Source organism: Sciurus carolinensis, chromosome X, assembly GCF_902686445.1.
Source record: "Sciurus carolinensis chromosome X, mSciCar1.2, whole genome shotgun sequence".
In the NCBI taxonomy this organism is placed as follows: Eukaryota; Metazoa; Chordata; class Mammalia; order Rodentia; family Sciuridae; genus Sciurus; species Sciurus carolinensis.
This window is the reverse complement of record NC_062232.1, coordinates 93,973,165-94,117,343: the sequence shown is the minus strand read 5'-3', so window position 1 is coordinate 94,117,343 and position 144,179 is coordinate 93,973,165. Positions and strand designations below refer to the sequence as shown.

The following is a 144,179-nucleotide window of genomic DNA, read 5'->3' as shown; positions in this document are numbered from 1 at the left end:
GGAAGTTTTAAAATCCTAAGTAAATATCTTTATTTTTCTAATAAAGATATTCAGATTTTCTATTTCTTTTTATGTCACATTATAGTTTGTTGCATCCAACTGTACATAGTATTCCCTTATAATGTTTCTTAATTCTGTAAAATCAGTAGCAAGGATTTTTTATACTCAATTTGATAATTTGAGTATTCTCTCATTTCTCTTGCTAACTTACCTAAAGTTTTGTTGATTTTATATTGCTCTTCTTAAAAAAATAGCTTTTGGTTTTAATAATTTCTACATTGTATTTCTATTTTCTAGTTTGTATCCATTATGTGTTATTTTCTTCATTCTGTTTGCTTTGGATTTAGTTTGTTCTTCTTCACCCAGTTCTTTGTGGTGTTAGGTTATTGAATTGAGAATCTTGTTTTTTATTAGTATAGGCATTTTACAGCTATAAATTTCCTTCCCTCTAAGCATTATTTTAGGAGCATCTATATATATTGGCATGTTTTATTTTCATTTTCATTTATCTCAAAGTATTTTTTCCCTAATTTTCACTAGCTTCAGTTCAGTTCCACTGGCTCCATTGTTTTGAGCCTGAGGTGAGTCAGAACATCATGGTGGAAGAGCATGGCAAAGGAAGGCTGTTTAGCTCACAGCAGCTGGGAAGTAGATGGAGAGGACAGAAGGGACCAGAAAAGAAATGTAGTCCGCAAAGGCACACCCTCAAGGATTCACTTCCTTCACCCAGGTCCCACCTCCCACCACTTCTGCCTACTTCCAGTCATCCATTTAGCTTTCATTGAATTAATACACTGATGAGATTAGAGCCCCTATGATTCAATTCAACTGGAAAAAGTCCCACATCTGAACACTACTGTATTGGAGACCAACATATGAGCCTTTGAGGACGCTCCAGATCCAAACTAAAACAGACCCAGAGCTTTATGATCTATCATCTTACTGTCATGGATATTTATGCCTGAGTCCTAGATTTTGCATATGTAAAAGAAGGATAATAAGATCTTAGTACACAAATTTACATGAGGTAAAAATATCTTATATCTTTTAAGTATTTAAAATGTGTCACAATACTATTGTATATGCAGAATCCCATTTTTTTGTACAGTGCAGTGATTTAATATAGTCTATATTATTGTCCCTTTTAACAGATGGAGGAAAACTTAACTTTAAAGTGTTTGTGTAATTTCTCTAGGTCATCCAAAATTTAGTACCAACATTTGAACCTGTGTCTGCCAAACTTCTGCAAAATTCATAATCTTAATCACTATACACACAATAAAATATAACAATGTAATGTTAGTTTCCTTCCTTCCTCCATTCATTTATTCAATTTCTATCTTGGGGGTGGGTGGTCACAAAGCTGACAAAATACTTCACTTTTTTTCAGCTGGTAAAGTATATAGATGATGGATTGGTAGATTTGTTAAATATATTATTATATTATTATCTAAGAGGAGGACTCTTAGAAGACAATACTTTTCTGGAGGAGAGTTGTAATTATTTAGTGCCCATCCTTAACATGAATCACCCGAACAATGGCAGAAACAAAATCAAGTTAAGAAAACATGGAAGGCAGCTTCCAAACAGAGAATCTGTGTCAATAAGACAGACCACCAGGGAGCCAATCAGATAGTATGCCTGGGAGCTTGTAGCGAGAAAAATGCAATAAAGCTAAACCAATGTTTTCACCTGCCAGGTCTGTTTCAGGGGCAGCAGGGTTGTGGGGTGGGGTGGTCCGTGGAATGTATTCAGTTTTATGCAACAGAAACCAAAAGGACAATTTAGAATATTAGTGCCTTTTTACCAATTTGACTAATATTTTAGTTTTCAACCAACGTCTTCTATTACCCCCAAATGTTTAGGTGCTATTTCCTGTTAAGAGACACCTCAAAAGCAATTATTAGACTCAAAATATATATGATGCATTAGAAGTCACTGTTGCTTTTTATTTGCCAAGAAAACATCAGATATATGTACACACAGACAAACCATGCCATTACTCATATTGCTGAAATTCTTCCCTATAAAGCCCTCAGTATGGTACTGGAAAGTTTATAAAAACTACCTATTTTCAGATGTCCCTTTTGGCTTTTCAATTTTGTATCAGTAGCTTTTTCTTTACAAATGATAGATGATAGTAGTAACACTGGCTGTTACAGATCCACAGAGGAGGAAATAAGAAAAGACCCTATGATCTTTTGAAGATGTCAAAAAGTTTTAAAATAACTCTCATCTTTTATTGGTGACAAAACACTTAAATTATTGCTAATTTTCAATGACTGAAGTTAAACATGTCCATTTTATCACTTTTCCTATGCATAACTTGTGGCCCATAAATATCAGAATGAATTCAAGAGCTTGGAAAATAAACCAAATCTTATACCTATGGAATCAGACAGCCCAGGGATGAGGCCATGGAGTCCATATTTTATAAATCTTCCCCAGATAAATCTCATGCACAAATATCTGAGAATCAACAAAGGAGATCTTTTGAAGAAACCATGATGTGATATAGAAAATCAATAGTTTTCTCCATAGTGTTAGTCCCAAAAGGAATGTGCTTAATGGTAAATAGAGTGAAAATTGACTACTTCCTACACAATAGACATTGCTTTATGAGTTCAAAATGCATTATTTCATTTAATCCTACAAACCACCCCACTAATTAAGGACTGTGATTGCTCTTATTTTGTAGTGGGGAAATTGGAGGACATGTCAAGAGAGATGACTACCACTGGAAAATTTACCAGTGACCTTCAATGTAGTGTAAAGGAATATTAGACCAGCATATGATTACAGACAGAAGATGCTTAGAGATGAAAGGTACCAGAACCTTAGAGAAAGAATATTTGAGCATCTACTATGTATCAGTTCCTATACAGAGGCACTAGCCTTATCTTATTTAATCTTCACATTGACTATTTAATATAAGTATCCCTTATATTGTTATTTCATAGATGAGGAAGCTGAAAGTCAGAAAATAAACTAACTGGTCTAAAGTCACACAAACAGATGGTGACAAAACTGGGATTTAAAATTATCTGTCTCATTCCAAACCCCATGATTTCTTTATTAATAGTGCTATTTTTCCCTCAGGAGAAGTTCAAAGGTGTTTTGTACCAACTGTTGTTAACTCCTAATCTCATTAGGAGCATTATAAATAAGTGCTATAATTTTAGATAGTAACAAGTTCTATAAAGAAAATTTAAAAAATGCCATGATAGTGATTGAAGGATGGGGATGAAAGATATCAAATAGGGATGACTTCTCTACATAAGTAATATTTGAGCTAAAACAATTAGAAGGGATCATGTGAGGGAAGATCTAGTAGAAAGCAAAGGAAAAATATTCCAAGAAAGGGCAGGCTCACTGTATTTGAATATCAGGAACCTATTTTGTTTTTACTCAAGTTATTTTAGATTTGGTCATTTGGAGCTCTTTCAGTTGTCTCCTGTGTTCCTCTGACAAATCCCCATATTTGTGGGGTTTAATTTATATATTTTTAGTTACATATAGAAAAATTTATAAATATGTATGTACAGGGGTTAGTATATACATGTGTTTCCTATGAGTTCAGATGGCCTAGAAGCAATGATAGCACAGAAGCTATGAACACACCTATTACCCAGATATTTGTTTGTTTCTAATACTATGCTCCAATCAAAGTAGCCAGGGTTCCTTGAAAAAATGGCTGATTAGAAGCCTTTCAAACTAATATGCACAGAATCATATTAATCATGATCATAGATAATGAATCCTTAGTTCATTGTTCTCTGGATGACCTTTTTTTGTTGTTTTGCTTTCAATTCTGACTATTCCCCATACCCCTATGTGTCCTTGGGCAAGGAACAAACTCTCTTAATTTCAGTTTTCAAATAATTCTTCCTTTAAAAATATTGAAAGCACTTAATTTATATGGTTGTCATACACATTAAATAGCATGATATGTGTGCAATGTTTAAAAGAGAGCTTGGCATATAGTAAGAATTCAGTAATTTTAAGCCTTTCTTAAACTTTCAAAGTAGGACATAAAGGGATATTTGGAAGCATACAGAGGACTAAATGAAGTTAGCCTACTTTTCAGAGGGCAAGTGTTTTCAGTGACTTTGATCATTCTGAAAACTGACACCCACCCTGGACTGGAAAGAAATACACAGTAAGCAGCAAAACTGGATTTGTGTGATGGTGAGGTAGATAGTAAACTGGGTCTTAGGAGACTGGCTAAAGAGAATGTAAATTCACTGCAGTTTTTTGCTATTCTCTTGAGCTTATCTTGAAAACATTAGGTTGAGGTAAGATGTGTGAACTGCAGAAGCATAGGGGGATATGTATTGGGAGGGGCCATTGCACAGTAGTGAAAAAGACTAAAAGATGAATGAAGAGAGAAAGCCAGATGATAGAAGGGAAGGAGAAGATTAGAGTAAATAGGAGAATGGGAAAGGCCTAGTTACCTATGCAAGCTTAAAAAATCTAGGTAAGTTGGAATGGCCTAACATAAGGGTTTGAGTAATAAAAGAAAACCAGCTGTTAGTTGTCTGAAATAATTACTTCTTATGTGATGACTTCAGTAAAATGGAGAAATATCTTTAATATGAACTAAATAACCCTTTCTCAGAGATTTTTGTTTGAAAAAACTCCATGGGGATTTCAATAGAATACTTTGATAGTGTACTAGTACTAGATAAGGTGCTTTTAATTCTGTATAGAATTTAAATGACAAAAAATTAAAATAATTACATAACTATAAGCTATAACAGTAATTGTTGTTAACGAATACATAATATATAAAGCTAAAATTTGTGATGTCAGTGACAAAGTAGGGATGGAGAGATGTTAAAAGGGTAGGGTTTATGTATATGATTGAAGTTCTTAATAACTTGAAATAGATAGAATTATAATATGTATTATTCAAGCCCCATGATAGTCACAAAAATACACACAAGAAAATGAGAAAAAAAGCATATCATTTAAAACAAAAATCAACAAAACACTAAAGAAGGCAATAAGAGGAGATAAAAAACTTTAAGACAGACAAAAATCAATAAAGTGGCAATAATCACTCCTTCCCAACATTAATAACTAAATACAAATGGACTAATTCCTTAATCAAAAGAAATAAAGTAGCTGAACAGGAAAAAAATAAGATGTAACTACATACCATTGACAAGAGACTGAACTTAAATGTGAAAACACACATAAGCTGGATAATGAAAGGACTGAAAAATATTTTCTATGTGAATGGTAATTAAAAGAGATCAAGGTGGTAGGTGGTCAGACCTATACAAAATATACTTTAAATCAGCAATTGTCATAAGATAAAAAGAAGGATGTTGTATAATGAAAAGTGTCTATCTTCTGGTGAAAAAGATATACCTACTATAAATATATATGTACCTGAAGGAAGAACACCCAAATATATGAAGCAAACATTGACACAATCTAAAGAAAAAAATGGTAACAAAGTAATAGTGGGAGATTTTAGCATATCACTTTTAAAAATGGTTAAACAACCAGAAGAAAGATCCATAGGGAAATAGAGGACTTGAAAAACATTATCAACCAATTGGACCCAAAAGACATATAGCACACCCCACTCAATAGCAGCAGAATATACATTCATCTGAAGCACATACTAAACATTATCCAGAAGAAATCACATTAGGCTACAAATCAAGTCCTAACAAGTTTAAGGAGATTAAAATCATACCAAGTCTTTCATAATTTTTTTTTGTAGTTGTAGATGGACAGAATGCCTTTGTTAATTTTTATGCAGTGCTAAGGATGGAACCCAGTGCCTCACCAGTGCTAGACAAGTCCTCTGTCATTGAGCTACAGCCCCAACCTCCAAGTATCTTTTCTGAGCACAATGGAATGAAACTAGAAATCAGTAGAAAATCTGGGAAATTTATGAGTATGTAGAAATTAAACACTCTTGAACAACCAACAGGGCAAAGAAGAAATCACAAGAGAAATTAGAAAATATTTTCAGACAAGTGAAAAAAGAACACAACATACAAAAACTTAGAGGGTGCAACAAAAGCAATAATAAGAGGGAAATTTATAGTGGTAAGTGTCTTATTAAAAGAGATGAAACATCTCATATTGACAACCTAACTTTACAACTAAAGAACAGAAAAGAAAAGAACTAAGCCCAAAGTAAGCAGAAAAAGGAAATAAAGATTAGAGTAGAAATAAATTCAATAGAAAATTTATTTTAAAAATAAGTAAAATTAGAAGTTAGTTTTTTTAAATACCAAAATTAGGTATACTCAAAAAAGGAAAAGAGAAAGAAGACTTCAAATAACTAAATTAAGAATGAAAGAAGTATTACAAATAATGCCACAGAAATTAAAAGAATTATAAGAGAATACTATGAACAATTATAGGACAACAAATTGGAAACTCAGAAAAAAAAATGGATAAATTCTTCAAAACATACAATCTACCAATACTGAATCAAAAAGAAATACAAAACTCCAACACATAAATTGCATATAAGAAAGCTTAATCAATCATGAAGTAAAAAGTAATGAAAAAATCTTTCAACAACAACCACAACAAAAACATCCCAGGATGAAATGGTTTCACTGGAGAACTCTGCAAAATATTTAAAGAAGATTTAATGGCAATCCTTTTCAAATTGTTCTGAAAAAAGAAAAAGAAGGGAACACTCCATACTATTTTTATGAGGTCAGCATTATTATAGCAAAGTCAGACAATGATACTACCAGAAAAGAAAACTATACTCTAAAATATTTTATTAATAATGATGCAAAAATTCTAAGCAAAATGATAGCAAATAGAATTCAATAGCATTTTAAGAGGATTATATAACATGACCAAACGAGATTTATCAATGGGAGGCAAGGATGGTTTCAACATATAAAAATCAATCGATGTAATATGCCATACTAACAAAAGATAAAAATCTCATGATCATCTCGATTGATACAGATAAAAACATTTGACAAAATTCAACACCATTTCATGATACTGACTCAAAAAACTAGGGCTAAAAGGTAAATACCTCAAAATAATGAAGGGAATATGTGAAAACTCCACAACTAACATCACACTCAATGTTTAGAGACTGAGTTTCCTCTAAGATCAGTAAATGTTATGGTTTGGATGTGAGGTGTCCCCAAAAGCTCACATGTAAGACAATGCAGGAAGGTTCAGAAGAGAAATGACTGGGTTGTGAGAGTCAACCCAATCAGATTAATTGAAGCGGCAGGTGTGACTGGAGGAGGTGGTAATTGGGGCGTGGCTATGCGGTACATATTTTGTATCTGGAGAGTGGAGTCTCTCTCTGCTTCCTGATCAACATGAAGTGAGCTGCTTCCCTCTGCCACCGACTCCCGCCATGATATTTAGTCTCACCTTGAGCCCCAGGAATGGAGCCAGCCTTCTATGGACTCTGAAACCATGAGCCTGCAAATGAACCTTTCCTCCTCTATAATTGTGTTGGTCAGATCCTTTTAGTCACAGCAGCAAAAAAGCTGACTAAGACAGTAAACAATGCAAGGGTGCTCACTCTCAACAGTATAGTATCAGAATTCCCAGTCAGAGCAATTAGATGGAAAAGAAAATTTGAAATGAAAAAGTAAAATTATCTCTGTTCATAGATGATATGATCTTACATACAGAAAGTCCTAAAGGTTTCACAAACAAAACTATTAGACCTATTAGATGAATTTAGCAAAGTTGAAAGTTGCAGGATACAAAAATCAACAATGAAAAATCAGTTTCATATCTATAGACTAATAATGAACAACCCAAAAAGGAAATTACAAAAGCAATCCCATTTACAAGAGCATCAAAAAGACTAAAATACTTAGGAATAAATTTAAGCAAGGAAGTTGAAGACTCATATGCTGAGTACTGTAAAACATTGCAGAAAGAAATTTAAGACACAAATAAATGGAAAGATACATCATGTTCCTGGATTGGAATACTTGATATTGCTAAAACATCCACACTAACCAAAGTGATCTGCAGGTTCAGTGCAATCCCTATCAAAATCCTAATGGCATTTCTTGCAGAGATAGGAAAAAATCATACTAAAATTCATTTGGAATCACAAAGCACCTGGACTACCTAAAAAATTCTTGAGAAAGAACAAAGCTGGAGGTCTTACCCTTCCCATTTCAAAACACTACATGGCTACAATAATCAAAACAGTATGTCAGTATAAAAACATACAGATGAATTGAACAGAATAAAGTCCAAAAAGAAATCCTCATGTATGTATATTCAGATAATCTTCAACAGGGATATAAGACAAAACAATGGGGAAAGAATGTTCTCTTCAATAAAGGTGCTAACTGAACTGGATATCCACATACAAAGGAATGAAGATAGGCCCTTATATGATATGAAAATATTAATTTAAAATGGATTAAAGATCTAAACATAAAAGTTGAAATGATAAAGCTCCTAAAAGAAAACATAGGAGAAATCTTTTTGATATTGTTTTGGGAGATGATCTTAGATATGATGCCAAAAATATAGGCAACAAAAGCAAAAATGGACAAATGGGATGACATTAAATTGAAGTGCTACATAGCTACCAACAATTGACTAAGTGAAAAAATAACCTATGGAATGGCAGAAAATATTTATAAGTCATATATTGGATAATAAGTAATTTCCAGAATATACAAAGAATGCCTACAATTCAACCACAACACCAACAACATGATGTGATTAAAAAGTAGGCAATGAATTTGAATAGATTTTTCTCCAAAGAAGGTACACAAAAGGCCAAGAAGCATATGAAAAAGATGCTTAACATCACTAATTGTCGGAGAAAATCACAATGGAATATCACCTCACATTCATTATGTTTTGCACTCTTACAAAGAAAAATAGCAAGTAACAAGTGTTGGCAAGAAGAACATGGAGAAATTGGAACCCTTGAACGCTGTTGGTAGGATTGCAAATTAGTGCAGTCACTATGAAAAACAGTATGGAGGTTGCTAAAAATTTCAAAATAGAACCACCAAATGACCTAACAGTCCTCTTTAGAATTAAACAATATCTCAAAGAGATACCTGGACACCTATGTTCATTATAGCATTATTCATAATACTCAAGATATGGGAGCAACCTAAATATTCATCAACAAATAAGCAAATAAAGAAAATGTGGTATTTACATACAATGGAATATTATTTAGCTTTTAAAAAAGAAAGAAATCCTGTCATATGCTACAACATAGGTAAACCATCAGAACATTGTGATAGGTAAAATAAGGCAATCCCCAAAGATAATACTACATGATTCCATTCATATGAGTTATCTAGAATAATCAAACTCACAGAAATAAAAGTAGAGTGGTAGTTGCCAGGTGCTGGGGGGAGTGGGAAATGAGAAGTCGTTATTCAATGGATATAGAATTTCAGTCATGCAAGATGAAAAAGTTCTAAAGGTCTTCTGTATAATAATGTAAACACAGTTAACAATATTATAAACTTAAAAGCAGTTCAGAGTTTAAAACTATGTTTCAATAAGGTTGTAAAGCAAACGTAAACTTTTGCATTTACGTTTACTGAAAAGAAATATTACTGTCAATACTAGCCTTGTAAAACCTTAAATAAAAATTGTTTTGTACAAAAAAATCCATAATGATAGTAATTAATTTTATGCATGAATGTTTGGTGTAGTTGCTTTCAAGTCCTTTCTAAATTCTATTTTTAAGTGTTGCAAAGTAATTGATTATGGTAGACAAGGCTCAGACCAATTTTTCAACATATGGGTTTTGCATGTGTGTTCATAAGACAGGAGGTTTTGATTTTCTTGGCATTTATTACGGTTTAGTATGGCTTTCAGGATAAACATCAGAGTGGTGTGGACATTTTGTAGGCCCTGATGAAACCTAATTAGATATCAATTCCTTTACAAAATCCTTCTTTATTACATTCACCACAGTGAGAACATTATGGAATCATTGTACCCTATAATATACTGCTCACTGTCTGTTATCAATGAGAGGATTTGCAATTGACACTTTTTAAAAATGCACCCTCTTTTCTTAAGAAGGGGTATGCAAATGAAATAACAAATCTAAAGCATAATCTTTATCATACAAAGCAATGAAATAGAGGTCTTACAAGGATAAGCTCTTGTATATTCTATGGCTTACCAAGTGATTATTCTCTATGTCCTTAAAATACAAAGTCAGGCATAATGCCCAAACAATACTGAGGGAAAAATACCTGATGATCTCAATTCTGTCCCCAAGTCCAGTCGGGACAGGCTGCTTGGGGGCTGCCTAAAAATGTCCTTGAAAGATCCTTTCAAGGGGGTGGTTAGCAAGTGGTTTGTTTACCCTATAGCCTATTGAACAACAATTATTACACAATTTGTTGTCTTGAGATGCTAATACCAGGATAGAAAGGATGCTGTGCCCACATAACATTGCATACCTTTAGGAACTTGCACACTTGGCAAGGATTTTATACTTCAAACAGGAAAAAAATGAATCATGTACTTAATGATTATGAATCATGTACCAAAGTCATGATGAAATGTCTTGAATGTGACAGCTTCTACAATTCTACCCTAGGTCCTAGCTGCTATTCTTCTCAGATGCCAAGTACTTCCAAGTTGTTTGGGGGATACCCCAAATTAGTATTCTTCTTCCCAATCACCCTGGGTTTTTATTCCAGCTAATAATGAAAAGAAAAACATCCCATTATGCTTGTTCACCCAAAGGGTGACCTTTCAGGTCTAGGGAATCAAAAGCATTCATAAGCCTAAGAATGGTGACCAGGATTCAAATCATGCCACATTCTGATGAGCATTGGTAGTAAAATCAAGAACCAAGTCTCAACATGTCTCAATATAAGTCTCAGTGGTTTTGAGCAGTCTCAGTGGTTTTGAGCAGTCTCAGTGTCAAACCTCTGGGTTTCTTTGGTCTTCAAATAGATCAAGAGCATCACTAGATTAGTAAATTATCAAGAGCTGACCAGTTTGACCACAATTCCACCTTTAACAAGTGCCTTTTTAACAAATACAGAGGCATACTAATCTGAGCCCTCAGTACTACATGTCTTGTCTGGAATTCTTTCAATTACAACTGTTTTGGGTTTTTTTTTTTTTTTTCTGGTTTGCTTTAGTATATTGGACATCTTTCTAATATAAGCTATGAGAAAACAATTCTGATTTAATGGAAGAGATGTCAAAAGATTCAAGATTAATGTTACCCATTATTTAGCATGTAAAACTGAGGGAAAGATCAGTGAATTGTGCTTATAGATTTGTCCCCATGGGAGATGGAAGGGTCAATCTGAAGTCATTAATGGAAAGATGAAGAAAGATGGACCCTCAGAGCTTGGGTTTCTGGCTAGAATTTGTTTCTTACTCACTGTGTCATTTTTTTCTCCCAGTCCCCTCAGGCTGATTCTCTAGGTTAATATGGTGATCATGTTTGCTGTAGTAGAAAGAGGAAGAGACGGACTAAACCCAGCTTCCTGAGTCACACTTGGCCCAGGTTTCTCCAGGGAAGATGGACACAGGGAAAGGAGGTACTGGCACCAAGTGAGGGCTCTGCATGGGGTTCTGGAAAATTCAGAGGAGCTGGAGGCCCAGGTGACAGGACACGCCTGGATATCAACAAACTCCTATGGCCATGAGAGTCTGCAATACCCATACAAGGGACAACAGTCCAAACCCCATCATGCATAAGCAGATAAAGCCATCTGGGGAATGAAAAAGGGACTTGCCCTAACCTGTCTCCCATGTGGGACTGACCCAGGCCCATTAAGCCTATGGTGGGCAGCCCAGAAGAGTGGTGGTCAAAGTATCACAGTGCTGGATAGGACACCATGGCAGACAGATCCCATCTGGTTTCTGAGGTGAGCTGATTCATCTCCATCCCTCAAAACCTTTGGACATTCACAGAACTGAAGGAGGTCTTGCTGGCTGAGAACTTTGGAAAGCTCTCTCTAGTGAGACTGGGCAGGAGTGGCAGGGTGGGGACTGCCTTGAGAAAGCAGCTGAGGAATGAATGGATTGGGATTTCCAGAGACTTTAGAGATGATGCCTGGTCTGACAGGAACCATGATTCAATGCTCCGACTTGGGGCTAATTTGCTGAATGAGATAGTTTCATCCTGGCCTCTCTAGGCAGGGTTGGTCTGGGAAGACAGAAAACAGGCCTTCCCAAGACTCATGGGGATGAAAACTGGCCAAGAAAAGCCAGATTTGGGCTCCCAGAACACAATGAGAAAAATAGAGAGGGCTGTAAAGGATTCTAGGTGCAGGCTGAGTTGATGGTGCCTTCTATCCATGATTCTGATCCTGATGTTGACTTGGAGGCAGAGATGGCCCTCCCCTGATCTTCCAAAGCCCTGGAGATAAAGGGACCAGCTGGAGGATGGGCTTTGGGGCATCCAAGGGCACAAGTGTGTGACAGTCACCCCTATGGAACTCAGCAGGAACCACAAATTTCTGGCCTCAGTTTGTTCTCAGAACAACAAGCACAGCATCGGGTATGGGGTCTTGGAGATAAGGCAGGGTGGCAGGTCTTCCTTCTTGACCTGGTAATATTTGGGATCCTCCAGCTGTGCTATCCAGATCACACTTCTGGAATCACCAGCTCTCTCCTCTCTCCTCAGTGGACAGGAGAGTGGGTGGGAGGGCAACTTTACCCAGCAGGAGCCACCATCTCCTCTCTGTAGGACACGCAGCCCTTCTCCTGGGCAGGACCCCTGGGGCCTCACAGGCATGTCTAGATCTCCATGTCCACAGGGCAAATGCTGCCCGTTTTGTGCTCTCTGACCCACAGCTCTCTGTCTTAGGCCGGGTCCACTTTTTGAAGCAATTGGTCCACAGGTTCAACTGTGCTTTGTTTGAACATGTTCATCTCATGCCACAGCTGTGTGTACTGGCACAAAAGTTGCCAGATCATCTCTATTCTCTCCACTTCCAGCCACTCCAGCTCCAAAGTGGTGGTCACCATCTCTTCAAACCACTTGGATTGGGCCTGGTTGTAGAGATCCACACAGTGCATGAGGTTATCAGCAGCCTGTGTGGACTTCCTCCATACCTTCCTGATGTCCTCCTCCGTCTTGTTGCTCAGCTTGATCTCCAGCTGCTGGGTCTTCATCTCCAGGTCTCTCTGTCACTCTGTGAGGTCTTTCTGGGCCTTCTCCACTGATGCATAGCGGCTGGTGAGTTGCTTGCAGAGGTCAGCAATATGGTGGTCACACTTTTTCATGTCTTTCTTGAAGTTCTCATGAAAGTTCATTAGGGGCTCCTCTACCTCCCTGTGAAGCTTGGCGGAGAACTTGAGATGAACTTCTGCTTCATCTGCCAGGCTTTTCTTCACCTGGGTCCACACTTCTCCCAGGAAGCCTTCCTCCTGTGCAGCCAACGAGTTCTGAGAGAGCCTAGCCCAGTTCTTTGCATATTCTTCAATCTTTATCCTCTCTCAGATGAATTCATACATTTCTTTCTGCTTTTATTTGCCCTTCAGTTGCTTTTGGAGCAGCAGTTCAAATCCCACCATGGTGCCATTGCCTTGGGGGTCTTTCTTATCAGCCTAGAAGTAGTCACAATAGCTCCACTCTGTTGGCTTCAGCAGCTGCTGTTCAGGCATTGTGTCTGGGTGAGGGAACATCATGTAATTTATCATCTTCTCTGTGTGGTCAACTTTGTTTTCAAGATTATATATTTTGTCTTCATTGCCTGAGGTTCTGTCTTCCAAGTAGTCTCCTCTGTTGGTGCTACTTTCCATTGAATTTTATTTTGGTTTATTGATTCCTTCATTTCAAAGATTTCTTTTCAGGATCTTCATCTCTTTATTTAAATTATCTTCCATCTCCTGAAACATAGCTCTGATTTCACTCTTTAGATCCTCCTTAAAGTCGTGGAACAGTTTTACTAAGTAAATTCTGAACTCCTTCTCTGACATTTCTTCTACTGTTTTGTCAATGGAGTCTGTAATTGGAGCATCCTGGTTTGTTCGGAGTGCTTTACTCCTTATTTTTTTATGTTATTTGAGTGTCTTCCCATCTAGCCATGTGAATCTGAGGCAGCACAATTTCTACCCTGTAGACATATAGTGTCCCTGAAGGTTTCTAGTACCTCACCTCTAAGGGGAGTCTGGAACTCTTTCAATTACAACTTTAAGAATCTAAGCATATATAAGTAGATTGCTTAAGAATTTCTACTCTGTTTTAATCATTATGCCAAATATAGTTTAACTAGAGCCAAAAGCCCAAAAGGAGTTAAAAATCACTTACCTATTAATAGTATTCATACTTCTGGTTTGGGAGATACTATTGTCTCCTTTTCCTGAGAGTCCTTAAGTTGTCTTTTTTTTTTTTTTTTTGTACTGGGATTGAACCCAGGGACACTTAACCACTGAGCCACATCCCAAGTCCCTTTTATTTATTTATTTTTATTTTGAAGTAGGCTCTTGGTAAGTTACTGAAGCTGGCCTTGAACTTGTGATCCTCCTGCCTCAACCTCCCAAGTCGCTGTGATTACAGCATATACAACCATGCCTGGCAAGTTATCTATTTGTCAAAGTATATCAACTATCATTCCCTAAAGTCTCAGGGTTTGGTCTCTTTATTATGTGATTACAGCATAAGTAACACAGTCCTCATTTCCTTACTTCTACCTTCCATTTCTTAGCAATAAGGCATTGGTGACAACAGAAACTAACTTTTCTCCAGAGAGACCACAAGACCTCATGGTCAGGTAGTTTAAGAGGTACTTTTGTTATAATAGGAAAACAGATGGAAAGGATAGATACGTGTAACTAAATTTCTTTATTTGGTGGTAAGAAAGATGTGTGATGAACATAGGAACTGAACAAACTACTTACTGCTTAGCAGTTAAGCTATATATACATTTCCTTAATTCTAGATTCTTCCTAAGTAAAAAAACTTTCTATGATAACATAGTTCATCCAACCTACATAAGGATGAAAACCATGCCTCTACCTATTTTTTTTTTTTTTTTTTGGTACTGGGGATTGAACCCAGGGGTTCAACTACTGAGTCACATCCCCAGCCCTTTTTATATTTTATTTAGAGAGTGTCTCGCTGAGTTGCTTAGGGCTTTGCTAATTTACTGAAGCTGGCTTTGAACTCTTCATCCTCAGTCTCCCGAGTCACTGCGATTACAGGTGTGCAGCACCACACCTGGCCCGTGCCTCTGATTCTCATCTTTGTATCTCATATCCTCATTGAATAACATGGTGTCTGGCATATAGCAGGTACTCAATAAATATTTCTTTAGTAAGAAAACTGAATGTATTATAATTGTTCTCTTGACATGTTCATCTCACTAGAGTCTTTGTGACTGGCCAAAGACAGTGTCTATTCCTCAAAAGCACCTGGTACATGTTTAATTTTTTCCTGATATTTAAAAAAATGGGTTTAATCACAAATCTGTCACATCTATCTCCAGTCTAGCTCATCTGGCTCTCCAAAATGTCTTTCATCCTTAATATCCTTAATTTTATTATATTTTTATGTGCTGCCTGTGTGGTAGAGCTTTAAGTGCCTTGATACCTGAAGTAAATAAGTGTATATATCTTTTCATTTGTTGGTTTATTTAAAACTCATTTGGGTACTTTGAAGGTCCTAATCCCAGGCTATATCTGAATTCACACCTATACTATTACAACTTAATTTTCTGCTAAACCCATTCCCACTTTCTCTCATTTCTAGTTACATATTGCTTTCTCTTTGTCCCAAGATGTCTAAGTTACAATATGTCTTTAGTATTTGTCTGATTGTGCTCTGAATCTCTCAGGTAATTCCTCTAATCCTTAAACTATCCAGCTGCTCCAGGAAACATGTTTTTACAGAACATTCACAATAGCATGTAGTAGTAAACTTTGCTACCTTTAAATTATTGCCAATTTTTACTTAATTCAAATGTTTTCATAGCAGAATCAGGAAAGAAAGGGATCCTTTTATAAAACTTTAGATCAGTGGCCCTGAATAGGAATTATAAACTCTTTGACTGGAAAGAGGTGGATGAAGGAGATCAGAAGAGAGTATTATATAGTATTATATAGAGCTGGCAAAGGCCTAAGAAGACTAAGTAAGCATTGTCTGTAAATGGAACTCAAGTCAAGACTTAATTTTCTCATTCTGTCTCTCCATCTCATGTCTATCAGCCTTCCCCCCAAAATTGCTAACTGATGAAAAGTTGAAATCTTCCAAGTGAAAGGTGAGAGTATTAGACTAAAATTATGCCCATGCATTTTAACCAGTCAGGAGCAGAGGAAATATGACAAAAATTTCCAAAACAAGCTGGAGAAAACTGAGATACCATTTAAAGGATTTGTTTCAAAAGAAACTCCTGCCCCAGGCTGGGGATATAACTCAGTTGGTAGAGTGTTTGCCTTGCATGCACAAGGCCCTGGGTTCAATACCCAGCATGCAGGACGGGGAGGAGGGATTTCTCCATGATTTAGAGTTCTCTGTTCATGACCTAGGTTTAATTTCTAAACTCTTTGAGGAGCATCCCTTATTCATGGCCATGAGGCTCCATGCACCAAGAAGTCTTAGTAAATTGAATAAATATGCAAGACACTTTTGTGTATTAACTGTTCAAAAGTATATGTTTTTGTAGTGAATAAAATACAAATTTCTTTAAGAGATTTACTAAATCCACTATAGCTTATTTATAATTACTTATTTTTTTTAGTTGTAGATGGACACAATAGCTTTATTTTATTTATTTTTCATATAGTGCTAAGGATCGAACCCAGTGCCTCACACATGCTAGGCAAGTACTCTACCACTGAGCCACAACTCCAGCCCATAATTATATATTTCTCAGTTGAAATACACTAAAGGTATAATTACTAAGATGAATTTATATATGTTAAAATGTGTCCTAAGACTGAAAAACAGTAGAGAATACCTATTTTAAATAATCCTCATAGACACAACTAAAACATAAACAACTAAAAATCCCCACAATCCATTAATGTTCTCCCTATTAGAGCAGTATTTCTTACAAGTATACTCAAGAAGAAACCATTGGGTCATTCTGTGCTGTTGGACATAGTGAGATTTCAGCTCCATACACAAAGAAACTAAGTGCCCAGGATATGCACATGCTTTGATCTTGTAATTATCCACAATAGCTAACACAATGTTTGGTATTCAGCAAATAGCCAGTACATTTGTGGATATTAAAAGGATAGAATTTGAAAATGTGATTATATTCTCAGGCTAAGAAAAAAACAAGCATTTTCATCTCAAAACAAATTTCATAAATCAACATATTGAGCATATGGGGGTATAATTAAGTAATTCTTCCACACATAGATTATACACTATTTATTTTCTCTCCCTTGAGAAATTACAAGAGTCAGTTCAAAGAAACCTGAAAAATTACATTTGAAGAGATTTCCCCTGGGGTTAATTTATGTTGAAGCGTGTGAAATGACTTCGGTTTTCATTTAGACAACTTAATTCCAAATTAGTGACATGATTAGTTCAGTGGCATTAAAAAATACCCTATAGTTTTCATTAAGAAGGTTCTAATCCACTATGTAGCTTAGTATAGAATCAGTATATTACCTTATAAAAATAAAATACCTTATTATTGCTTTTATGCTTCCTTCCCAGTAGAAAGATAATTTAGGATTCGTCTACACTCTCAGTATTATCCATTTTCCTAAAGTTAAACAATATGAGCAGTGTGTGTATATGCATGTCTATAATAACAATCTATGGATTAAGAAGATCTAGTATCTCAATATAGGCTGTTCACTCTGTGTAAATTATGACAAGTCAATCCTCCTATTTATTGATTTTTCTGATAGAAAAAATGATGAGGAAAAAACTGCTGAATTATTATCCACCTAAAAGATTACTCAAAAATTTTATGTCTCCATAACAAACTTTCCTTCTGAGCTAAAACCCCACATATTCAAATGTTTTCTTTCCAATCCATATATCCCATTCATAATTGAACCCACTTAAATATCTGTACAGTCTAACTGCTTCTTGTGAAATTCCATCTTCTCTTGCTCTAAAAAGCAAAAATTTATTAATTGGTCTAAATTATATCTATTTTGCTCTTCCTCCAACTTACTCTCCATAGTCAGAACGAAGTGCTTGAAAGAAAAATCTAAGGATATCTTTCCTATGCTTAAAAACTTCAGTACTTTCCTTTAGCTCTTATGGTAAAGGCAAAATTTCTAATAGTCTCATCAAGACTTCTGATGACCCCATTCCTAAGTATATATACATTATCATTTGAATAATATTCTCTCTTTTCTAACCATGTTGACCTTCTCTTAGACCCTCATATTCACCATGTTCCCTCCCAATACAGGTGGTAACACTGCTGGTTTCCCAAAATCTTTTGTCTAGTTAACTTCTTATCATTCCTCATATCTCAATTCAAATGTAACTTCTGAACACGTAGACAAAATGAAGTGCCATCGAAAGACCAAAGAACTGTATACTTCTTAACACTCATATTAGTACTACACTTACATTAATTTATGTGATTCTTGGATTAATGACCATATACCTCAGTTTACCAGACTATTACTCCATGAGGGCAGGGGCCATACTTTTTATTGTTCTATATTTTATGCTCAGGTTGGTAAATGGAACATTTTGTTTATTATTTATTTATTTATTTATTATTTATTTTTATTGTTTGTTCTATTTAGTTATACATGACAGCAACCTGCATTTTGATTCATTGTACACAAACAGAGTACAACTTTTCACTTCTCTGGTTGTTCACAATGTAGAGTCACACCATTTGTGTAATCATACATTTACATCGGGTAATGATGTCTGTCTCATTCCACCATCTTTCATACTCCAAGTCCCCTTCCCTCATTTTCCTCTACACAATCCAAAGTTCCTCCATTCTTCCCTTATGTCCTACCCTCCTCCCTTTATGTATCAGCATCTTATCAGAGAAAACATTTGGCCTTTGGTTTTTTTGGAATTGGCTTATTTTGGTTAGCATGATATTCTCCAACTCCATCCATTTACCTGCAAATGCCATAATTTTATTCTTGTTTATGGCTGAGTAATATTCATAAATGGAACATTTTAAGTGCTTAAAAATATTTTGTTGAACAAATTCATAAAGTGTCTTAATTTGACATTTTACAGCATGTCCTAAGGGAAGTTTCATTATTCTTCAATGGTATTCTTTGAAGTCTAGAAATTTCCCAAAAGTGATTGATGGCTCTTAATTAATTGGCAAGCTCAGAGATATAAGTATAAAGAATTTTAGGACTTTAAAACAAAGTGGATGTGATGGTTAATTTTATATGTGAACTTGATTGGACCACAGTGCCTAGATAGTTGGTCAATTATTATTCTGGATCTTTCTCTGAAAATAAAATTTAAATCAGTGAATTTGAGTAAAGCAGATCACCTTCCATGTGGGGTGGTTCTGATCTAATTAGTTAAGGACTTTAATAAAACAAAGACTGACTTTCCCAAACAAGAATGAATTCTGTCAGCACTGCCTTTGGAGTCATATTGCAACACTCTTTTGGAACCCCTGCCTGTCTGCCTATCTTACAGACTTTGGATGTGTATTACTCCCTTGTCATGTATGGAAACTCCTTAAAGTTAAGCACTTTCTCTTTTGTATACATAGGTATATACGTTTATAGCAAAAAAATGAGTAAGTGAATAGCTAGATATAGATATGGAAACAGACAAATATCCTGTTGGTTCTATTTCTCTGAAAAATCCTGCCCTAATATGGAAGGCAAGAAAAAAAAAGGCACAACAGTTATTTATTTATTTATTTATTTTGGAAGAGAAGAATGTATATGTACTAGAACCTTTTTTTCTCAGAATTACATGAGGCTGATATTTGTTTTTGACTTTGTTAAGAGACATCAATTGCTTACATATTGAAACATATACATACTAATAATGATGAGATTTAATATCCAAATTGAAGAACAAACTTTATTAATATATATTATATATTTCCTACTTAACAAAAATAATCATGATTTCTAACTCTTCTCTTAAACTTTTCATCATGGTGACCAATATATCCAACTACAACAATTTAGAGGAAGAAAAGTATATTTTGGACTCATAATTTCAGAAGTTCACTCCAGAGTTGGCGTACTCCATTGTTCCAGGCTTCTGGTGAAGCAGCATCATGCAGGAAGGGTGTGGTGGAAGAGCATTGCTCAGCTCATGGCAGCTGGGAGCAGAAAGACAGGGGGACTTCAGGGGGACAAGATATAATCCCCAAAGCTATGTCCCCCAGTGACATACTTCCTCCAGCCATACTCCACCTGCCTATAGTTACCACCCAGTATTTCATTTAAATTATTAATGCATCAAATGGACTAATCCGCTGATTAGGGTTCAACTCTAATAATCTAATAATTTCACCTCTGAGCATTCCTACATTAACATAAGAGTTTTGAGGGGACACCTTATATCCAAATCATAACAACTTGGGAGCAATACCCTTATATTTCTCCTAAGTCTGATGCCAGTTTCACTCTCAATTCCAAAATGGGAACTCTGATAAAGAAAGTACAGCAAGAAGAAGCACAGTCTTCATCCATTTGTAATACTGTTTGTAACCAAATGGTAACCTTATCTACACCATTTCCTCCAAAGCTTCTGAACTTTAAGCAACTGTGATGCTCTTGAGTTTTTCATATTAGTTTTCCTTATCTATCTCATCACCCATTGTCTATAGTCAATTAAAATACCTACAGCTTTTTCATCTTTGCTATTTCTTTGACTATGTCATATTCATGCAATACTTAAAGGAGTTGTGTTGGAAAAACAAATTAAAAATCTTTACCTTTATCCATATTAGATTTCATTTTCTAGTTTCAAGCCATCATTCCAGACTTTCTTAATCTCTAGAGATCCTGAATTTGAGCAATTTATTCACATTTTTATTTATTGATTGATTTTTAAAAAATTTTGTTTGTTTTAATTAGGTATACATGACAGTGGATTGCATTTTGACACACCATATATAATGGAGTATAACTTCTCATTCTTCTGGTTATACATGATGTAGAATCGCATCGAGAATTATCATGTCATAAATATTTTCATCCAAATCATTGAAAAGAAAAAACAATGGGGTTATCTTAAATGAAACTTCTCAAAAATCAAAACCACAATGAGATCCAATATACTTGTCAGAATGGCTATTACCAAAAATAAAACAAAAGACAACAAATGTTGATAAGAATGTGGAGAAATTAAAACACTCACATGCCATTGGTGGAAATGCAGAATGGTATAGCAGTTATGGAAAAGAGTATGGAGATTCCCCCCAAAATTAAAAACTACCATATGATTCAGAAATAACACTTTTGGGTATTTATCCCAAATAATTGAAATCAGGCCTTGAGAGAAATTTTCATTCTTGTGTTCACTACAGCACTGTTCACAATAATGGAATTGATCTAAATGTTCATCAGTTGATGACTGGATAAAAAACATAGTATATATATACAACATAATACTATTCAGCCTTTGAAAAGAAGGTAAATCTGAAATATATGACAACACGGATGGACCTTGAGAACATTATGCTAAGTAAAATGAGTAACAGAAAACCAAATACTGCATGACTCTACTTCTATGAGGTATCTAAAGTAGTCAGATTCATAGAATAATGGAGTAGAATAGTGATTGCCAATGTCTGTGGGAGAAGGCAGAAAGAGAAATGGGGAGTTACTGTGTTTCAGTTTTAGTTAAGAAAGGTGAATAAATTGTAAAGATCTGCACTACAACATTGTACTTATAGTCAATACTGTATTTCACACCTAAAATTTGTTAAGATGAAAAAAATTCTTATGTTCTCTTTTAACTTTTATGTGTACTTTATTCAGATATACCAATTATTTATATTTTGCTCTGTTTGTTTTATCATTTCTTATCTTTCTGTACACACACATATTTTTATTTCTTAAAACTTTTTTTATAGGTTCCTTTTAGTTATGGAATTTAAAAAACAGAGGGAATGAAAATATTGAAAAGAGCTTTCTAATTTGCTTTAGAACATTTACATGAAATTTTCAAATTTAAAGCCAATTTTAATATTATGTTGTCATTTACTCAAGTTTATATTGTACAACATGTATTTTCAAAGTTTTATCTAGAATTTCTGAAATGTTTCATTTTCTTAACAATAAACCCAAAATATTGATACTTCTGAATTTCAATTTAAAAAAATGAAATTTCTCTCTAGGTTAATACCAACTCTTTATCTTGCTTTAAGACTACTCATTCAAACAGTTGTAGACTCACTTACTTGTATTTTAATCTAGTTCCAATATCTCCTTCCTACCCAAAAGGCTATCAAAGTAGTTCAGCCAAGACTTTGCAACATCACAATCACTAATTTGTTCATGGAATTATCTGGATTGTATAGAACTAACGTGTATCTTGTACTAGTTTCTAGTAATTAATTCCCATATTAGCACCACTAGCAAATGAAAGGAAAAATTTTAGATATTTAACAATAAAATAGCAACCATATTACAATAATTTTTACAAAAAGCTTTCACTTATTATTCAAATATCACTTATAAGTGAATAGTAAGATAATTCTTCATTTGAAACACAAATCAACACATATTTTGTTATTATTATTGTCATTTAATAAATGGGGAAACTGAGGTTCTGAATGGTTTGTTGATTTACCCAGAGTTACAAACCTAATAAGCTGTGTATATAGTTGTAGAACACGAACCATCTGACCTAGAAGGGTTTTTTTATAGCATACTAAACTGCCTCACATAGACAAGATACTTTTGCATATGAATAACTAAAAAGATTAAGACCCTAAAAATGATAGATTCAGGTGACATAAAGTTACTCAAGATTAATCTACCTTTTCTACAATTTTCACAAAACAAGGATCATATGTATCCACTAGTCCCAAATGCTGTGTTCATAAAATATTGGCTTACTCCTCAAAGAAAAGAAAACACTTGGTCTTTTGTTTCTGTATAAAGTAACAATTTTATTAAAATAAGTAAAGAGATATTTATTTAAAACCTTTAGATATTTTAGAACCATGAACATTTTAATCATGTTTTGGAAGCTAATCCACTAAAATGCGTTCTAAATGCAAGGTCAAAGTTTAACTTTTTTTTTTTTTTTTTTTTTTTTCGTATTTTAATGTCCAGTCCTCAACATCTATCCTCTGGATTTGACTCTTTAGTCCACTGATTAACTGAGTTAATTTTCCTTTTTACATTTCTGGTGTCAATTTAAAATGGCCTAATTTTCACCTTTCTGATTGGTGATATAAACATTTTAACTGTCATTGCTGTACTATATTAAATTGTATTTGATTTGCTGAGTTATAATTCTCAGGATACACTTTAGATATCTGAATTGTAGAATGCCAAAATTCTAGAGAGTTAGAAAACTCTAGCGACTAAGTCATTTAAAATAATTATTCTGTTAAACATAGCATAGACATAACCATGGTTAGGTCTAGAGACTGGTGCTGAATCACCCTAGACTTTATACTTCACCACAATTAATTGTAGGAAATGTATATGTCTTTCATGAATAAACTTGTAAATTTTCTAACAGATCAGAAATCAGGGATCTTGCCACTTTAGAATATGCTTAAACTCTGCAAGGAGAAATCCTAGTTAAATATTCTTAGTATGCTGAGGTTAATCTAAAACGTAAAGTCAAGATAGAAGAAATAACTTACCATCACCTCCGTCACCACCAACACCAGCAGCAGCTTCACACACCTTTTTTGTATTGATGATCTGCTTCTCTAGTGTTCTCACTTTCGGATTCCCACCTGTCTTAATTTAAACTTGGGGATGTGTCTCTATTGCCTTACATCCCACTTACTATTCCTTGATTCCTAACTTCTCTTCCCAATAAACTGGTACTTTGGCCTAATTCATGATCATACTTTTTTGCAGTTTGATTTTGATGCTCTTGATCCTGGACCACATAGTGTGATAATGATACTCTATTATAGTAACTTGGCAGAAGAATCTTAATCTAAGTAGCTGTTACTTCATCATCTCTTGAGACTAACTGATGGGTATTAAGTAAAAAGTATGATCATCCAAGCTTGGTCTGAGAGAGAGTTGGTTTTCTTTAGAGTTGCAAATTCTAAAAACCATCTTCAAAAATGGGAAATTGCTACCTTTTCATACTCTATTATATCCCATGTACTTAAACACATGCTGTTGCACCATAAGAAAAAAATTTTGACTTTAAGTAGTTTACTTAGCTATATAATTGATGAAGTCAGCAGCAAATGTTAGGCACAGATAAGAAAAGGGAACTGGAAATCCTTTAGTGAATCATTGAATAACCTTAAAATGGTTAGATTCATCCATCTTTTGAATAGTTATGGACTATAGCTAGGGCAAATTGATAACATTCTGAATTTTCTCCTAGCCTTATGATTCTATTACCCTATTTGTTTTGTCAATGGAAACAATCTTGTGTATATAAATCAGATTGCCAGCACTGTCCATTTTGGTGCAATATAAGCTATATAATTCATATCTCATCACAAATTGAAGGTGTGGGAAAAGACAAAATCAATGAAAAAAACATTCAAGCAGATCTTTTTCTTATAGCAAGTCAAACAACTATTATTACAAAGAGCAAAGTATTCTTACTCTAGAGATTCATGCGGCAAAACACAGTCAGAGTAAACTTTGGATTTTTAAGAAAATTCAGATGCAGCACTGTATCTATCTTCCACAGAGATAAGAAAAGTAATATGATTTTTTGAAATACAGAATTCTAAGATAACTATCTGACAAAAGTGTCAGAGACAACTTCTCATTTATTTTTAACTTAGTCATCTTGTTGGTGTTGTTTGTTTCTGCCTATTTTCAAAGATTAAAGTCCCTGCATGTGAATCACAATTTTGTTATTGTTTATGTCTGAGAAGTTCAAGGGCAAGTGACAGTGTCATTTTCATCTCTCTATTTATATTATATTGAGCATAGGTCTCAATAAATATGTTCGTTGAGTAAAGAAATCATACAGCTGATAAAAATAAAACCCTTATCCAGTCACTAGTGAACTTCTACCATGTTCTATTTGCCCTAGGTGTCCTGAAGGATATTAAAACAGTATTTGACATTGTTACCACCACCAAGTGCTTATCCTATTTAGAGGAATACCTTTGTTGCAATGAGAAATTTCTACTTACCTCCAAATGCCAGTGTAGTTTTCTTGCATTCAGTTAATCTTATTCTCTAAAATTGGACCTCAACGACCTTTAAGTTATTTCTTTCAAGCCCCCACTCATTCATTTTCTACCTTCTGCTATCCTTCAGCTCATTCTAACAGCTGTTTCTTATCCTGTAGCTATAGAAGCCTATGAAGTTTGAAGCCACCGAAAATTAGAAAATTTCATGACACTATCCTGATTTCAGGCTCTGTTTCAGAAATGCATTTGTAGAGATCAAAATCTTTTGTTTGATATTTCAAAATTAAATTAGGAGGTCATAGTGGCATTACTGCCTCTCCAAACAGGACTTTATCTTGCTACCCTTAATTTTTCATTCGATCCTTGGTTTCCTAGTTTGGTTCTTGTTTTCAGGTTCTGTGTATTCTTGAGATTTAAAACTGCTCTATTTTTCCTTACTATATCTGAACAAACCCTAACACTAACCAGCTGGTCACTATTCATGCCCTTTAAAAATCTCTTCCAATGACCCCTGACTCTGTTTTCTTCTAGTTAACTCTTCTTCCTCTACAAAGGACACAGGATAGGTACCTGTGATGAATCATGTCAGGATTTCTTTTCAGTGAACTGAACGCAAGGGATTGGTGTTTGCAGCTCTAAAAATGATCTATAAGTCCACAACTCCCCCACCATCCCTTCAGTCTCTGTGAGAATTGAAAACTGTCATATTTTTCAGGAAAAATGCAAAAGGAATGACAAAATGAAGGTTAATATGGGATGTGAATGGTTGCTCTTTCAACTCTGATGCTTTGGAGCTTCTTATCTTAAACCTAAAAGCCATAAAGGCAAAGAGAACAATAATTACACATAAAATGAGAAACATAAAAGTCAGACTGAATTGTAGCTTCTAGCTCCCTACAACCTTAGTTATGCAACATACACTTGATGTAACTGGGTTTTGTGAACCAAAAATTGAGACAAATGCCCTGTCAAGGAGTTCGAATATTTGAAATTGTAACTGTCTCTGAAAATCCATTCCACAAGGAATATAGGACAAGTATTATTTTCGCCATTTGTCAGATGAGAAAATGGAAACCTAGAAAAATTTAGCGGAGGAAGCCCAGGAAAAAAACAGATCCTAGGTGATAGAGCCCACATGTCCTGCCCCCAGGACAATGTTCTTTCAACTGTATGCTCAGTTTCTACCTCCCATGAACAAGCCCTTGAAAGCTAGATAGCTAATGAACTTCCAACTCACATCTCTCTTTTAAATATTCATTAAAATTCCTAAATCAAAATGCATAATTATATTATAGAAATAATTAACATTATGTGGGAAAAGTCATTACTCTAAAACTTTCAATCAGCAATAATTGAGCTTCAGATAAACTTTGTGAGCTCTTATATTACCACTGAACAAAGATACATTAAAAGTTGATATGAAAGAAAAATTCATGTAAAAACCACTTGAATCAGAAAAACTGAATGGCATTTAATACAGTGATTTTTCAATAGAGTAATTTATTACTTCCCCTACTCTTGTATAACTTTTGATAAAGTGAATTAATTGTGTGGCTTCTAACTTTTAAAAACTTGATTTCCCTAGGTCTACCTGACAAAATATTTTGCACCTTGATAAATATCCCTCCTTAACCTTTCTCTGACATTTGAACAAACACACAGCTTGACTATGAGCAAAGCAATAGCAAGTGATCATAATGTCATCTTTGAGGATCATCTTGGTACCTACACAGGAGGATGGACTGTTATGTTTTAGAAAAAGAGGAAGCTTCTTTAACAGAACTGAACTACTGAGAGTTGACAGAGATTCAAATGGTCAAAACCCTGCTGATGGTTATCTTTTAATATTTGGTGCATGTGGATGCCTTTTGCATGGTTTGTCTGCACTGGTATAGTAGGACATCATTCAGCCTTCTTTGGAGCATTCAAAGATACCTACAAGGCAGCTGTTGCTGGAGTATGGAGTGTCATCTATGGCAGTAGCACAAGAAAGAGTTAAGTGGAGTGCACCTGTAAACTTGGCATTAGCATCTTATGTTTATATATTAGAGTTCCAAAGAAACCATTGTATTAGTAATATATTATTGTTTATATTAGTAAACAATAGTCATTTTTATATGCTTTTAAACATTTTTTTTGTAGTTTTAGATGGACAACATGACTTTATTTTTTCTGTGGTGGTAAGGATCATAACCTATGCCTCACACATGCTAGGCAAGCACTCTACCACTGAGTCACAACCCCAGTCCTTTGGGTACTTTTGTATCATACTTAAGATTGCAATGGTGGATGAAGAAATGGTGTGAGAGGGAGTAAGAAGAATAAGTTGGTTAATCTTTTAAGGAATTATTGCTGAAAGAAAGGAGAATAGGTGAGCAATACTATGAAAGAGAAACAGAGTTAAGGGAAGATTAGGAGAGTTAGGATAGAAAAGACTTAAGCATGCTTAAAGGCTAAGAGTGGAAAGTGATTTCATTAGCCAGGGTTCTCCAGAAAAACAGAACCAAAATATTCACATATATGTATATATTTGTGTGTGTGTGTGTGTGTGTGTGTGTGTGTGTGTGTGTGTGTATGGATTTATTGGACAGGCTCATATGATCACAAAGGGCGAAAAGTTTCTTGATGGTTATTAGCATGGTTCAGTCCAAGAAATCGGAAGCTTTGGAACCAGGAAGGTCAATGATACAGCCCTCAGTTCAAGGCCAAGGGTCCCAGATCCCCTATGGCAGGGGCATTGGTGCAAATCACAGAATCTGAATTCGGAAGTTATCAAGTTCTGTTCACACCATCTCCAAAGTTACAGTGTAATGTCCAAGGGCAGCAGTAGCAGAAAACATATTTACTCCAGAAAGAAGAGCCAGAAAGAGAAAGAGAAAGCAATAGAGCATTTCCTCCTACTTCCCTTTTGTTCCATCCAGCCTAGTCAATTGAATGGTGCCCATCCACATTCAGGGTGGTGTTACCCTCTTAGTTTGCTGACCTACCTGCCAATCTTTTATGGAAACACTGTCACAGACACAGAAGGAATTGTTTACCAATCCCCTAGGCATCCCTCTGTCTAACCAATTTGACACCCAAAATTAACAATCACAGAGATATCAGAGAAATAGAAGTTAAAAGCACAACAGAAAAAGAAATTGAGGACATCTAGGACTTTACACTTATTTTATCCTCCCAAACCCCTTCTTTTTTCCTCACACTACTCTCAAGCCACTATCTCTCCCATATCATGAATTACCAACCTTAGGTCAAGTGTGGTGGCACATGCATGTAATTCCAGTGACTCAGGAGGTGAGGGAAGAGGATCACAAGTTTAAGACTAGTCTGCAACCTTGCAAAGCCCTCAAAATAAAGTAAAATAGAATGAAAATGACTGCAGAAGTAGCTCAGTGGCTGAACACTTGACTAGCATGTGTGAGGCCCTGGATTCTATCCTCAGTATTGAAAAACTAAACCAAACCAAAGCAAAACAAAACACCTCATCCTTCCAGTTTTTCAGTTGCTCCAGTCAAAAATCTAGAAGACATGCAATCTATTATCAAGTCTTGCTCATTCCATTTCGAAAGTAAAATCCAAATCCAAATTTAACCACTGTATATAAGTATTCACTCTCATCCAGGTTCTCCATGTCTCAGACTTAGAATGAAAAACTTCCTAATTAGCCTGCCTGTTTTTATTTTTGCACTCCCTCATAATTCATTTTCTGTATAGGGATTAAAATCATCTTTAAAAAAATCTCAACTTCAATGTTTTTCTAAAGTACTTTGAATAAAATTCACATTACCTGGTCTGCAGAGCCCTATCTGATATGGCCTCTACTAACTTCTTCAACCTCATATTGTATCATTCTCCCATGCCTTCGCATGAATGTACTGGCCTTCTTTCTGTTTCTCTAATGTCAAGTTCATTTCCACTCATGGCCTGTGCCATTTGTGATTGCTCTTCTTCACATATTTATCTCCTTGAATTTCAGTTCAAATGTCACTTCCTAAAATGGACCTTTCCAGATCAGCATATCTAAAGTAGCCCATCAACTCCACAGTGCTTTCATACATCTTCTTACTTTATTTCTTTCATAATATTTACCACAATGTGAAATTATATTGTATATTTATTTCTTTTCTTATCCACTGTCTTTTTTTCTCCACAGAAAGGTAATTTCTATGAGAAAGTGATCCTTGTCTATCTTGTTTGTCACAATGCCTGGGAGATACATATATGTATTGAATGAATAAGCGAATTGATGAATAAATGAATAAAACAAACTGAGGGAAAAAAGCATATTGCCAATAGAATAGAAAGAAAAATTTCTTGTCTCCTGAGGTACAAGAAATGAAGTTAGGGTGGGTCCACATAGATCTGGAGATAGGGGGTTGATGTAAGTATTATTTGAAGAGGGGCCAAGGTCATCAGCAGAGAACAAGTGGGACACCTTTTCATTATTTTCTGAACAGCAATGTATAATCTATTTGCAATGTTTCCCTAATGTATTTTCCCTGACATAGCCAGTGTTGCCAGTAATTCCAGCTCCAGATTTTCTGTATCAGTTTTTGCTCACCAATTAATCATTCTCTTCCTCTTATGTCTGCTATATACTTTACAGTTTACAGAACTTCATTTGCCTTCATAAAGCAGGTGACAAGAGAGCTGACATAGGGGAGACCCATTCTCTGTTATCTGCTAAAATCAGACCATCTGCCCCATGCAGAGGGCCTAGCCCTTTTCATCTTGCATCTGTGAACATAGGAGAAAAAGCTGTTTTTCTTGTCTTTGGCACTGTATATAAGCTTGTACTTATTCTGGACTTTAATCCTCATGAAAATCCAAGCACTCATTGAACACAGCCTTCATTATGTGCTACCACCACCAGTCTCACTCCATCTGTTCTTTTCATGTTCTCTTGATCTAAGCTCAACCATTCTGGCTTCCTTTTCTTCCTTTTTTATTTGTATAATTTACAATTTTCATAATTTGCTAACCCTTTTGAGCCATCTTCTACTTTCATAGTTTCTGGCCATGAGATCATACCTAGCTTGTCTCTAAACTTTCTAAAAACTCCTTTCACACAATGTAGGGCAGTATCTTTTTCTTGTTATTTTAGCCCTTTTATCCCCAGTTTCTATCTGTTGCTGATGCCAGATTTATACACTCCTAATCTATTACTGTTATTACTATATGCTCTAGGCAAAGAGGTTTAATATTTGTAGGAGTACCTCCCTGAATTTTCAATAAATTAGGGTTCTAGAAGAAAACTGCTTATTACTTCACCACTTTGTGGATTTTCAGAGCAGAAAAGAAGAAAACATATGTGTGGATAGATGATAGATAAGTAGATAGACAGATGTTAGATTGATCAATAAATCTCTCATCTCAGGGGTACTACAACCACTCTCAAATTCAATGATTCACTGGAAAGATGCACATGACACAATATAAAGGTATATTCATGGCCAAGATTTATTACAGCAAAAGAGACAGTGGAAGAACATCAGCAAAAAGATATCCATGGGCAAAGGATAGTGAGATCAAAAACAACCTTTCTTATCCTCCCTCTGTGGGATTCATGGATTTTTTTTTCTCCAGGTATAAACTGCAGGAACATTTGAAAGATGACTTTGACCAGGGAAGCTCTGGTCAAAGTATCTTACAGTTCACAGTTCTTAAAAGAAGCTGTTCATGTAGGCTCACACCAGGTAGTCCTAGACAGGACCCCAAACCAGGCATGAGGAGCACATTGTAAATGTTCATGTTTATTTTAGACACACCCATAACCTGGTTCATCTTGGCCCATTACTTCAGGAGTATAGAATAACATCATCACCCAGTGACTTTGTAAATATTCTAATAGTTTGGTTGTCTGAGTCATTGCCAATTGTTACAGAGGTCAAAGAAAAGTAAGAATGAAATTAAATAGAGCTCTAAGCTAACTCATATGAAAGTTTATATATATGAAAGCGTTAACTCAGAGGTCTATCTCAGAAATTATATACAAATGTGTATATATACATATATACATATACATAAGTACACACACATTATCTCTCACATACATGTAATATAATATATAACGTAACAAATCTTAGCATATATAGTATATTACATATAGCTATATATACAGGTATCTATAGCTAATAACAGATACATTACATTATAGATGTATAATTTCTAAGCACTGAGCTCTGTGTGCTTCACATACTTCATATTAATTGTCACAATTCTTTGAAATGGATACAATCATTCCTATTCTGCAGATGAGGAAACTGAGGCACAAACAACTTAAAGGATAAGTAATCATCTTTTAGAGCTGAAATTCATTCTCACGCTTTTCTGACTGCACCACCACATTTCGAGGTCAGATGCACTTGGAGCAGGTAAATGAGGATGGGTCAAATTGAAATAAAGGCATGTATATGAAAAGTCTCTTTGCATCCAAAGTTCTTGTAGAACCTTATGAAGATCCCTGAAACTCAACTGATATTGAATGGAATGCTACTCACAGTCCCTGAGAAAGGATTGAGTTTGCATTTCCAGCAAAAGCACTTGGTATGTCCTTCATCCTTCATTTAATTAGGCCACTTCAAGAAAAAATTTAAAAGAGGCATTTTTTTTTTTTTAGAGTTACATTGTTCCCCTTAGTTCAGCATTGTACATGGAGTTTTCTAAAACTGCCTTTAGGCTATGAAACAAGAACCAAGTGCAGGAGGATGAAAGAGCTAAGGGAAGGTTTATTTGTTCGTGTATATGGTAAAACTGGGTTATATCCCGAGTGTGTCATTGCCTGGTTATAGCATATTATTCCCAGGACTTTGGTTTTATGTCAGAGGTCAGCTAGCTGCAGCCTAGGCCAAATCCCACCACAGCTTATTTTTGTAAATAAAGTTTTATTGGGACACAATTACTGTTTGTTTATGCCTTGTTTATGGCTGCTTCTACGCCACTGCAGGAGAATAGATAGAGTAGTTGGGGACAGAGACTGTATAGTCCTATGAAATCTACTTTCCAGAAAAAGGTTGACAATCCCTGGAGTAAAGGAACAAAAATCTTTTCTTGTGAATATTTGTGGTACTGCCTCCTCAGGACTACAGCCTGTGAAAGAAAATCTTTCAGAGGTTTCAAGACAGGTGCTTTGTATTTGATTGGCTATCTCTTTTTAATTTTAAAGTTTTTTTTTTACTAGTACATTTTAATTATAAGAAATAATTCATTTCCTTGTGGCATAACACATTCAAATAACATATTTTAATCATATCTATCCCTCATTCCTCTTGTTTGCTTTCCCCTCCCCCTCCTTGAATCCCCTCCATGTTCTTTTGTAGTGTCCTTATTATTTTCATGTCCTCTTCTTATTTTCCCCCAGATTTCACATATGAGGAAAAACGTGTTACTCTCATCTTTCTGAGTCTGGTTTATTTTGCTTAATGGTTAGGATCTCTTTCTTAATTGCTTTAGTTTGCTTGGAGAGCCTTTGCTGAAGAGTCCTTAATGATACTTTATAAGCCACTGAAAATGTGTTTCTATTTATTTGCTTCTTATAAATTTCATCTGAACTTTTAAAATAAAACTTTACCTTTTCTCTTTTCTATTGCTTTAAATGGGGCAAAATCAGCTCAACACAGGTGCCTTTAGCTAATCTCCCTCAAAAAAAAAAAAGGAAACAGTGTTCTCATCCCATTCCAGTTAAAATGGGAGGAGATTGTCCCATGATTTGGAGAAAAGTTGCACTTGTAAATAATTTCTTGTACTTGTTTATGATTGCCCATCCAGATACTCACTCCACGTTTGCCAATGGGCATTGCTTCCTCTGGAAATTTACACCCTCCCTGGTCTTCCTGTTACCTGTTCTTATCTTATGATGGCACCAGTGCAATTTTATCGTCACAGGATTAATACAGCCTTGTCAGGGTCAAAGTCAACCATATCAGCTACAAGTATTCAGAAGTGCTCCATATCTTTTTAATTCTGTTGGAGTTTATGACCACTGTTACTGTCATAGAATGCAGCATTTTTCCATTCTGCTGGTAAATATCTCCATATTTCATATGTATGCTAACTTTGCTAGCCCATCTTGGTCATTTTGGCAGCTGCATGGAATTTCTTATCATTTAGCAGAGTTCTATACAATTATCTCAGATAGTTCCCTTTCCTTAGGCAACTATTTTGGGGAGGCTAAGAACTTCTACAAGTGAAATCACTGCTTTTGGTCACCTCAAGAACTTACAAGTTGAAGTTTTAGTTTCACAAATTAATAAAGGCAAGGAACTGACTTAATTTCAGAAGCAATAATTAGGAATAGGCTTATAATGTAATCCTTTGGTGTGCTTAATTCTAGAAAATTGTTCTATCCCATTTTATAAAATTTAATGGAAGAAAGCTCATTGAGGTACCAAAATAAAAACTCTGAACCAAACCTAATTCAATTGGTTTACTCTACATCAAGAGAAGGCTTTGAAAGGATTCTCTCAGTATTTTATTATTTTAAAATTGCTTCTCCTAATTAATTTTAACTTCCTTTGTGATAGAGGCAGTCAGTCTTGTCAAATTATCTCTTTACAGAAGATAAAGCTAATTTCCACCCCAAATCCTAACCTACGAAAACCCCAGAGACTTACCCAGAAACAATCTACTGACTAAGCCTATGCTGAGCTAAAATTTCTGGAGGAAACTAGTAGATAGATACCAGGAGCCAAAATGAATCTGGAGAGTCAGTTTACATATGACTGAAAAATTCCATCGAACAAAGGGCCATTGGAACAACCCACTAGTGGCTGGGGCTATAGCTCAGTGGTAGAGTACTAGCGTAGCATGTGCAAGGCCATGGGTTACATCACCAGTACCACAAAATTAGAAAAAGTAGAACTCACTAGTAACTGAATACAAGAATCAATCCAAAAAACTACTACTATAATGGTCCTATTTTTTGCCCTCCAAATTAGTTTCTGTAAATACCTTATAGCTCTTCAGGGAAAATATAGTTCTACTAATTTTTAGAATTTGAGTTGGTAAGCAGCTACCTGCCTGTTTTTCTCTGTTTAGAGCAACCAGAATTTTTTTTATTAGCAGTAATCACCATGAGGATTTTTCATTTATTTAATTTAGCTCATATTTAGCACAACCGATATCTGGGGAAGACTATACTAAAAAGAGAAATAAACCTAATGTCTTGTCCTAACACATCCAGAAGATCTGCTTATTGCCCTTTTCCATCAAACCAAATGCAAACACAAACACAGGAGTATGAGTAAATCTCTATTTCCATAGAAACCAAGAAAAACACAGAACATACAAGATCATAATGTCAAGATAAGAAGAAAAACATATAAAGGATTTGAGAAAGTAAATACTAAATCTGAAAGTAACTAAAAGAAAACTATAACCACATTTCATTATGTTATTTGTCTTTATCTGCTTGTTTAAAATCTGAACAATGCAACACAGAAGTCCATTTCAATGTTCAAGTTAATAAAAGACAAAAGCAATTTCAAATATTTATACTGAGAATCTATCTGAAAGTATTTAAACTATTGCAATTATCGCTTAGAGAAATGTATAAAAGAAACAGATGAAATTTCTATTGGCATCAGATCTGCCATTTTCCTGCCGCCATTATTCTGCCCCTCTCCCCACACACACCATTTTACGACATGTGAAACTCCTCCTCAGCCATTGGTCCAACTGTTATCAGTCCATGAAATTCCACTAATTAAGAATAGCTCCCCTACAATTCTCTCTCTCTCTCTCTCTCTCACCCTTCAGGGCAGACACCCTGCTTGCCTGCTTAATAAAATCTCTTATGTGAGTTCCCACGTCCGGAGTGCTTTCAATTTCCAACATCATTTTGAAGTTATACTATTAAGGATATGTCCAGTTAATGTGAATAATGTATTCAAAGAATCTCATATTATTGTAACTGTCATGAGAGCATCATGAGTTCATGGACTTCCATAATCTTACCTCCAAAGTATGTGACTTTTTTTGTGTGTGTGTAACTAGGATTGAACCCAGAGGTGCTTAACTACTGAGTCACATCCTTAGCCTTTTTCTAATTTTTTTAAACTTTTAAGACAGGGTCTCACTAAGTTGCTGAGGCTGGCCTCAAACTTGTATTCCTCCTGCCTCAGTCTCCTGAGTTGCTAGGATTACAGGAACACCATAACTGCTAGTGCATGACTTTGATATGTGAAATAAATTAATATTTTAGTTTTGTTTGTGCATGTGCATGAATGTACGAATGTGTACTTATATAGAATGTTGGGTGGCTGGGCCAGATAAAAAAATAAGACAAGGTCTCCACTTTCAAGGAAAAAAATATTTCTTGAATGTTAAGATTTGGCCATATGAAAAAGTAAATGATACATATCTAAATGAGTAGTATACTAGTGATGAAGAAATCCACGGGAGCCAGAGTCAACTAAATGCTGAGAGATAGATAAGATTTGAATAAGCAGAGAGGCAAAACTGGGCACTAAATGTTTATAGACAATAAGGACTCTGGGATGATTATTTCCTAACATTTGCAAATGCTCAAGTGAAACTGAAGTGAAAAGACAGGTATGTATTCATTTACAAATGTTAAATTAAAAGGAAAAGATTAGTTTCACGGACACTTCTCATAGCCATGAGGAATCTTTGAGGGCAAAAAAAATCAATCTTCTTTAATTGTTTTTCTCTTTTCAAGGGTGTCTAATTCAAGCTCTGACATCCTGATGCTTCCCCTAGTGAGAAAAGCGCTTCAACTCACATCACAAAAGGCTACCCTTCGAGGACACAGCTGGTATTTGTGACTTAGTTCTTGAGAGTAATTATGGGTCAAATCTCATTCAAAATTCATTTTAATGATGAGTCTGAGACCAAATCAGAAAGTTGGAAATTTAGCATGAACTTTTTATTGCATTTAATCAGAATTTTAAAGCTGTGATAAGATTTCAAGTACTGTGCTTAGCATTATTTATTCAGATCAAAAAACATAAGATGCTTTCTTTTTTCATAATCTATGAAATAAGCTACAGTGCACAGAGCTAGGGTCAACAGTAGGTCTACCTTGGTATAATCTCTGGGTTTGTCCAGTACATATTTCTTATTGATGCCATAGATTTCAGAAGTTTGAAAAAAATTCTAAATTCTTTAATAAAATATAATATGTTGGATTTATACTTACAATGTAGAAAGTTTCAGTAAGCCATTGCTTGCATCCTAATAATGAGAACACTCAAAGTAAGCAGTAAAATCATAACTTTTATAATTCACCAGAGAGCAGAGGACATGAATGAAACTAAAATGAATCTCCAGAAAGTGATAAGTACTTCCTTGGAAAGAAGAAACACATAGGTTGCTTTTATCTAAAGCAGGCAGGAGGGGGCAAACAGACTCAGACAAAGACTGTAGAAAGGAAAAACCAGCAGAACTTTGAAAAAACTTTTGAAGGCAAAGTACAGGTAGACATGATAGATGAGCGTCTCTTGCAAGGAGCAACAATAGAAAGCAAACTTGCAATCATGTCCTATTCACCCAGCAACTCCTTCCCATGGAACTTCGCTGATTACACAGAGGAAGTATGCTAAAGGCAGGCGCAAAGCCAGAGAGTTGAAAACCACTTTGGCGCACTCTGGTTCTTCACTGAGTGCACTAAAGTGAAGGTTGGCAGCAGATCAGCCACATAGAGATTCCCCCACAGTGCTGAAAGCAAGGGGGGGGGGAATTATATAGCAAAGAGAACTTCCCATAAACTCAGAAGACTGTGAGCAAAACTGTAAAGCATTAAGGGAACTCCAGAGTCACACCAGGGCACAACTTTCCAGCAATTCTGAGCAAATGGATATAACCCCACCCTGAAAACAATTAAATCCAGTGACAAAGTGAATCTGAATGAATCAGAAACAAAGCCCAACACACAGAATGAATATACCTTTTTCCTATGTGTGGAGATTATTTACTTCAGTCTATTTTTCTCAAACATTTATTGTATAACAACTGGCAAAAATTAGAACAATTGAAGAAACAAAAAAAAAAGTTGACACTTGGATGAGAACACAGAGAATTATATGCAACAAAGGAAATGATGGACAAGGTGTTGAAATTACAAAATGCTTCTAAAATAAATATTATATTAAAGAATCTGGTAGAAAAGGTATGTGGCATGCATTAACAGAGGTGAAATTGCATTAGAGAAATAGATATTACAAAGTCAAAACAAAATAAATCAAAAAGATAGACACAAATGGAAATGCAACATTGAAAATTATGATATTGGATATCTTCTTCCATATTTGCTCTTCATTAAATTTTGGTGAGTTTTACACACAGTCTGCTGGATATAACAGGGGAAAATATCATTGAATCTCACCAAAAGTAAAAAAAAGAGCCAAGCACATGAGATCTGTAGAATTAACAAGGTGTGACATAATACATGTGTAATTAGAGTCCCAGAGAGAAATAGAGTGGGGCAGCAGAAAGCAGCTAAAAAGTTTTTCAGAATAATGAATGGTATCAAGTCATAGCATTGCAAATTTCAGCTAAGCATGTGAAGGATAAATACATAGTCCAAACTGAAGCATTCCAAATCAAACTGCTTGAAACTAAACATAAAGAAATTAATTTTTAAGAAATCTTATTTATGTTTGACACATACTAATCAGACGTATTTCCAGGGTGAAATGTGAGGTTTTGATATGTTGTATAATGATCAAATCAAGACGAATTCTTGATAGCCATCAGAGTAGGGAAGAAGAAATATTGCATAAAAGGATACCATGACAAGAATGCTGGCTGACTTCTTAATAGGAATGACCAAGCAGAAAACAAAATGAAGTAACATTATTTGTAAAGTGCACAGGGAGAAAAAAGCTGCCAACCAAGAATTCTATATTCAGCAAAAATGTCCTTCACATATGACAGCAAAATAAATGCATTTTTAGATAGACAAAAACTGAGATAATCCATCTTTAACAGACATATGATACAAGCAAAGCTGAAAGAAGTACTTCAGGCTAAATAGAAATGAAGTATACAATTATTTGAAATCCAGAGCTGCAGGAAGGAATTAGAAGCAGTAGAAAAGGTAAAAATGTGGCTAATTACAAAAGATCTCTTAAAATTTTCTTTATTGTACATATATAGTACATGTCTTTAAAAGACTATTAATTCAATAAAAGGAAAAAAGTAACTGTATTGTGACTTTATAAAATAGTTACAATAAATTAATAAAATATATGACTTTAAGGGCATAGCACAAAGGTAAGAGAATCTAAATGGAGTTATCCTATTGAAAGGTACTCACATTTTTCATGAAAGAGTATAAAATTATTTGAAAGTAGCTTATAATAAGTTAGAGATTCATACTCTAAACTCTTTAGGAAATATTAAAATAATATAAAAATAATAAAATTAAGGGGTTAGGGGCATAGCTCAGTGGAAGAGCACAAGCTAAGTATACTCAAGGTCCAGAGTTTGGTTCTCAGCACCAAATTAATAATTATAATAATAGTAATAATAATAATAATAATAATTAAGTTAGTAGAAGAGATAAAATTAAACATTTGAGAAATTCCATAAAAGAAAGGAAAAGTAGAAGAACAAAGAACAGATGGGTCAAATAAAAAAGAAATGCCAAAATGGTAGACTGATTCACAAACATATGATATATTATAAATGAATTAATAACTATAATTAAAAGCAGAGATTGTCAGAATCACTAAAAAATAGACTCAATTATACAGAATTTACAGATATACCCTTGAAATATAAAGACAATGACAGGGTGAAAGTAAAAGGGTGGAAAGCTTTATAGGATAGAAACACTAAGCATAAGAAAGCTGATATGATAAGTAAATATCAAAGTGTACTTCAAGAAAAATCACATCATCAAAGATAAAAAGAGACTTCCAATGATGAGTCCAAATGTCAAAAATGTACAAAAGATCTAAATGTGTGTATACCTAATAACCAACAGGGCTTAAAAATAAATGAAATCAAAAATGTATAGAACAAAAGGGTAAACTAGATAGACCCAAAATCATAAGGATTTTGACATTCCTTTTTCATCAACTGATATAATAATTGGATTAAATTATTATTAAAATTAGTGATTATATAGAAGATTTGCATAACAATATGAGCGAACAATCTAATTGGCATCAAAAACATTAGAACTGACTGTAAAATGGTCAATTTAAAAAAACTCTATAATATGTCAACAAAGTAGATTATATAATAAGCCATAAATTAATGCTCAATGATTTTAGAAAGATTGAGCATAAGGAGTAATTTCTGTGACTATAAGCATTCTAAATTAAGAAATCAATAGACAGGAGTGATATCAGTAGGTATGGCAAAGTAAGGACCCCCAAATATCCTCTCCTTAAAAAATCAACATGCTCACAGGCAAACATTGTCAGAGTCAACGTTTTTAAATTTTTGGAAATTAACAAAAGGTGAAAATCCCAGGAGCATTTGTTCAAGAAAAGATGCTGAATCCTAGTAGAATAGTAGGGCTTGTGCTCTCCTAATCCTAATCACCCTCTCTTCTGCCCTGTGATAGCTTTGAAAACCAGTAACTACACCAGAATGGTTAGAACAGTATTTCCACCAAAGGTTGATTTCTAGTTAGTTACTTGACATTATTAGTCTTTTGTGGGAGCTATTTAGAAAATTGTAGTCACAGGCTTTTTTTAAACTTGATCTTTCCCAGAGGTCTCACCCTTCAGGAACTGTCTTTTTTTTTTTCTGGGGTGTTTATCAAAAACTATCAATGACTACTGTTTAGTTTTGCAGCTGCCTAAAGTGGGAAGAACCATTAGGACAAACAGCTAACCAGAAATCTGAAAAATAAAACATGGAGGAGACATTCAGAAGAGCACTGAAAAGCCTTAGCCTATTCTTGGGCATCTAGAAGGCTATGCACATATGTAGAGCTGTGTGTATATTTAGAAAAGATCTGAGATACCCCCAAGCTTTCATACCTGGCTGGCCTTGAGGTTATGCACAATCAGGAAGTAAAGAATAGAAGTAGAATTGTAAATTGTAAATGGCCTGCCTGTATATTGAAGATGTGCCCTGAGACACATACCAAGACTCTGCAAAAACTGGAAGACTTTCAAAGACTTAAGGATAAAAATTAGTACCAGGATAGAGGACTCAGGAGAAAACAATTTTGCTGGCACCTTAATCTCAGACTTTTAGCCTTTGGAATTGTGAGAAAATAAATTTCTGTTATTTAATCCACCCCATCTGTTATATTTTGTTATACCAGCCCTGGCAGACTAATAGGATCCCCCCTAGTGAATTTTTCATTACTATTGCTGTACTTAAGGGGGCTGGGGAGATAGCTCAGTCGGTAGAGTGCTTGCCTTGTAAGCACAAGGCCCTGGGTACGATCCCCAGCACCACCCAAAAAAATTAAAAATAAACTATTGCTGTACTTATTTCACTTAACATAATGTCCTACAGGTTTATCCATGTTGTCACAAATGGCAGGATTTCTTTCTTTTAAAGCTGAACAATATCTCTCTCTCTCTAAATATATATATAATCTCTATATATCCAAATATGTCTCTATATATCCAAATATGTATATATAAAATATCATATACCCCAGCACCCAAAAAATATCATATACATGTATACATATGTACATATATACATATGTATATATATAAAATATCAAGGGACACAGGTTTTTTCCATATCTTGCCTATGGTGAATAGTGCTACAATGAACATGGGGATGCAGATATAATCTCTGTGACATACTGATTTCATTTCCTTTTGGTATATACCCAGCAGAGGAATTTCTGGGTCCTATCATAGTTTTATTTTTAATTTTCTGAAGAAAATCCATATTGTTTTCCATAATGGCCACACCAATTTACCAATTTACATTTCTACCAATAGTACACAAGAATTTCCTTTTTCCCATATCTTTGCCAATAATTAGCTCTTGTCTTTTTGGTAATAGCCATCCTCCTGTCTTTTTTTTTTAACATCACAGTCCACAGTAGAGCCAAATACAACTGCTTTAAAGTTCCTAAAACTTGTAGTGTTCTCTCTTGCTTAGAGATTTCTATGCACATTCTCATTGCTACTTAAAATGTTCTCCCTGACCTTCCTTCAACTGATTAACTTCTTTTCATCTTTTAAATTTTACCTTAAACATTCTTTCCTTGTGGAAACATTTATGTGCCATTTATTAGGTTAAAGCCCTGACTTTATGTCATTACCCTGGACTTACACTCATGTTATTTTCATCATATGTTTATTACTGGTCTCCACCAGCAAGTTGCAAACTCCATGAGATCAGACCCTGTAAATGTCCTATTGTTTGCTCTGTATACCCAATGCCTAGCACAGTGTCTAGAATGTTGTAGATGCTTAAGAAATAGGGAATAAATGGTAGAATTATATCAGACCTCAGAAATAATCCTGTGTAAGGATCGCTGTTCATTTGCCTAATATGAATTTTCAATGAATAACTTTATACACATCATGACTTGATAGCTTAAAGAGGCATATTTTTGATTAAGCAACATTGCTACATATGATTAGTGGTAGCAAAAATGCATATGTTTTTCCTAAGCAGTTTTTTCTGTGCCTTGGAAGCTGAAGATTTAAAAAAGAAAGGAAAAAAGACTCAAGAGAAAAGTGGACATAATTAAGAATGAAATTCATTTCATTACATAAAGCACCATACACTCTGAGAAGAATGATTATTACAGCTAAATCCTCCAAAATTTCAGGAGTTAACCTAAGGGTTAATTCCAAAATGTTCCATAAAGGCACTGAGACAAGTTGAAGGTTGAGCAAGGGAAGCAGGTGCTTCCTAGAAACATCCAAGTTAGAAAAGGTTGATCTGGGATCCCACTGCTTTTTTTGATTAAAAAGAAAATTAAACGTGTTTCCTGGGAGCTTCTGTTTGGATAATCAAACTCAAGATTTCTAGGTATATCAGAATCGCTGAGGTTTGGGGAAAACAGTGTTAACTTTCTATTTACATGAATTTTGTTTCATATAAATTTGACAAAAATCCCTGCAAGTTTTCATTTCATGTTTTAGGATGTAAGGAGGGGCTTTATTGCCTTCCACTTGAGAAAGTCTTTTAAGTACTTAAAATGCTCTTTATAACTCTGATACAGATAAAGAATGTATTATTAAGTACTTTGGGGAAAATATTACTGTCATTGCCATTCTTCTTCTGTGTGAAAATAATAAATTCTTATCACAGCTGGCATGTTTATCTACTGATTTGTGAATTTCCATAAATTTGGCTGTAGACACTTTTATACTTGATGGACATGCCTAGAAAGTTTGCCATCTACTTCATTCCTTCTCTCAAATAGCCAAATTTGTGCAGAACTTACTTTCTGATATTATTTTTTCAGGCATTAAGAAGGCCAGCTGTTTCATATAATAGCTAAATTCTATTAAATTAGAGATAGATAAAATAGCCAAATACCACATCAAGCGACAATATTATAGTCTAGTTTCCAGATAATACATTTTCTATCCTTTTGTGGTGTTTTGCAAAATCAAAGTTATTCTCAGAAGCTGGAAGAATAGAATTAAGTCAATGCTTTAGTGTCTGTGGCCTAACTGGTTAGAACAAAAAGAGCATGTAATTTAGTGAAGAGGGAGAAATAAGAGAGGACTTATTCAAAGGATTTTTAGACATTTGAAAAAGCAGATTAAAGCTAATTTTGAGCAATCTGATTTTTCATACTGCATATTAAACTGAGCCTACTTTGGGATAATGACAATTTTTTTTCTTGATGTTCTAGGATTTGTAGATCAGTCATAGACACACCATTCATAATGAATTCATAACAATGATTCTTTGATCAAAAAGCAATACTTTGACTTTATTCTCTGCTGTGATTATGTGTCTTCACCTTTACTTACTTGAAGGTTAAAGTAAATGTCTAAATTATTGCCAGTGAGTAGCAAGCAATAGGAGAAAATGAAGAGAATGGAGAATAAAAGAAGAAGGAGGAAGATGAAAAGACTGAAAAGCAGGTAATGGAAGGGACGGAGAGAGGAATTATTGTAATGGATGGAAAATAAAAGTGTAAAAGTGCTGAATCCTTGCTTTTACACTACCTTTAGAATCCAAGCTACAAGAGTACACTGCAAGGAAGATTAATAGTAAGAAAATAGTAGAAATTGTTATTCTTTTTCCACCTTATTCTGGCAAGACAAGTATGGTGAACTTCCTACTCTGGCACCAGGTTATTTTTCATTTGTTCAAGAGCAAAATTTGCAAATATGTCCTTTCTCTTATATTAACTCCACTGACCATCATTAATTCTGTTTCCTCAACTTTTCATATGAAACTATGGGAATCGATTTTGTAGTCCATCCTATACCTGTGCTTTTATAACATAGAGTAGTTAATACTTATGCACATATTTTTTCTAAAATGTAGTGTACTGTTTTCAATTTATTCTATAACAGTACATTGTAACTGATGATGCCAAATTCAAAGGGATATACATCTGGATCACTTGATCAGTTTTATGATTTTTCACACTTGCATTTAAGAATTTACTCAGTCTGGCTGTACCATAAATTTTAATAACTTTCTGTAAACTAGAAGTGAGGTGACTAAAGCCACCTAGCATTCTCCCAAATGTCAGAGGTTGTGCTCAGTATTTCACAGGATATGCAAAAACCAGACCTCATCCAAAGATTATCAGACTTGTAATTAACAAAAGACAAAAGAGTGTCCCAGGTAAATTATCTATAAGGAACTGAGAGGTAAAATACTATAGGATATAAGCTCTTTCCTTTGAGATGAACAAAGAACTGCCACACTTTGGATTCATACTAAAAAATAGTGTCCTTGATGGGCAGTAGGTATTGTAACATTCTTCCCTTTCATTTTAGATCTCTACCTCCGTGTGCTTACCCCATACACTTCCTAGATCCCCAAGATCTGAAATGTTAGGATTTCCCTTATCTCTACCTGCTCCACTTACCAGTGCCCTGACTCCAAACTTCACTCTTCCCACAGTCTCAATCTTCCAACCCCCAAATCCCTGTTCTGTATTCTAGGGTGAGAAGTAAAGGAGGGAGGGTTTATAAGGACAGATATTCTTCTTTGAGATCAAAGTGATGCCAACTCTTAACAAAGGAATCCTAACAATAAGTGCATAATAAAACCTTAAAGAAAATCTTAACAGCATGCCATTGATGATCTGTTCATGTCTAGTCTGCTTATTTAAAGCCATTCAAGTAACTCTTTTAAAGTCATTCATAATCTATCTCCAACTTCCCTTCTAGAAGAAATCCTATTTCTCCAATTCACAAAGGTTTCTGCTTTCCATACTGTACAACCAATGCACCACGCTTTTTCTCACTCTTGATGTCTTACTTCATCTTAACATTACTCACTCTTCCAAGAACTCTCTCCCCTATAATCCAATCCAGGTTGATTTGGTCATCCAGAAAGCTTTCATAATTAATATCAAACATATATCTTCTTAGGTTGACACACATATGGCATGCTTTATCATTTCTCTGTCTCTAATGATACCCAATCTCTTTGAGAGAAATAAACTTGCTGTCAACTATATGCTGGACATATAGAAAAAGCTTAGTAAATTCCTGTTAGATTGAATGAATTAGTATTCTACTGCCATGGTATAATCTTTTCTATGCCTATACCTGTGTCGTTCTCATTGTTGCCTTTCTGTAAACAGATAGATTGGTTATAGTTGCAAGGTTCTGCCACCATACATGTAGACCCAGTTAGATTTTGTTAATTCACAAATGATGTCTGTTCTCATACATATATCCTTTCCCTTTTCCTCTGAAGAAAATAGAGGAGCCTGGTTTAACTTTGAGGTAAGAAAAATGGTTCTATTCAAAGGCCAATGTCTTAATTGTCCATTCATATGGAAGTTCAAATTGAATAACATTTTTGGATTAAATAGAGAAAAGCACCTGGAAAACAATATATCCTTAACTGGCATGATGAAAGGAAGATCTGTATCATTTAATTTGCTATTAGAGCACTGGAAAACATAGTCATTTGGAAGACCTTTATGGATTTTGTAAATGCGCTGAAGCCTTGATGCAGTACTAAATCAGCTGCTACCAGACATGAATTTTATTTCCTTATTTTCATTTCAATGAATAATTTCCATTGAGTAGTAACTAATGGAATCATAAAGAGAGGTCATTAGGCATTGGTTTCAACAAATGTCATTTGATGTAATAGACTTCTGAACACATTGGCAGGGAGATATATTGTTTCTAATAAATACTGATGTAAGTTTTTCCAGTTATCAAAAATATCTGTATATATGCATGGAGTACCACAACTTTAAAGAAAAGGCTAGTGCACTATAATAAATTGCAAAGGGTATAAAAAGAGGCTTCTAAAATCTATCTTGTTTTGTTTATTTTAAAGATAAATTCGTGTTCCTTTTTCTCTCTAAAATGAATGAAGATACTACTTCCCAATTGAGTTTTATAACAAGTTTTGGTTGCTCTGTGGGGCTGAAATGCATCATTAAGTAGAGATGAAACTATCAATTTTTCTTACAACCTTGTAACAATTTTGTTATATTTAGATAAAAAGGGAGAAAAAAGGGAATTGGAGCAAAGTCTTTATAACCCAAATAAAATGCATGTTAAGTGAAATGACTCAAGTAACAGACAAAATAGCAAGACTGCTTTGACTTTAAAACATTCAGATAATTCATAAAAGGCATTCTTTTACTTTAAATTTTCCCAATAAGTATGACTTAAGTTCACAATAATGGTGTGGCATATTCCCCTCCTTTTGGCAACTGTAGGTAACAAACTATCTTTCAAAGACAATTGTCTCCTGATCTATTCACTTCATTATACCTGAATGAAACAAAAATCCCAGGTACATTTTCAAAGAAGATATAACTTTTAGTCAACATTAATTGATTATATTCTATTTATTTGTTTGGGTAATGTTTCCACAGATCTTCATTTTATTATTATGCTTCACAATTCACAGATACATTTCAGATATTCTTATACATATAAAATATTGTTTAGAAAATATGTATTTGAATATGTATGCATTATTATATGTGTCAAATAGTACAAAAATATTGATGAATTGACTATAAATCTTAATTTTTTTACAAAACAAGAAAACAAAAAGAAGTTAATAAGGACAAATTCTGAAATTAATGAAATAGAAAAGCAAAAAAAAAGAATTGAAAAGGCTACTACATTAAAGAACAATATTTTTTTTTCTTGATCTAAAATTGCTTTTAATTTCATTGACTGTACCAAGTATATTATTGATGGCTCACAATATGAAATTAAGTAGGTAAAATATGACAGTAAAGAACAATATTAAAGTAAATAAACCTCTGGAAAATTATCAAAAATAAAAGAAAGACAAAGGTAAACATTTAATTAAAAATGAAAAAATAATATATTTTAAGTTACAATAAAAATTTATAAACCATATAAAATATTAATAACTTATTATCAATATATTGCAAAACAGATATAAGGGCAATTTATCAGGGAAATATTACTTGCAAAACAGAAAAAGACCCAGAGATAGCCTAAATATATCTATAATTATTAAAGAAGTTAAACCATAATTTCAGATAATCTATTAACCCCCACAAATAATCAAACAAAAATAAAGGCATCAGGCCCATATAATTTTTCAGGTAAGTCCATCAAGTTTATAGATAATCTCTATATTAATCATTGAATTCTAGATAATTGAAAAGGAGGAAAACCTACATAACACAATAACTTTGATGTTCATCTGGAGGTATTTAAGTAGATAGATTCAATGGATGGATAGATGTTAAAAGATACATTAAACAGACAGAATATACTCAAAGTACAAGTATAATAAACTTTAGAAAATCTACTAATGCAAACTATCATATAAACAGATTAAAGAAACAAAAATATTTTAATAGATGCAGAAAATATAGTTGATGAAATTTAACTTATTCTTGATAAAATATATCTACAGATTAGAAATCTATGGAGACTTCCTTAATTAGATGAAATGTATCTAACAAAACAAAATACAAGCACCATATTAATCACACATATTCTTATTTTAGATATGGAAAGAAGGAACACTGAAGTTCTATGTAGCCCATTGAAGCCCTTGGAGACCAATTTGAAAACATCTTTCAAGGCTAAATATGTGAATATCATGTTATACAACAATTGCACTTCCATTTTTATCCCCAAGAGAAACTTGTGCCCATGGGCACATGAAAAAAACATGTATGAGGATATTCAGTGCAGTACTGATTGAATTTAAAAAAAATCTGAAATGATCTCTTTTGAAGAAGAAATGGATAATTAAAAATTTCCATAGTCATACAATAAATTACTGGAGAATAAAGTTCATGAACTGTGGATACTTGTATCAGCCAAGTAAATCTGAAAAACAAAATTAGATTGCAAGAGAAAAATCACAAAACATACATATGTAGCATACCATTTAATTTTGACAGCATGCAATATAATGTCATATATTGATGTCTATATAGTAAAATTAAAAACAAACAAAAAACAAGAGAAGGTGACAGACCAGCCTCAGTCTAGTAAATACTCTCATGGAAAGAGGGAAGGAAATGAAGGCAATGGGCACTTTCAGCTGTATATGGCAAATAGGTATCATCAGTTCTAATCTCACTTATGAATCTGTTAGTAAGGTTTGCCTCATTGTGACCACAATACCCAACAAGAACAACTTAGAGAAGGGAAAGTTTTATTTCGGCTCACAGGTTTGGAGGTTTAGTCCATAGTCAGTCAAGTCCATTGCTCTGGGCTCAAGGTGAGGCAGAACATCATGGTGGAAGGGCATGGCAGAGAAAAGCTGCTCAACTCATGGGAGCCAGGAAGCAGAAAGGGGGGGGGGGAAGGGACCACAGGGGATACGAACCCTTCTAGAGAATATTTCCAGTGAGTCACCTCATCCAGCCATGCCCCACCTGCCTAAAGTTATTACCCAGTTAGTGCATTCAAACTAAGATAACCGATTAGTTTACAGCTCTAATAATCCAATCAATCTCTGAATAGTATTTCATTAGCACAGGGGATCTTAGGGGACACATCATTATCCAAACCATAACATAATCCCAGACTCACATATCCAATTGCTTAACCTATGCATCATTTGAATGTCTAATAGGAATCTGAAATAATATAGTAAAAACAGAACTTTTGCTCCCACTTCCAGAATTGTTAACTCCTTCAGTGTTTCTCATCTTATTACATGGGATCAGAAATTACCCACTTGCTCATGCCAAAATTCTTGGCAACAACTTGATTTGCCTGTTTCTCTGACTTTGCATATGGTCCACTGGAAAATCCAGTCCTTTCTATCTCTGAAAACTGTGCTGAATGCAATTATTTTTCACTGACAAAATTTGTTGACAAATTAGATGAGGAGGTAAGAGAGAAATTGAGAATAGCTCCATGATTTGGAGCTGAACAATTGAAATTAATGGACTTGTCATGAAATGAAATGCTATTAATTCAGGTGTTTCATTAATTCTGATATGGAAAAAGCAGTTTTTACCAAGATGAGGGCTGGATCTAAATGGAAAATATCCCTGAAAAGATAGGGGTAGATGTGGTACTGAAGGAATTAGCCTTAAGAAAGACAACAAAATCTTTGCAAAGAGCAGTAAAAAATGAAGTTAAGATTCAGGAAAGTATGGCAATTTAGTTGGGGATTTCCCAAAAGATAGACTGTCCTTTTGAAGTATGAGGTAAAAAGGAAGAGATGATATAGGATCATGAAAGATAATCACTAAAGTTTGGAACAGTCACATAAAGCATCATTAGGTTGACTAGGAATGAATATGATGATCACCAAACAGAAGGCCAAGCAGAGGCTAGAAAACATAAATCTGCAGAAGAGTTAAGTCTTTTTATCTCAAAATGAAGGCCAGTTAAAGGCTGAAGTTAAAAAGGAGACTTTTGTTAGCAAATACATTCACCTTTAAAAATTCATAAAAATAACCACCAGGGCAAAAAGAAGAGAAATAAAACCCTTTCCTCCTTCCACATCACTAAAGATACTACCAGATATAGTATCAGATATAGGTAGATTAGGGAACCACCAATGTTGTGTGAGTTTACCAGCTGCAAGAAAGACTGTTAAAGAAGAGTTCCCCCACCTGGTGCCACAGACCTCTATACTTCTACCAGAGGAAATTAATATCAACAGATTAAGTCATATCTTTTCTAGAAATCCTTTGATCCTTTCCCAGTAAGGGAAAAGGAAAGTTTAGCCATCACTAAAATAGTGAAATGAATTGTCATCACATTTCTTTGCCTTGATCTCATAGCCTAAAGACTAGCTCTGTTGTAGAGTGAGTGGCATCAAAGACACCCTTTCTTTCCTCCATGGGTTTGCTACAACCAATAATGAGTCCATAAAATGTCCCATCAATTCACAGAGATCACAATTCTCCCTATTACCCACTTTGTGCTTTGTCCCATAAATGTATCTTTACATAGATAATTCAGGAGTTATGAAATCTTTCCTGTAAGGATGAGATACATGTCATTTCCACCTGAGGGCTTTCTAGGACTTTTCAGACCTCATTTTTATGTGGAAAAGGTTTCTATACCAATAAGTATTGCTAAGACTTATGTAATGGAATATCCAAACAACATTCTTAAGCACATATTTCTTTTTGTTATAACAAGAATTGCAGAGGTAGCTATTAAAGACTGTTGTGGCAGTCTCTACAACACCATCAGGAATCCAGATTTCCAACTTTGTGTCAATAGTATGGCTGCAGAAAAGACAGAAGGGAGAGTGGTAAAGAGGGAGAGTGACCAGTTGAGTCTTGTCCCTTTTAACAACAGTTCTAATGGGAGCTCTAACGTAAAACTTCCATATATATCTCCTTGGCCAGAATTGGGTCATATAGCTAATCATAACTGCAAGGCAACAACTGCAGTCAAGCTGTTTTGGGTGAGAGACTTTGATATTCTGAATTAAGTGGGAACTCTACAGTGTTTTAGTCAGCTTTTTCACTGCTATGACTAAAATAACCCAACCAGAACAACTGAAGAGGAGGAAAAGTTTATTTGAGAGTTCATGGTTTCAGAGGTCTTAATCCATAGAAGGCTGCCTCCATTCCTCAGGGCTGGAGGTGAGGCTGAATATCATGGCAGAAGAGTGTGGCAGAGGGAAGCAGTCATATCAGGATGGTCAGGAAGTGGAGAGAGACTCTACTCCCCAGATACAAATATATACCCCAAGGACATGCACCAATTCCTACCTGCCTCCAGTTACCACTCAGTAAATCCTATCCGGGATTAATTCACTGATTAGGTCAAGGTTATAACCCAATCATTACTCCTCCTAACCTTCTTGCATTATCTCACACATGAGATTTTTGGGTGATACCATATCTGAACCATAACATACAGATAATGAAGAAAGAAAATGAACAATAAGTAGGCTATTAATAGTGTCTACCACAGGTAACAAAAAGGCTCTTTCTAAAACTACAAGGCAGAAAAGAAGGAAGGTCTAGAGAACATTTAAGCGTGGTTATATCTGGAGTTGAGAAAACATTTAAAGTTAATATGTTGTTTTAGTTATCACAAGGATAAACAATTTTTAAAAGTCAGGTTATTTTAAAAAAAAACTTAAACCAACAAAAAGCATAGACAATTGACTGACTCTGCTGGTGTAACGGTCCTCTTAGCCCATCATATCAAAGCTTGTCACACATTTATACTTTATTTCATATAAACAAATTGGAATCTTTATTTTATTTTAATTTATTGTGTGTGTGTGTGTGTGTGTGTGTGTGTGTGTGTGAGTGTGTGTGTGTGTGCTGTGGGGATTGAATTCAGGGACTTCTACATTGAGGGCAGGCGAGCATTCTACCACAGAATCACATCCTCGGCCCCCAAACAGAATGTTCGATGTGAAATAATCACATAACCAGCCCTTCTAGGTTTGGTAAAGCACAGATATATTCATAAGTTTGATATGACAAGAATTCTTAAGTGAGATTTATTCCACCCAACTCTGGTTCTAGACCAAATGTACTTCCATGTGACCAAGGAAATTGACTTATGGGCAACAGAGCAGGCTCAGATTTGGCAGCTACATCATCTTCCAATATCATCACATTACCCTCATTCTCAAACTAAAACACATACTGTTACAACTCCAGAGCTCTTTCCCATCTACTATCATATCTGAACCTATGATATGGCATCAAATAATGAGAAAAACTTTTGCTCAGAAAGATTAAGCAGTTTTCTTATCACAGAATTATAAGTGATAGAACTTGGAGCAAAGGGTGAACACAACCCAGAGGTCTAACTCTTAGGTTAGTTGGTATTTCTGGCTAATTTTTAAGAAAGACAAACTTAGCTAAACCATAGTTACTGAACAACCTTTTCTTAATGGATAGTTCCATGGCTACTATAGCTAGACTTTTAATGTGTGTCACAAAATGGAAAGAGCAAAAAGCTAAGAACAGTGTCATTGGTTGTCCCCTTCCTTAAAATCTCTCATTTTCCTTCAGCAAGATTCCACATAGAATACTAGAGTCTGGTGACTATAGAGACTGATGCTTCTTTAGAGACTTTATTAATTCTGCTTTATGAAAATGTCTTTTAGATTTACTATATCATCTTTGTTCTTTTACAGAGTTTAAAATAGCAAAATAGTTACTGGGCCAGTAACTCAGTCTATGGAAAACAAGCTTAAGAAATTAAAGCTAAAAAGTTTTGCTTTTTCTAATTAATAGATAATCTAAAAGTAAACAAAAAGCATATACAAAAAATATATACACTAGGCTAAAATATTTACATAGTTGCAAATGTTTCTATTGTAATTTTACTATTGAAAAGGAGATGAAGAAAAGATGAATTACTTCAAGAAACATTCAGCGAAAATAATAACCATTTTCAATATGCCTAACCTGAAGGAAACCAGAAAGTACTTTTGTAATCATGATCCATTGAGGTTTAAGGACAAGATTTCTCTCACAGGGTGGTATTTGTAAAAGTTGCAAGATTACTGACATTTTATTTATATTTTCCTCCACATATGCAATAAATAACTTTCTGTTTGAATTACTTATCAGCATGAGAAAAAGGAAGCAAACCAGACCATTAATGTCCAGATAATGGAAAATGAAAATGAATAATAAGCAGTCTTTGGAGGACAAAAGCCATCTGCAGAAAACAAAATTCTTAACTACTAAATGAGGCTTAGTCCTTCTATGTTAAAAGATACAGTCTAACTGATCAGAATGAGTTTTCCCCCAGTCACATCACATTATTTCTCCAGGAAACTGCTGGGACAAACACCTTATCTGCAAAAGAAAAATTAACCTTCTATCTATTTAACTTAGCTTTTGAAAAGGAACAAGGTCAGCCTGTGGAAGAAAATCCTATTTTATCCATGTTTCTTCACATTTTTGAACAAATTCCATAGGATGGATAGGATTTATGAAAACACAAGAATATGAAAGGAACAAGAGAGGGAAATCTCCACATCTGGGTAATGTGGAGATTTTGTAGCAGTTTGGCAAATGCAAATAATATATTACAAAGTTGATTAGGCCATCTCCAAGCACATTTGACTTTCCTTATCATGTGACCAACTGAGCAAGCATGCAAATATCATTACTATATGCAAGAGTCAACACAACTCAGAGCTTGCACACACACACCACACTGGGTCTTTGATGGAAACTAGACAAAAGGGAAGGACAAATGTGAGGTTTAGGAGAAAAGCTATTGTATAGGCAGACCTTTGAGATGGTCCCCCACGATTCCTTCCTTCTGGTCTTGTATCCTGTATAGCCACTTTCCCTTGAGAGTACAACTGACCAGAAGAATACAGCAAAGATGATGAGATGTCACTTCTACATTTGTCACTTTTGTCTCACCATCAGACTTTCACCATCAGATTCTCACATGGCAGCCTGTGAGAAACTGAGACCCTTATTTCAACAACTTGAGAGACAGAATCCTGCCAACAACCACAAAGTAAATAAATCCTTTCCCAGACAAGCCTAGGCCAGCATCTTGATTTAAGCCTCCTGAGAATTTTAATTCACATGGGGAGAAAACGTTATTCAGCAATAGGTACCTAACAAGCTCTAATTCTAGGGAAATACTAAAATCAGTAAATTTTAATGTAGAACCCAGAGAATATCACCAAGGAATGAGAAACTTAGATAATGAGAAGAGTCATTTCACAAGATTCTCATACCAAAGGCACCCATTGATCAGCATCAGTTATTCTTTTTTCATTTGTTCTTTTTAGATATATATGATGAGTATATTTTAATATGAGTATATTATATATGTATGTATATCATACATACATGGAGTATAACTTTGTATTCTTGTGGTTGTACATGATGTGGAGTTACACTGGTTATGTATTCATATAGAACATAGGAAAGTTATGTCTGATTCATTCTACTGCCTTTCCTATTCTCATCCCTCTCCCTTCCCTTCATTCCCCTTTGTCTAATCCAATGAACTTCTATTCTTCCCTCTGCCCCCACCCCCTTATTGTGTGTTAGCATCCACATATCAGACAGAACATTTAGTCTTTGTATTTTGGGGATTGACTTATTTCACTTTGCATGATTGTCTCCTGATGGGATCCATTTAATGGCAAATGTCAGAAAGTCTCTTCTTTATGGCTCAGTAATATTCCATGTGTATATATACCACAATTTCTTTATCCATTCATCTGTCGAAGGGACCTAGGTTGCTTTCTCTGCTTAGCTATTGTGAATTGAGCTGCTATAAACATTGATGCAGCCGCATCACTGTACTATCACTAGTAATTCCATATGCAGCCTTCCTTCCTATTATTATGGTTGAATGTCCAAATTCTTAGCTAAGGTCAATCTGTCACTTGGTCACTAAATCCCATCCTTTCTCACTCAAAGTCAATTTATTCACACATTCTTTCTCTCCCCCCACTTATTTTTCACTGTACTACATCACTTCATGCATTAAATACTTATTTTCACCATGTTAAAAGCAATGTAAAAAATATACAACGATAACAAAATCACTCTCTTGGTCCCACTTGCCCATCTATTCTTCACTTGTAAAAGTATTTGCTAAACAGTGTTCCAATTCTCCTCTTCCTATTCTTTCTTGAATACATTTGTTATGAGATGAGTTGTGTCTCCCAAAATAACGTATTGAGGTTCTAATCTCTGGACCTTATTTGGAATGTGGCCATATTCGGAAATAATGTCATTACAGATGTATTTAAGATGAAGGGATAAGGTGCACCCTAACTTGTGTCCTTTTAAGAAAGGCAGAAGAAACAAAGACAAAAATACAGTGAGAAGATAACAGGGAACACATGGAGAACACCATAAAAAGTGGAGGCAGGGATTGGATAGATGCAACCAATGAAGATCAAAATTGCTAACAAACACCAAAAACTGTGAGAGAGGCAGGGAACAGATATTACCTCAGAATCTGCAGAAGGAACAAACTCTGCCTACACATACATTTTAACTCCCAACCGTCAAAACTGTGAGAGGATAATTTCTGTTGTTTTAAGTCACTCAGTTTGTAGTAATTTGTTAGAGTGGCAGACCTAGGAAACTTAATACACCATTCAAACTGGACTTTCACTCATCTCATTCCATTGAAAACTGTTCTTTCAAGGTTGTCAAAGATTCTATGCTAAATCAAAAAATCAATTATATGTCACCATCTTAAAATATGTGCAGCCAATGAGAGAGTTAACCCTGAAGTAGGTCCATTTGGTTCAGTCTCAGAGGAAAACCATCTATAAGACAAACATTTCTCTTGCTAATATTGACTTACTTTTCTGGCAATTCAAAATGGTTTCATGATAAAAAAAACTCTACTAATAATAGAAAAGAGCATCCTAATAAAAATTTATGAAAAACCCGCACATAACCATACTTAATGGTAAAAATCTGAAAGATTCTCCCCTGCTAAGGTTAGGAACAAGGCAAGGATGCCCACTTCTACTATTTAACATTGGAAGTTATAGCCTGAGCACTTAAGCATGAAAATAAATAAAGGCATCCAGATTAGAAAGGAGAAGATAGAATATTTCTATTTACAGGTGACATAATCTTATTTTTAGAAAACCTTAAAGAATCCATCCTATTAAAGGTGATAAATAGATTCAGCAGAGTTGCAGGATATAACATGAACACTCAACACAGAAATTGTTTGTATTTCTATATAGTGGGATGAATAATCCAAAAAGGTAATTAAGAAAATAACTTCATTTATGATTGCATAAAAAATAGAAATAAAGTTAACAAGAAAGTGTAAGGATTGTATACTGAAAACTATGAAATACCTCAGAAAGAAATTAAAGACCTAAATAAATAACATCCTATATGCATGAACTAGATGTTAGCATAGGTACAATGACAAACCAAAGTCACATAAAATCAAAGAACATTATTAGAGAAAAATCAAGTTCCCAGTACAATACTGGGAAAGAGTTTTCATGTAAAATTAGATTATTTGACTTCATAAAAGACAAAATATCATCGTTCCTAACTTTTCCATTCCAGTCCTTATGTAGTAATATTATACTTTGATTTTCTGTCCTTGCATATCTAGAAAATATCCTGCTTGTGTCCTTTGTATTATAGATCACAACTGGGGTTATCCCATGCTACTTTCAGCCCACAGATGTGTTTCATTGAACTTTACACTGTGTTGAGGTTTTTTAGTTAGTTGTCCATTTACTCATTTAGACAAGTTGTATAAAAATCAAACAGAAAAACTGGAATATCTGGCAATACTTAACATACATTCATGCACGGCAGTGATTGACTGGAGGGAGTATTGCCTGCCTTCTCTGGACAGTCCCCACCACTACCCAGTGCCTACAGAGGCCTGCTTTATTATCTTTCTGACCCCTGTTGTCTTCTGCATTTGTTAACTCTATTTTTAACATGAAAAGAGTTAAAAGTGTTTCTGTCCCTTTGAAGGGAGTAGGTATCTGTTCTTCATTCCAGTTTTATCAATGGAGTCCTTCTGGGACTGCATACAGGAGCAATAGTTGCAACAGAGGGCAAGGCTCTATCAATGTTGGGGATTATAGTCCAGACATAGGACCAAAACCTTAGTAAAGTTCTCACTAATTCTCACAGTGATTCCTGATACCTTTTATGATAAATAAAATTCTTGTTTGGTGGCATCAGTGACATCTATTCCAATCCCCTTGCCTGATATCTTCACTTTGCCACAACCTACCTTGTGCTCTTGTCTTGAGTTGTGTAAATGATCACTCCCTGCATTTTAAACATGATTTCATAACCATTTTGCTAAAGTATATCCCTTTCTTTACCTGAATTCCTGTTCAGGCTCTCTCATGTACTAACTGACAGTCATTGGATAAATGATTTATGTACTCTGGTCCAGAGTGGCTTCATCTATAAAATAAATCATTAGATAACAGCTCTTAAATTCTATATTTCTTTTATAGTCTACTTGATTTCAGTCACTCCCTCCACACTGACAGCCCCATCTTCAACTTTCTTCCTACGTAGATCATTTATCTTGTGTGTACTGTCTTCATATATCTGCTACTGGCACTTCCATTGCTTTTTAAAATGTGTCTACTATACTTTGATTTTTAGAGATCATTGGCTTTGATAATCCAAAATATCAGATAACTGCAAGTATTATTAATTTAGACCCACAATTAATATTTCACTTCCCCAATGTTTGCATTCTTTTTTCAAATTTTTATTGGTGTTTATAGTTATCCATAACGATGGGATTTGTTGAAGCATATTCTATATGCACACAATGTAATTTGACCAATATCATTCAAACATTTGCATTCTTAAGTTCTAGGTTATAAACCACACAATCTTACTTCAAACCACAAAATTGAAACCAGCAGATGAAATTTACAAAAAGATATATTTAGTTAAATAAAAGCAAAACTTTTGACATTTAAATGGTTCATGTGTGACGTTGGTTGCTTTACAAGGGAGTAGGTTCTCATCACTGAAGATGTTCAAAGACTAGGTAATGGACTAAGGATGTAGTTCATTGCTTAATATACATGAGGTCCTAGGATCAATTTCCCAGCACCACAAAAAATATAAAGAGAAAAAATGAAGGAAGGGGAATAAAGAGAAAGAAAGAAGGAAAAATCATTTACTAGAAAGTGATATAAAAGTGATGCCCATGTAATCCATAGAGTAATCATAAAGGACTTAAGGACTCTAAATTCATTTAAAATGAACATTCTATGAATCTTTTTCCTTAGGTTGTGCTAAAATTAGTTTGTTTTTTTCCTGAAATACACATCAGCTAACTAAGAAAGGTTCTTCCAGAGACATATTAAGTAAAATGGGCAGGAACCCATCTATGTAAAAACTACCAGAACAAATTTCAGAGTTGATATTCATGGAATGATCATCCTGACCACACATTAAGCTAACTTGGCATTCTGTCTTAAGAGTCTATACTAGCAGATTTCATGTAACAAGATTTCCTTGGAAAAGTCACTGAAACACTGAAATTTCCTGTATGTTCTATTACATCGTAAGTAAAATATACAAGTTACTGTGTAACTTGCGAAAATTAATGCATACATTATCCATAGTGAATTGTTAATATATGTTTACCAACTAAAACATATTTGGGTAGGTTTTAGATATGAATCGATTTTGAAGTCATCATTCAGTTGATTAACATAAGCCATACTTTTAAAATTAGGCAGATGAGATGCATGAATATTATAGATTAGGCAGGCACCATATGATTTATTTTTAGTATTAATGATTATAATAGGTTAATAGGAAGAAGAGAAATCAGAAGTATAATTCAGCAAAGACCACTAATAATGTATAATAGCCACTTTGGAAAGTAAATGTGTCAGTCAGAAAAGTTTGGAAACACGAAAAACTTCAATTAAAATGACCTCAAGGAGCCAAAGCAGAAATGTGATTTTAATTTACTTAAATGGAAACATAATCAACTGAATTTTATCCTGTTTGGAAACTTAATGAACTGTGCAGTACACTATTAAGAAAGAGACTGAGAGAACAGAAGTCAGATTGGCAAGATCCAGAAAGCCACAGGTGGGCATTGCCTACCCAAATATTGTCTAGGCAGAGAGTTTTCTGTGGCACACCTCCATGCTCTGAGCCCATGCTCATTCAAAAATTTGTTAATCTGATCATGTGGCTTGATTATAGGAAGAGAGGATCTAGATCTGGAGAAACAAGCATTCTCGCTTTCTTGACGGGTTTCATTTCCAGAAAAAATAGACATTCTTGTCTATCTGTCTCTGATACCTTGGTTAATGTTAATACAAGCTTTCTGCCCACTCCCCCCAAATAAAAGAAACAACTATGCTTAATGTGCTTGAGAGAATCAAATTTCTGATGGCCAGACCCTAGGCTATAATGAATTTATCAAGGTAAACAGTAACATGTGAAGACTTTCAGCATTTAACTAAGACTGCCTTTTATGAAAGAAAGTGATAACAACTAAATTTATAAGTATGGTCTTATTTATAACCCTCTCACTAGCTGAGACTATTCCCCAGCTATTCTTGAAAATAAGCTTACTCTCTGATTCTACAATATGGGAAAAAATGGCACATTACCAAACAAATTGCTAAATTCAACTACTGATTCCATTATCAGTGTTTTCCAAAGCTTCCTTTGGGATCAAAAAGAGAAGGGCAATTTTCTTTTTCATGACAAAGTCAGAACTATTTTGAAAAAAAATTTGAGGAAGAGGAAATGTTCTCTTTAAAAATTACAAGAATCATCCATATTTTGTTCATCTCTTCTAACAGTTGATACTTAATATTGGAGGAGATATAGAAGAATTACTGATCAGGGGAGCAGCTAGTAGTACTGCCTTCTAGTCTGATAGCTAGCAATACCAAGAGATTTCAGACTCAGGGTAGTACCTTCAAATTTCCAGGTCCCTCAAAATAAGGCTGACTTTTACTAATAGTCAAAATAATACATTTTTTAAACAAGGAATATGGTGATGAAAGTCCTATTTTATAGCTTCTCTAATGCAGGTCTTTAGATATGTAATTCAATAATATCTAAACTGTTTGGAACTGAATTCTGCAGCAAACCAAATTATCCATTACAGAGCTGAGAGTCAAAGGACAAAAATTAATTGCTTCACTCATTGAATATAGTCCATGCACTAAAATCACATATTCCATTTGAAGGAAAACTAGCCTGTCCTCTATTCATAGCTTATGTCTCTAAAATTCTAACAATCTTGGTTACATGCTTTACCAATTAGAATTCATATATTAGAATGAAGGAAGGGATGCTGATCCAGGAAGTCACACTCTACAAGAAGTGACAGATGACAGAACAGGAGGAGACAGAATATAGAAGTGGCAGATGTAACCATCATTTCTCCCCCACAAAGAGAAAAAATACTCTTGTTTTAAGTCACTTATTACTGGAGTGAATATGTATGCACATTTAATGAAGTCCAGAGGGTATCACTACATTCCAGTATAATGCAAGTTTGATGCTAGTAATGATGGTCCTGAGTCATTAAAAGAGAGAAACTAAATAAAAGATATATTCTATATAAAATGATGGAAATAGGTCACATATTATTAAAATATTTGCTAAAAATAATTTTAAGAGAAGATTTTTAAAGAAATATGCACAAATATACAAGGTACTTTCAGATATCTAGAATAGCTCATTTTCACAGACTTTCTTAATGGCCCCTTTTACTGCAATTGCACCTAAGACTAATGACAAACCAAGACTTCTAGAGAAGTCTTGAATTAAAGTAAAATATCATCATATTTATCTCTACATATAAATATAGTTCCAGAAGTCACATGTTCTATGCCCGAGGTTTTCAAATAAGAGTTCAATAGATTTCTTCAGAAATAAGATGGTAGAAGTCTGTGTTTTCTGTTTTAATTATCGAACTTCCAAGTAAGAATTTATTTGAAGTAAAAGATCTAATACATTTCAACAGCTTTACTGGGTGCAAGGGCCAAAATGCAAATTGCACATTTTAAAGAATACAATTTGATAAGTCCTGACATATACATGCCTGGGAAACCAACAACACAATCAAAATTGTAACCATATCCATGACCCTTAAATTTTTATTTGTAGCACGTTCCAAGACCTCCCTCCAATAAACCCCAACCTAAAGCAAGGAATGATCCTAATCCTGTCAGAATGGATTAGTTTGCATATTTTAATTTTCAATTTTATGTAAATTGAGTAATAAACTATGTACTCTTAGTTTTCTGGTTTCTTGCACTCCTCAAAATTATTTTTAGGTTAATTCACATTCTGGTATGTATCATGGTTCATTCATTTCATTGATGAATAATATTCCATTTTGTGACTATACCATAATTAGTTTATCCATTCACTTTTTGGGGGACATTTGGTTGTTTCCTGTTTAGAATTACTACAGATAAAATGAACATTTGCATTCTATTCAGAGAGAAGTTCTTTCTTTCCTCTTGGGTAAATGCCTAGGAGTGGATGGTTGGATTGTGTTTAGATGTATGTTACTTTTTGAGAAACCGCCAAACTGTTTTCCAAAGTGGTTGTGACATTTTACATACAAGCAGTGTGTCCCACTTGATCCACATCCTCATGATCTGACATAGTCAGTCTTTGGAATCTTAGCCATTCTCATAGATGCTTCAAGGTTATCCCATTGTGAATTTGATTTGTACTTCCTTGATGACTTACAGTGTTAGGCATCTTTTCATGTGTTTATTGGCTGTTTGTGTATATTCTTTGGCAAAGTATTTGTTCAAATATTTTGCCCACCTTCTATTGGGTGGTTTTCTTATTAAGTTTTGCAAATTGCTTATATACTATGAATGAAAGTCCTTTATCAGATATATGCTGAGTGAAGATTTTCTCCTAGCTGTGGCTAGTATTTTCAATTTCTTAATGGTGTCTTTGAAAGAGAAGATTTAATTTCAATGAAGTGCATTTTATCATTTTTTTTTTTGCAGTGCTTGGGATGGAATCTAGGGCTCACATAAGCTCTGAACTACAACCCCATTCCCTTCGATTATTTCTACTGATCATTCTCTTCATGTCACGAGCAAGAAATTTTTGCCCAAGATCATAAATTTTCATCTTATATTTTCTTCTGTAATTTATATAGTTTTAGGTTGTATATTTAGGACTCCAATCTGTTTTGAATTAATTTTTTGTGCATGGGGTGAGATATGGATTGTAGCTAATTCTTCTTTGCATATGGATGTACAATTATTCTATCACTCTTTGTTGAAAAGATTATCCTTTTTTCTACTAAGTTGCCTTTGTTCACCTCAGTTCTCCCTGTGGTATGCCTGTGATAGTTTCTCAGCACAGAATGTTGGGGCAATCATGGATCTGACCTCATTCATTTTCCATTTCTCTAGGGTTACTGCCATTCATTGCCTTATGTTCACTGTCTTAAAAACTATGGTTTCATATATTTTCGTGTTTAGTTTTTTTGCATTTAATTTGTTTGTTTTTGGTTGCTCCATATAGGAGGGTAAATCTGGTATCTTTTTCTCCATCCTAGCTGGAATCAGAAGTTCTAATGCTTTATTAAGCAATTTGAAAACTCCTGATATAGGAAACATATTTGGGAGAAAATCTTAAGCAAAAATAAGCAATATCTTCACTCCTTAAAAAAATTATTAATTCATAATCTTGATATGCCCTCAATATAGAGAAATCCCCATTCAAATTCTTCCAAGTTACCTGTTGATTTGTAAACCCTTTGTCTCCTGTGGAATGTGGCTTATTTTCTCTGACCACTATTTAGGAAGATCTGAATATTACAGTAATATACCAAAACATATTTAAATATGGTACATGAGAAAATTGAAATCAGTGGCATTTTCTCATGTTAGAAGGTAAGTAGGATAAATAGAAGACTTTTGGTCATGTATTTTGATTGCCAAAGGGTTAGTTTATGCCTCCTTAGTTGAGTTTACTAAGATATGAAATATTTGGAAAGTTTATAAATAGTGAATTGCTAGGAACAACTTCAGACCTAGTAAATGAGAAGCTGGAAAGTAGAAGTAGGGTTTGCTGAATTTCACCTTTCTAAAAGGAGTTCCTCAGATAATGGCTACCTGAGGTCTGAGCACCATCTGTTATGTACTAGACCCAATCTCAAGTTCCCATATCTAATAGTTGATACATAAAGGCTAAGACACAGTCTCACTTAAAACAAATTTAATATTGGAATATATATGTGTATATATATATTATATGTGTGTGTGTGTGTGTGTATATATATATATATATATGATAGATACAGATGTAATATATTGCACAAACATTAAAACAAAGATATGTACAAAGTGACGAATGAAGGCCCTGGATATGGAGTCACAGGTGATCAGGGTCTTGAGAAAGTAATAGAAATTCTACCAGATACAAATGTGGAAGAAAGGGATGAGGGGTAGGAAGGAATGCATGTATGATCATATCACAATGAAATCCACTATTATGTATAATATTATACACCAATAAAATTTTTAAAAATATCATGTGTGTTTTATTTTCCTAGAAAAAGAACTTGTTCTTTACCATGAATCTAAGGAAATACCCCGCTCCACTTTTTAGGACTTTTAACTCCTTAATAAACTTTTAAAGTCAGTTTGAAAAAATCAGCAAAGCTTTACTGTACTTTCCCTTTCTTTAGAGTTCAGACAAAAGAAACATGAAACTCCAAAAATCACTGTAAATAATGACCTTTTTTTATTAATTATAGATTGTAAGTCATTAATTGAGCACAATAAATAATCTATGACTTGAAGGTGAAACATAATCAATATAATTATGGTTAATTCTTATTCATCATCAAAATGAGTTAATATTTAAGTTAATAACTGAGTAAACAGAATTCTCAAATCTCTATTGCAATTAACTAATGTTTTGTATATTTGGTATCTCCTGGAGTCTGCAAGTGCATTTATATATCAAATTATGTCTTCAGGACCACATTATTTGGGGGCATTACATATAAGATGCTATTCCTATATTTGAGTATATCACCTATGGAAAATGACCACATATTGAATTCATATGATGTTTATGTGTCCAGATGTCACAAGAGAAGTATAAACTGCATACTATGAAAGCAAAAACCATAAAATAAACCAACTATTTCCTTTTGGATTAATAGCAGTTAATTTAAAAGGGATAATTTAAATAGAAAATGGAGAAGGTCACTGCAGGCAAAGAGAACAGCACATGCAAAGCATCCAGGTATATTTTAGAATTGCCTAGTGTCTGGCATGAAGAGGGAATGGAGATGAACCCCTGGTATTATTAAAGATACATAGGGTAGCAATAGTGAAGCCATTGAAGGCATTCAAGCAGAGTCATGATGACAATCATATCTGTATTTTCCAAAGATCACTGTGACTTCAGAGTGGAGAATGAATTGAAGGGAAGGAAAATGATTTCACTTCCAAATATGTTAAATATGAAGTGTCTGCAGGTTATCAGGAGAAATATTTAGTGCACAGTTAGGTAATAAGAGCTTAGGAGAAAGGAGGCTACCGGAGATTCCTGCAAACTCTATAAAAATATGTGGTCCCAGGGAGGACATGTGTGTAAAACAAAAAGAGAAGCAATGAAAACAATGACTTGGAAAGCAACAACATTAAAATGTTGAGTAGCAGAAAAATGCCATCAAAAAGACAATAGACTATTAAAAAGATGAAAGACTAGAAAAGAATGGTGTCACAGAAGTCAAAAGAGAAAGGGTGTGTGTGTTTATGATAGATGAAGGACAACTCAGTACTAAATGTTACAGAGACACCAAATATGATGAAGAAGCAAGAAACAGAATTCTTTGGCAGTTTCAGAGATGTGATGGTGATGGATAGAATGTGAGAAAATGGAGGCAACAAGTGGAGATTTCTCAAGCAAGAAGTTTGCCTATGAAGGGATAAATCTGATATGTGGCACATAAAAGATATCCAATGATTCTTAGTACAAATCTCAGAGGGAGGAGAAAAGAGGAAACTTGAAACTTGAAGGATGCATGAGAAAGTTTCCTTAATTTGAGGATCTTACCAAAAATTGAAGTGACCTGACCATATACCAAAATAAAGTTGGTTCATTTTGCTTTATTTTACCAATGATAAGTTAACAGAGCCTGTTTCTTTCTTTGAAAATAATGAACAATACACAAAATTATGAGTGCAATACTTTTTGTATGAATATAGATTCATTTAGTTCTCATTCTAGACCTTAAGAACAAGGATCATGAGGTTTTTCTATGTTGCTTCCTATACTTGTAATGCTGGTTTCTGAGAGAAATAATTTCTAATTCTCCAGAGGAGAACATATTGTCTCCATGTTACTATCTCTACTATGGTCCCAAATACTTTCCCCTCATAACTCCTGCCCCTGTTTGTAATTATACATTTGTTTATGGATTGTTAATTGTCTGCCTGCCCTATTTGACTACAAACTCTATGGGAGCATGTGACATGTCCATCTATGCTCATCAATGTATTTTCAGGGCCTAGTATATTGCCTGGAACATATAGGTATTCTGAATATTTGCTGAACAAAGGACCAAAAGAAAGTCTTACATGATGAAAGAATTTCCTGAATTCAGAGCCTTGCACAGGAAAAGTGCACTTTGTTTCCATTTTTTGGAAGAACAGCAGATAAAGTTTAATCACATTGAGATATTTACATCAGCCTCTTAATGCACATGAGTAATCCCCCAGATCAGGAATTATTAATTCTTTTCAGCATCCTTCTTTCACTTTTATCTGAAATGTGAAAACTTTCTTTTTGGTTAGTGTGCTTCCTAATCATTCCCTAGACCATTTTCATGCTAGTCTCCATAATTTGGGCATTATAAGACCTCTATCCCAAGAAGCAGCAGGAGTTTTCTGTAAAAATAAGGATAATACATTTTAGGGAAGATTTCTAGAGACATGGAGATTGCAATGAGCACAGAAGTCAGGTATACAGGTCTGAATCTTAGCTTTCTCTACTGAGTTTGTAATCTTGACAAGTTTCTTAATCTATCTGAGACTTAGTTTGTTCTGTGAAATATGAATACCAGTATTAACTAATAGTTATTCTGAAAATTCATTTAGTTAATACATGTAAAGGGCTTAGAGCACTGCCCATTGCATAGTAACTGCTCATTTACTTGTTATAGTAGTTGTTGTTACTAGTTATATACTGAGTGATTATTGCACACATGATTAGCTTTGCTCCAAAATTCAGTATTCAACGTTCATAGAACAAATGTCCTAAATCCCCATGGGAACATGATTCATATTTGCTAGTTTTACCTATCAGTAGCTTTTCAATTAAAAATAAATTTACTTTCCAAAACTTTTACCCCTAATCCCAGTTCAGTAACTTAACACACACACCACACACACACACACACACTCCACACACACACACACACACACACATTCTAGCTAGCTTAGCCTTTGTTCTCTTCTTCCCTGCAACTGTCCCAAGTTCTCCCTCCTAGGTCTCACCCTCAGGTGACATTTCAGACATTTTTAAAGGAAGGATTCAGTTCTAATGTTTCCTGCAAGCACTGGCAAGACACACTGACAATTTTCAAGCAAATAAGCTTATAGAGGCCACCAACATAGGTTTGTTTAGATTGAAACCAACTCATTCTATTTACCTGAAAAAACAAAAACCTTTGGTCTTTCCCAGCTGTGTTTGCATCAATTTAACTTCCATTGAGGTTAATTTTCAGATGAAAAAGAAACATCATTCCTTCTGGATTATATTCAATTAGTACCCATCTGCAGGTCACGCCATGCAGAATGTCACTATGATAGAGGTGGGCCAAAAGATGCCTTTGCATGTTGAATAGCAGGGGCCACAAGGCTAACCCCTAGTGATTTTGGTGATGAAAGTTCTTAGGGACAGAAGGACAGTTGCTAATGGAGGATATGACATAATGCATGCCACAGAGAAGTGTCAACAAACAGTTAAGACTTATAAGCCAAAGGAAATTGTCACCAGGTCGTCTTGCATAGTTTCTTTTTTATATACCAATCTAAATGGATAAAATTTTGGTTCCAAAATGTGCTTTCTAATAGGAAGAAGATTTATGCTATAGACCTCTATATTTCTTTTGTCAGAGAAGGGTTTTCTCAAAAAGACAAATATCACACTTTGCAAAAAATAATAGTGAAGAATGCATTGGTCTTAAAGTCTAATAGTGTTCCTACAAGTGCTCTTGCTAATGAATACATGAGCTTTGGCAAATAAGTTCACCTCTTTGAGCCACTGTTTCTTTTTCTGTAAAATGTGAATAACTACAGATGTTCAACCTTACAGGTATTTTGAGAGGATGAAATTAAATAGATATTAAAGTACTTTGAAAAAGTTTCAGGTTCTCCACCACTGTCATATGTTATTACAATGAGACTGCAGTCAAAGAAAAGATTTATGTAAGTTATAAGCCCTACTTATATGCTGTTAATTAATTTTATGACTTTCTTATTTTAAAAGATCATGCATGTGAATTTCTTTTCCTAGAAATTAAAGAATGGACAACTCAAAAATATCAATTAAAAGCATCAAGAAAGTCTGGAAAAAAATTAACCATGCAATTAATTCATAGCTAATCAAACAAAGTTAAAAATATTCAATATAAAATTCCAAAGAAGCAAGCAAATTTTTAACCAAGAGGAGAGGGAGAAATACAGGGGAAAAAGAGAAAGAGAGAGTGAGTCAGAGAAGGGGTGGGAAGGGAGAGAGAGAGAGAGAGACAGGAGAGAGAGTTGGAAATCAGAGGGACAAACTGATTATGAAGTTACAGTTACTCTGAAGAGATATACTATCAAAAATAACTTGAGTGATAGAAGTAGAGTACTATGGTGGTTACCAGAGGCTGGAGTGTGGAGTGGAAGAGGAAAGATTGGTCAATTGTTACAAAGCTACATTTAGATAGGGCATAATTATGGTGTTTTATTACACAGTCAAGTCATATAGTTAATAGTAATGTACATTTTTTTAAAAAAGCTAAGATAGAAGATTTTAACTCTTCTCACCACAAAGAAATGATAATTTTTGAGATTATGGGTTTGCCAAATAGCCTTACTTGGTCATTCCACAAGCTATATGTATTAAAATATCACATAGTATTCATAAATATATAAAATTATTATACATAAGTTAAAATTTAAAAATTTGGCAATTAATAACAAAAATTTTTTAAATAGAGATGCTTGGTTTAGTAGTCAAACAAAGAAAACAGAAAAATCTTGTATAGAGTCGAAAATGGAAGTTGAGACACCACATAAAACTGGGAATTTCATAAGTTTCACACTTTAGTGAAATGGGGGAATGGGAAAAAATCTACTTTTAGCAAAAAGATGAAAAGAATACCTATTTGTTTCAAGTTGGCCTCTTTTTTAATTATTTAATTATTTTTATTTTTACAGACTGTATTTTGATTCATTGTACACAAATGGGATACATCATTTCGTTTCTATGGTTGTACATTATGGAGATTCACACCATTTGTGTAATCATACATGTACATAGGGTAATGATGTCTGTCTCATTCCACCATTTTCATACCCCCTCCCTCTCATTTCTCTCTGTAATTTAAAGTTCCTCCATTCTTCTCTCATCCCCTCTTGATGAAAAAATATTTCCCCTGAGAAATTATAATCACAAGCCTTTAACACAGGTTTGGTTGAATTTATACTTTTGCATAGTCCTGAAAAGCCTAAGTTTAGAAATTAACTTAAGGTATTCCTAAGTTGGAAACACTCTGATGTGAGTAGCAGAAGCAAATGAAAATTTCTTTGGAAGAATGAACCATGAACCATCCCTGGAGTTCTGCAGATAAAGTCCCACGCATATGACATCATCCCAAATTATAACACACACGATCAAATCAGCCACCACAGTGAGGTGGGAGATAAAGTGAACATGCCTGTAATCCCAACAGCTCAGGAGGCTGAGGCAGAAGGAGTGCAAATTGAAGCCAACCTCAGCAACTTAATAAGGCCCTAAGTAACTTAGCAACTTGTCTCAAAATAAAAAAAATAAAAAGAGATTGGGATATGGCACAATGGTTAAGTTCCCCTGGGTTCAATCCCGATACAAAAGATAATAATAAAAGAAGTACAATATATACTCATCCAATTTGCTATATGCAATTCTTATTCATTTTCACTGTTACAGAGTATTGCAAATATACCATGTTTTGTGTATCATGAGCCTATTGATTGACATTTGCATGGCTTTTGATATTTGTCATGAAAAATAATATATTATAAAAAAGAATAACTAATATAATCAATCTGTAAGCAAGAAAAATGAAAAATGTCATTATTTTAAAATCATATATATATGTTGCTGTGCTGAGGATCAAACCCAGGGCCTAATGCATGCTGGACACATGCCATATCCCCAGCTGACATTATTTTGTAAAGGCTATATATATTTTAAAACCAAATAAAACTTTGAGGAATGATAAAAAGTGAGCAAAAATATTAAGTTTCCATAAACACATTAAATAACAGGGAAGATCTGGAAGCTAGAAGATAGAGATGAAGAGATTAACTCCCACACACAAAGAAAATAACTCAGAAAAATACTGAGATGGAAAATATTAAAAGAATCTTAGAGACATGGAAATAGAATGAGAAGGTCCAATAACCATATGGTAGAAGTCCTGCAAAAGAGAATTAAGAGAATGGGGCGGAGACAAAAGTCAAAGATGTAAAGACTCAAACTTCAGGTTGAGGAAAGAGAATAAGTCACAAGCAGGATATTTTAAAGAATTCCACATCTGGCATGTCAAAGTGGAACTGCAGAACACACACACATGCACACATTATAAATAGAAAAGTCAAATACCTTTAAAGGACAGAACACTAGACAGTAGAATTTTCCAGAATAATGGAACACATGAGAACATAACAATAACTTCAAATGCTGAAAGAATCTCTTGATTTATAATGTGACACTAAAATCAGTTTTCATTCAAAATTACTTTTCTAGAAAATAATTACATACAACAGATCCTCACTGAACTAATTTTAAAGGATGTACTTAAGGAAGAAGGAAAGTTATCTCAAAAGAAAGGTTTAACAGACACATACACACACCACACACACACACACAAATAGATGAGAAAAGAATGAGAATGTGCAAAAATGCATATAAATGTTAATTGTTCAAAAAAAGATATTATTAGGGAAGTAAAAAACTATGGTAGTAGCACATGTAAGATAGAAAAGGAGTGATCAGAGTTAAAACATTTTAAGTCCTTGGAATGTTCAGAAAAACATAGAAATGATGACTAACTTTAGATTCCATTAAATATGCATCTGAAATTTTTAAAGGTAACTACTAAAGAATACTAAACTGTATTTCCTTCCAAACTATTAGAAGAATCATGAACTAAAGAGATCTGAAAATGAATTAACTAAGGCACCAAAGAGTGAACAGTTTAAACTTTGAAGACCATATAGAGTCTCAGTTATTCAACTCTGCCTTTGTGACGCAAAAGCAGCCAAAACCAATACAGAATGAATAGGCATGAAGTTGTTCCAATAAATCTTTGTGTATAAAAAGAGGTGGCCTGCTTGATGTAGCCTACAAATTGTGACTTACCACCCCTTTCTCTCAGAAATCTTACATTTAGGTCTAAGATCTATTTTGTTTGGAATGGTTTGTTCCCTTGTTTTTTCCATATTGTTTGTCTACCCATCTATTTTGAATAAAATTTTAAATATATTACAAAGTATGGATTTATATGTATTTATTCAGTTGTTTTTTTTTTGTTTTGGTACTGTTGGTTGAACCCAGGGTCTTTGCATATTAAGCACATGTTCTATGACTGAGCTATATCCTCAGTTCTGAAATTTAATTATGTATATGGATATCTGAATGCTCCAGCCCCATTTGTTGAAAACACTCTCCTTTGCTCAATGAATGGTCATTGCACTATTGTTGAAAATCATTTTACTATCTTTGTCTGCTCAGGTTGCTATAACAGAATACCATAAACTAGGTGATTTATAAACAAACAACTGAAATTTATTTTATCACAGTTCTGGAGGGTGGGAAGTTCAAGACATTGCTAGATTTATGTCTGGTGAAGGTACATGTTCTGGTTCATAGACAGTACTTTTACATTGTGTCCTTATGTGCAAGAGAGGAGAGAGTTTTCCTTCAGACTTGTTTTCAGTGCCATAAATGGGCACTCATTTATGAGGGCTCTACCCTAACAACATATTTAAATCCCATAGACTCCCTCTCTTAATGCCATCCATTGATAATTCGATTTCAATATACAAATTTTAATAAATAATCCAAGCACAGAAAGTCAAATACTTTATGATTTCATTATATATGGAGTCTAAAAAGTTGAACTCATAGACGCAGACAGTAAAATAGGGTTTACCAGAGCCTGAGAGGGCAGGGGAATTGGCGAGATACTTCTCAAAGGATAAACATTTTATTTAGATAAGAGGAATAAGTTCAAGAGATCTATTGTAAAATATGGTGACTATAGTTAATAACATATATTGTATGCTTGAAAATTACTAAGAAACTGGATTTTAAGTGTACTCACCATTAAAAAAGGATAGGTGTGTGATGTAATGGGTCTATTAATCAACTCAGTTTGTCATTTAACAATGTATACAGGTATTAATCTATATATGTATTTATCAACATATGTCATGTTGCATACCATAAACCACACAGTTTTTATTATCAATTTTTTTAAAAAGCAAAAAAATAAATAAATGAGAAGAGGGGGGACACATTCACACCATATGCATTTATGTATATGTGTGGATCTATTTCTGGACTCTTCATTCAGTTCTGTCTTCACACCAATACCACACTACCTTTATTGCTACAGTTTTATAATGAATCTTGGAAACAGGTCCTCCAACTTCTCTTCTCTTTAGAAATTGTTTTGGCTACTCTAAGTATTCACATTATAATATGAATTTTAGAATCATTTTGCCAATGTCTGCAGAAAAAGCCTGCTGAGATTTTGATTAACATTGAATTGAATATGTAGGTCAATTTTTGGACAACTGACATCTTAACAATTTGAACTTCCATATGATATATATGAGTAGGGGAGAGTGTGACCTTGACACAAACATGGCAGTGGACCCAGAACTGGCGCTACTGGTCAGCTAAGCACTGTGGAGCAGGAGACTTAAGCAGCATAATTCTTGGTGGGCAGTTCGTTGACCAGAAAATAGAGGAGCACAGTTCAATGGCATGCTGTTAAGGTTTTATTATGCACTTATTGTTAGGATTCCTTTGTTAAGAGTGTGGTGCATTGGTATCATTAGCAGATTGAATGAATTAGTATTTTACTGCACAGTATGCCTATACCTATGTCGTTCTCATTGTTGCTTTTCTATAAACAGAAAGATTAGTTATGGTTGCAAAGTTCTGCCACCATACATGTAGAAAAACATGTGCAAGCCTATTCCTGCAGGACAGGGATCTACTCTAACAACTTTGGTCAAAGAATATTCACTGATGTGGCTAATGCTTTCTTAGAAATGCACTACTGTCTGAGACTTTTCTTTATTACTCTTTCATTTGCCCTTTCTTTCTAAAGGGGTCAGACCCACACTGTCATCTGAAGCCTTTCGGTGTCTAGTCCTGGCGCCTTCCCTTTGTCCTTCATAGGCATTTCCCCCAATAAATCCCTTTCACGTCTAATCCTGTTTTGGTATCTGCTTCTTGAAGGATCAAAACTAACACATACCATGAAGATTTGTGGTTTATTCTGCTGCTTAGTCAAAGCTGGACACTGTCTTAGATGATAGGAAGAACTTGAGTGGCAGAATCGTTTTAATAGTAGGAAAAGCTATCTTGTCAAATCCTATATGTATGAATGTGATAGAGTGTTGCATAAAATAATTTCATTTCGAATAATGTCCAGCATTCCTTTCTTGTTTCTCTTTCTGTTACAACTTGTGTTCTTGAGATACTCATAAATCTAGCAGTTGAACATGTTGGTCAAAGAATATTTTGCTTTATTAAATAATTCATATTATTCCTAAAGTTGTACACATATCCATCTAGGCATGACACAGGGGAAATGAAATACCAATTATTTTCATTGACTGGTAATGCAAATCAAACTCAAAATTTGTGAATAATCTAATTTTACACAAGTTTAATATGTTATGTTTAAAATTTTTAATTTAATTTAAAATTTAATAATAATTTTGAAAAGATTTTTAGTTGATTTTTAGTTTTATTGACTTGAACATTTTAGAAGAAAAGCAACTTTCTAAAAATTTTAAAACCTTTCTATTTTAATTTAGTTATATGCAATACACACAAATTTTGTTAACTTTTAATATAACATTTTCATTCCTAATCTTTCAGAGCAGAACTGCAAATAAAACACTGATATGTCAAAATTTTGATTGTAAAAACCTAATAGTGGTAAGAAAAACAGATTTAATGGCACAAATAAATATCAACTTATAAATTACATATGTACTTATTTTATTACTCATCCAAACACCACCAGACTATAAGCAGAAGGACAATTATATAAAATAATAATATAATTTAGTAGTTTTGGGACCTTTTACTAACTTTCAGGAAAAATCAATTTTATATGTGTGCTTTGATTTTCAATATGAAGGTATATTCATCAAGACAGGAAATAGAAATTATTTTATTTAACTTTACTTAATAGGACATTTTCTGAATATTTTAATTTGATCTTTTAAAATCTTTTATTAGTTCATTATAGTTATACTTGATATTGGGGTTCATTTTGACATAATCATACAAGCATGGAATATAATTTGCTCCACTTCAACCCACTGTACTTCCTTCTTCCCTTCCCTCCTCCTTCTCCCTGTTCCACTTCCTCTGCTCTACTGAAATTTTTTCTGTTTATTTTAGTTATTTTTAACTTGTACTTTATTGATAAACACAAAGGTGAAATTCACTGTGGTATATTCATATGTACATACCATAATTTGGTCAATTTCATTCTGCCATTCCTCCCTTTTCACATCCCTCCTCCCTGTCCCTCTATCCTTTTTCTCTACTCCACTGATCTCCCTTCTATTTTCATGGGATTCCCTACTCCTTATTTCCCTCCCCCCTTTATTTGGTCTAGCTTCACGTAGTAGAGAAAATATTTGACCCTTGACTCTCTGAGTCTGGCTTATTTTACATCATGATGTTCTGCAGTTCTATCCATTTACCAGAAAATTCCATTTTAGTCTTCTTTATGACTGAGTAAAACAACATTGTGTATGTATACCACATTTTCTTAATCCATTCATCAAATGACCTGTACCTGGGTTCTATAAATTGGTTATAGTTAATTGTGCTGCTATAAACATTGATATGGCTATACCACTATAATATGCTGATTTTAGCTCTTTAGGATAAATAAGGAGTGTGATAGCTGGATCATATGGTGGTTCCATTCCTATACTTTTAAGGAATCTCCATACTGCTTTCCAAAGTGGTTGTACTAATTTGCCATCCACCAACAGTATGTTAATGTACCCAACATCCTTGCCACCTTTATTATTATTTGTATTCTTTTTTGGATTTTATTTTTTTTATTTTTACATGGTGTGAGGATCACCCAGTGCCTCACATGTGCTAGGCAAGTGCTCTACCACTGAGCTACAACCCCAGCCCTATTATTTATATTCTTGATGATTGACATTCTAACCAGAATGAGATGAAATCTCCATTTTGATTTACATTTCCCTGATTGCTAGGGATGTTGATCATTTTTCATATCTTTGTAGTCATTTGCATTTCTTCTTTTGAGAAATGCCTGTTAGTTCTTTTGCCCACTTATCAGTTGGGTTATTTGCTTTTTTGGTGTTAAGATTTTGAGTTCTTTATTTATTTTGGATATTAATCCCCTGTCAGATGAGCAGCTGATAAATACCTTCTCCCATTCTGTAGTTTCTCTATGTTCTTGTTTCCTTGATGTACAGAAGTTTTTTAATTTGATATCATTCAACCTATTGATTCCTTGTTTAATTTCTTTAGCTTTGGGCATCTTGTTAAGGAAGTCAGTACCTGTGCCAACATGTTGGAAAGTTGACCTTTATTTTCTTAAAATAGTTTCAAAGCTTTTGATCAAATTCCTAGGTCTTGGATCCACTTTGAGTTGAATTTTGTGCAAGGTGAAAATAAGGATCTAGTTTCATTGATCAATATACCAATATCCAGTTTTCCCAGCACCATTCATTTGAAATGCTATCTTTTCTCCAATATATGCTTTTGGCACCTTTTTCAAGTATCATATGGCTATTAAGCATGTGGGTTTGTCTTTGTGTTTCTATTCTGTTTCATTGATCTTATGTCTGTTTTGATGTCAATACCATGCAATTTTATTACTATAGCTCTGTAGTATTATTTAAGATCAGGTATAACTTCCTGATTTTTATGGTCTAGGCTGAGAAATCATTTGAAATTCTAATTGGCTAACCTCTAAATATAACCTGCTATTTTCCTCTTGGAGCTTTTAAAATTCTCCCCTTTTGTGTATATTAGGCATTGTAACTATAGTATGTTTTAAAGTGGATCTTTTTGATATTGCCTCTTTGGAGTTCTAAATGGTCCTTGTATTTGGATTTTCATCATTCCTAAGGTTTGGAAAATTTTCTAATATTATTTCATTGTAAAGGTTGTATGTTCCTTTAGTTTGTATTTTGTCTGTGCTAGTGATTCTTAGATTTGGTCTCTTAATGTTATCCCAGATTTTTTGATATACTGGTTATGGTCTCCACATTTTCTTTATTGTCATCTTTTTTTCAAGATTATATAATTTGTCTTCAGAGCCTAAGAATCTGTATTCTATGTGGTCTAATCTATAGGTGATTATTTCAACTAAATTTTGAACTTGATTATTAAGTCTTTCATTTCCAGAATTTCTGTTTGGTTCTTTTTCAGAATCTCTTTATCTTAATGAAATAACCTTTTACTTCTGTATTGCTTCAGTTCATTCCTTACATCTCCTTTTATCTCACTGAACATTTTAATTATAAACTTTTTCTATATTTTTCAACAACATTTTCTGTACTGTGGTGTCAATGGGATCAGTTGTTGAAGTGTTATGGGATGTTTGGGGATGGTTTGTTCCCTTGTTTTTTCATATTGTTTGTATGTCTACCCATTTGCCAGATTGATTATCTTTTCTACTTTTGTGCAAGGGACTGTTTAGTGAGCTTCTTTCTCTTAAATCCTCAGGTATAGATATCTTATTCAATGTTCCCAGTATCAGCACCACTTTGAGAGAAGATACTAAATCCTATTAACCACAGGCACTCAGAGCAAAGTCATGTCATAATAAACCTGAGGGGGAAAAACTTGTTGAAAATATTCTCCATAGTTTGTATAATCCAGTTATAAAACAGTGATGTTCTGGAATAGATTCAAATATGAATTAGTGAAGATAGTAAAATTGCTACTACACTATATAGGGACTGAAAAAGGAAGGAAAGAAAAAATGGGGAATAAAGAATACTACAAGCCAAGCTAAAAGAACAAAAAGATGGTGGGGGCGATTTGAGGCAGGAGCAGGTAATGTAAGAGGGAAAGAGGGACTAAGAGAAACAAGTGTAAATTTGAGCTAGGAAAATAAAAAGAGAAAGAATGATCCCAGTTAACACTTGAAACATTAGAAGAATACAATAAATGGGTTGAGGGCACAATATGAAACAGTAAGGGAACCATTATTAATCAGTATAAAAAGTAACACATAAGATCAAAATTGACATTAGAGTTACTTATAATAATCCATGCTTAGGTGGAGAAATTTTCTTATTAAATCTTCTTGATTTGGATTTCATCAGGATTTGAAACCTTTAGAAGATGCCTACCATCTTCAGCTTTACCTGTATGTTTTCCTTGGTGTGGAAATAGTGATCACACCAGTTCACCTCTAATACAATTCTAGGAGGCTCCCCTGTGATCTTCAGTATGTCTAGGTATCTACTAGCTTTCTGTTGAGTCAGAGGAAATGGTTCTTAATTGTCTGTGACATAGCAGCCCAGTTATTCCCTCTTAGTGGTGTAGTTTCATGTGTCCACCTAAAGAAACGCTCTGTGTATCTGGTCCTGTCGAATCCAATGTGAGCCATCCCATGCATATTTCAGAGAGTGCAGGTGTGATGATCTAAAGAAGGGGTATTGTAGTCAGTTTGATATGGCTCTGGGTGAACCATGGGGGCAGGCAACATAGGTGTAGGTCTTCTGCCCTCTCTGAAGTGTATAGGTCACAGATCAGTGAATCTATGGGCATTCTGGTTGGTGACTGATGTGTGGTGCTCTTCTGTAAGTCCCTTTGTAGTGCACACTACTTATGCTATTATATATGGATAAGTTTCTCAGGAATCTTTTTCTGCTACTCTGTGCATCTGAATAAGAATTGAGTTAACTGGCAATTCTGGGATTCATAGCTGGGGATCCTCCTAGAGGTGCTGGGGCACAGGAGCTACTCTCCCGGTTGCTATGAATTTCTTGCCAGCCCATCTTGTACATCAGCTCAGAGGGCATGTGTGCATGCTTTGAGTGCTGTGCTGCCTTGCTGGATGTTTTTATTGGTGTGGTGGCACATGATGCAGGGATCTGGACTGTCACTGACTGTGGGATGCTGTGCAGCCACTTCCCTCCATAGGGCCTTCTTTAAAGTGGCATAGAACATGGTGACTGCAAATAGAAACCTATGACTGTTGACTCTCTGTGGATGGTCTGTGGTACAGAAGCCTCCACCCAGAGTGATATAAATCACTTGGGGTACTTTCCTTGTGACTGGGATAGAGTGTGGTTAGCCCACCAGCATTTGAGCTTCCACTGACTCATTGGTATCTGCTCCCCTCTACTGGGACATCTACAGAGTGGTTCTATCTACACACTTGGTGACTGTCTACAACTGCAGGGCTTGCGGGCACAGGCTTTCTGTGGGCTGTCTATGATGCAGAAACCTCTGCCCTGGTTGGTGCAGTTTACCAAGGTTTTACTGTCATTGTGAGGGGGTAGGATTTCAGTTGGCCTGTCTTTGTGTGAGCTCCTGTAGAGACAGTGGAGAGCATGAGTTGGGATTAATACTTCCTGGGGGTTATTTGCTCTCAGGTAAGCTCCACTCTACTTCCCCTGTCCATGGTTAGTAACTTTTTAACCTAGCAGCAATTCCTTTAAAAGTTTCTTCTAGGTGTATTGCTGAGACAACCTGTTTCAGAGGTATTCCCTCTGTTTTATTTGTTACTATCTGAAGGTGGGGAGAAGTGTTGATTTTATTTCTGCTAAGGGAGGTTGGCTATCTGTGGACTCCACAAAATGACTGTCCTGCCAAGAATACCTTTCCATCCACAATTTGTGCTAAACTGAGTGCTTTTCTTCACTGTCTTTGCTGTTCCTATCCTGTTTTAACTTGGTCTGCTTTTCTCTCCAGCTGTTGTTAAGGAAATCAACTTATAGGCTTTTCCTCTCTTTCTTTGTTACTCCTTCCCCCTAATCCACCCTTGTCAAGGTTTTGGGATCAAGTAGTTCTACCCTTATTTTCTGCTATGATAACCAAACTACAAGTCCCTACAATCTCAACCTGTCTAATAGTGAGTTTTATATACTCTGTCATCCACTTCTTTGGTCAATTGTTCTTTCACTACTCCCTTTCTGGGCCATGGAGGGGTTTAGGGTTGCTGCCTAGCTCTGCCATCTTCTACCCCAAATCCTTAATTTAATCTTCATTCTTTATTTGCAGGCACTTACTTGTCTCTGCACTAGAGGAATTTTTTGATCAAGAGGATCCTTCTATCCAAGTGATCAAATTCCTTAAAATTGCAATTTTTAAATATGTATAAATATGGCACATGGATTTCTGCTGGCATGCTTACTCTGGACCCAAGAAATTTTCAGAATACTCTGACTTTTAGTATATGTGTGAGCATGGAAAGAATGAGAAAGAGTAATCTCAGGAACACTTAGAGCTGGAACTTCCTTTTCACTCCTTGATGGAGGGGGTTGGGATAGATATCCCTGGGAGCTAAGACAGAAAAAGAGCTAGAGCCCAAGGGTTGGCCTCGCAGTCCAGGCAGTGTCCTACCCTCTTCTCATCTTCCTTCTGTGATGACAGGGTATGGCAGGGGGTAGGAGGATCCCCACCACAGCTTCTGAATTCTTCCTGTGAATTTAGCTCTCTCTTTCAATACAAGCAAGGATCTGGACACTTACATTCAATTGAAGTCAAGTTTTAGGACGTGTCAAATCTAAACTGGAACTCAATACTCCTGTGGCTTCACTACAAGCATATTTCCATTCTAATTCTGGTCCACGATTAGATTATCTTTTTGATTATTACTATGCCTTCCTAGTCTATTTTTATTACCATTTTTATGTGTCTAAACTGGGGGAAGGGAAAGATTGAAACAAACTCATGGCACATTTTTTCCACACACATTTTTTTACCTATAAGATAAACCTTTTGGCACATTTATTTGAATTTAAATTTGTTGTGATCTTTCCTTTCATCTCAATTTCTGTTTGGATGTTTTTTTTGCCTACTTTTTACACTGGTTTGCAATTTCCTTTACATTTTAATGCATTGGCTCTTTCTTTGCCATACTTTTGCAAAATATTTACCCTAAATTTTCATTTGCCTTTGAATTTTATTTGTTGTTCATTTAGGTGGAAAGTTATTTAAATTGTACATGTTTATTTTTACATTGTACAGAGTCAAATTGAAATGTTTCTTTTGTTATTGTCTTCTCAATTGAGACGCTGTAAATTCCATATATTCTATGGTTCTACTGTCACCATGTGTTTTCCTTTAAGTTTTCTTGTCAATATTAGATACTTTGTTTGAAAGAGTTTTGATGTCTGCATTCTCTTTAAATAGTGGCAAGAACTATTTTTAAAAAGCCTATCAATTTCTACCTGCAGTGCATGTTCAAAAGCTCTATAACATAGATGTATTATTCTGAATCCTTACTTATGTCTAATTGAATCTACATGCAAAAAACATTTTCACAACAGCTGGAGAATTAAATATTAAACTCCCACTGCTGATTGCTAATTATTTTCCTTCTTCCTTGGTGATAGACCTCAAGTTGTCAGAATGCAAAGGCAATGTACATTACAAATAGAAATCACATTACTGTGAATTCAATTTGCACACATTATTATCAATGAAAGGCAATAATCATAACCTACCAAAGAAAACCTGTAGCCTGAATAATTTGTGTTTAATCCTTCTTAATGCAAAGAATATAGAAATGTTTCTGAAGTTTTTACAAAGGGCTTTCTCCCTGTGTGAGAGCTAGCTCATATCTGCCTGCTTGCTTGAGTTGGATCCTTCACTGAAAATAACCATCAGAGCAAGATGGCAACTAAAATCATCTGGCAAGATCTCCCCACAGAAACAGGTTGAACAGTTGTTAATGCACCAAACTATCAGCACAAGAGCTAAGGAAATCAAATGAGAGAACACAATGTCTGCTTTTAGTGTAACAAAATGAAAAGATGCTTCCAACTTAGGAAAGGGAGAGAGAATAAAGGCCAGATCTTAGACTCAAGGTCAGGTGCCAGTCAAACCCAGAGTTGGTCAAAGCCCGAAGAGCTCTACCACCAAGCCAATACCTGCAGAGTGAGTTGCACACTGCAGAAACAGCATTAGTCCAGGAGGCAATAGACTGCCTCCATTTCCCCTCCTCCATCATCACACAGGGAACAAGAGTCCAACTGCTGGAAGCAGGGCACCAAAGCTAGCACAGGGCTTTGTCTCAAAGCCAACTACCAGGTTTGCTTCAGTGAGACTGAGCACCCAGTAGAAACTTGAAGGACTCATACACAGGCCAGAGCTCACAACAGAGCCCCTAGATTACATCTGGCATCTGGTAGAGATCTGTGTACTTGTGGGAGGGACCCAAATTTCTGCCATACCAGTTTCAGGTTAGGAGTGGACCTGGTGAACACCCACCCTCCTTCTCAAATATGCAGATCCCTGACATTGTGAGACTCAGACTACCCAGCTTGGCATCACTTTGATGGTCAAGGGACTGTCTCCTCCACAGTTACCCTAATCTCAGGCAGCACATCTATCACTAGGCCAGCATTCACAGATGGGCTTTAGAACCCTGGCACCAGGCAGAGACCCATGCAACAATAGGACAGACTAGTGTTTCAGTTCGCATCATGACCAGTTGTATTTTGGGTCCCAGAGTATCTGAGACTGTGAAGGTACCTGTAGCCATGAGACACAGGCATGAACCAGCCAATCATCAGCCCAGGTGACCAAGAATCTGCCTTCACCAACACTATCCCAACCTTGGGTAACATAGCCTAGCATAGAGCTCCAGTGCCATAGGGAAGACACACCAACCAACATATCAGGTGTCTTTTCCAGCTAGCATTACTTGTGACTGGTTGCAGCAGTCCTGGGCCACACTCCCCTCAGCAGTAGGCATCCCTATAAGTATGGCACCTAACACATAGAGGTTCCCCAATTCAGTTGGCAGCTGACTTCTCAGAAGAAATACTATAGGCCAGGAGAGAATGGCCTGAGATTTTCAGTATTGAAGAAAAAATACTGTGAACTGAGAATACTGTAACCAGAAAAGCTACCCTTTAGAAATGAAGCAGGAATAAAGATTTTTCCACGACCCCCCCCAACAAAAAAAGGTGAAAGAATGCATTGCCAACAGGCCTGTTTTACAAAAAGTGCTTAAAAATTCTTCAAACTGAAAGAGACATTAAGGAGTAAGAAGAAAACAGAAAGGTATAAACCTACTGGTAAGAGTAATTATACTAACTAATTCAGAATGTTTTAATATTTCAAACATGGTGAATGAGTCATTCATATCTTTAGTATGAAAATAAAAAATAATTAAAAATAATAGTAACCATTAATATGTTAAGCAATTAACAATAGGGAAGTCTACAGCAATTAATGCCCACATCACAAAAGTAGAGAGATCTTAGATAAACAACTTATTATTTCAAGGAATTAGAAAATGAATAAAACCCCAAATTAGTAGAAGGAAGTAAATAATAAAGGTCAGAGAAGAAATAAATGAAATAGAAATTAAACAACAACGACCACAAAAGATCAAAACAAGAGTTGGTTCTTTAGAAGATAACAAAATAGACAAACCTTTCACTAGACTAAGAAATATGCATTCCAAATAAATAAAACCACAGGTGAAAAGGGAAACATTACAGATGACACTGCAGAAACACAAAAGATCATAAGAGATTATGAATATGTATGTCAATGAATTTGATAACCTAGGAGAAATGAACAAATTCCTAGACACTTATGCCTTACCAAGTCTGAATCATGAAGAAATAGAAAAACTGAACAGACACAGACAATTCACAAGTAACAAGAATGAATTAGTAAAAAAAAAAAAAAGAAGAAAGAAAAAAGCCTCCCATTGAAGCAAAGCCCAAGACCAGATGGTTATACTGTTAAATTCTGCCAAACATTGAAAGAACTAATACCAATTCTTCTTAAGTTTTTCTAAAAATAGAAGAGGAAGGAACTCTTCCAAATACATTTGATAAAGACAGAATTATCCTGATACCAAAACCAAATAAGGATAGAACACAAAAAAATAACTACAGGTCAACATCCTTGATGGACATAAATGCAAAAATACTCAAATACAGCATGCCAAATTCAACAACACATTTAAAAAATTATTCATCATGAAGAAGGGAGATTTATCCCAGGGATCAAGGATGGCTCCATATATACAAATCAAAAGCATAATATTCTACATTAACAGGATGAAGGACAAAAGTCATATGGTATCATATCAATTGGTACAGAAAAAGCATTCATAAAATTTAACAGTCATGATAGCAGCACTAAACAAATTAAGTATTCAAGGAAGTTACAACATAATAAATATCATTTTAATTAGAAAATAGTTTACATTATATTGAATGGGAAAATCTGAGATCTGGATCAAATAAGAAGTCCACTTTCACCACTTCAATTCAACACAGTGATAGAAGTTCTAGACAGAGTACTTAGGAAAGAGAAAGAAATAAATGACATCCAAATTAGAAAGGAAGAAGTCAAATTGCCACTGCTTTCATATGACATGATTTCATATATAAGAAACCCCTCAAATTCCACTAAAAATGAATTAGAACTAGGAAATGAATTCAGCAAAGTTGCAGATTATAAAAGTAATAAAAAATCAGTAACATAGTTTATGCCAATAGTGAATTATCTGAAATAGAACCAAGGAAGAAATCCAACTTGTGAATAGCTACAAAAACAAAAACTCCTAGGAATAATTTAACCAAAATGGTGAAGAATTCTTTAATGAAAATCATAAAATATTGATGAAAGAGATTGTAGAGGACAGAAAAAAATGGAAAGACATCCTGTGTTCATTGATTGGAAGAATAAATATTATTTAAATGTCCATAGTACTTTACAGATTTAATGCAACCCCTATCAAAATCTGTGATATTCTTCACAGAAATAGAGAAAACAATCTAAAATTTATAAGGAATCACATACAAAAATCCTTTTAAGCAAACCCAATTTTTTAAAATTATTTTTTATTTTTACACACTGCATTTTGATGCATTGTACACTACAGTAATGCAGACACATCAATGTTTATAGCAGCTCAGTTCACAATAGCTAGATTGTGGAACCAACCTAGATATCCTTCAACAGATGAATGGATAAAGAAATTGTGGTATATAACACAATGGAATATTATTCAGCCATAAAAGAATAATATTATGACATTTGCAAATAAAGGATGTAATTGGAGAATATCATAGTAAGTGAAATAACAATCCCAAAAATCCAAAGGCTGAATGTTTTCCCAATTTTTAAGGAAACTCATTTTTAAGCAAAAGAAGCAGGCATTATACTGACTTCAAAACATGTTAAAAAGTTATAGTAATTGAAACAAGAATAATACTGGCATAAAAACAGATACATAAATGAATGGAACAGGTCAGAGGGCCTAGAGGTAAACCCATGCACCTATAGCTGACTGATTTTGGACAAGGTGTTAAGAACACACTTTGGAGAACAGTCTTTGCAATAAATGGTTCTGGGAAAATTGTATATCCATATGCAGAAGAATTAAACTAGAACCTTATCTCTCACCAGTTATAAAGATCAACTCAAATGAATTAAGAGATATAATGTAAAATTTGAAACTATGATATTACTAAGATAAAAGTTTCTGCAAAGCAAACAAGAGAGTACAGAGACAACTTATAAAATGGGAGAAAATATCTGCCATATATACATCTGACAAGGGTTGATATCTGTAATATATGAAAGAATTCAAAACAATAGCAAAACAAACAAAGCAAATAATCCTATCAAAATTGGCAATAGCTGTATGTAGACATTTCTCAAAAGAAGACATATGCCTGACCAACAGGTACGCGAAAAAGAAAATCCTCAATATCACTAATCATCAGGGAAATGCAAAGCAAAACCACAATGATCTATTAGTTAGAATGCTATTATCAAAAAGATGAAAGATATATGCTAGCAAGGATGTGGAGAAAATGGAATACTTGCACATAGTTGGTGTGTAAATTAGTACAGCCATTATGGAAAATAGTATAGAGTCAGGCAAAGTGGCCTATGCCTGTAATCCCAGCAACTCCGGAGGCTGAGGCAGGAGGATCACAAGATTGAATTGAGCCTTAGCAACTTAGTGAGGCCCTAAACAACCTTGTGTAACCCTGTCTCAAATAACAATTAAAAGGGCTGGGAATGCAGCTTATGGTAAAGTGCCCTGGGTTAAATCCCCAGTATGGAAGGGGGGGCAATTCTAACAAAGAACACAACAATTAAAAATAGAACTACTGTACGACACAGCAATACTACTACTACTAGGTATATACTACTAGGTATATATACATAGGAAATTGAAATCAGTAATATCAAAGAGACACCTGTGCCTGGTGCAGTGGCTCACACCTGTAATCCCAGCAACTGGGGAGGCTGAGGCAGGATTCCAAGTTGAAACCCAGCCTCAGCAACTTAGTGAGGAGCTAAGTAACTCAGTGAGACCCTGTCTCTAATAAAACATATATATAAAAAAGGGGGGCTGGGGATGTGACTTGGTGTTAAGCATCCCTGGGTTCAATCCCTGGTACCAAAAGAAAAGAGACAGACATCTTCACTCCTGTGTTCATTACAACACTAGTAGCAAGAGCCAAGGAACAGAAACAGCCTAACCATCAATAGATGAAGAAAGTAAATGTGGTACATATATACAATGAAATATTATTCAGTCATAAAAAAGAATTAAGTTCTATCATTTGCTCTAACATGGGTGGAACTGGAGATCATTACACAAGGCAAAATAAGCCAGGAACAAAAGATAGCTACCATATAATCTCATTCATATACAGAATCTAAAAATACTGGTTTCGTAGAAGTTGAGAGTAAAATGGTGGTTGCCAGAAGCTGTGGAAAGTGCAGAGGGGAAGAGAAGGTGAATCAATGGGCACTAAGTTACAATGGAATAGAAAAAAACTCTGGGGTGCTATTGCATGGTTACTACAGATACTAATAATGTACTAAATATTTCAAAAGTTTGGAAGAAAGGACTTTAAAGTTTTCACTGAAAAAATGATCTTGAGGAAATACTTAAACCTGACTTAAACATTATGTAATGCATTAGCCATTAATATGTATCTTTTATGCTTTTGTGTATTAATTAAAAACTTTTAAAATGTAAAAAGAAATCTTTACCATGTTACTTAGCTAAATCTAATGATTCCCTCTCAGATTGTTTGATCCTTAACTGAGTTGTCCTTTCCACTTTTCAAGAGTCTCTTTCTGTTTCTTTCCCAGGTTTCCCTTACTTTTCAGAGTACAATCAAAAAGGAAATGGATTCAGAGCCAGAAATCAAGCATTAGAATCCAGCAATCAATTTCCAGCTGTGTAACTTTGATCTACTTGCATAATCCTTCTGAGTATTAGTATTATCACAAAGCTATTGTGATAATTTCATGAATATCATATGTAAACATAAGCCTAGAATAGTGACTAATCACTAAAGGGTGTTGATTACAAATCTGAATTTACCCATTGATTTTGGGGAGGGCACCTGCTTCAGTCATAATCTCTCTCTCTCTTTTTTTTTTTTTTTTTTGGCCCCTCTAAATTCATTCACTCGCATGATTTTACATAATGTATCTGCACAGTCTAACTGGGACTCATCTGACAACTATCTATTGCCCCCCTTGCACCCCACGGTCTCACTGTGTAGGGTAACTTATAACAAAATCAACTGCATTTGTTGATATTTTGCTTGTTAAATGTTTCCAATTATTTATGTTCAATTTTATGGAGTCACCAGAAGAACATTCTGAAAGGAGAGCCATGTCTCCCATTTTTGCAGAAGATCTGTGTCATACTATGAGTGAGGTGCTCTGCATCATGTGCTTTACATGTTCATCATGAAATAAATGTCGCAGCTTCTCTGCCAACTTACAGATTCAATTGAACTGATCGGAGAGCTTCATCAATCGGTTAGAAATACCAAGGTGCCACAAGAGATCAAACCCCGTGCTTGAAAGTGGGTGGGCAAGACAAACTTTACTCGTGCCAGAAGGGCATGCTACCAAGAACCTGGCTAGTAGGTGGCCTGATTGGGCAGTCATCCTGCTTATATTCCTAAGGCAGCGCTGCCCTTCACCCTGATTGAAGAACTCAGTAGTACAATCTAAACAATCAGATAATTTTAAACTTGGGGCAGGCAAACAGAAGGACTGTAATTAAAAAATGGCTACCACTGGATCCAGTTAAGGCCATATTCTGAAAATGGACCACCTGACTTTCTATTTCTTACGAATCAAAGATGATAAAATTATTTGACTTTTTCATTAGTTTGATTGATGTAAAAGTATACTTGCATGCTGTGACTATACGCACAGGAAAAGCCAGGTGAACTCTGGAAAGGAAGGATAAAAGTGGAAGTAAACTAACCTAGGGAGGCATTGCTGATAAGCAGTAAGTGAGAAAGGAGACAAACTGTGGAAAGGAAATGGTATGGAGGGAAATGGACAGACTTCTTATTTTTACAGTTCTAATAACTAAGTGACAACACTTCATGCTCATTTACTGATTTATCAGCAATTTTTCTCCATGAAAATTCATATTTTGACCTCTACGCATCATATAGATAGGCCTTCACCCTGCTGCTTTGGCAGCTATTAATAAGCAGGGATCACAGTTCCCTTAGTAGCAGGTCAGAGAAGTGAGTGGCAGAAGAAAGGAAGGGACTGGGAGAGACATAAGGAATATGAAATCTGGGGGAAAGGATGGAGGATAAAGTCAAGGAGTGAAGACTGGGAGGTGTGAGGGACTATGGGGTATAACTGGGGTGTTGAAAAAGGTAAGAGTATAAGGATCTTAAAGATCTTTTGTACTAAGTTCAGAAGTTCCTTATTTTTCTGAGTTGTCCACAGTGGTTGAAGGAGGCCTATTCCCAGAGTCTGATCATATCTCTTCTATGGAAACAGTAAAATTGCAGGAGGATTTCCAGATGATAGATAATGAGGCTGAGAACTTTCTTCCCCACCTGTCAATCCCTCTCCAGCCCTCTTCCCTTCTATCTGTCTCCCCAATTTCACATTTTTTCCTACCCCTCTACTGAGATATTTGTGAAAATGCTCTGAAAACTATAAGGGCAATGAGGTAAATGCTCTATATTCTCCCTTCTCCCATGGCAATTTTCTGAATTTGAGCACTGAATATATTATGAGGTAAGCTTTACTGGATATGAGCTCTATGTAACTCATTCCTAACTTCTAATCACTTGTCCAAGACCAGGGTAGTGAAGGTGAAGATGGGAATCCATCTGCCCTGAGTATAAAAGTCAGACCTCATTAGAGTGAAGAGATTGGCTTATCCCAAAACACTGAACACATACTATGTACAGTACATATAAAATGACCAAAAAATAAAAGTAGAAGAGAAAAAACACTATAAAAAGCATATATAAACATTTATTACTCAAAAAATATTTCCTTAATCTACCAAAAATAGGACTATTTTAATGAATATTATTCTTAAAGTCAGCCTTTCATTTCTGAATTACAGTCAGATTTTTTCCCTTTGCCTCCTAAAGAGCAACTTTATTAAACTGATAGCAAGAATTATAGCATCTAAGGCATAATTATATACATCAAAGAAATGGCTATTGACTTCATAAAATATTATGTTCTTTACCCAGAAATGTGAGGCCACATCAGTCAGGTTTCACAGATGAACTGTAATGGATATAACACTGTAACATAGAAATGCTTAATGTATTCTGATCTGGACAAAGAGCAATTGTTATTATGATATGGTTTATATGAATACTCCAAAGGGAACAAAGTGAATAGCAATCCATTTCCTCATGCTTAATTTGCAAAACATCAAATCAAATGAGCCTAAATAATTGAAGCTACTTACAATGATAAAGTCTTCTAAGAGCAGAGAACACTAGAGAATGTAGAATGCAAAAACACAAACCTGGATAAGTCTACAAATTAATAACTACTGACAGTTATTGAGTGCTAAACCTGTATCAGGCACTTTTTGAAGCACTATATATCTAGAAACTCTTATCATCAGAACAATCTATGGTAAACACTCTTGATAGTTTTCTTTTATAGAAGGAGAAATTGAAGCTCAGAGAGAGATTAAGTAATTTGTACAAGGTCATGCAGTAAGTGGTAAAGTCAAACACTGATACTCTGACTCTGGAGGTCAGTTGTTAATTGCTAAGCTCTAGTTTCCACAAGGGAGCTTAGAAGAGGGGAGACCAGTTAGGAGACCAGAGCCTAAAAGGAAGGAATGAGTTCTTAAAATAATTATAGTAGCAGCAGGGATTTAAATGATCTATAGAGAGATGGTAGAAGAAGGATTTGAAAACTGATTAAATATGGAAGGTGTTTAAGTCGACTGGAGTTTCAAGTCTGAGTAGTTTGGTGGGGATATTAATGAACTTAGGAAAAGGAATGGTAGTTGGTTTAAGGAAAGATGAATTCAATTTTGGATGTATAAAACTGACATATCTTAAAGATATTTGTACTAATAGATACCCAGGAGGCAGAAGAAAATATAGGCCTGAATCTTTGACAAACAGTGACATAATTTGGGGGATATATACATATAGAAAAATCTTAAGACTAAATTTTTGGAAGGCCCTAATAGTGAGTAGATAGAACAAATGACTCAGAGTATATCAGAGAGGTAAGAAGAGAATCAGGAGAGCTCAGTCTTTTAGAATCCAAGAAAAAGTTCCAGCAGGAAAAGGCATGTGAAAGTATATAATGTTACAAAGGAATTGAGCAGGAAGAGAACTGAGACGATGCCATTGTATTGTCAGTTAGAACAGTTTGAAAGAGCACTTTCATTAAAGTGCTGAGGGCAAAAGACATTACAAGTCGTTGAGAACAGAGAAATGTTAGTGGAGATAAGAGATGATATACAACTCTTTCAAGACATTCATTCAGGGAGGAAATGTGAATAATAAAGCACAGGAAGAAAAGGGTCAAACAAGGACTTCTTTAAGCCACTGACTTTCAGCATACTTGTAGACAGAGATAAATGAGCCAATGGAGAGGTATTAAAAATAAAAGTTGGAAGAAGAAATTTACTTCCTTTCCAAAGAAGAGATGAGGGTACAGCTAAGATCACAAGAATATAAAGGCATAAGATGATGACATCAAGATCCATGGTTTCCAAATGCAGTTCATGAACTGATTCCAGAAAGACTGAATCAGAAGCACCCCTAGATCATTTTTTTCCCAATTTTATTGAAGTAAAATTGGTATATAAAAATTGAATGTAAGTAATGCTTACAATTTGATGAGTTTGGACATACCCATACACATGAGTCTATCACCACAGTCCAGGTAATAAACATATGACCATATCCAAATGTTTCCTTATGTCACAATATTTTGTTTTGTTTTCGAGCTGTAAAATTACTAGATGATTTACAATCACGTAGGGCAAAAGCCTTCTTAACTTTGACCTGGGCAATGAATATTTGGATACAATGCCAAAAGCACAGGCAAAAAAAAGCCAAAATAGACAAGTGGAATACTCAGTTTTTTTTTTTTTTACTTCTGCACAGCAAAAGAAGCAATCAGCAGAAATAAAGAGGTAACCCATGGAATGGGAGAAAACATTAGCAAATCATATACCTAACAATAGGTTAATTTCCAAAATCTATAAGGAACTCCTAGAACCCAAAGGCTTATGAATAAGATAGATTTCTGGGCTAAACCCTGACAGGTTCAAATTGAGCAGAACTTAGTTGTAGCTTAGACATCCATATATTGAAATAGCTGGTCAAGCAACACTGTTGCACAGTTATAGAGCAGTGGTCTTCACCTCTATGAGATCAATCTCTTTTTGCCTTAATAAATATTTTATAGTATCCTTTTAGATCCTGAAATGAAAATCATAAAAATTACAATCCATCTGTACACAAAATTTCAGAAAATGAACATAGTCTCAATTAAAATATAAAGAAGAACACCAGGAGAGGGCATCAGAACAAGACAATGTGGTTTTCCAATATGCAAATATTTGACAATGAATATAGTAAAAGAAATGAAGTACTCAGATGTTTGTACTTATTTAAAATAAAGAAGTATGGATTTAAAGTGAGTAAAGAAATATTGAATTAAATACTTTAAATATAATACTTTAAATACTTTAAATATAATACTGAATTAAGTACTTTATATTTTATACTTAAAAATAAGGACTATAGAGATATATCCATAGAATTATATGAATGGGAAAAATTATCATGTATGTGACCAATACAAAGGCAGATGGATATGAGACTGTCATAATGACAACTCAATCAGGACCAATGGGCAGTAGCACTGAGAACATGATTTTTTGAAATGGTAAACTACCCCAGATAAAGTTCTAAACACAACAAAATAGAAATTTTTCTTGACTTACACAGTAGTTGCATTTCTGGAAGATTATGATTATACAAAAATACTTTACACATATGAAATGGAGCCATATTCTAGGCCCAGATAATTTTAGATATTTTCCTCCACGGATGCCTGAGGAGGCATTTGAAAGTCATGTGGGATCCAGGGGAAATCTTTGTCGTGTGGGCTTGTCCCATGTATTGCAGGATATCTGGTATTCCTGGGCCCTCCCCATTCAATGTCAATATCACCTCACTAAGCATTTTGACAACCTAAAATAAAGTGCCACCTCTACCTAATTTCTGAAATATACCCTAGGAAAAGTACTGTCCACCTGAAAAACCACTCTCTAAAAGAAGATAAGACAGGTTGCAAGTAAAGCATGTTTAGGGTCCTATCAGATCATAGAATTGAAATAGATGATGTTATACAATAGGTTTTAGAGGTCTATGATGATCTAGAGAAAATGGCCCCACCAATAATTGTTTACATTTAAAGCAAACACATTTTCAGTATTGTACCAGCTATGGAAATGGCAGCAGACTGCAGTATTTACTTTTCCAATGAATGAATTTAGCTCAAAATGCAAGGCTAGCCTTTATGTAGCCTTGTGTTACATTTGTGCTTTAATGAAAAGCAATCCTTAAAACAAGTCTTTATCATTGAAGTAAAGGTTACAGCATCAGCCTGAAATGAGCTTTTGTTTTTATTTTTTTATTTTAATTTTTTTACTTTTTATTTTTTATTTTTATTATAAATAAATGGGATACATGTTTCTCTGTACATGGAATAAAGGCGTACCATTTGTGCAATCATAAATTTACATAGGGTAATGTTGTTTGATTCATTCTGTTATTTTTTCCCTTCCCCCAGCCCTCCCACCCCTCTTTTCCCTCTATACAGTCTTTCCTCCATTCTTGCCCCCTCCCTAACCCTAATTCTAACCCTAACACTAACCCCTCCCACCCCCCATTATGTGTCATCATCTGCTTATTAGAGAGATGGTTCGTCCTTTGTTTTTGAGATTGGCTTATCCCTTAGCATGATATTCTCCAATTTCATCCATTTGCCTGCAAATGCCATGATTTTATCATTCTTTATGGCTGAGTAATATTCCATTGTATATATATACCACATTTTCTTTATCCATTCATCAATTGAAGGGCTAGGTTGGTTCCACAGTCTGGCTATTGTGAATTGAGCAGCTATGAACATTGATGTGGCTGTATCTCTGTAATATGCTGATTTTAAGTCCTTTGGGTATAGGCCAAGGAGTGGGATAGCTGGGTCAAATGGTGGTTCCATTCCAAGTTTTCTGAGGAATCTCCACACTGCTTTCCAGAGTGGCTGCACTAATTTGCAGACCCACCAGCAATGTACGAGTGTACCTTTTTCCTCACATCCTCTCCAACACCTATTGTTGCTTGTATTCTTGATAATTGCCATTCTAATTGGGGTGAGATGGAATCTTAGGGTAGTTTGATTTGCATTTCTCTTATTACTAGAGATGTTGAACATTTTTCCATATGTTTGTTGATTGCTTGTAGATCTTCTTCTGTCAAGTATCTGTTCATTTCCTTAGCCCATTGTCGATTGGGTTATTTGCATTCTTGGTATAAAGTTTTTGAGTTCTTTATAGATTCTGGAGATTAGTGCTCTATCTGAAGTATGATTGGCAAAGATTTTCTCCCACTCTGTAGGCTCTTTCTTCGCATTGCTGATAGTTTCCTTTGCTGAGAGAAAGCTTTTTAGTTTGAATCTATCCCAGTTATTGATTCTTGCTTTTATTTCTTGTGCTATGGGAGTCCTGTTGAGGAAGTCTGGTCCTAAGCCGACATGTTGAAGATCTGGAGCTACTTTTTCTTCTATAAGATGCAGGGTCTCTGGTCTGATTCTGAGGTCCTTAATCCATTTTGAGTTTAGTTTCATGCACGGTGAGAGATATGGGATTAGTTTCATTCTGTTGCATATGGATTTCCAATTCTCCCAGCACCATTTGTTGAAGAGGCTATCTTTTCTCCTTTGCATATTTTTGGCCCCTTTGTCTAGTATGAGAAAATTGTATTTATTTGGGTTTGTGTCCGTGTCCTCTATTCTGTACCATTAATCCACCTTTCTATTTTGGTAGCAATACCATACAGTTTTTGTTAACTATGGCTTTGTAGTAGAGTTGAAGATCTGGTATTGCGATACCCCCTGCTTCACTCATTCTGCCAAGGATTGCTTTAGCTATTCTGGGTTTTTTATTCTTCCAGATGAATTTCATAATTGCTTGCTCTATTTCTGTAAGGTACATCATTGGGATTTTAATTGGAATTGCATTGAATCTGTATAGCACTTTTGGTAGTATAGCCATTTTGACAATATTAATTCTTCCTATTCAAGAACACGGGAGATCTTTTCATCTTCTAAGATTTTCTTTAATTTCTTTCTTTAGTGTTCTGTAGTTCTCATTGTAGAGGTCTTTCACCTCTTTTGTGTGATTAATTCCCAAGTATTTTATTTTTTTGATGCTATTGTGAATGGGGTAGTTTTCCTAACTTCTCTTTCTGAAGATTCATCACTTATGTATAAAAATGCATTGGATTTATGAGCATTGATCTTGTAACCTGCTACTTTACTGAATTCACTTATGAGTTCTAAAAGTTTTCTGGTGGAATTTCCAGGTTCCTCTAAATATATAATCATGTCATCAGTGAACAGGGATAGTTTGAGTTCTTCTTTTCCAATTCGTATCCCTTCAATTTCTTTGGTTTGTCTAATTGCTCTGGCTAGAGTCTCAAGGACGATGTTGAGTAGAAGTGGTGAAAGAGGGCATCCCTGCCTTGTTCCAGTTTTTAGGAGGAATGTTTTCAGTTTTTCACCATTTACAATAATATTAGCCATGGGCTGGATTAGCATAGATGGCCTTTACATGTTAAGGAATGTTCCCACTATCCCTATTTTTTCTAGTGCTGTATTTCATCAAATGCTTTTTCTGCATCTATTGAAGTTCATGTGATTCTTGACTTTAAGTCTATTGATATGGTGAATTACATTTTTTGATTTCTGAATGTTGAACCAGCCTTGCATCCCTGGGTTGAAACCCACTTGATCATGGTGCACTATCTTTTTAATATGTTTTTGGATGCAATTTGCTAAAATTTTGTTGAGAATTTTTGTGTCAATGTTCATTAAGGATATTGGTCTGAAATTTTCTTTCCTCAATGTGTCTCTGTCTGGTTTAGGTATCAGGGTAATATTGGCTTCATAGAATGAGTTTGGAAGGATTCCCTCCTCTTTTATTTCATGGAATACTTTGAGAAGTATTGGAATGAGCTCTTCTTTAAAGGTTTTGTAGAACTCGGCTGAGAACCCATCTGGTCCTGGACTTTTCTTTGTTGGTAGGCTTTTGATGACTTCTTCTATTTCATTACTTGAAATTGGTCTATTTAAATTGTGTATGTCCTCCTCGTTCAGTTTAGGCAATTCCTATGTCTCTAGAAACCTGTTGATGTTTTCGAAATTTTCTATTTTTTGGAGTATAAATTTTCAAAATAGCTTCTAATTATGTTTTTTATGTCAGTCGTGTCTTTTGTGATATTTCCTTGTTCATTCCAAATTTTAGTGATTTGGGTTTTCTCTCGTCTTCTCTTTGTTAGTGTGGCCAAAGGTTTATCAATTTTGTTTATTTTTTCAAAGAACCAACTATTTATTTGTCAATTTTTGTATTGTTTCTTTTGTTTCCATTTCGTTGATTTCAGCTCTGAGTTTAACTATTTCCTGTCTTCTACTACTTTTGGTGTTGGTCTGTTTTTCTTTTTCTAGGGCTTTGAGCTGTAGTGTTAGGTCATTTATTTGTTGAGTTTTACTTCTTTTAATGTGTGCTCCATGAAATAAATTTTCCTCTAAGTACTGCTTTCATAGTGTCCCAGAGATTTCAATATGATGTTTCTTTGTTCTCATTTACCTCTAAGAATTTTTTAATTTCCTTCCTAATATCTTCTGTTATCCATTCTTCATATAATAGCATATTGTTTATCCTCCAGGTGTTGGAGTAGTTTCTGTTTTTTACTCTTTCATTTATTTCTAATTTCAATCCATTATGATCTGATAGAATACAAGGTAGTGTCTCTATCTTCTTGTATTTGCTAACAGTAGCTTTGTGGCATAAAATATGGTCTATTTTAGAGAAGGATCCATGTGCTGCTGAGAAGAAAGTGTATTCGCTCTTGGTTGGATGGTATATTCTATAAATGTTTGTTAAGTCTAAATTGTTGATTGTGTTATTGAGATCTATGGTTTCTTTGTTCAATTTTTGTTTGGAAGATCTGTCCAGTGGTGAAAGAGGCGTGTTAAAATCACCTAGTATTATTGTGTTATGGTCTATTTGGTTTCTGAAATTGAGAAGGATTTGTTTGACATATATGGATGAGCCACTGTTTGGGGCATAGATGTTTATGATTGTTATGTCTTGCTGATTTATGCTTCCCTTAAGCAGTATGAAATGTCCTTCTTTATCCCTTCTGACTATCTTTGGCTTGAAGTCCACATTATCTGAAATGACGATGGATACCCCAGCTTTTTGCTGAGTCCATGTGCATGGTATGTTTTACCCCATCCTTTACCTTTAGTCTGTGGGTATCTCTTTCTATAAGGTGAGTCTCTTGCAGGCAACATATTGTTGGATCTTTCTTTTTAATCCAATCTGCCAGTCTATGTCCTTTAATAGATGAGTTCAGGCCGTTAACATTCAGGGTTATTATTGAGAGATGATTGTATTCCCGGTCATTTGGTTCATTTTTTAAATTTTATTTATTTACTTATTTTTGACATGACTTGTTTCCTCCTTTATTTAACAATTCCTTTAGGATAATTCCTCCCTTTGCTTCTTTGTTTTTTAGCTCTTCCTCATGGAATATTTTGCTGAGAATGTTCTGTAATGCTGGCTTTCTTTTTGTAAATTCTTTTAGCTTTTGTTTATCATGGAAGGATCTTATTTCATTGTCACATCTGAAGGTAAGTTTTGCTGAGTATAAGATTCTTGGTTGGCATCCATTTTCTTTCAGGGCTTGAAAAATGTTGTTCCAGGTCCTTCTAGCTTTTAGGGTCTGGATTGAAAAATCTGCTGATATGCGTATTGGTTTTCCCCTGAATGTAATTTGGTTCTTTTCTCTCACAGCCTTTAAAGTTCTGTCTTTATTTTGTATTTTAAGTATTTCATTATAATGTGCCTTGGTGTGGGTCTGTTATAATTTTGTGCATTTGGAGTCCTGTAAGCCTCTTGAACTTGATTTTCCATTTCATTCTTCAGATTTGGGAAATTTTCTGATATTATTTCATTGAATAAATTGTTCATTCCTTTGGTTTGTTTCTCTAAGCCTTCCTCAATCCCAATAATTCTTAAATTTGGCCTTTTCATGATATCCCCATAGTTCTTGGAGATTCTGTTCATGATTTCTTACCATCTTCTCTGTTTGTTCAACTTTGTTTCAAGGTTAAATGTTTTGTCCTCAATATCTGAGGTTCTGTCTCTCAGGTGTTCTATCCTATTGGTTGTGCTTTCTATGGAGTTCTTAATTTGGTTTATGTTTCCTTCATTTCAAGGATTTCTGTTTGGTTTTTTTTCAGTGTCTCTAACTCTTATTGAAATGATCTTTTGCTTCCTGTATTTGCTCTTTTACTGTTGATTGGTGTGATCATTCAGTGCCTGCATTTGCTCTTTCATCTCATCATTCAATGCCTGCATTTGCTCTTTCATCTCATCGTTTGCTTCTCTGATCATTTTAATTATGTACATTCTGAACTCCCTTTCTGTCATTTCTTCTGCCACGCTGTTGTTGGATTTTATTGATGTAACATCTAGATTTGTTTGGGGCATTTTCTTCCCTTGTTTTCTCATATTGTTCAGGAATCTGTGGGTCATTAAGATATTGCAGATTTCTCTATTGACTTATAATGTCCCTGAAGATTTCTAGTATATCCCCTCTTATCCTTCAGTAGGCTGAAGTCTTGGAGGAAGTTGATACTGCGGTGCTCCCCAAGGAAGCTGCCTCTCTAGGGTGGTGACCCTCAGGTGGGTATATTCCCTGATAGTGGGCAGAGGTGCCTCCACTTGTTGACCAATGGTCATCCAATGGGGAACCAGACTGTGGGCTGAGGCAAGGCCTGTTTGGGCCTGTGTCTCTGGTTTTACCGTCCCTGTGGGAAAACCTCCCCCGGCAGGGAAGACTCACTTGGTGGGGAGGTCTCCCTGGTCAGTTTCCCTCCTAGAGGTTCCCCTCAATCCACAACTACCACCTGGGCTGGGCTGCCTTCCTCTGCAATGTTCCCAGGGACCCGGACCTCCCTCCTGGGCCTGGGAGCCTCACCCTTCGGAGACGAGTCTCCTTAGGCTGCCTCTCCTCAGAGAATCTGCCCGCAGTCCTAGAATCTTCGCTCCACCCATCAGCTTGTCTCTGTGAGGCTCTTCCACCAAGAAGCCACCTAGCTCCTGGGACCCTGCTCTGCACCTAATCGCCTGACTGTGCAGCCCCTCCTCTGAGCAGCCACCTGGAGCCCCGTACAGTCACTCCAAGTCCCAGCGACCCACCCATTCCTCTTCCTCCGGGCAGCCACCCGGTGTTCCAGTGCGGTCGCTAGGAGTCCAAGCAACTCACTGAGCACCTTCTCCTCCCGACAACCGCCCGTAGCCCTGGTACAATCACTCCGAGTCCAAGTGACCCGCAGCACTCCTCCTCCTCCTCCAGGCAGCCCCCGGTGTTCAGGAGCAGTCACTCTGAGTCTAAACAGCTCGCCACGCAGCTCCTCCTCTGGGCAGCCCCCCAGAGCCCAGGTGGGTTGCTCCGAGTCCAAGCATCGTGCTGAGTGGCCTCCTCTACGATGCTCCCAGTTGTCCGTGTTCAGAGCTCCAGCAGGGGAGGGGTGTCTCGTTGAGCAACTCTACTTCACAAAGTTCCCTGCGATCTGGGACTACTGCCCCATCTGGGACGCCTCCCCAATGGGAGAGACTCATCTGGTGGCTTTGAGTTGGTCCCAAGTCTCTCAATATCTCCTCTTCTTGAATCCTGAGTCCTTTCAGACTTATCTCCTGCACTCAGAGGTGTGGTCTGCTTTGCTCTTGAACATTAGATGCAGAGTGGTCAGATTGTGCATTTCACCTGTGCCAGCATTTTTTTTTTCCTATTGATACCGCCGTTTACCCCCCGGTGACGAGTTCTGCTCCTTCTAATGTTGAAGATTGAACACTAGAGAAGCACGCCAAGGCAAGCATATTAAGCAGGTTTTATTTAAAGGTAATAATACAGACTTCTCCCGGCAGGAAGAAGGGGGCCATGGCTGATGTTCTAAAGTCCCTGAAATGAGTTTTAAAGATGAATTTTTGATATTTAGAAATTGTGATCAGTGATGTTTAATCAAACTGATTAAAATAGAAGGAAATAGAAAATATCAGAGCACACAAGGTTATTTTTTGTTGACTGTTTATTTCAGGAGTGTGGTGTGTATTCACATATATGTACACATATGCTCATGTATGACCACATATGCTGGACAATGTTAACTATATTTTTCTGGAATTCTTAGCAAAAACAAGTTTGGAAAACACTGACATCAATGGTTTGGTAAGGATTGGGGTATAGGAAGGTATTCCCAAACAACATTGTAGTCACCTAATATAGTGGTTTTCTTTGGCATAGTTGTTAGGAACCAAGTTAGGAGTAAAAGAGTTGTACCACTCATTATATGAGTATAGGCAAGCTGTTTAAACTCTCTTAGCATCAGATTCCTTTCCTATAAAAAAGGCAGTTGGATGTGAGAGTGTTGTAATGACAACTAAATCATCACAAATGGGCATTGGCACTGAGGACATGATTTTTTGAAATGGTGGACAACCCTAAATGAAGTTCTAAACAAAACAAAATAGAACCTTTTCTTGACTTACACAGTAGTTACATTGACATTCATATGAAAATGGAGCCATATTCTAGGCCCAGATAATTTCAGGTATTTCCCTCCATGGATGACTGTGGGAGGCATTTGAAAGTCATGTGAGATACAGAGAAATTTTTCATAAAATGAAGATAATAACATATTATGAGATTTTTGTAATAATTAAATCAGATGAAGTATGTAAAATTTTTAGTGTGTTATGAACACATACTAAGTACTGAAGAAATGACTGCTACTACTATTCTTTTAATAATAATATTACCACCAACAAAAGGTTTGCCTGATAGACCAGTAAAGTATGATATATAAATAATGTGTTCATATTTGTATAAAATTTCTTCTCATTCTAGAGAAATTCTTTGAAATGTCTAAAGCCATCATATTTGCATTAGTTATATATTGCTGTGTAACAAATTACCCTAAAATTTATCATCTTAAAACTGCACACATTATATATCATGAACTTTCTGAGAATCAGGAATGTGGGATCTACTTAGCTGGGTGGTTCTAACACAGGGTTCCAATAGGGCAGCAGTTAAGATATCCATAAAGAAGGCACTATCTAAAGGGGATGAAGTATCCATTTACAATCCCACTTATGTGGTTGCTGCCAGGAAGTTTCAGTTCTTTGCCATGTGGTCTTCTCCACAGGGCTGTTCATGACAGAACATGTGATCTGAGAGGGGATGGAGGAGAGGGAGAGAACACCAATGATAGGATCCACAGTCTTGTATAACTTAATATTTGATGTAACATAACATCATTTCTGACATATACTATTGGTCACAAAACTTATGCCTTGTATAACATGGAGAGAAACCACAAGAGTGCAAATACTGGGAAGTAGGGCTTCTCACCAAAGAGCATTTTTAAAGCTGGCTATCAACAATATTTGTTGAATGTTTGTCCTCTTCAAGTAAATTTTTAAGACAAACTTATGAAATTGACCAGACATAATAATTATCACTCTTTGCCCATTATGAGTAATTATTTGGTTTATTTTAACATTAACACAATTCTGAGGCATCATCAATTTTGTTAATGATACATGTCTCCAGCTTACTATTAAATCACACTTAACTATCAGAAAATTTAACACATTCTTACAGTGTAATCTTTCAAAAAACTAAAATTCAGTAAAGTTATTTTAAATATAACTGGTTTCTACTAAAAAGCATTTGACTTTTTCTAGAAAAATAATTTCATCTAGTTAGACTTTATTACATTCTAAAAATAAAAGGAAGGCCAGATTCCTTTTCTGAGCATGCAGTCAGATAGTAATAAAGGGTTAGGACTTCAAAACTAAAAAATCAGAGGAGTTTCGATTAGCATAAACCTTTTGGAGATGATGCAAGTAGAATGTGAAATGTCAATAATCTTAATGCCAAAAATTTGATGAACTACAATACATTAAAATAATTGCAAAGAGGACTTTCATAATGTAAAAATGAAGTTCCTTATTTAGATAATGTTAATGAGAGTAAATAACCAAAATCAAATTGGAGAATCAATACTCCAATCTTAAAAGACACTAAGAAAAACAATTATTTCCAAGGTGTCATCTATTTAAGCAAATACTTGTACCTATTTTTAAATTTAACTTTAAATAAAGTTTATTTTGTCCTCAATATTAGTCATTGTATATTGCAAATTTGCTCCTGCATTCGTTTATATTTTTAAAGTAATAGATTGGTTCTGGTCTTTGGTCAATATGATTTCTATCCTTCTCTCCCCCAATGCTTGCTGTCTTACTCTGTTTCCACATCTTTCCCATTAAGATATTTTCTATCACTCACACACCTAAGTGACTATAACAATTCAAAAGTCCTACCCACATGTGTGCCTCCTATTGGATGACATACATAAACCGCCTATCTTAATTCACACCCAGTAATTGATTAATAACTGCATTTTCATTTTCTACACCTTTGTTTTCACTGTTCTTTTAAGTCAAAGCTACTAATAATAGTAACTCACACTTTTAAAGAATGCTAACTTTTTGACAGTCCCCTTCTAAATGGTTAGTTGGCATTGCCTAATTTAATCATCACAACAACCATGCAAACTAAGTCCTTTTATTATCCTTGCTTTCCAGTTGAGGAAACTAAAACTCAAACCTTGTCACAGTCAATAACTAGTGAATCCAGAATCAAGATGAGGTTTTCTTGATTCTTGGATCCCTTTTCTAATCCTCTGTCCTTTATCCAGCTATTCAGAGAACACCTACCAGGGTTATTTGAGAGCTTTGTTCATTCTTTGACCCTTTTCACCTCCCCATCCACTACTAGTGTGCAAATTCATCATAACACCACATAAGAGCAAGTATAGCTACAGACACACATCAAAGTAATACATACTGTACACCATTTTCAACCATTTTGTTTTCTATTGCAAATTATTCAATATCAAGCTCACAAATGACAAAATCTTCACATTGGCAACATGATTCAGGATCCACAATTTTAAGACCTTCTTTCTTTCTTTCTTTTGGTACTGGGAATTGAACACAGAGGTGATTTACCTCTGAGCTGCATCCCCAGCATCCCCAGTCCCTTTTTTGAGACAGAATCTCATTAAATTGCTGGGGATCTCACTAAGTTGCCCAGGCTGTCCTTGAACTTGTGATCTTCCTGTCTCAGCTCCCTGAGTCACTGGGATTACAGGCGTGCCTCACCACATCCAGTCTATGCCTTCCTTTCTTACCCAAGAAAGTCTACAGAAATGCAATGTGACAGAGTCTGCTAGTTGTCCAATTAAATTAGTTATCCCAATTTCCAGAGAACAGGAACAGGAATAGCTTGACATTGCATTTTCAAGCTTCCCTTGTAACTAACTGAAGCCATTTGTCATTGACTAATTCTGGTCTGTTAATAAGAAGTGAATTAATATGATATGTGTAAATTCTGTGTGATCTCCAACATAAAACAAACCCTGGTCCTTCCCCTTTCCCTTAAAATCACCTAAGGATTTGTTAGGTTGATCATCTATTGAACGTAAGAGATGTGAGATCCAGTTTTAACTATGCTAATAAGGGCAATTCTCTTGGGTAGAAGTGGGCAAACTTTATGGAAAAAGGCAGATAGTAAATATTTTAGGTTTCAAGGTCCACATGGGGTCTTTATTGTAAATACTCTACTATCACAGCACAAAAGTTCCTAAGACAATACCTATGCAAATGAGTGACTGTGCTCCAATAAAATTTTATTTACTGGGAGATGTAGAAAGAATGGTTAGTGGGTCCAGGAGTGCTGTTGGGTAGGTGGAATAACTTTTAATATACTATAGCACAGTAGGGTATATGGTTGATAACAATCAGTTACTATTTCAAAACAGCTAGTAGAGAGCATTTTAAATGTTCCTATCACAAAGGAATTATAAATGTTTGAGGTGATAGATATGCTACCTTCACTAATTTGACTAATTCTTTATTGGGAAGGACATGTTGCAGAACAAGTTTATTTGCATGGAGAAGACTGTTCCTTCCACTTTGATGGCATCTACTCATCATGCAGAGTAGATCTTAAATCTAGTCGTACATCTAAATTGCTGAAAAATGGATTTAAAATGCATATTCTCAAGTATTGTTCTCCAAATTTCTATTTTAATAAATCTAAATATGGGGCCTGGAAAGTATGTTTTAAGTAGGTAATATAATGTATCCAATGAGGCACTTATCCCCAAACCCATTTCTCTAACCACTGACCTAGAAAATTACAAGAAATATTATGCAGTTTAACCCAAGTATGATTCTTACATAGAATATTTGTTACAATTTCTCCAGACATTAATCCACTGATAAATGGCCTTGGAGACAATTCTTGACTTCAATAAGGTAGAAAAAATGCTGAAAATTTTTCTACCTTAAGTCTTATTTCCCTACTTAGTCATTACAGTTATATAGACTACTGGCCTCTAATTTTCTCAGTCTTATAAATGTTGACTCCTTGTTCACTGCCTTTTCCATTCAAAAGATTCCTCAAGTTCTACTATTCATACACTCCCAGTTCCTAGAAAAAAGAGGGCATTTTTTTCATTCCTTTGTCTCCAATGACCAGTATAATGCTTATACTCCCAGACAATAGAAATAAGAGTAATGTTTACAATCATACATCTGGTACGAGTTTGTATCTAGAATATAAAAGGAATTATTATAAGAACAATAAAACAACTAAAATGGGCAAAGGATCTAATACTTATTTCTTCAAAGAAGATATACAAATGTACAGCAAACACATAAAAATGGTGACATTGTTAGTCACCAGGGAAATGCAAATTAATACCATAATGAGATACTACTTCACATCCACTAGGATAGCTATAATAATAATGATAAAAGAGACAATAATAAATGTTGGCAAGGATATGGAGAAATTGGAGTTCTCACAATATACTGCTTGTGGGAAAGTGAAATGATTCAAGTGCTTTGGAAAATTACCTGGCAAGTCAGACAAAAGGTTACTAACATATGAGGCAACAGTTTCACTCTTGGGCATATGCCCAAGAGAAACAAAACATATGCCTACAGAAAACCTTTATATCAATACTCATGGCAGCATTTTTCATGCTGGCCCAGAACTGGAAACAGTTGAGTTGCCTTCCTATGGGTGAATGCTTAACCAAACCGTTGTTTGGAATACCACGGAATATGATTCAGTAATAAAAAGGCATGGTGCAAACACAATTTACATGAATCCCATAGGCATCATGTTGAGAGAGAAAAGACAATGCCACAAGGTTACATATCGATGGTTCCATATATTTAACAGTTTTGCAAATAAACAAGCATGATGATACAAAGATCGTTCATTGCCAGGGGATATGGATAGGATAAAGATGTAACTATAGAGGGGATAGTACAGAGGAGTTTTTGAGTTGAGAAAACAATTCGTACCCTGATTGTGGTTGTTGTTACAAACCTATGCATGTTTGTGTGAAACCCCATAAAAGTGTAAACCAATGGGGTAAAAATGGGACTTTGCTTTATGATAATATTCAAAATAAAAAATATGTACGTAAAAAAGGCCTAAATGTTCATTAATAAGGAATTAGTTTTATAAGCCAAAGTGTATTATAAGAATAGACTACTTTGCATTCATGAAAAATTATAATCTTAGGTGAATATTGAAAGATAGCAATTCAAAAAATTTTAACTTTTTAGGTAAATTACAAAATAATATTATTATTATTTTTTTTGTTAAAGAAATAAGGGTAATGTATGTATGCATTGAATACATGCTGAAAGGAAATAAATCAAGGTTTTAACATGATTTTTGTTCAGGTAGTCTGAGTATATCAAACTTTTTGCTGTTTTTATTTATATATCATATATTAAATGATTAAAAAAGCATTATTTGATAATATAAAATGCAATTTTACCATCTAATGCAAAATGCAAACATTAAGAAATAAACTTTAATTAATTTATCTCTATATTTTGTATGTTAAATCTAAGTACTAAAATCAAAACAGAAACCAAATAGCTTTTAATCGTTCACAATTAAAAAATAATTTCATGGAGATTTAACAGATTGCTTTAATTTGTAATTATAATAAAATATTTATCTAAGATCTCTACAATAAGAATCTCAGAAAACTTTAAATATTATCTTGATTTTGAAAACTTTATGAATATTCTTGATTTTATTCTTGCAACTTCCAAATGAAATAGTATAGTTGTTGGGCATTTTGTGATAACAAATACATTGGTAAGTATAGTTTTTAAAATAAAGAAACATGACCTATTAAAATTAAAAAATGTAATTTTAGTATTATAAATTGCTAATCAGGGACTTGAAATGTACTTTATCAAATGTGACATTATTTTCCTACTTTGCTCCCAAGTTATCTAACTTTCATTGAAATTCATCTGGATTACATTTGCTGCCTACCAAGCCATGTGGCTTCTATCCTTCAACATGTTTGAATAGCTAACCCCTTACTCAAAATGTTCTTCATATCATCCATTATATCCTAGGTACTTCTAGCTTATTTCTGCTCACCTTCTTGCCTTGCTTAAATTGGGGAAAACATTTCTTTTTAATTTTGTGTTCAAGTTCTGTTGCTAGAGAAATAACCTCTTAATACATGAAAAGAGTTAACCTTTTTAGTCATATTTCAGGAATTACTAATGGAATCACCTAACTGAGGAAAGGGCATACATCTCCAAAATTTTAGTGAAGAAAGTCTAGAATGACAACCACACTCAGTCCAAGGCAGAAGGATTACAAGTTAAAGGCCAGCCTGATTCATTTAGTGAGATACTGTCTCAAATAAAACGTTAACAAGGGCTGAGGATGCAGTTCAGTGATAGAGCACTTGCCTAGCATATCTGAGGACCTGGGTTCAATCCCTAGTACTAAAAACAAAAAACAAAAAAAAAAAAAGAGGATACCAAAGTACTTCCACCCCTTCTCCAATGACAGAAGTAAATATAAATTGCTCAACAAAACAAATACAATCATCCTGCTCTCCTCTCTCAATATATATGAGGGATTGGTTCTAGGACCCCTACAAATGCCAAAATTCCTTATATAAAATTCCCTCATACAAAACGGCACAGTATTTGCATAATCTGTGCACATCCTCCCATATTATTTAAATCATCTCTAGATTACTTATAAAACTTAATACAATGTAACTGCTATATATAGTCCATATATTGTATTGTTTAGTGAATAATAACAAAAAAGTCTGTGCATGTTCAGTGCAGATACATTTTTTTCTGAATACTTTCCATCCACAATTGGTTGAATCTGTAGATATGGTAGTCACATTACAGAGGACTGACTGCAGTACTTTAATACTTCCTGAAATAGATTTTGGAGTTTTCCTCTAAAGACTAAATAGAAGATCAGCTTTTAGTTCAGAGAAAGACGGATATTTTATAGGACAATGAAATTACTGTAAAGTTGTAAAAGATTATTATGAATGTTCTTAACCAGGATTCTTTAAAGAACATAATGATGAAATACTGATGCTCATAAAGATTGCAGCTAAGGGACAAATCACTGGGGATCCTGATGCCACATTGTTTCAAAGTGAATGGCCAAGGTTACAATTCTAATCAAGCTATGTTGTACATGTTTATTCATTCCATTAGTAACAATTAAGTACCTACTAACTATTAAGTACCAAGAGCTGTTGAAGTACCAAGAGCTATTGTAAACCATGAAATATTTCCATGAATAATATTAGTAGTTCTCTCTTACTCATGTGGAATTTGTTCCAAAATCCCTAGTGGATACCAGAAACCACAGATAATACCACTCTTTCTATATTTTTTCCTATACATACATACCTATGGTAAACTCAATTCTGTGCCTATTTATATATTAGGCATAGAAAGAGATAAACAATAATAAATAATATAAAATAAAACAATTATGACAATATGCTCTAAGAAAAGTTATATGAGCCAGGCATGGTGGCACATGCCTGTAATTGCAGTGGCTCGGGAGGCTGAGGCAGGAGGGTCGTGAGTTCAAAGCCAGCTTCAGCAAAAGCAAGGTGCTAAGTAACTCAGTGAAATCCTGTCTTTAAATAAAATACCAAAAAGGACTGGGGATGAGGCTCAGTGACTGAGTGCCCCTGAGTTCAATCCCTAGTACCAAGAAAGAAAGGAAGGAGGGAAGGAATGTTATATGGAAGTGGTCTCTCTCTCAAAATGTTGTTATACTGCACTCACATTTCTCATACTGGTGATGATGTGAGATGATCCAATACTTATATGAGATGAAAGAGAAGAATGAGATAGGCATTGTGATGTAGCATTAGGCTACCTCGTAAAGGTTACTTTAACATAAGCATTGTGATACTGCAACCAATGATCTGATAAACCACTAAGTGACTAAGGGTCAGGAAGTGAAAACAGTGCATACCACGGGCAAAGGCATGATTCACATCCCATGCAGAACAGAAAAGGACAATGCAAGATTTCATCACACTACTCAGTGCATAATTTAAAACTTATGTGTCGGGGTACCCGGAACTCCCAGCCTTGGGCACGGTCAAGATGGTGCCTGGCGCTGAGCCAAAAGCGGTTGGCTATACAGTATTAGCTAGTTAACAATGTGATTAGTGCATGCCTTTCTCGTGTGCCTATTCTATACCTACAGCTGTTCGCCATTTACCTTGTGTACTCTCCCTTGATTGGTTGAAGTGTATATAAGCTTGGTAACTTCCTGGGAGGGAGAGTAGAAGCGAGGAAGAAGAGTGCGAGCGAGGGCGAGAGCCGAGTGGGAGAAGCGGAGCGGCCGAAGCAGGAGAGAGTTAAGCAGAGGGAAAGAGAGCGAGAGAAAGAAAAGAGAAGGGGATAGAAAAGAGGGAAAGAAAGGAACTGTGCACAATAAACTTCCAAAGCTTCAGACGTTTGTCGTGTCTCTCTCTGGCGGGCAGAGGGAACGCGATACTTATGAATTGTTTATTTCTGGAATTTTGCATCTCATATTTTGGACCATGATTGACCATGGGCAATTGAAACCATGGAAAGTGAAATGATGAATAAGGGGGACTACTATAATGGGACTCACTCTCATTATTATGCTATTAACCAGTTAACTTTGGAGTTAATTTAAAGGAAGATTATCCACATGGGACTGACTTTATTAGGTGAACCTTACATAGAGATTGAGCCCTTCAGAGGGATTCAGAAGGTGAGAGTGCCTATAGAAGGCACCATGCAGCAAGGACCTGGGAGTGGCCTTTAGTATTGTGGTCTGGCTAACAGCCAATAAGAAAGCAAGGAACTCAATCTTACAACCACAAGAAAAATGCTTCTTCCATTAACCTGAGGGAGCATAGAAGCATATCCTTCCCTAGTTAAGGTAGCAGGAATTTGGGCAACAAAACTTTTGCTTTGCTCTCAGCTGCTAAGTTTGTTGTAATCTATTTCTCAGCAATAGAAAACTAACACAAGATATTTGCAAGAAAATGCTAATGACAAAATTATCTGTAACAGTAAAGGATAAGAAATAATCAAGTCTCTAAAAACAAATAATTTGTTAAATAAATCAAAGTATATTTGGATTAAAGAATGCCATGATACCACTAAAAATATTGTTTACATATGAATATGGAAGTATGTCTTTAATAGTAAGTTATGCAAAAAAAGTTATTGGAAGAAAACTACATATAGCACAATTTTAAATTAAAAGGGAAAAATATAAAAATTATATATTTGAATGTGTACAGAAAAAGTCTGGAAGAAAGCACATCAATCTTTTTACAGTGGTTACTGCCCAGAAATGAGAATGATGAGGTGGGTGGGATGAGAGAGATTCCAATTTGTTATTCTCTACACTTAGGCATAGTTTGAATTTTGCTTCAAGGAGCATGCATTTTTTTTTTGTTAAAATTAGTAAAAACTAATAATCTCTGATAATAGTAATTAAAAAAGTTTTTTTCCCTCTTTTCTGCAGATATACACCTTTATCTAAGGATTTTATTGTTTTTAAGAAAAGCTTTAGGGGCTGGGGATAGCTCAGTCAGGTAGAGTGCTTGCCCTGTAAGCATAAGGCCCTGGGTTCGATCCCCAGCACCCAAAAAAAAAAAAAAAGAAAAAAGAAAGCTTTATGTATTGTGGTTTTGAACATATATTTAATGTTTGTAAAACTTCTTTGGTTGAAAATACATACTTTTTACATATAATGAATGTGAAAAATCAGCACTTGAGACTACAAATGTAGAGCTATTATTTTTAGTTTCAAGGAAATTACAGACCACAGTTCACTAATATCACTGATGGCAAGAACCAAATCACAAGAACAGCTTGTGAAAACTGGCATAAACTTCTTTATAGTTGAAACTGAAGAGACTGACCTCCAGTATGAAGTGCGTGACACTCCACCAAAATGGTTATGCAGAGAAAATAGTAAACAACAATGAGAGTAATTCCTTCACTTGGGAGTGTGCTGTGCTGCCACTTACCATAGTGTGCAGTAAGGGTGGACTTAGGAGTATATTTAAGTGGGCACAGTAAATGAAAGAAGTACAGAGTGTACCAAGTGGCCAGGTAGAAAAGGAATGGGAGGTTTCAAGTCATTTGTAGTGATCAAGGATACAACTAAATGAAAGCAAAGCCATCATCAGACCAGGACCACTGTTAGTCAGTTATCTGGTGCCTTTGTGTAATTTATCAGAAGTCTCTTGTTCTTCTAGGCAATAGAGGCCTGTACCAGATTCCACTTCCCCCTCATCCCTGTGCTTAGAGTGAACAATTTGTACTACCACATAGATAGTAGTTTACGTTGGGCCCAGAAAAAGGAAAAGCTGGGATTTTGACTGCTGACATATTAAATTTAGCTCTAATTAGGCTATAGAAGGGTTCCCTGCTTCTGATGTCAGCTCAAAGCAGGGGTAAGACAAGGGTGGTTCTTCTTTACAAAGTCAAGTACACTTTAAGACCCTGTATTAGTCTGGGTTGACACATAAAATGAACCATCACAGACTGTATCAGAAATCTCTAATAACTTTCTTATTCTTTTGGCTGAGCAATATTCCATTGTATATATACCACTATAAGAAGATAGTTCAGTTATTTGCATAGAAATGATTAAAGTGGTCCATCTAAGACTATCCATCTAAGACTGTCTACATATTGAAATTATATAACAACGGAAATCAAGAGAGCCTAACATGACCACCAAAATCAGGCAGTTCCACCAGGTTTGATCTCATTTTTAATTTTATCATAGTACTGACACTGCTATGCTCCTAAAATAAAATTTTATGCAGCACTAATGTTGATGTTGTGTGCCTGCTGGTCAGTGATGAGAAGATGATAAATTTAATAAATTTCCTCCATTAATGAGACATCCTATGACAGTCCTTGAAGGCATCCAAGTGTCACATTTGTTTTCTCAGATTAGCATATAGTTCATGTCATTCTAAATCATTTTTCATCAAACCACATTGATGAATCAGTTGGTTACTTAACCAAGTGTCCTCTATGTGCCCAGAAGCATGCTAGATTCTTTGAGGAATCACAGGAAGTAGAAAAAGGTAAACTTGTAATGGAGTCACTTGAAAACCAACTGAGAGACACACACATAAACTATATAAAAGGTGGAAGCACGCATTAAAGTGCTAAAGTCTATAATCTACATCATGTACAGCCAGAAGAATGAGAAGTTACCTCTGTAAATGTGAAATAAGTCAAAATACATTATACTATCATGTATAACTAATAAGAACAATCTTTAAAAGTAAACATGTCCCTATTTGCACAATATATAAAATAAATACAAAAACACAGTGAAGATGGGAGAAGTTAATGGGAAAGGCTCCATCACAGAGAAGAGCAGACTCAAATTGAGCCTTAGAGAATCAGTTGGATAAACTGAACTCTCCTGTGCTGTAAGCCTTTTGGTAGCACAAAAATCCCATAGAAAAATGTCTTTTTTCCAGTGTAAACTGAATGTCAATGCAGGGCTTTCACTTCTACAGAACACTAATGTGTTTCTAGCCCTCACATGCTTTGTTGAGGAAAGAAGGGCAGGACAAGGCCTCTGCTATTGGCACATAAGGCTGGTTTGTTTTGTTGAAGGAGACAATCCTAGCTACCACTTTGCCTGGTCATTCAGACTTTAGATCCTTTCTGCTTCATTATGGCTGAATATTTTCAGTAATTAGAGCATTCAGATTCTCCATTTCTTTGTGCCATGTCTTTTTGGTCATTTCTGAGGTTATATAACTCCTTTAATAAAAGCTTTTGGAATGGTTTGAAAATTCAATATGCATTCTCTTTTATCTGTAATAAAAGTTCTTATTCTCTATTTTCTTAAAGAGGAATAAAACACAATTTGAAAAGGATGATCAGGGTATTCCATTCTTGAATTACTTTAGTAATAATTAACCCTCCTAATTGTCATATTTTATGACTTTGCTGTAGGAGAAATGCTTCCTAATTACTACAGGGCATTTATGCTTGATTATTGAGCAGTTGTTTAAAGAGCTGTGCATGTTTGGAGATAGAAATCATTTATTTAAATAACTACAAAGTACAATGATGAATTTCTTTTATGTCCCACTTTTTTCAGTCATGGGTTTCCATTTTCAGTGTTCTTTAGCTCTAATTGTAAATTCTACATAAATCTATACAAGACTAGTATCTTTCTAATGTCCCCTATATACTCACAGAAACTGAAAATATCAGTTTCAAAGCAAGATAGAAATCGTCCCTGCTTTACAGAAGAGATAGCCAAAGAGTAGTGCTATGATTTAGATATGGTTTAAGTGTGTCCCCCAAGGGTCCCCTTGTTGAAATCTAATCCCCATCATCAGGTATTAAGAGACTAGAAATTTAAAGATTAGGATTAGATATGGGCTTCAGAGTAGAGGCTTCATGATTGAATACTGGTGGCTTAATAAAAAAGAAGAAAGGGTTAACAACTTAGCTCAGTGGTAGAGCACTTGGCTAACATGTGTAAGGAAGGCTGTGGGTTCAATTCCTAGCAGAAAAGGAAGAAGAAGGAGGAGGAAGAGGAGGAGAAGAAGGAGGAGGGGAAGTGGGGAGGAGAAGGAGGAGGAAACAAGGAAGAGGCGGGAGGAGGAGGAGAGAGATCAACCACAGGATTCACACACAGAGATGCTCTCTGTCTCTCACCATGTGATGTCCTGTACCACTTGGGGACTCTGCTAGCAAAAAGACCATCACTAGCCAGGCTCAGTGGCACATATGACTCAGTAATCCAACAACTAAGGAGTCTGAAGCAGGAGAATCAGAAGCTCAATGCCAGTCTCAGCAATTTAGTGAGACCCTGTCTTCAAAATGAAAAAATAAAAAACTCTGGAGATGTGACTCAGTGGTTAACCACCCATGGGTTCAATCACAGTATTGTGTTATTGGTGACAGAATTGGACTAACACATATGGATAACTAGCTCTTGACAGAGTCAGGAATGGAATTTATTTTCCTTTACCATTATTATTATTATTACTATTATTATTATTTAATAAGGGAGATTAAATTGCAAAGAGTAGAATTGTTGGCAACCTACAAAGTACAACCATTATTCTCCCAGGCCTTGTCAGTGGCTATAAGTTTTTCAAAACTCTGAAAATCTTAATACTAATTAAGGATGATCTTCTGCCAATGCTAAGATACCATGAAACACTTCATGGCATAGGTTCACAGCCAAGTTCAGTGGTAGATCCCGTGGAAGTTACCTACATACTCATAAGTTTTGTAAGTCATTCTAAAATATGCTATGTTTTCTCTTATTGTTACCCCCCAACTCAGGTCTGCATTCATATAATACTGACATTCCAAGAGTTTCACAGGAAGTGTCATTTGAGTTGAACCCCAAGGAAGAGACGAGAGTAACCATGGAACTATTTGAAGAAAGAGAACTCCAAGCAAAGGAAACAAATTCAAATATCTTGAGACAGAAAATAACCAGGTGTGTTCCAAAACAAAAAGGTCAGCAGAGAAAATCTCTTAAGATTTACATAATAAGACTTTTGGATTTTACTGTAAGTGATATAGAAAGCCATTAGATTTATTTTTAATAAAAATTCCAAACATGAATACAATAGAGAGAATTGTATAGTAAGCTCCAAAGAGCCATCACCCTAATTTAAAATTACCAATCTTTTGTCATATTTGCTTCATCTGTCCTCTTTTTTCTTTTAAATATTTAAAGCAATCCCAGACTTCATTTTATTTTGAATTTATAAACATAATTCAGAATGCATCTCTGGAAAGTAATGAATATTTTCTTATATAGGCACAATACCATTATCATAACTACCCTATATAGAAATTAGTCCTTTGGAGTCATCTAATAAGTAGTCTATCATTAAATTTATCCGTTTATCCAACTATGCTACAAGTGTCTGTTCACCATTGCTTTATCAAAAACAGGATCTGAACAAGTTCACCACAATACATTTGTTATTGTTTCTTTTTCACTCTGAAGCAATAATGCCCTCCCATTTTCCTGTCATTGATTCAAAAAAGAATACAAGTCTATTTTCCTGAAGAAGGTCCTGACATAGTGGTTTTATTTCATTGTAATACTATTTAACTTGTTCCTCGAACTCACACATTTAAAAGGAAGCCAATCCTTAATTAGATTCAGGTTCAACTTTTAGGCAAAAATACTTCATAGGCTGTGCTGTGTGTTTTATTTTGAGGAGACATCTAATTTCTGAGTGTCATTTTAAATGATTAATCAATGGGTTAATGTGGTTTCAGCCTGATCCCAGCATTGTAAAGTCCCCATAAATCCTTCACTCAGTTCATCCATCGATTAATCGCATGACTGTTTTGGCCAAGTCAATGATCTCGTTAAATATTGCACAATAATAGCTTTTTAGTTGTTCATTCCTTTCCCACTTATTAGCTGGAGTTCTTCTGAAAAGGAGAAATTACTCGTAAACTACATATCTCATAAGCGTGATATGATATGATAATTCTTTAAAAAGATGCACTGTGAGCCAGGCCCTGTGGTACATACCTGCAATCCAGCAACTCAGGGGCTAAGGCAAGAGGATCACAAATTCAATACCAACCTCAGTAACCTAGTGAGAACCTAAGTACAAAAACATACAAAGGACTAGGGATGTAACTCAGTGATAGAGCTTCAGTGGTTTCAATACCCAGTAAGCCCCACAACCACCATACACACACTTTGAATACCCAGTACCACCACACACACACACACACACACACACACACATACACAAACTATAAAGCAATAAAAACAAAATGATGCACTGTGGACTGGGCAGGTAAATGCAGGAAAAACAGAAGGCTTCAGCAAGGTTCAAGTGAGAATATTCTTGAATAATATTTTAACACTGGAAATGTGAAAAGTGGTCATAATTAGTATATATTTTGAAGGTAAAACCCAAGAAGACTTGTGGATTTGAGCTGTGATGGACAGAAAAAAAATCAAGAAAATCTACTAGGTTTTTGGCTTAAGCCAGTGGGTACCATTTACTAAAATGAGTAATATTTGGGAAGAATAGATTTGAAAGTAAGACAGAATTCCATAGGTTTTTTATCATATTCTCTTTGTTATGTCCATTAGATAACTAAGTGGAAGTATTAAACAGTGATATCTGAAGTTCATCAAGAGTAGAGATACACATTTTTATTAATTTTTATTGTAGTAACATATATATCAGAGAATGTGCACATATTATAAGTAAGTATTGATTGTAAAAAACAGAAATATATCTGGATAGCCATCACCAAAGATCAAAAAGCAGAAATTGACCAGCAGTATGGGAACACACTCCAAACCTGTTTTCTCATTCCCAGGTAGTAACTATCATCTCAAAATCTAACAGCATATTTTGATTCTACCTGATTTGTTCTTTTAGTATGGGGAATGAACCCAGGGTGCTCTATCACTGAACTGTATCTCTAACCCTTTCTATTTTCATTTTCAGACAGGGTCTCACTAGCTCAGCCTCCAAGGAATCACTGGGATTAGAGGCATGTACCACCACACCTGGAAATAAAAGAGTACCAGTCCCAACAAGCCAGCCAGGAACTGATGTTTATGTTCCTTTATATTAATGAAATAATTGAGAATATATTTTGTGTCAGGTTTCTTTGTTTAATATTATATTTGTGAGAGATTCATATATATCATCATTAACTTTTATTACTGTGTAGTATTTCAGTGGTATATGTTCCACAATTTATTCATTCTACTATTCATGAGAATTTGAGTAATTTTCAGTCTTTGGATACTTTATTCTGCTACAAATATTTCAGGATGGGTTTTCTCTTGAATATTTTTATGATTTCTATTGTTATTCCTTAGGAATGAAATTACTGAGACTCAGAGTATTACTCAATTTCATTACTACTACCCGCCAGTTTTCCCAACTGTTAACACACTAGAATAGTTTGAAAAATTGGTGCTCTATATTCTCACTAATCATTTTTTCTATTTATTCTCTTGGGTTTTGTTAGTTTGGTTAGGTCATTGTAATGTGTATGTGGTATTGCATTGTGGGTTTGATTTGCATTCCTTGATGGCTAATGAATTTGAACAATTTTTCTTACTTTTATTGGTCATTGGATAACCACTTTGTGAAGTAGCTGCTTAAATTTTTGCTCATTTTTCTATTTTGTTACCAATCTTTTATTGATCTGTGAGAGTTCTGCATACATAATAAATACTAGTCATTTTGCTAATATGCCTCACAAATTTCTCCTACTTGGTGATTTACTTCTCAATTCTCTTAATGGACTCTTTCAATGAAAACAAGTTATAAAATTTAATATAGGGGCAATTATTATTCTTTTAAGAAATCTTAACCTACTCTACAGTAACAAAGTTATTTCCCATGTTTTCCTCTAAAAGTTTTTATTGACATACTTTTCACATATAATATATTTGGAATTGATTTTTGTGTATGATGTGAGAGGAGGGTTAAGATACAATCACCTCCCCTGCAAAAAATAATAAAGGGACTCTATGAAATTAGAAGGGAGATTAGTAGGGTAGAGAAAGAGTATTAAAACCAGAGTTTAGGATTAAACCAGATTCTCTGCTTCTGCTGGTAGGTAAATTCTGCATAAGTTACAGGCCTCACTGATTTCTTTCTTTCCAGGTTCTTGTCTCCTGAATTTAAGAATGAAATCCATGGACAATGAAGGGCAAATGCAAAAGAGCAGGATTTATTCCAGTGAGAAGAAAAGAAGCAGAACTCTCCTAGAATGAGAGGGGGCCTGATAACAGGTTTTCCATTTAGGCATGCTTCTTTAGGGGTTAATATGGCTACCAGGTAGAGTCCTTGGTCAAAAATCTATGCTAAGCAGGTATTGGAAAAGGATTATATTGGTTTGGCCCTGACCTTCTGATTGTGCTCTTTTTAACCCTTGAGTTTGAGCTTTCCTGTACCCTCTATTCAGATGTGCTCCCATATAGGACTGAAAATCTATAGAAAATAGATGTTTATAGATATCTACTAATGATATATAGATGTATAGTTTTTTTTACTCCATTCTGTTCCATTAGTCAGTTTTTTTTATCCCTGTACCTGTTTTAAGTACTATAGTTTTATAATAGATCTTAATATCTAGTAATGTATTTCTCCAGTTTTTTTCCCCCTGTACTCAGAATTGAACCCAGGGGTACTTCCCAGTCCTTTTGAAAACTTGAGAAAGGGTCTCACCAAGTTGTGAAGGTTGGCATCAAATTTGTGATCCTCCTGCCTTAGCCTCTAAAGTTGCTGCTATTTTATTTCTTTATGATTATCATTGTTATTCTTTATAATATAAATTTGGGAATCACTGACCCTTATATGATATTTGAAGTTATGTGCCTACTTCCAATGCCCACGGAGAGAATGCAGCTTGAAAAGAGGACAAGGATACAGCTGGACTATTGTGACTATTAGAAATCTTACAGGAAGGATGATCCAGAAAATCACTCAAAATGTGCTATCAATGATGTAGGAAGAACCCAGGTAAGTGGAAGTGGAATCCAAGAGAAGAAAATTCTTTAAAAAGAAGGAAATAGTCCATCATGACAAATGAATCTGAAAGATTAAGATATTGATAGATAGATCGGGCAGTTTCATGGTGGTATGGTTGTAGACAATAATAATAGACAATAGGCCATTAGCTCTGGCAGTTGGCAGGCCATTGATGCCCTTGATAAGAGCTGTTTATGTAGAGCCCTAGAGATAAAAATCCTTCAAGGATGACTTGAAAAGAGAATAGGAAGTGGATATTATATTGCAGATAATAAAATAATATAAAATAGCTAGAAGAGTGGTGCTAGGACCAAAAGATAAATATGAAAGAGAACAGAAAGCTCAGAAACAGACAAAGTAGAGTTATTCATTTTATAGTAAGCAAATAATAATGGTAACATTTCAAATCTGGAGTAGGGCAAGGGAACGAGTCTCTATACAGGGAGACAAGTTACTCAGAAAACCAGCATCTTGTGTCATATACCAATTGGGTTAAAGCAACAGTTCTTGATATGTGCCCTGAGAACCACTAGAGGTTGTTGATGCCCTTGCAGGGGATTTATGAGATAAATATGGTAATTTTAAAAATATGAAGGCATTATTTACCATTTTTTCCCTTATTCTTTCATGTGAGTGTGATGGAGTTTTCCAGTGACTGCCTGGTATATCTTCTATTAAGTCAGACATTGTAAAGATTTGTAAAAGTGTAAAATAATGATACTCTTCTCACTAAATTTATCTTTGTTTTGGAGAAGGCACTTATTTTTTCATAAAATGTGTATGTTAATATGTATGTAATAATATTTTAAATAGATAAATATTATTTAAATGTCTGTTTTAATCTCAAACAGCAAATATTGATAAATATAACCTATATAAACAAAATCTTTTGGGAGTCCTCAAGACATTACTCTAAAATGAATTTCTAAAGGGATGGAAGAATTCATTTTAAAGTGTCACCTAAGAAAAGTCCTTTCTTTGATTTATGTCTTAGGAATTTCTGTACTCCCAGGCTCTGCCCAGTGGCCTGATATTCTAGAACTTTGGCATTGGCACTCTGACATTCACCTATCACAAAGAGATAATTGAACTTGTCTCTATACACCCAACATGATTTCTAACTATTTATCCATTATCTTCATTCTCTCTTACTCCTATTCCCATTCACCATGTCAAAAAATATTGAGGGAAATCCAAACTTTTGCCTGAACTTTAATAATTTCAAACGGGTGAACTAAATTTTCTTGCTTTAATCTTTTTATTTTCATGCTGAATTACACATTTTAAGATTTTTTAAAAAATTTTATAAACTGTCAAGTATTTGTCATAAATAATAAGATTTGGTATAGAAGGGAATTGAGACACTCCACCCCAAAATATGCCACTTTGGCATAAGGATTATTTTAAGATAAAAGCAACTGAGAATCAACAGATGCCAGAAAAGTCCTCTACCCTACCCTCCTGCCTCTACCTAAAAACAATGCAGAAAGTTCCCTTTGTGAAGGTTCCTTCCCCTTGTACAATAAAGGAAAAAAAGACTTCATCAAAGACAGGGAATCAACACCAAGATCAGTTTGCACAGACAGACTTTACTAAACTAGCCCTTATCTTCTATTAGTTCTCCCATATTTTCTAGTCACTTTCCTATAATTAATTACCCCTTGAGTTCTAACTCCCTTCCTTTTGTGAAAAGGGTATATAAAACCCCAAGTCTAGTCACTTCTTTGAGTCTTACCGCCTTTCTGTGAACTTCTGTGCATGTATATATTAATAAAAATTATGTGCTTTTTTCATATTAATCTGTCTTTTGATAATTTAATTTTATCCCCCCAATATTGAACCTAAGAAGATACTGGAAAAGATTTTTCTTCCAGTAGTATTAATCCAATTAAGTACTTACCAATGCAAAGATTCAATATTTATATCTCAGTGTATTAAATCTCTATTTTGGGTGACTTTTCTAAAAAGAGTCTCCAGAAAATTCTTTCATATTAATCTCTAGTGCTTCATAACTTACTTGAGAAAAATTATCCAATGTCCATGATCCCTGAGCAGAAGTGCAGAATCAGGTCAACTATTCCACTATCATTAATGATCATTTACCTCTCTGATACACTTAAGTGTACTAGAAATCAGGGTGAAAATATCTCACAACATTTACAAAAACCTAGTACCTCTTACCTTGTGGTACTGCACTGGTTTCAGTGTAAAGTAAGATAAGCTCACTTGGTGTAAACTTTGGTGTAAAGTTGAGATAAGCCATTACATAAGAACAACTTTTCTTTAAGGCCTTCCCATCTACCTTTATTTGCCCCTGTCTAGTTCTTGATAATCCTTTCTAGCCACCAAATAGGGATTCTGTGCCCTTGGATTGCACTCTAAGTGCTCCAATAAACATCTCATCACCAAGGAGACTGGGAGCTGACTGGGGTCCCCAAGATATCAGTGGCCTTCATATGAGACTGACTGAGGAGCAAGGCAGAAGTCAATCAAAAAACTATCAAACTCCTCAGAAAACTAGGAATGGATCCACCATTTAACCCAGTTATCCAACTCCTCAGAAAATACCCAAAGTACTTAAAATCAGCATACTATGGTGATGTGGCCACATCAATGTTCATAGCAGCTCAATTCACAAAGCTAAGCTATGGAACCAACCTAGGTGCTCTTCAACAGATGAATGGATAAAGAAAAAGTGGTACAATAGACAATGGAATATTACTCAGCCATAAATAAGAATAAAATTTTGGCATTTGCTGGTAAATGGATGGAACTGAAGACTATCATGCTAAGTGAAATAAGCCAGTCCCCATAAAACCAAAGATCAAATGTTCTCTCTGATTTGAGGATGCTAACACAATGGAGGATGGGTAGGGAAGAATAGAAATTCTTTGGATCAGACAAAGGGGAATGAAGGGAAGGGAGGGGGAATGGGAATAGGAAAGACTGTAGAATGAATCAGACAACTTTCCTATGTTCATATATGAATACACAACCAGTATAACTCCACATTATGTACAATCACAAGAATGAAAAGTTATACTCTATGTATATATAGTATGTTAAGATACATTCTACTGTCATGTATAACTAAAAAGAACAAATAAAAAGAATTTTAAAAGAAACTATCTAGCAGCACCTAGAGGAAAATACCAGCTGATCTGCTGTATCGAGGAGTATCAGAACAAGGACCTAGCAAATGAGGGCATTCAGTACCAGTTTGTGTTACATAGAAATCTCATATTTTTAGCCACCATTGCAGATGCCAGCACAACCAGTTCTTCGAAAGCAATGGGATGATCTTTTGTTTGTGAGGAGGAATTAAATGTAATTCATCTCCTATGAAATGGAGACAGGATTTTTACCAACTCAACAGCTTAAAACATGAATGAAATCTCTGGGGATCTTTTTAAAATATAAAAATGTGAAGAAAGCTACTAATTAATTGTATTCTTGATGTAAATATTTATTTTAATAATTAATAGTATCTACCAAAAAGTTGACCCCAGGTGTCCCCTTTCCTGAAATGGAAGTGTGTTTGGATAAAAAAGCATTATGGGCATCTTCAAGACTACTGTTTAGTTTCAACCTGAAGAGGAAATAGAGGTGTTGGGCCATTGGCCAGAATTGGTGAGATTTTTGAGCCTTTGCCAAATGGATCCATTATCTGTGTGCTCCCTTCCAGTTTGTAAATGTGGTTCCTCTGATTGCTTTTCTTGGGTTACTTTGAACAAAAGCTTGCTTTTCCACAAAAGAACAATATGGAGGCATAGAAGTTTTCCATGTAATAAGTATTCCATTTGATTCCCTTATAAACTGTAAAGACTTGATAACTGTAAGATATGTAACAACAATATCATTAGCATTGCCAAAAAATTAATAGTGATTATTTATTAGTGTCAGTAGCATCTGATAATAAAAGATGTGTAATTTTCTTTAATTAGCAAAAAAGATGGGGGTGTCATCTGAAAAAAGTGATAAGTTTTGAAAGAGTGAACTTGAAAACTGGGAAAAGCCAGTAGGGACAATAAAAGGATTGTAGACCAGTATTTACAGCAGAATCAAAGTGAAGAAAATACATATTTTGTGGTGTCAAATAACTACACAATGTAATCACAAGCAATTCACCAAGATGGACTGCTTGAGAAGAGAGACAAAATCACTGCATAATTCAACTGATCTCAGTGTGGAAATGTGTACAGAGCTGAGGTGAATAAGAAGACACATAGGTGGAGTGCTCATGGAATGTTCACACTTGGTAGAGAAGAAGGTGAAATTAAAAGTGACTGATCTTCTGGCAGAATGTAGAATGTCAAGGACTGGTCTTCTCATCAGGTTAAGGAGCTAGAGAAAGGTGGAAAACTTGAAGAAGTCACAGTATAAAATTTGAGTTGTACAACCACAAGAAAGGGAAGTTATACTCCATGTATGTATGATATATCAAAATATACTCTACTGTCATATATATCTAAAAAGAACAAATAGAACGTTTTTAAAAAGAACAAGAAAAGCACAGAAAATTGAGTTGGAGTTGTTAGTTAAATGGTAGAGACATAGAATCAGTCAAATACTGGTTCACATCTTTAGCTTCTTCATCTGCATGTCTGTGCTGCTTTCAAATAAATTTACTTGGCTTCTCTAACCTTACCTTTAAAGTGTGGATGACAGTATTGTTTAGTCCAAATAGTAAATAGTATATGACTGGCAATAAAATGCTTGACACAGACACACAGTCTTATTATGAAATTATTATACGTGTTGAATTGATAAATTATTATTTTAAGTTTTATTATGAAAGGCAAATACTGGGATGTAACATTTAAATTGAAGTGCTACACAATCCTACTACTGAATTGTGGCTCAAAGAAATTAAATCAGCCTGTTGAACAGATACCTGTACTGTCACATTTATTTTAGCACAATTCATAATGGCCAGGATATGGCATCAACCTAAATGTTCATCAGTGGAAAAATGGAAAATGTGGTACATATACATAATGGAATTCTCTTCAGTCATTAAAAATGATATGAAATTCTGACATTTGCAACAACCTGGTTGGACCTGGAGGATATTATGTTAATTGAAATAAATCAGGCACAGAATGACAAACACCACTAGACCTCACTCATAGGTGGAACCTAAAAAAGTTGATCTCATGAAAATTGAGAATAGAATATTGGATACCAAAGACAGGAGGCAGGGGATGTGAGATGGAAAGTAGTTGGTCAAGATACAATGTTACACTCGCATAGGCGACATTAATTCTGGTGTTCCACAACACAGTGGGAAAACAGTTAATAATAATGTATTTATATCTCAAAATAGTTTTTAAAAAGATTTTAAATTTACTTCTTATTAAGAAATGATAAAAGTTTAAGGTGATGGATTACCTTAAATTACCCTGATTTGATCATCACACACATGTAGACATAAATCAGTATGTCAAACTTTACCTCATAAAAATGTGCAAACAATATGTACCAATCAAAAATATAAATTAATTTTTAAAAATTGGGTTTCTAGAATGTAGTAGAGATAGTAACTATAAAGCCAAGTGAAGTATTGAGTGAGTCATCTATATGTTTATCTACATTGTCTCATTTAGCCCCACATCATAAAACGCCACTAGAATCAACTACTGACTCAAAAACAAATCAATGTGTATTATTTTAATATAGCTATAATTTTAGGATATTACATTAAAACATGGGAAATACTTAAATGAAAGAGAGGGAACTTAGCTGTCATAAATTTTATTTTCCCCTTTAAGTTAAGCATAAAACCTTTTCAATTCTTCCTCAAACTGATTTACCAGTGCATGTAAACTTCATCATATGACAATTCTATTAATATGGACTTAGAGTTAAAATAATCTTAAATTTAGCTACTTAGATGGACTCACATTCATTGTAGTACTAGTGTCCACACGATTAGAAGTGACACATTCAAAATTAGTACAAAAGTTGGTCTTCATCAGAGTAATAACAGTTTTCAGAAGAAAAGAATGAATCTGGACAGGAAACGGCAGTTCTTAATAATGCAAATTCAGTTATCCCTACTACTTCTCTTGATTTAATAAATAGTACACATTATGTGTGGAAAGCTAATGTAGGTACTCAAATAAAGGAACATCTGCTCTATTTTATGCCTAAAAGAGGTAGTCATGACAACAAGAATGTGGTATCACTATGAAAACCCAAAAGATGTACTTAAAACATGCATTTACTCTTTGTCCATATCTACACACACACAATAACAAACCGTCAACTGACAAGTTCAAATTTTGTCAAGCCAGTTATTTGTCTTCATATAGTCCATCAGACAGTCTGAAACAAGCCATTTCGCTTTTCTCAATTCACAGCCTTCATTTACAGTTGAATGCTCTGCTATTATGTATGATTACTATACTAAGAGTAAATTTACATAAGGAACTCATGAGGTGATTTTATTGGACCTTTTTAATAAAATTAAAATGACAATCTCATTTAATATTTTTAGCTATGGACACATTTATACCAAGCATTTGTCTTCTAATTACTGAATGCACTTACCATTACACAGATTGGTTAGAAAGGATGAAAAAAATAACAAAAAAGACTCTAGCTGGGTGCTGTGATATACACATGTAATCCCAGTAGCTCAGGAGGCTGATGCAGGAGGATCTTGAGTTCAAAGCCAGCCTCAGCAACTTGGGGAGGCCCTAAGCAACTCAGTGAGACCCTGTCTCTAACTAAAATATTAAAAGGGCTGGGGATGTGGCTCAGTGCTTAAGTACCCTGGGTTCAATTCCTGGTATAAACAAACGAACAAAAAAACAACAACAAAAACCCTCCTTACCTTCTCATCTCTTTAGCTCTGATACATCAACTCCATGAAATTTCCCTCCTCATTTTTCAGATTGAATCCTATTCATCTTTCAAGTGCCAGGATCAGTGTGATCATCTCAAAATTCTTTCCACCAGTGGGTATGCATTCCTCTTCCTCTGCAGTTTCTGTGTGATTTGACGGTCTTTTGGCACTTATATTATCTAATTAAAGTATTATAACATTTTAGAGAGATGCCTTATTTTCTCTACCAGATTTTAAACATGTTTGATAAAAAGAACATGTTAATCATGTTTTATCCCACAGTGCCTGGCTCAGTGCCTCACACATAGCAGATGTTTTAGTTGAATCATGGTAATTATTCACTGAGGAAAAAATAAAACATTTAATTCTGCAAGAATAGGAGAGCCATCACACAAATTCTGTGCAACTGTCAATGCTGAGAAAGTATAAAGCTAAATTTCAGTTGTATAGGACCTTGGGTCACAGTTACAACTGTCGTTAGTCATCTCCTATCTACCAATAATACTACTAAATGAGATGATTTAGCCTATTTGTGGTCAAGGTAACAGTAAAAGGTAATAGCTTTACACATTACCAACCCAGTATTTTCTCACTGATAATTCCCCATATTCTATCAAATGTCAGCTCTATACAAATTGAAATAAAATAGCAATGCATTCATATCCTGTATTTTCATGCTTCTGTTTTATTTCTCCTCTTTCATCTATTTAAAATATATTTACCTTAAAACCATGTTAAAGTATTGACCCAGCATATTTCAAATGCTTGCCTTCAGTGTACATTCTGATTCCATCTACCAATTATGGGCTCTGCCTCTTTTAATTCCCATAGCAATTTACCTGCATCCTTTCTTTCTGAAAATTTGTTTGTTACCTTGTGAAATTATTTCGAAGGCTGGACATGATGGTACATGCCTGTAATCCCACCTACATGGGAGGTTGAGGAGGGAGGATTCCAAGTTCAATGTCATCCTGGGCAACTTAACTAGACCCCATCTCAAAATTAAAAATTTCAAAAAGGGGGGGGATGGGGGTGCAGTTCAATGATAGAATACTTGCCTAGCATGTATAAGCCCTGGGTTTAATGTCCAGTACCACATAAAAATATTTCTATGCATACATTACCTGGCCTACTAAATGACTCCTTAAAGACTAATATGACATGGCTCTATATAATTTATTTTGTATGTCCCAGATGTCTAGTAAAGTATCTTATACATGGAAACAACTTATAAGAAGTAGAAACAGATAGGATCTTTAAGAGGTAACAAAATCATGAAGACTTTGCCTTCATAAAGTACTAATTCACTCATGGATTAATATTGATAGGTTCATGAGTTATCTTAAGCATGGGTCCATTATAAAATCAGGTTTGGCTCTGTCTTTGGCCTGTAGCTTTCTCACCATGTGATGCCCTACATTGTCTCAGGGCTCTGTAGAGAGTCCTACCAACAAGGTCTTCACCAGATACGGCCCCTTGATCTCGTACCTTCCAGCCTCCAGAATCATGAGCTGAATAAAACTTTATAAATTAATCAATCTGTGGAGTTCAGTCACATAGCAGAAAATAGACTAAAACAAGTACTTTTTCAGACCCATCCTTTTTCTCCCTTCCGTCTGGTACTCTAATGACACAAACATTATATCTTAATTTATAGTTTCACAGGTTTCTGTGAATATATTCAATTTTTTTTTTTGGTACTGGGGATTGAACCTAGATATGCTTTGCCACTGAGCTATATCCCTAGCCCTTTTCATTTTATTTTGAGACAGGCTCTCACTAAGTTGCAAATGCTGGCCTTGAACTTGTTATCCTCCTGTCTCAAAATCCAGAGTCTCTGAGATTCAGTCATGTACCACCATACCTGGCTACAGATGGGATAATTTCTATTACATTATCTTACTGTTTACTGATTCTATCTTCTGCCCCCTCTGTTCTGCTATTGATACCATCCACTGAGCTTTTAAAAATACAGTTATTAGTGCTTTTAGTTCTAAAATTTCCATTTGGTTTCCTCTCTATATATTCTATTTCTTTGCCACTAATTTCTGTTCCTTTCCTGAGGTTTTTATTACTTCATTTGTTTCAAACATGCTTGTAATTGTTCAGTGATATGCAAAGGTCTTCAACCTTGATGAAGTGAACAACATCAATTTTTTCTTTAATTTTGCTTTTCATGTTATATCTAAGAAAACATTACCTAATTCAAAGTAACACATATTTATATTTATGCTTTCATCTAAGAGTTTGATATTTTCATCTATATATTTAGGTCTGTGATCCATTTTGAGTTAATTTTTATATATGGTATGAGGTGAGGATCCAGTTTCACTCTTTTTCATATAGATACCCAGTTTCTTGGCATCATTTTGTAGGTAAGGTTATTCTTGTCCCCACTGAATGGTCTTAACACTTGTCAAAAATCAACTGATCATAGATATGTGACTTTACTAGTTTAGTTTTGGATTCTCAGTTCTGTTCCATTAATACATATGTTTATTCTTAGTGCTACACCACTCCATTTTGATAACTGTGATTGGGTTCTCCAATTTTGTTCTTTTTCAAGATTGCTTTGGCTATTCAGGGACTTAAACATTTACACATGAATTTGGGGTCAACTTACCCATTTCTTTAAAAATTATAATTTTTATACATATTTCATTTAATCTATCAATTTTGGGATTTATTTTCATTTATTTAGGTGTTCTTTATTTCTTCTCAGTAATATTTTATAGTTTGCAGTGTACATATCTCACAACATCCTATTTAAATTTATTCCTTAGTATTTTATTATTTTTGATGTTATTGTAAACCAAATAATTTCCCTAATTTTATTTTTGGATTATTCATTACTAATGTGTACAAATACAAATGATTTTGTATATTGATCTTGGATTTTGTGACTTTGCTGAACTCATTTGTTAATGCTAATAAGCTGGTTTTATGTATGTGGATTCTTAAGGATTTTCTCTATGTAAGATTATCTCATGTGTAAATATAAATAGTTTTACTTCCTCCTAATTTGAATGACTTTTACTTCTTTTTTAACCTGATAATAGTTTTTAAATGTGCTTAAAATGATGAACTTGTTTTAAATAATTTAGAGTATAACTGAAACAGTAATGGAAAGGGAACATTTTTTGATACTTTTGTTAAAATCCTTTTTTTTCTCTGGCAATTTTACACCTATTTGCTATACCTTAAATTAACACCTACATAGTTGAGTCTGTTTATTTATTTTCATTTTTTATTTCTTTGAAGTGGGGGTATTCTATGTTACCCAGCCTAGTCTTGAAGTCCTGGGCTCATGCCACCCTGCCAGCTCAACCTCAGGAGTAGCTGAGACTACAGGTCATGAGACTAGTCAGTAAGTGTATTTAATAATAGCTTATCTTCAATATTTCTTCTAAGTAATAGGTAGTAAAGTGTTTTAAAACAATCACTTAAAAATGAAGATTACATTTGCCATTTTGATTTAAAGAATAATATCAGACGGGAACTTTGGAATGTTACTACTCCAAGTGCTGTTCTTGAGGTTGAACATCGCCCTGATCTTTCATTATTTTGACTGAATGAGAAACCTTAGTTGCACATTTAACATTGGGAAAGAAACTTACTCAGCATCTCCAGAATCATTTTAACACCAAAATGAATAAATTCCCCCTTTTATGAGCAAGATTGATAAGAGGGTTCAGATTCTTTCCAACATTTTCCCTCTAAAGTAATCATTTTCACTATGAGAGTTCAGAAGGGTCTTTCTTGTTGGCAACATGTCAGGTTCCTGACACATTTTTTAAAAAATTTAGTACATGTAGTAAGTTTATTTTCTTTGATAAGGAATTAACAAAGCAATGAGGGTTCAGACGTGATGAAACTGTAGCATTTGCATATGAAAACTTTCTTTGAAACACAACAAAACCTCTCTTGAAATTATCCATTGTAGCATCATAAAATTTTCAATTAAAAAAAATACAGTAGTTGGAAAATTTCAGAATAGCAATGTTGTTCCAAATTCATAATAATTAGAAGGGAATAACCCTTTTCTAGGCCAGACAGGAAGTTTCAGCTACACTGAGATATTGAATAAGTCCATTGTATAAAAAAGAACCTACATAGTGCCTTAACAGAGCTCATAGGTTCCTAATATAACATTTTTAAAAGTGTATTTAATGTGCCTTATTATCTCCACTTAAGGTTTAATTTACTTAAATTTGGTAATTATTATAACATGCTTACATTCATTCCCTTAGAGCTGTGATGTATTCACTAATATGCTATTGATGTTAATAACATGTTGGTCACAATAAAAGAGAAATATATGCCTACATAAATCAATATATGTGACTATAGCAGTACCTGGCCAGAGGTTGGTGATTTGTTATTCACTGATGTTCAAAACAGTACATTTAAAAATTCATTTGCTTAGAAATTTTGTCTCACTTACCTGTGGAAGCTAAAAAGTTGATCTCATAGAAGTAGAGACCTAGTGATTACCAGAACCTCAGAATGGTGTGGGGGATGAGGCTGGAGAAAGGATGGGTAAGAGGTACGGGGTACAGATGGAAAGGATGAATAACATCTAATGTTCTGTATCACAGCAGGATAAAAATGGTTAAAAACAATTAATTGAATATTTCAAAATAGTACAGTAGAATTTTAAATACTCCTAGCACAAAGAAATGATAAATGTTGGAAATGGTAGATACGCCAATTACCCCGATCCAATCTCCACACATTGAACACTTGTATTGAAATGCCACACTATACTCCATAAATAAATATTATGTGTCAATTGAAAATAAAAATACATTTTAAAAAAGAAAAAAAAGTCAATGAAGCTATCTCAATTGCTTATAAAGGAAATGTTTTAAAGGATGTATTGGTAAGTACATGACCTTCTACCTGCTCTCTCAAGCATTATGCATAATTTAATCTCCAACACTGAACAGAATTAGTACCATAATGCAAATATATTTACATACTATTGATACCTTGAATAAGTCAAAGATACAATTACAAAGAAAAAGCATCACAACTACAGGTTTTACTTATATTTCTGATAAATATAACAATTTAAAATTATAACAAGCATGCTGTAAAGTTATTTTCAGTGACCATCCTGTTCATTTGCAGCATATAAAATATTCTTTATAGATATATCAAAAGTAGAGGTTTGATTTAAAAATAAGCAAGCAGATTTGGATTCATCAGTTCTAATAAAGTAGAACTTAGACTGAAAAAGTTTAAGAGACTTGATTTAATGAAACTCAGAAAAACTTGGAAAATATAAATAAAGCAATCAAAATGCAATTATTGGATTTAAAATAATCTCCTGGAACATACAATCTCATTAAGAGGAAAAAAACATTTTTTGACAATGGGTATATTAAAAATTCAATATGATTGGCCTACAGACTAATTTCATAGTATTTAATGAGTTGGAGCTAAAGAAAGATGAATGCTAATTTAAGAAATAAACTTTTCTTCCCTATTGAGGAATTCCCTTTTTCCAGTGAGTTCAAAAGACTTCATCTAAATTTTAAGGTGTAAGAACCAGAGAACTTGGATTAATGCCCAGGAACAGGGTTCACCTCTAGTGCTTGAATTTACGAGGACTATGTTTATAGTTCTATAGAGAAACATTTTATCAGAAAAAAATATTTTGGAAAGGGAAGAAGATTATGTTTTCATGATAATGCTATATCTATAAATCACTGTTTCTGTTAGGAAATACAAAATCTATCCAATTTAAACAGAAGCTTTATATGTGAATTGTGCAGGTCAGTTTAAAAATGCTGACTAGTGGCATTGGTAACTCTAATAATGAACAAAGACCTTAATTTAAATCAATACATGTTTTTGACTAATATCTGCTACATTTTGCTTTCATCCTTATTTAATCCTTTAATCAACTGCCTTTGAAGTTTTATGTTTGGCATTCAAAGTTTTTTATAATCTGATACCACTTCACCACCATCTCCTCCTTGCATCCATGATTTTCCTTGGCCATTCCATTAACATGCAGCATAAGCCTGTCTCGATCCTTCTCATCTTTCAGATTCTAATTCAAGACCTACCTCCTCTATGAAACTTTACTTAATTATTCTAGTCCTCATTAATTTCACTTTTAATTTTATAACACTTTACATATATATATTTCATCTTTAGTTTGATGTGAATTTATATTGGGATAACAATTTCAAGTAAACTCAATTGTCATTTACTGGATTTGCTGCTGAACTACCTGTTACTGTGCTAAGTACTCAAGATAAAAATGCATAAAAATATGGCCTCTTTCCTCAAGAAATCTACCATCTGTACACACACAAAATATGAGAAGTAATATTAAAGGACTATATGCAAAGTTCTGTGACAGCATAGAGAAAAAATTCAATTAATTCTATCTTACAGAGAAGTGTATGGTATGGAAGAGCAGGTTTTACAGTAGATTAAACATGAGCTGAACTGTGAAGGCTAAGTCAACTTTCTGAGTTGGTAAGAAGGGAAAAGAGTCTTTTCGGGATTCTACTTCTAAGTATAACCTTCCAGATGAGTCCCTTCCCTTTCTCATGCAAAAAGCAACTGTAAAATATCAATATTCTAGAAAATGCAAAATACTTGAATGTGAAAGAACAACATTTAACTAAACCGTGTTCAGTAAGAGTTTTATATAGGGCATTAACAACTGTTCTTCTTAAGTAGGTTTCATAAACCTAATTGAAATAAATTGGGAAACAATTGATTAATAATATACTTCCTCACTGAAAAAATCTTTAGAACTTTTAGAATACTAATATATTGTATGCAGTTCTAAGAAGGGAATACAGTATTCAATACTTTCCAACTTATATGATCATGAAAATTTTTTCCCTGGAGCAAATGAAATTAACATTCTATAGAAAATATGTCAGAGAAAAAAATTAGACTACAATCTAATTTGCATTGTGGATGGGATGGCAATGATATAGTTAGAAATAGAGGTCAAGATCAGATTTTAAAGGATTTTAAATAACTTTCCAAAGATATTAAATTTATTTTTTGTAAAGGCAAAAGGATAACATTGACTATTTTATATAAGGAAGATTTATAATCAGATCTACTATGTAAAGAGACATTAGGCAGCAAAATAAAAGATGAATTTAAGGAAATAGTTTCTGGAACCAAGGATATTAGTTTGGATGCTACTGTATGGAAAATAAGTTGAGGGCCTGCATTAGAATAACTGTAATTAGAGAACTATTAGTGTAGTCTCAAGGGAATATCAATTTATTTGAATGCTAAAACTATGTTCAATGCTGTTAGTTAGCTTTTGGTTGCTGTGTTCAAAATATCTGACATGAACAACTTAAAAAAGTAAAGATTTATTTTGGCTCATGACTTCAGAGGTCTGAGTCCATGGTTGGCTAGCTCCAAGGCAGAAATATCATGGTGGAAGGGCATGGTGGAAGAAAGTTTCTTAGCTTATGGTAGCCAAGAAACAGAACAAGAGAGAGGAAAGACCCAGGGACAAGCTATAAAGATGTAGTCCAAATGAAATGCCCCAAAGGACCCATCCTCTGTCTAGGCTCCACCTTCTATAGCCTCTACCACCTCCAAATAATGTCATGAAATTATTGATCCATTGATAAGGTCAGAGTACTTATGATCCGATCATTGCCTAAAATCCCCACCTCTGAACATTCATACATTGGGGACCAAGTCTTCAACACATGAGCCTTTGGGGAACATTTCCGATCCAAACCATAAACAAATGCTATAGTTCTTATACCCTCTTCCCCCAAACAGAGGATCTACCACAATGCTGATGATGTCGTAAATGACAACTTTTTAAAGTGTACACACATTAGATATCTTCTGAGAAGTAACTGTGGGTTCCTGAGGAATAATAAGAAGAAAATTAATTGTTCTTTAAATCAATGAGAGGGAGGGGGGTATGAAAAATGGTGGAATGAGGCAGACATCATTACCCTATGTACAGGTATGATTACACAAATGATTACACAGTTGTACATTGTGTACAACTGTAGAAATGAAATAATGTACCCTATTTGTTTAAAATGAATCAAAATACAGTCTGCAAAAAATTAAAAAATAAATAATTACATTTTAAAAAAAAAACTCTAAGTATAAATTCCATTTCCAAGGTGATTATCTTAAGACCATTTTTGGATCCAGCCTCCAAGTTAGCCCCAATGATCTCTGCCTCCTAGTATTCATACTCTTAAATTGTCTCGAACCAATAGTCCCTATTGATTTGTCTGTGTGACCAATAGACTATAACCCAAAATGATAGTTATGTCACATCTGAGATTGGGTAATGAAATCTGTCTTGGATGCTCATACTTTTTCTCTCTTGGATCACTTACTTTGGGGGATGCCAGCTGGCATATCACAAACAGTCCTATGGAGATGCCCACATAGTGAGTACCCAAAGACTCAACCAACAATCATGAGCATAAGAAACCTAGAGTACCTGCAGTAATGTCAAATAAATTACATTTTAAAACATAATATATTACCAAAGATGATGTCATTACTATTATAATAATGAAGAGGTCAATTCAATAGGACATAACACTCATAAATATATATTTGTTCCATAACAAGACTTCAAAATGTATGAAGTGAAACTGACAAAACTAAAGTGAAAAAACAGACAATTCCTCAATTGCACTGAGGATTTTAATGTCTCAGAAATTGACAGAACAAGCAGATAAAAATCAGCAAATCTTAGATCTCAACAAAACCAGCAAATCTTAGATCTCAACAAAACCATGAACCACTTTGATATAATTCATATTTGTATAACGTACACAACAATGACCGAACATACATTTTTAAGGGAATCTAGTATCTTTCATAATCATGTAGTCAACCCATACATGACAAATGTTTTAAGGCAATTTCATGGAGAAAAGATAGTCTTCTCTACAAATGATTCTAGGACAACAATTATAACTGTATAGAAAAAATGACCTTAGCCAATTGCACACCATACACAAAGATTAATTTTAAATGTATCAAACATGTAAATGTAAGGGCTAGGACTATATTAAACTCAGAGAATAAAATAGGAGAGCAATTTTGTAACATTGGGTCAGATCAAAATTTTTAAATAGGACACCAAAGACACAAAACGCAAAAGAAAAAAGTGATGAAATGGACTTTATATCAATTAAGAAAATTTGTTGTGTGGAAGACATATCAAGAACATATAAAGAACTTTTACAGTTCAACAACTAAAGGACAATTCAACTACAAAATGAGTAAAGAATTTGAATAAACATTTTTTTCAAATGAGATATAGAAAAGGCCAATTAGCACAAGAAAAAAATGTTCAACATTATTAGTCATTAGGGAAATGCAAATCACAACTACAATGAGATATCACTATGCACACATGGGATGACTCAAGTCAAAGTGAAAGACAACAAGCTTTGGCCAGGATGATGGGAATGCAAAATGGTGTATCCATTTTGGAGAACATTCTGGAAGTTCCTCAAAAGGTTAAGCATTGAGTCACCCTGTGACTCAGAATTTTGACTCCTAGGTATTTACCCAAGAGAAAGTGAATCATATACACACAAAAAAACTGTATATGTAACTGTTCATAGCAGCTTTATCTATAAGACTGTAAAACTGAAAATAGCCCAAATGTCCATCCACATATGAATAAGTAAATTGTGATATATGCATAAATTAGAATACCAGTCAGCAATAAAAAAGAGTAAGCTATAAGTATATCTAACAACATAGACAAGGCTCAAAAACATTGTGGTAATTCTAGAGTTCTCAACAAGGAATGATTTGTCTACTGGGGAGTATTTGAAAATACCTGGAGATATTTTTGATTGTCATAACTAGAGATGCTACTAGTATCTACTAGGTAGAGGTCAGCAGTACTGCTCAACATCCTACAGAGCATAGAATAACCCCACACACACAACAAAGAATTTTCCTGCCCAAATGTCAATAGTGTCAAGATTGAAAAACCCTATACTAAATGGAAAAAGTCAAACAAAATATTACATATAGTATGATTCCATTTAAATAAAATGCTAGAAAAGGCAAAACTTCAATGATATAAAATGGGTGTGTGGGGGGTGGGGATCAAATTAAAAGGTCATAAAGAAGCTTTTTATGGTGATGGAATAATTTCCTGTATATTGATTATGGTAGTGTTTAATGATTGCCTACAATTATCAAAATTCTTCTAGTTGCACATTTTAAATTGATTTTGAAGATAGCGTATGCATATTAATCATACTTTAAGTATAAAATATCACAGTGTGGAAGGAAAGCATTGAAAGGGAAGGTGAGGAAATTCCAAAGATAATGCTGATCTCACCCATGTGACTGAGGAGAGCTAATGCTAAACTGCCTTAACACTTCCAGGTCACGGAACTATTATTTAGTAGAACATAATACCAGTGTGTTTTGGTACATTAGGAAAAATAGGTTAAACTAAGTGTCCTACTGAGTTCTTCAAGGGATAGTGGAAAACAAAAATGCTTTACACTCTTTCAGCTCTTTTAACTTTTCAAAGAATATTTCCACTAACAGAAAATCTGGTTTAAGATTATTCCACTAAGACTATGTGAGAGATTATTCACCATGGCTGGCAGAGTAGTTTACATTGCACTTTTATGAATTTTATAATCTTTACTATAGAATTTTCTTCCCAGCACCAAAAAAAAAAAAAAAAAAAAAAGAATTTTCTTGACACATGAATAAAAGGTTTCCTAGAGCTCCTGACATGAACTTATTCCTTTGAAATTCTGGAAACACTGCCTCTGTCTTCAAAACAGAGTCCTTCCTACATTTGCTCCATGGCCACAAAAGGAATACCAATTACACTTCCTTAACAAATGCTGCTTTGACTGTGAGGAGTAAAAAAAGGAGAATTACAGTTGATAAAATTTCATCAACACAATGTGACACACATTGTTCCTTCTGGGGTTAAATCAGAACTTCTCTTTCATTTTGAGTCTTGTTGAGACAGTTATGTAAGAAATAGCCCCTTACCCTGCTACTCTGAAAACTTATTTTTCCCATTCGTCTCATTAAGCCCTTCGAAAAAAATCATCTTGGAAGTAATAAAAATCATTACATTCAGGTCTGTGTAGAAGGTTTCTTATGAAAGCAGAGAAATAGAAAACCAGGTTGCCCTCTAGAGTCCCTGGAGGTTTCAGAGTTCTATGTGAATTCTGGCAACCCTATTAGAGCTATAAATACAGGAGGGAAAACGTGAAGACACAGAAAGCTCTTTTCCAGTGTTTTGAACTCTGAAAAATGAACATTTTTAATGCTGACTTAGAAAATGTGTTAGATTTACTACATTTATTCAAGTGAATTATTTTCAGTTCTAACAACCTAACCTTGCATATATCTTAGATGCCTTGTATAACCTTCTAGGCCTCATTCTACAGTGATGAAATTCTAAGAGTTTTTGATTTGAGGCTTTCACATAATGACCTGGGATGATACCACAGCTAGGAAGGGTGGAGGTAGACCCAGATGGCTAGTCTAAAGATATAAAGTCCATGTTTGGAAAAGGAATCACATGTAGGGAACATTCCTCAAGCTTATTTGACAGCAGTCACTGAAATCATGGTTTAAATAAACCTAACAGTCTGGATGGGGAAACTGAGGAAGTGGTAAAGACTTGCCATGAATTGTAGGCCTTTGCAGTTACTGAATCTGAGCTATGAGCTGAGGGAAAGCCTCGCTCAGCAGGCATCCCAGCAAACTGTGATGTGAGTTTTCCCTGCTGCCTCGCCTCATGTTGTGTGCTGGAGCTTGCCCCTCCCCCAGTCCTTTGTCTCAGACTTGTTGCTGGACAGAATCACTTAGGAATACTTGGTTTGTTTACATTAGTACAGCATATAGCTTACCTATAGGTTGGTTCTGTTATGTTTTAACAAGCATCTTAACCTGATTGGATAACGTGCCTATATTTGTCTTGTACAATCATAAGTAAAATTAGATCTGTGCCTTCCGAGCCTGGTCTCCAATGTCTGTGTTTACTGGGAGGTATCCCCATCATTCACTCTCAGCGGAACCTCTGTCTCAAATACCTACTATCATAGTCATATTTCAGCATTTGTTTGAGTTGGACTAAACTAATAAAATAATGAATTGCTTATACCAAATAAGAAAATACTATTTATGTCTAGGCTTTTATGTTGACTTTCTGGAAACCCTCACAAATTGACCAGGGTCTTTCCAGTAAGAACATTCCTAGCAGCAAGTGGTAGGAAAATTCAGACTTGGTTGAGTTACCCCACTTTCCCCACTCTCTCCACCTTCTCTGCCTTTTTATGTCTGCTCAACACATAAGAGTTTAGTTGGAAGAGCAGAAAAAGGGTTTTATAGCTAGGGTAAGGAAGTAGACTTGCCTTGTAATGGTAGAAAAAGAGAGTTTAGGACACAGTGATTCAGGATTACTTAAACCTAGAATATTTTCAGGCTGGGATTCAGCTCACTGATAGAGCATTTCCTAGTATGCAGAAGGCTCTGGGTTCATCCCTAACAGCAAAACAGAAAGGAAGGAAGGAAAGAAGGAAGGAAGGAAGGAAGGAAGGGAGGGAGGGAGGGAGGGAAGGAAAAGAAACCTGGAATATTTTCAAAATACTATCCAGAATCTAGTTTATATATGAATGTATATTATGCATCATATCAATGAAATTGCCTAGTCATCCTTTACAATGTTTTGTTTGAGAGAAATACTGGGGAAATGGAGGACCTGCTTACTTTATCATATATAATGTCATCACTGAGCAGTAAATGTTCAGAAGTGTTCAATTCTTTTTGAATTATACTGTTTCGATATCTCAAGTAGCTCCAACTATGCCAGCTTTACAACAACCAAGGTGAATACAGCTCTGGAACATTCTCCTTTCATGTAATCTGAATGCATTTTATATGCCATACATGTAAAAGGAAAAAGGAATTTTGGAGAATCAAACAATATTTTAGCTGCCTATTTTTTTGTTTGTTTGTCATCTATGTCCTCTACTCATACATTGTCCTTTAAATAACCATTCCCCTGGAACACCAAGAAATTCTATGAAACTCTATGTTGCTCTATCACCTTGTCAATAGCCTAAACCTAAGCATGAGCAACTCCTTCATTCTCACTCAATCTCTCTCCATTTTTTTTTCTTTTCCCTCAAAATTCTTGTTATTTTCTAGATCTTCTTTCCATAGGCACTTGCTCTCAACCACATGATATCCACAGAATACAAAGAGCTAAACTTTGTATGTTCTTGGATGAGGAAAGGTCCGGAAACCTAATGTACTTCAATGCTATTTAAGAACCAGCTCCTCTTTCTACTCTGGTTCATTCCTTCCTTGTCACAATGATTCCAACCCACTTTCTTTAGAAACTTACTCCAATTTATACCACTCATTCTCAAACCTGCCAAAAAAACTCAGCATTCTCAAGATATTTCTGTGAGAATAAGCACATAGTTATTGGTACAAAAAAGCAAAGGTCGTCTCCAGAGGTGACTGTGGCACCATGAGAGATCTCAGTTCTGTCTCATTAATCTACATATGGAGGGAGCACATTCTCTTCCTGCATAATCCTATCATCTAATCTACATATCAAAATGAGATTGCTGCATACAAACACCCAGACATATTTTTCAAGTGAGAAACTGATCTCTTTACTTGCAAAGGGGAAAAAAAGACACTCAATGAAAGGACAACTCGGCTACTTGGAAAGAATGCTGTAAAGGCAAAATTCAAAAACAAGAAGAAAAAGCTCATTTGGAAATGATGTCCAGTAATGAGTTGAATAGCTGCCAATTTTCATCTGTGCTCACATCAGATTTGAAAGATTCAAATGTGAGATACAAAAAGCAATTTAACATCCATAACATGCATACTACTGGGGTCTTGGGGTTTTCTTTTTTTTTTTTTAATAAATAACTAATGCAGTCAACTTTTACCATTGTCTGTGTCACTTACTTCAGCACGTAATCATATACATTCCACATTGCTATTAAATTGTGTGGCTTGTTCATTTTTGTGTGCTAATACATTTGTTATATGAATAAGGCTTTGCCTTTATGTAGTTCATAGATTCCTGGTGAGGGTTTTCAATAAGAAATTATTGAGGTGACCTAAATTGAATGAGGGGGAATGATAACATGGATAATCCCCAACTCATCCCTTATTTGGCATTTTGATGTATGTTTTATTTCCATTTCAATAGATATCTGTCTGAGATATTAGGACTTTACATAATTTTAGATAATGAAGTCACCCTGGGAAGAGGTGATTTTGAAGAAAATGGAAAACAACCTGGTATATACTCATGCTAAGGACTGAAGCAAGGCACCAAGCCCAGACTTAGGGTCTTTGACAATTACAGGCTGAATGACTCACATCTTCCCCAGGGAAGGGAAGAATGAATCACAAGCCTGTTTAAAAAGACCTCTCCTACCACTAAGCATAGATGTCTGAGAGCTAGGGGGCTCAGGGTTTAGAGAGTAGCAAACATACCCTAAAAGTTCCCTCCTCTGTGGCTCCTCTTGAGCAGCATATTGAATTAGAAAGAAAAGAAAGGTAAAATAAATTATGATTATGTTGACAAAGGAACTGAAAAAAAAAGGAAAAAGAAAACCCAGCATGGCTTTGTTCCTGTGCTGAGAGAATTTAAAGATTTGTTCCTGATAAACCTTAATGGAACAAGTGAGAGTTAACTCTTTCTCAGATTCCACAGTCATCCATCACTTACCACACACAGACAAGCAAATCCTTCCTTAAAACACTGCTAGATTAATCTTCTAAAGACATGGTTTTCAGCATGACACTCCCCTACAAGGACATCCATTTGCTTGTAGGATCAAGTCAAAACTGATCAACGTGGCATTCCAGGTCTTCAGTCAACTGCCCCACTCTACCTATCCCTCCTAAATTTCCACTAATCCCCAACATGATCACTGGCCCTGATTCTTTCAAATAGGCCTCCTTAGAGTCACATACCACATTTCTGTCTTTATACCTTCACTCATTCCTCTTCCCTATATCTAAAATATTTTCTTTCCTCCTTCTCCACCATTCAAAATCCAAAATTTTCTCCTTGAAATTCAGGGCTCAAGACTCATCTTCTCCTTAAAGGCTGCCCAGTCTAACTTCATTCCACAGTGACCATTCCCTTTTTTGAAATGCCTACAGCACAAACATGTATATCTATACCAAAAGACTTCCACATATATCTTAATGTCCTCAAATGTATAATTTGTTTTATAACTAAATTCTAAGAAATGGACAAAGAATCATTTTGTCATCACCATTTAAAAATATTTATTGCAATATAAACAAATAAGCATGTGTATCTTAATATTGATAGTCAATATAAATAGAAGCCTATGTTAGTTTGAAGACAATCTGGAGTTAATTTGATGTGGAAATGAAAGCACATTAGAACTTTGTCTTCTGTATATTGTTACACAGCCATTTTAAATATCCAAAGCCCTTTACTGACTGAATTTTTCTACATTGAATTTATTTTCATTTTATTTTCTTTTTAACCCAATCTGTCTCATCATCATATATATAGGACACCATGAAAAGCTATAAAATTTCATAAGACACCTATAAAATTGCTCAGTTTAAGTTTTATAAGTGTCCTATGTACAGGATGATGTGACAGAATGAGTTAAAAAGAAATTGTTTTTCATGCTCTATTTTTAAAGCCCTGTTTTTTAGTTTTGTGCTGAGGCCATGAACAACCAACAAGCCTTAAATGTTCCAATTGAGGTACTGCAATTTAACCTTTACATGTATCTGTAGCTCAGTAACCTGGATTGATGAAAGGGGAAGATCTGTCCCACCAGGAGGCCTCAAGGAAAAGTGTCTGTTCTTTAGAATTGAGTTTCACAGTCAGAGTCACTTTCTCTCCCACTTGGATATAAGCTCTCTGTGGAGCCCAGAGGATGATTTCATGACTCAAAACAGATGGATTTTTTCCCCTTTATATATTATTCTTTACTTTGACAGGTAAAGAACAGCTACTTTAATTCCCTTTTAAACCAAGTGTTTTCTAAACCACACTACTTCTTTTTATCTCTTCTGAGTACTTAGAGTTCCAATCCAGAGGAATGATTATTTTATATTCTGAAAAACTACATTCATTTTCTGGTTCCTTTTAGAGAGGGTACTGTAGGAAGAATTAAAATCTGAATTGGCAATGAGTTTACATGGCAGACAGAGAAAATGATGGTATTTTTTTTCTTTAGGGAGGAAAAACATTCTAGAAACTTCTCAGTTTAAATCTAATCTACTTGCCTGTTACAGAAGTTCTACTCTCTAACTCCTCTCCAGGCATCACCCTGTATAATTTAAATGTCCTTGATAGGAATAACAAATCAGTCATGTACATTGTAGGTTAGATTGGTTTATTAAATTTCCCCCTGAACTGATAACCAGCTGCCCATTATGGAAATGAAATCTTTAATAATATATTCTCTTAACTAATGCCTCAGAGAATCTTAGAATCAGCTCTGATTAGCTATATTTCCCTTATCTTCCATATCTCCCAATACATTCGCATTATTTGTGACCGTACAAACAAATCATGACTTTTAAAAAATCACGTGATTCTGTGCCTTTGTCTATGCTGTTTTCTTCTCTATACATTACATTTGATGCCATCATATCCTTTTCCATGGCCCCACTCATGTACCACAGTCCTCAGGATGACTTCTCTTCATGTTTTCCTGGTAGCACACCTCTTTCCTCCTTCTAGCTCTTAGTTCAAGTGCTACCACCTTTACGGCATATTTTCTGACTTATTCAGGTTGCTGTAGACATTTTTTCCTTTAGACTTCCACACTAGACCTTGAATTCAGCCCTAGCATTGATCACATTATATTAAATTTTTCTCATTTTATACCTGTCCCTTAGGACCATGAGTTACCCAGTGGCATGTCCAGCTTTGTTTCTCAACATATTTGTTTCTCCAAATATTCAATATTTTCTGAATGGAAGAACCACAAATGAACCTAAATACAAAGTTAAATAAGATCCTGATTCACTTCTGCATGAATCAGATAGTTACTCCATCTTAAACCGTGAATCCTACTTAATCACCAGCTTTATCAGAGTAAAAGACAGAGCAGTAACTGTGTGGTAAATATCAATTCTTAAAAAAATTTTGTGCTTTATTACACTGAAAGTGAGTTTATAAATAAACTTGCCCTGTTTGACTTTTGAAGTCACTCCAGGTCATCCTTTCCTTACCTGAATTTTCAGAGCTAAACAAAACAGCCAGATGCAAAGCAGTGATTGTGAGATCAAACTCATCCACTTACTTGCAGAACAAATATTTATCAAACACCATCTAAAAGACTAGCATAGTGAGCAAAAGAGACATAGTCACTGCCAATATGAAACTTACTATCTAGTGGGGTGGATAATAAATTAGACACAGAGAAAAAATATCAGCTAGCAATAAATACACAAGGAAAAACTTAGCAGGGTTAGACAATAAAAAGTAATGAGCAGAAATACAAGTATTGTAGATATAAAGGCTTCTTGAAAGCATGAGTAGAGAGTAAGAGGTAGAGAGTAAATTATGTCACTATCAGGGGGAAGAGAGGCAGGGTCAGCTAATGGAAATTCCCAGAGTGGCTAGAATGGAGTAGGGGATTGGGAGCCTGGGAAAATATGAAATCAGAGAAATAGTAGGAATCCAGATCACATAGAATCTTGTAGGTCATAAAAAGTTCTTTGGACTTTATTCTAGATATGGTAGAATGTCATTTGAGAACATTAAACTAAACATTTAAATAATTTGATTTATATATTTTTATGAACTGCCTTTGTCAGCTTGGACTACCATAACAAAATGTCACAGACTATTTTAAATAATGGGAATTTATTTCTCACAGTTCTGGAGACTAGAAGTAAAAGATCAAGGTGCCAACAGGGTCAATAATAGGTGAGAGCTCTTTTCTTGGGTTACAAATAGCCACCTTCTTGCTGTGTTCACACAGGTGGGCAAAAAGAGAGAGACTAACCTCTCCAGTTTCTCCTCTTATTAGAGTACTAATCCCATTAAAAGGGCCCCATCCTTATGGACTCACCTAACTCCGATACCTCCCAAAGGCCTCATTTCTAAATACTGTCACATTGGGACAAACCTTTAAAATATGAATTTGAGACATTGGGGGAGACAATTCAATCCACAATGGAAAACTTAATTTGGATATTATGTAGAGAATACACTATCAAGAGACAGGAATGGAAATAAGAGAACTACAAAGAAATCTACAATAATCCAGGTGAAATATGATAGTAGCTTAAAGAAGGGCAGCGATAATGGGTGTTGCTATTTTGGGCACATTCTGAAAAGAGAACCCACAGGAATTTTTAATATACTGTAAGTGGGTTATGAGAGAAAATACCCAAGAATAACTCCAAGGATGCTGTACTGATCAACTGGTAGAAGATTGTTCCATTTATGAACAATGGGAAACACTTGGAAAAGAGCAGTATGGTTAGGACAAGGTGAATTCAGGAGCTCAATGTTGAGCATGGTAAATATGAACTGTAAAGTAGGTAGTTGTATATATCAGCCTGGAGATCATGGAACAGCTCTATGATTGAGCTAGGAATTTGGAAACCAGTGGAGTGTGAATGATCTTTATGGTCAAGTAGAGATATTGCCTATGGAACAAATGTTGATAAAGAAAAAAATAGGTCTAATAAGTTCACTTCAACATGTAGGGGAGGTATAAGAAAAGGAGAATTTAGAAAACAAGGCCAATAAGGAAAAGGCCATGAGGCAACAGGCAAAAACGAAACAGCCAGACACAGAAAGACAAATACTACATGACCTTATTCATATGTGGAACGTGAACAAGTTGAATTAAGAGAAGTAAAGAGTATAAGAGTGGTTACAGAGACTAGGGAGGGGAAGTGGGAAAAGAGGATAGGAGGAGATTGGTCAAGGAGTACAAAGTTAGAAAGAATAAGAATTAGTGGTCTATTGCACAGTAGGGAGATTACAGTTAACTACACTTAATTGAATATCACAAAATCACTAGAAGAGAGGATTTTGAATGTGCTCAACACAAACAAGTGATAAATGTATAAGGTTATGGATGTGCTTAGTACTGTAAGATTATCTTACACATTCTATATACATATGTATTAAAACACCACACTGTACCTCACGAATCTTATAGTTCTTGTGTGCCAGTTAAAAATAAAACAAAAATAACCTCCATTTGAAAGTCAAAACAAAAACCAGAAACTTAGGGCAGTGTAGTATACTGGAAACCAAGTGAAGAAAATATATCAAATTGGTAAGAGTGGCCATATGCCAATACTGCTGAGAGGTCATAGTAAGTGGCGATTGAAAATTGACCATTGAAGTTAAAAATGTAAGCTTCATGCCCTTTTCTAATAACAGTTCTCAGAATGTGAGTGAACTTGATGAACAGTAGCAAACTTCAGAAAAAAATTAAATGGAAATGGGCTAAAACAGTAGGCAAGAAAGAAAAGAGAATTTCATCCTGACAATAGTTTATGGAACATTAAACATTAACAGTGCAAGGTTGTCTCAAAAGCCTTCTCTGGAGATCTATAAAACATGATGGGTAATGATTTAGGGCTGCTAGGGGAGGAATTATTCAAAGGTAATCCTGCCGGGAGGTGTAGGCTAGATTGTCTACAGATCATTTTCAGCTTTCAGGAAACTTTACTATCCTTTGTGCAAACCAATGGTTTTCACAGAGATGCCAATTAACACTGTAGTTCACTTTCATAGATCTCTTTGTGCTTGGAAGTGTTCATGAGGTGTACCTCACATTAAAAAAAATAGGGAGGTTCAATAGTAGAAGGAAATGAAAGACTGGGCAGTGGTGTGCAGAGAAAGAAGAGAACTAATGAAAATAACTGGGGATTCTATTCCTGGTAATTGCTCATAATGAGATGCTGCCAAGTGTGGAGTGACTCCTTTTGACTCCTAAATGTATATGCAATTCCCAGGAATGATAATAGAGTTGACAAAATTTCTTAATAAAAAAGAAAAGAAAATCTGTTTTTTTATTAAATGACAGTCAAATCAATTGTTTGGGTCAGTGTAACACAGTTGAGGTTAGACATAAAACCAGATTCCTTTGCTCATATACTAAGGATGAAACTTACAGCCATAAGGTCATATAATGCATTTATAGTTGGATGTCCTCTTACTGGGAGACAAAACACCAGATGAATTACTCAAATAAAACTAACTTAAATAAAAGCCCATCATTTTCTAAAAAGGTGAGTAGTATTTTTGCTGGCAAAATTCATTCCTTTAGTTGCAAATTTACTATGCAGATCATCTTTTCCACCTCACATGAATTTTATTAAAAAATCGTGGTGACATTTGTCTGTTCTCATAAACAAACTAAAACCCTATTAAGGAGTTTTACTTATTGTAAGACATCTAGGTTTTATGTGTCTCTCCCATGAAATTTTAGCTTCTGGCTAGATGATTCACCAAATAATAAATTTTAATGACTAAGAAAGACATGAGTAAAAAAGAAATTTAAACATTATGACACATCTATTACAATGGCTAAGATCCAAAAAACTGACAGCACCAAATGCTAGCAAGGGTATGGAGTAACAAGGACTCATTCATTACTGGTGGGAATGGAAAAATGGTACAGCCACTTTTTAGTTTCTTACAAACTACAAAAGTACATTTATAGTTTTGTCATACATACTGCAATTTTTGTTTCTTGGATTTGCCCAGATGAATTGAGAATGTGTCCACATAAAAACCTGCATGCAAGAATATTTATAGGAGTTTTATTCCTAACCGTCAAAATGGGAAGGCATCAAGATGTAAACATAACTTCAACAGATGAATGGACCAGGCACAGAGGCACACACTTATAATCCCAGCAACTTGGGAGTCTGATGTGGGTGGATCACAAGTTCGAAATCAGTCTCAGCAACTCAGGAGGACCCAGAACAACTTAGCAAGATCCTGCCTCAAAATTTAAAAAAAGTTAAAAGAGTCAGGGGTGTAGCTCAGCAGTAAAGCACCCCTGGATTAAATTCCCTGTATCCATCCATCAATCAACCAACAGATAGATAAACAGTGGTACATCCATACAATGAGACATCAAGTGGTTAAAAAAAATCAGAAATATCAAGTTATTAAAACATAATGGAACATTAAATGCATAAATCTAAGTGAAAAAAGTTAATCCAAAAAGGCTTCATAGTGTATAATTCCTACTATGTGACATTCTGGAAAGAGTACAACTATGGAAACAGTAAAAAGATCAGTGGTTACAAGAGACTCAGAAAGAAGGAATAAATAGATGAAACTTTGGATTTTTAGGGCACTAATAGTAAAATTATTTTGTATGATACTTTAATGGTAGATGAATTTCATTGTACATTTTTCAAATCTTATATAATCTGCAATGTGAAGAGGGAACACTAATGTAAATCCTGGAATTTAGTTAACATCAATGCATTTATATTGCCTCATTAATTGTAAAAAATATATTAATGCAAAATGCTAATAATAGAGGAAACTTTCATTGGAGGGAAATAGATATATGTAGCATCTTCCAACTCAATTTTTTTGTAAAATTAAAACTCTTCTAAAATTTGTATATTAAAATTTAAAAACTCACAAATTTCTGAAACCGATCCAGAAAAAAAAATAGAAAACCTGAATATATTTACAGCAAATAAAGAGACAAAATTATTTTTAAAAATATGTTTTAGTTATCAATGGATCTTTATTTTATTTATTTATATGCAGTGATGAGAATCAAACCCAGTGCCTCACACATGCTAGGCAAGC

The 144,179-nt window shown here is 34.8% G+C and overlaps 1 protein-coding gene and 1 pseudogene across 1 annotated transcript; one reads left to right on the top strand and one right to left on the bottom strand.

The window, feature by feature from the left end:
• Positions 1 to 12,735: 12,735 nt before the first annotated feature.
• Positions 12,736 to 13,641, bottom strand: LOC124971610 (growth arrest-specific protein 7-like; annotated as a pseudogene).
• A 72,901-nt stretch (positions 13,642 to 86,542) lies between these two features.
• Positions 86,543 to 118,797, top strand: LOC124971609 (SS18-like protein 2). Its single transcript, XM_047535294.1, is given in 3 exon segments — positions 86,543 to 86,570; positions 117,908 to 118,020; positions 118,651 to 118,797. Coding segments are annotated over 3 exon segments (288 nt in total).
• The last annotated feature ends 25,382 nt before the right edge of the window (positions 118,798 to 144,179 follow it).